At 33.9% G+C, this 137,755-nt stretch overlaps 12 protein-coding genes, 2 non-coding genes and 1 pseudogene across 14 annotated transcripts; 11 read left to right on the top strand and 4 right to left on the bottom strand.

Moving 5' to 3' along the window:
* The first annotated feature begins 1,558 nt into the window (after positions 1-1,558).
* Positions 1,559-2,630, top strand: LOC120259069. The gene has a single exon (XM_039266603.1). It carries the CDS (start codon positions 1,832-1,834, stop codon positions 2,495-2,497), a length of 666 nt encoding a protein of 221 aa, XP_039122537.1. The 5' UTR covers positions 1,559-1,831; the 3' UTR covers positions 2,498-2,630.
* Positions 2,631-8,039: 5,409 nt separating this feature from the next.
* LOC120258227 (probable membrane-associated kinase regulator 5) lies at positions 8,040-9,432 on the top strand. Its single transcript, XM_039265588.1, has 2 exons — positions 8,040-9,052; positions 9,171-9,432. The coding sequence occupies exons 1-2, from the start codon at positions 8,335-8,337 to the stop codon at positions 9,236-9,238; spliced, it is 786 nt and encodes a 261-aa protein (XP_039121522.1). The 5' UTR covers positions 8,040-8,334; the 3' UTR covers positions 9,239-9,432.
* Positions 9,433-11,735: 2,303 nt separating this feature from the next.
* Positions 11,736-15,150, bottom strand: LOC120258244 (glycosyl hydrolase 5 family protein-like). Its single transcript, XM_039265600.1, has 3 exons — positions 14,345-15,150; positions 12,290-12,893; positions 11,736-12,216 (listed from the first exon to the last, which is right to left on the bottom strand). Exons 1-3 carry the CDS (start codon positions 14,939-14,941, stop codon positions 11,789-11,791), a joined length of 1,629 nt encoding a protein of 542 aa, XP_039121534.1. The 5' UTR covers positions 14,942-15,150; the 3' UTR covers positions 11,736-11,788.
* Positions 15,151-24,645: 9,495 nt separating this feature from the next.
* LOC120257955 (reticulon-like protein B3) lies at positions 24,646-26,425 on the top strand. The gene is made up of 5 exons (XM_039265265.1): positions 24,646-24,892; positions 25,257-25,437; positions 25,598-25,739; positions 25,836-25,905; positions 25,995-26,425. Exons 1-5 carry the CDS (start codon positions 24,727-24,729, stop codon positions 26,162-26,164), a joined length of 729 nt encoding a protein of 242 aa, XP_039121199.1. The 5' UTR covers positions 24,646-24,726; the 3' UTR covers positions 26,165-26,425.
* Positions 26,426-28,551: 2,126 nt separating this feature from the next.
* On the top strand, positions 28,552-28,717 carry LOC120259759. Its single transcript, XR_005536311.1, has one exon. It is a non-coding gene; the product is annotated as a small nucleolar RNA snoR145 (small nucleolar RNA).
* A 718-nt stretch (positions 28,718-29,435) lies between these two features.
* On the bottom strand, positions 29,436-38,475 carry LOC120258457. The gene is given in 17 exon segments (XM_039265874.1): positions 29,436-29,832; positions 30,750-30,896; positions 31,092-31,160; positions 31,243-31,381; positions 31,474-31,559; positions 31,561-32,043; positions 32,880-33,020; positions 33,111-33,195; positions 33,268-33,764; positions 33,998-34,062; positions 34,748-34,848; positions 34,951-34,993; positions 35,868-35,958; positions 36,083-36,118; positions 36,214-36,302; positions 36,412-36,533; positions 38,063-38,475. Coding segments are annotated over 17 exon segments (2,523 nt in total). The 5' UTR covers positions 38,278-38,475; the 3' UTR covers positions 29,436-29,718.
* Positions 38,476-49,278: 10,803 nt separating this feature from the next.
* Positions 49,279-50,760, top strand: LOC120257913 (delta(8)-fatty-acid desaturase-like). The gene is given in 2 exon segments (XM_039265212.1): positions 49,279-49,410; positions 49,412-50,760. Coding segments are annotated over 2 exon segments (1,353 nt in total). The 5' UTR covers positions 49,279-49,281; the 3' UTR covers positions 50,636-50,760.
* A 3,835-nt stretch (positions 50,761-54,595) lies between these two features.
* On the top strand, positions 54,596-56,287 carry LOC120258335 (protein TOO MANY MOUTHS-like). The gene is given in 2 exon segments (XM_039265711.1): positions 54,596-55,679; positions 55,681-56,287. Coding segments are annotated over 2 exon segments (1,530 nt in total). The 5' UTR covers positions 54,596-54,734; the 3' UTR covers positions 56,266-56,287.
* A 669-nt stretch (positions 56,288-56,956) lies between these two features.
* On the top strand, positions 56,957-60,237 carry LOC120257930 (annotated as a pseudogene).
* Positions 60,238-61,950: 1,713 nt separating this feature from the next.
* LOC120257902 (protein ABIL1-like) lies at positions 61,951-65,165 on the top strand. The gene is given in 10 exon segments (XM_039265194.1): positions 61,951-62,224; positions 62,334-62,416; positions 62,783-62,855; positions 62,857-62,934; positions 63,011-63,110; positions 63,190-63,282; positions 63,410-63,497; positions 63,621-63,673; positions 63,814-63,908; positions 64,764-65,165. Coding segments are annotated over 10 exon segments (915 nt in total). The 5' UTR covers positions 61,951-62,134; the 3' UTR covers positions 64,926-65,165.
* A 1,249-nt stretch (positions 65,166-66,414) lies between these two features.
* LOC120258463 (calcium-dependent protein kinase 1-like) lies at positions 66,415-72,112 on the bottom strand. Its single transcript, XM_039265883.1, is given in 9 exon segments — positions 66,415-66,917; positions 67,983-68,082; positions 68,177-68,304; positions 68,962-69,129; positions 69,212-69,327; positions 69,994-70,146; positions 70,231-70,374; positions 71,352-71,548; positions 71,550-72,112. Coding segments are annotated over 9 exon segments (1,572 nt in total). The 5' UTR covers positions 72,032-72,112; the 3' UTR covers positions 66,415-66,833.
* A 3,605-nt stretch (positions 72,113-75,717) lies between these two features.
* On the top strand, positions 75,718-76,266 carry LOC120258617 (trihelix transcription factor ASIL2-like). Its single transcript, XM_039266075.1, has one exon. The coding sequence runs from the start codon at positions 75,718-75,720 to the stop codon at positions 76,264-76,266; it is 549 nt and encodes a 182-aa protein (XP_039122009.1).
* A 414-nt stretch (positions 76,267-76,680) lies between these two features.
* Positions 76,681-76,752, bottom strand: TRNAW-CCA. Its single transcript has one exon. It is a non-coding gene; the product is annotated as a tRNA-Trp (tRNA).
* A 6,113-nt stretch (positions 76,753-82,865) lies between these two features.
* On the top strand, positions 82,866-91,817 carry LOC120258325. Its single transcript, XM_039265700.1, has 14 exons — positions 82,866-83,570; positions 83,656-83,742; positions 84,729-84,838; positions 84,936-84,986; positions 85,565-85,736; positions 85,865-86,179; positions 86,289-86,492; positions 86,615-87,100; positions 87,207-87,416; positions 87,596-87,784; positions 88,875-89,038; positions 89,766-89,918; positions 90,672-90,750; positions 91,137-91,817. Exons 1-14 carry the CDS (start codon positions 83,145-83,147, stop codon positions 91,572-91,574), a joined length of 3,084 nt encoding a protein of 1,027 aa, XP_039121634.1. The 5' UTR covers positions 82,866-83,144; the 3' UTR covers positions 91,575-91,817.
* Positions 91,818-112,334: 20,517 nt separating this feature from the next.
* On the top strand, positions 112,335-125,534 carry LOC120258830 (protein MICRORCHIDIA 6-like). Its single transcript, XM_039266263.1, has 20 exons — positions 112,335-112,657; positions 115,917-116,216; positions 116,303-116,377; positions 116,477-116,511; positions 116,697-116,775; positions 116,888-116,977; positions 117,055-117,130; positions 117,656-117,734; positions 117,886-118,020; positions 118,967-119,065; positions 119,729-119,830; positions 119,902-120,048; positions 121,889-121,981; positions 122,357-122,408; positions 122,525-122,636; positions 123,960-124,115; positions 124,203-124,282; positions 124,395-124,507; positions 125,112-125,167; positions 125,462-125,534. Exons 2-20 carry the CDS (start codon positions 115,937-115,939, stop codon positions 125,517-125,519), a joined length of 1,917 nt encoding a protein of 638 aa, XP_039122197.1. The 5' UTR covers positions 112,335-112,657; positions 115,917-115,936; the 3' UTR covers positions 125,520-125,534.
* The last annotated feature ends 12,221 nt before the right edge of the window (positions 125,535-137,755 follow it).

Genomic DNA, 137,755 nt, shown 5'->3' with positions numbered 1-137,755 from the left:
TAAATATGTTCAATAATATGAATGACCAAAAGATATTTCATCTAAAAGCGACAGATTACTTGTTATAATTACTGCATTCTGAAGCAAAACAATATATATAAAAATATATATAAAGTATTGGCAACACCTCAAGGAATTAAATCCATATTTAAATGTTTTAGATTCTTTATTCTTTGTGGCTAAACTCCAATACTTCCCTCTCATCTTTATTAGTTTTTGGGCATGATGTTCAAATTAGCTAATTTAGTCTTTAACCCTGCACCAATATGGATGAATTGGTTTTGGTATCAATGGTTTAAATTGGCTGTTAGATAGTCAATAAATGCAGGTATAGCTTATGAACTTGAAACTACGTTTTCAAGGATGCCTCCAGCACTAGTAGGACATACACCGCAATGGTTAACATTACCTAAATTTAACTGGTATTAATATCAATTTGATGTTTGCATCTAAATGTGGAATGTACATATTTGATGGTTGGTTGATTCTAATGAGCTTAAGTTTGTAATAAATAAGGTTATCATTGGATTTGATTATTAATAAATTAAATATTTATACCATCTTTGCATGCTTTTAACATATAGAGAAGATGCATTCCATTTGTTCTAATTGATAGAATTTTTTTTTTGTCCATGGTCAATAATTTTTTATTTTTTATCCTATGTTTCAAAGAGAACTTAAGAAGCTCCTTTAGTTTTTCTTTAGCAAGGCCGCAAGTGCTATCTATAAATACTCAATAATCTAAGTCTTGTTATTTGGAAAAAAAATTAAAAAAAAAACATATATAAATGGAATTTTGTAGCAACATGGATTAATAAAAATTAAGTAAAAATATCAGATAATAATTGAAAACTTCAAAAAATTAAATCATCATTTAAAAATTCTAAAAATTTCTACATAATGTTTTATTTATGTATACAAAATAAAATGATTATTAATATGATCTATTATCAAAATAATAGGCTATAAATTTATATATTATGTATGGTTTTTTGTTATTTATTGTAGTGAAAAAAAATTGATATAGCAACAACTAAGTGGTTTATTGGTAGGCGGGACTCATTTGCTCCGTCGAAGTTTGTGCAGTCTCTGCCTTTTTTAGAGGCTTAGCCGTTCATCTTGACACAAAAAAAAAGTTATTTTTAATAAATCCGCTAAATCATTTTAGAAAGTTTCTAGTCAGATGGTTAGAATAACACAAATATCAATTAATTTGAATTAGATTAAATTAGTGTGAACATCCATTTTCATTAAATCAAATTTATTAAAAAAATCATTTATATTATAAATTATTTGATAATAAAAGATGAACAAACTAAAACTCTTAATTATTATTTTAAAAGAAAATTAAATTTTAGAAGAAAATAAATTATCAATCTTTTACCTTTGCCATTGAGGTACTTTAAAACTCCTCGAATATTATCAATTAGTAAAAAAAAACATTAAAAAAAATGTCCTCAAATAGGAGTAAAACTTGTTTTTAACACAGTGAATAAAAAATTATTGAGAGTTTTTTTCGTCAATACATAGAAGACATATTGCCATCTTTTATAAAGACTCCCAATTGTTGGTGGAAGATCAAATTCTCATTCACTGTGAATTAATTAATAAAATCAAACCACAGATTTCTAGACCACAAGTAAGTAAACGCTGCCACACTCGTGCCCTCTCAATCCCAATTCTAAATTCAAACCCCCCTTCCTTACTCACCAACCATACTAACATTAAATGAAATCCTTCTTTCTGAATATCAAGCAAGCCCATTCATTGAACCACAACACCACTTTCACATCCCATATTCCCTCATACTACTCACTCCAACAACAACAACATGCCTTCCGAACAAGAACAAGTAATCCCACTAGCCCTCTCGGCTGCCGTCCACCCATCCCCAGACCAAGAAAACCCCTCGACCAAACCCCGGCGCCACCGCCGTCGTTGCATCCTCTGCTGCGTCTCCTGCACGGCCGTGCTCATCCTCATCGGTATCATCCTCATCATCCTCGCCTTTACCGTCTTCAAAGTCAAAGAACCCGTGCTAACACTCAACTCCATCACCATGCAAGGCCTCAGCGCCCTCGCCACCTCCCCAACCCCATCGACCGGGTTCAACATGACCGTCATAGCCGACATCTCGGTCAAGAACCCGAACGCGGCCTCGTTCAAGTTCGGGTCGACCACGACCTCGGTGTACTACAAAGATGGGTTGGTCGGGGTTGCGTATGGTCCACCAGGGAACGCGCGCGCGGATAGGACGTTGCGGACCAACATGACTGTGGATGTGCTCGGTGATCGGTTGATCGGGGATATGGATCTTGTGACCGAGGCTTTGACCGGTGCTGTGGCCATTAAGAGCTCAACCATGATCGGTGGGAGGGTTAAGATTATTGGGATTTTCAAACATCATGTTGATGTTATGATGAATTGCAGTCTCAATATTGCTGTGATTAATCAGTCTATTTTGGATCAGAATTGTGTACACCGCGTCTGGCTTTGAAGGTTTTTTTTTCTTTATTATTGAATTAAAAGCATAGGTTTTATATAGTTACATATGTAATTGGGATGGTTTGTATTTTTAGAGTTTTTATTCTTATATAGGTTGGTTGTCCTTTTCTTATAGAATGTCTTTTTTAAATTTAGTCTTATGGTAATTTAGAATGACAGTTCTTTATTTATCAAGTGCTAGTAATTTCTTATGTTAAAAGCAAATAAGATAGGCCATAGGATTTCATAATTCCACATCATGTTTAAATAAGATTGGAAAATAAATTAAGTTTTATTAATTAATTTATTCTTTTTATATAAGCGTCTCTGGAAGTCCTTGTGCAGCTTCCTACCGACACGGAACACCCAAGAGGAGATAAAATAGAGCTTTCAGAATATTTTAGGTCTTTTAATATATTTTCTATTATAGAAAGAGCGATATGATGGAGAGAGATGACATTATGCAGCAATTTTGAATAAAAAAAACTCTTATATTTAATATTTTTTAACTTGACAATCTTATAGAGATGTCATTACATTTATTTGTTAAATTGATCATAATCACTATTTAAGGTGGCATTTAAATCATCAAAATCACTAACTAACCTAGCCTGACTTTTGAGTAAATTTATCATGGTGCCTCATACCTCATAAGTCCGCCAACTGCCCATAAATCACCATCAAATTAATTGCCTTAGGACGAATTCTTGCTGATCACATTAAAAACCAACTAGCAAAACAAACAAACACACCCTCCATATCTCTTTGTTCCAATTCCAAATCACCAAAGAAAATTAGGAGCAGCTTTATGAAACCCATGGCTACTCATTGTGGACTTCTTGCATGTCCAAATTTGAATGCTCATCCGGACGGTTTTCAAATGGAATGTGAAAGAACATTAGTATGTTATATATATATATATATATATATATATATATATATATATATATATATATAATGAGAGAAGATAATCTAGGTACGCCTCTAGATTATTGTTCTTGATGAACGCTTAATCACAGCCACTGGATCATCATCCAATGGTTGTTTGTTTATATATGTACTGCACACCCTTTACTGTTTACAAATATTGTGCGACATTGTAGAAAGCATTTTAATATTATTCATGATGACCAGTACTGTCGGATTACCACCCAACGGCTACTGTGGACGACCCTAGATTACTTATCCTCATATACATTGACCACCATATAAATTCTTCTTTATGTTAAAAAAATAATGAACTTATGATAGAGTGAGCCAACACCTTTTAATTTATTGGTACCAGATCTTTTATGTAGGATGTTCGTTTTAAAGAAGACTCAATATTAAACCATAAAACTGACATGAGGTGAAATTACATATATGTTGAGATATTAACTCCACATCTTTGAGCATCTTTAGTTTCTTTTAAATGAAAATACTTATAGCTTATTTATATATATATATATATAAAATTAAAATAAATGGATGCCTTGAGTTTTGTTGGTAGCTTACAAACATTAAACATTCATTAAAATGATAGTTTGAGATTTGCTAATTAGTAAACTATCCTTGTAGTAGACAGGGCAGTAACTCATGTGAGAGGTTGAGGGATCAACTCTTATTCATAATAGTTGAGGTGAGTGGTTTACCCATCTTATTAAAAATTTTAAAAAATTGCTGCTAACGAGGTAAAAAATATAATTATCTAATCCCACTTTAAGCTATGAGATAATGGATTACTAGCAATATAATCAAATGAAAATCAACGAATTGAAAAAAATCAATTAACTAAAAAAAATTAATTAACTCACCGTGCACCAATACAATGGAGTACTACCAGATAGCCACAACCATATAACGCCGTACAATATAAACCAACAACCTTTTCATGAGAAAATATGACCTCCTTGGTCAAGGTTGCACATGAAATAAATGAAAAAACCTGCCAAAGAAAACCATAAAATATTTTTAAAATAAAAAATAAAGTAAAAAATCTATCTTAATCTTATACTCCAAATAGATCTTTGCAATTAAATTCTCGTTTTTCTTGAGATTGAATTTTCCACACTAATCAATTTTCATCTCATTAGCGTTGCTTGAGAAACATGTCTAGATATGATTAAAACCATTTGATATTGGTCTGCTCCAAACCAAATATTATTAGCCCAACAATCTTCAATTCCTCTCTGGATTCATGAGAAGGTTATCACAGTGCTTAGAAGATCTATGTCCTAGCTGCAAATTAATCTTTGCAATTTTATGATAATGCCTTTCCTGCCAATATCAATGAAGTTTTATTTTATTTTATTTTATTTTTTACAAATACAACAAGCTCTACCCCACAAGAAAATATCAAAAGGCAAATGTGTACAGTAGTGCACTAGTTATGATGGCTTAGCAATCACATAGAGATTTATGAACTCAATCAAACATCACATGGGGCTATTAGAGTCTTATCATGTGTACGCCTACAATATATTTCATGACCTAAATCGAGTTAATAAATCTTTACTACTATACAACTTTGAAGGGGAGAAAAATGACATCCTCCCACATGAGATCAATGAAGATTTATGGCACAATGGATAATATACTTATTTTAATTCTACAAAAAATTTTGTTACTCATTCTGTTTTTTTTGTAAAACTATTTTTTTATAGACTATATTAATTACTATCATCAGCACAATAGACGGATGGTAATAAGTTTATTTTCTATGCAAGAGGTTGAGGGCTGGATTTTTTTCCAAAACATGGTTGAGTATTTAGTGGGTTGTGATTTCCATCTAAAAAAAAGGCATTATAATTTTGAAAACTCTAACCCTTGTTTGTTTAGGGATAGTAGATGCTCTCCTGACACAGAAGTCAGGATAACACTCTTACACTGTAACAATCCTTAAATTTGTATTCTAAGGAACTGCTCAAACATACAATTATTAAACTGTTGTCCTATCTTTTACTAGGTAAATTTTTTGGGTGAGTTCTATACTATAGTCATTTTTCATTTTGCGCATCGAATTTTAGTTTATATCATTTTGGTCATCCAACTTTAATTTATGTTTACTAGGAGGATACCGAGGGAATTCCAAACAGAATTTGAAAGACATTTATGCCGGATTTGTCATTTCAACAGCAACTCACGTGTCATCTGCATATGTGAATATGCCACATTATCAAAAAAAAGAGCCACGTGGCCAATATGGCATGTGTCGTGTCAGCAAGAGTGGTAAGATGACCCCTTTTAGTGACGTGTCATATCCGCGTATGTAGATGATGGTGCAGGCTAACATTAACATGATAAATATTTCATGCATGTCATTAAATTCTCGCTCGAATTCTTTTGATACTCTCTCAATGAACAAAAATTAAAATTAAGTGACCAAAATGATATAAATTGAAGATTTGATATTCGAAATGGCATGTGTCGTGTCAGCAAGAGTGGTAAGATGACCCCCTTTAGTGACGTGTCATATCCGCGTATGTAGATGATGGTGCAGGCTAACATTAACATGATAAATATTTCATGCATGTCATTAAATTCTCGTTCAAATTATTTTGATACTCTCTCAATGAACAAAAATTAAAATTAAGTGACCATAATGATATAAATTGAAGTTTGATATTCGAAATAAAAAATGATTATATATAGTACCGTGTCCACTTAAGATATTTAACCATCTTTCACAGTGGTTAAAGCTTCATAATTGAGTTTTTTTTTCTCTAACATATTAATATTTTTCCTCCAAATTTGTACATAGCAATATTCATACTTATAAAAATTCTCCTCAACCCTAAACTTAATATTCCAACCAAAGTGTGTTTGGTTGGTGGATAAAAGTTTGAGTTCAAGGAAAAACTTTACGTTAGACTTGTATAAAATTTTAAAAGATAAAATAAGAATAATCCTTGTACCAAATTGTTTGGTCGGAGGAATAACATTTATCCCCCAAACAAATGGGTTAAGTACCATATTCGAAGACAATTGCCAAACAAAAAGGGCATTATCTCCAAAGCATATCATGCGCATTCTACTTTGTGATGGCCAATTAAGCTTTAAAATAACTTTGGTATCAGCATCCATCATATTCTTTCTAATTAGTGGATTGATCTTTCCTCTTAGGCTTTGCAATAAAGTTCTTAGCTTGAATTCCAACAAGGTCATCATGCTCTTTGGTTCAAACCAATAAGCTCATATATCTTTTTTCCCACTGGCCTGCTTATTAAGAAAGTATTCCTACTTAGAAAGTCTTTAAAATGATTGTATAGGATTTGGGATGATCATTGGATTTAAATAAAATATATACATATAAACCTCTGATGAAAAAAATTAAAGCAACATCAACTGATATTACAAAATTTACATTTGAGGATAGTAACGCTTAATTTTCTTTATCAAGTAAGAGATTAGGGGGATTAACTCGTTCTTACAAAATTAATTAGTTAAGGTGAATGGTTTGCCTATCTTATGTCAATAAAAAGGATATCAACTAACATTTAAATAGAAAAAAAACACTATCAATATATTTAAAATATATTATACATTCAACTTCTTTTAGAAGTTGTCAATCCTAAGAGTTAGAATTAACAAATCATTGAAATGGGAGCTCCAGCCGTGTATTTGTGAGATGACTAGCAAATTATTAATGGTCTAGTTGATAAGCTTTTTTTTTTAAAAAAAAATAAAGAATAAATCACTTAAATTAAAAGCCCATAAAGATAAAAGATACAAAGAGTCAAGATATACAAAACATTTACTAATATATATATATATATATATATACAAAACAACATATAAAACCCATTAAAAACGGAGAGAAAAATAAAACATACAAAACAAAGAAAAAGGAGTGACCACAGACAACAAGCATGGCAGGAAACAGAACCTGAATGAATGAAGATGAGCAATGGTCTTATTCCCAGAACAGCAAATGAAGGAAGAAGTAAGGATATACTCTGACAAAATACTATTGATTCAAGTTAATAAATAGAATACATTGCGAGCGAGCAACATTTTGCTTTGAAGTGTACATGACATGCACCTAGAAAGAATAAACAAAAAATTACTTTTCTTTCTCAAAAGAAACTCCATGAAATTGGGTACACACATAAATAACTTCTACTTATCTCAAATGTTTTTAAAACTATATATGATTATTTGAGCCCACATTTTCATTACTCAAGTACAAATTCTGGTGCTATGAATGAGATATAGATATAGTCCAAGCATGTTAGGCTTTTGAGAAGCTACTAATTCTTGAATCTCATGATAGACAGCTTATGAGTACTGATTACTGCCTATCTGCCCCATATCTATTGCTAACATTTCTAAATCATTTCTGTTTTGAATCCTTCTCCAACAAACTATTCCCACCGACATTAAAAGTTTCTTACATATTGAAAATAAATATATATATATAAGAAGAGTTTCTTTGTTTAATTTTTTTTTAAAAAAAAAGAAAATAGAATGCATAACAAGAAAACATTCAAAACATGATAAACGAGAGAGAGAGAGAGAGCAGTGTCTCTCTGGTCTCGTGGTTTAAGTAAAAGCAGTTGAAAGGTCCAAAGCCTGATGATGCCTTAATCTGTTCACAGAGAACGTCCATTCAGAATGAAACCAAACCACTCAAGAGCGCACTCTTCTCGTTTCATTTCTGACGCTTCTGAATTACCACCACTCACGTGATCACCCTGCAAACATACCACACACACCAACTTCTCTCTCTCACTTGTCTCGTCAAAAGCCTATTTCCAACCTTTCACTACTCAATACACTGAAAAGCAACTAGAGTAGAGTACCCACTCATAAACAACAACTTAAAAACCCTCCTGCCAAGTGCCAAACTTCCCTTGATCTCTAGCTGCTACCATGGAGTCTCTCAGCATGATCCTCAACTCCAGGAGCTCTTCCACTGAAGAAGAAGAGGAAGACCATGATGAAGGCCCCTTCATTGACTTAGAGTTCTCCATCCCTGATGAAGACTCTGAGGACTCTGAGAACTCCACCCTTTCCTTGTCCCCTTCCAATAATCTCTTCTCATTAGAGTACACGTCCCACTCCAAACCCCATCCATTCCCATCATCTCTTCTCAAATCCAAGTTCCGTATTTTCGCTTTAGCTGGTTCCAAGAAACCAAAACCCACTAGTATTCATCCTTCATCTCCAAAACCAAAGAGCCAGAATACTACTCCTGCTAACTACTTCATCAGATTCAAAGTTGAACAAGTCCCTCTTGTCTCTCTTTTCACCAGAGAAAACAATGAGAAAATCAAGTCCTCCAAGGAAGTAGTGAATAAGTATTTCAACAAGATAAAGAAGTTAAGGTTCTCCTCCGGCCAAGTTGCTTCAGTGGTTGCTGTTGAGAAGAATGGAAGAAAAGATGGTGAAAAATGGCAGGGTGGTGGGAGTTCATCACCTTTGAGGTTGGAAACAGTACGTCGGCGTCTCGGGAAGAGTAGGTCAGCTTCTTCCGCCGTGGCTGCCGTCCGGTCACCGCCTCGCCGGCGAGATGATTCTTTGCTCCAGCAGCAGGACGGCATTCAGAGCGCCATTGCACACTGTAAGCGTTCTTTCCATGCAGAGAAAGGTAGTATTTTCTTTTAAACCCCTCAAAACTTTTATATTTTCTTTGTAATCTCTCAAATGTGGTTTTCTTTTTTATTTATTTATTTATTTATTTTCCTTGTGATTATTATTTATTGCAGGGTCAGAGTTGCAGCTGGTGAGGTCTAACAGTGATCCGGGAGAGATAAACCAGTTGAAGTTCAATTAGAACTTTTAATAGGTTGGCAAAAGATAAAGGGTTGCAATGAAAAGATATTTAAGCTGCTTTTGAGGTCTTTTAGGTATGTCTTTCAGAAAGATAAAGTGAAGAAAGAGTGTGCTTTTTCTAAGCATTGTCTAGTTGTGTCTTCTTTTTTTGGACTTGTAATTAAGTTTGTATGATGTACCAAAGTTTCCCCTTCATTGGAAAGCTCAGAAAATGCATGAAATTACTTGGCTGGCTCCTGCTCTATACATATATATATTTATTTTAAATAAAGTTTCAAATTTTTATTTTTAATAATATACAAAAGGGATGCCAAAGAGGGAGAAAGACAAAAGTGTCTTTGGGCATTATCTTTGTGTTTCTCTCTTTCATGGTTTTGATAAGACAAAGTGCTGACAGATTCTGAAACCTTGGAAACGCTGCTGTGGTCTTCTTGGTGTGGGAATATTTACTTGTTAACAATTTCCTTTTTAAAAGTAGTGTCCATTCAGTTCAAAAGACAACAAACAAGGAGATGAAAGAATAATGACAGCAATTTATGTTTGTTATCTTACTGTGATATTTTTAATTATAGTTTATCTGCGTTCTGTGACACAATTTGTTTTGATTTGATGCGGCAAAAGTGACTTGTGATATGAGGAAGCAACTTTGGTGCAATATTTGTTACTTTTACCTTTATTTATTTCCCTTCAAAGAATAAAGTTTTCAAGTTATTAATTAGCAGGGAAGAATATTTCTTTTCTGAAAATTAATTTTTATTAAATTTTTTAAAATAACTAACAAACTCTTGGTCTATTAACATCAGCTTCCTTATGTAGAGTGTTTGTATTTTATTAAAAAAATCAGTTTGAATATCATTTCACACAAAGTGAAGACACATATATGTTAAGAGTAACTCTACATCTATGTACATCCTAGCGTAAATTGTTTATATTTCATAAAAATAATTTTAAAATAAAATTAGATACTATCACTACAATAATAGTCTAGAGTTTAAAACACTTAATTTCTATATGGAATGTATCTAATTTATTAATATGAATGAATGAAGAAACATAATTATAGCTTGACATTAGAGATTAATTCATCTATACAAGTATTAAAACTATCAGCCGCTATAATGCCTATGTGTTTTCACTAATCCCTTTTAGTGTATGATTAAAGAGTAATGATATTTTTACCAAATAGATTTTCCGAATAAGTTTTCCGAATGATGTGGATGTCAAGTTGGCATCCATGTCAGCATCCACGTCATTCCTTCTTTATCTCTTCTTTTTTAAAAAAATAATTTTTTTATTATCTAAATCCTAAATGTAAACATTTAATCATAAAAGATAAAAACTTGTAAATAATAAACCGGAAACTTCCACCCGGTATAGGATTTAGGGTTTTGGGTTTAGGGCTTAGGATTTAGGGTTTAGTATTTATTATTTAGGGTTTAAGTTTTTAAATTTTTAGGGTATAGATTTTAAATATAATTTTATATATTTTTTAAAATTTTAAGAATTTAAGTATTTTTAAGATTTAAATTTGAAAGTTTATATAAAAAAAAATAATGATGTGGATGAGAATGTGGATAACAAGTTGAGCATATATATTATTTGGAAAAATCTATTATGTAAAAATAGCATCACTCGTGACTAAATAATAACTTTTTTTTTTAATATCGTGTATATATTTAATTGATAAAATATAAAGAGTTAATGATGAGCTAAAGTTAAAGTACAAAGCCCATAAGGCAATTTTCTTTTTCTTTTTTCGTATAAATCCAAGCGTTTAGTTAAATCAACCCATCTATGATGATAGGTTAGCATTATAGAAAAAGAAATCCAAGTACATAAAAAAAAGTTAGTATAACAGATAAAAGCACTAATGACATAGACAAAGATATAGGTAGAAATGATATAATTAAAGAGTATGAAATGATATAAATAAAGTTCAACATGTTGTTCCCAAACTTGCCATTCAAATTCTATTGTATATAAATGTACACAACGATTGACTCAATTCACAGAAGAAGGCTCAAACTGGTTCCTTAAAACAGTTGTTTTAAATATAAAGACACAAGTTCACTGTTCACTTTGGCATGCAAAGGAGCTTGCATTCATGCAAGCATAAAAGACTTTGAGATAGAGAGTTAGAAGACCTTGGTATTGGCTCATGCTTTTTGGTCTTTCTGGCTCAAAGACATTAAAAGAGATGAGCTCTTTTCCTTTGTTCACACTAGAGAGGTCTTTCCACTAAGCGTGCTGCAAAGATTAGTACGTTAGGGATGCTCTTTGTCTGCTTGTCTTATGGTGATGAATTATAAGCCACAATAAAGTTTTATGCTCTCCCTCTCTGTGTTGTCATTTGTCATATGTTAGACTTGCTTCCAAAGATCTTTAATGCCTGTTTTGAATCCATTCATGTGGCTCTTTTATTTTATTTTTTTTAAAAAAAAAAACTCAAAGAAAGAAACAATTTTTATTTTTTAAGAAAACATTACAAGTGTGCTAACTTTTCAGATAAATGATAATGACAATTTCAACAAGCAGAAAAATCTATGAAAATTTATGGTATATTTGAGGGAACAAAGTTGAACCACTGGACTTGAGGATTCTCAGAACAAGTAGAATTTCCCAGGCAGAGGCACTCCTTTGTCAAGATTGAGGCCTCTGTTGAGTTCCCTTCCAAGCACAATGCTCTTCCTTGCAAATCCTTTGCAAATATTTGATATTTGGACTCGGAAACTGCCTTCCATGTGCTCCGATTATCGTCGCATTCGGATGATAGCACAACCGGAAGACCATCCCCGACCAATTGTAAACAATTTGTTGATCCAACCAATTGAACTTGAGATCCTTCACCATTGTAATTCCATCTGCTTTTCTTCTGACAATCACTTAGTAACACCTTATTGTTTTCATCGGCATTTAAACATTTTCCAGAGTGTGGATGATAGATTATTTGGTATGTCGCATTAGACGATGAATCAGAAACTGCATTCAAGAAATAAATTAATATTAAATAAGCATCTTACAAAGTTATAATTATGCAAGCAGTCAGGCATACCTTGCAACATTTGTTGGATGAGTCTAAACCTCTGCTGAAACTTTGGATTCCTTGGTTGATCCCAATTGAAATCAAAAACTCCATAAGTTTCATCAAGACCAACAACTCCATTCCTCTTGTAGTAACTCCCTTGCAATGCCCACAATGCCCAATCAAGATCTTTCTCAGCAGCAAACATCAGAAAACAGCTGAGAAATCTATTATCTGCTCTATTCCATCCTCTCTGATCCACTCCAAACTCACTAACAAACAATGGTGTGCCACCATCACCATCATCATCATTCTTTACTAAAAATGCGGCTTGTTGTTCCAACTTCTTGGTTGCACTAGAGCAAACAATGTTCGGTGATTTGTTCGCCCAGTCCCGCCGTATGCTGAAGGAATACCAATGTACCTCGAAAACTAGCTTATTGTCATAGGTAGAATTCAAAGGTTGGTGATGTAAAAAACTGAGATCAGTGTCATAGTGCAAGCCTGAGACTATGACCAGTACATTTGGGTTTGCTTCATGAATTCTGCTTGCTCCTTCAGTAATGTTTCTATACCATGCTTCCTGACTTTCCCTTGGACCTCGCAGCTCGTTGCGCATGCTCATTCCTATCACCTGCAAGTTAATCAACAACCCAAAATTTTTAGAGGGTGGTTTTTCATGAAGTATATATGTGTGTATATATATATGGTTTACATGTAGCATGTATAGTAACTAACATTATCACATCAGTCAATTTATGAAGTTGAAATAAGACTAAATAATATGAATGATAAAAATGAGAGAACCACTGTGAGAACAGAGCTGCAATGTAAGACATGATGCAGGGGAACTCTCTTTTGGAATTCTAGGGCAGAATATTAGCAGAAATTTTAACAAGATATCTTTACTGGGATTTTTGTTGATTCACTGACGTAACTCTGCATAAAAAAGGTTCATTTTAAATTCAAATTAAACCAGCGTAGGTTGTCAAATTTGACTATTTAAAGCACAATTTGAAGTTTTATTAAGAGCAACACATGCTGACAATGCATTGAATTTACTAGTAGTCATAAACATCTAGAAATTTTATCTTTCTATATATATATATATATATATATATAGTTTAGGAATTAGTTGGATGAACAATCCTTACTAACTCCCATGTGTTTTGGTCTTCTCTATTAAATTAGCGTTGAACCATTCTGTAAATTCAAACCTTTCTCTACTGTATATTATTACTAAATTGGTCAAACCCAACAATTAGTTACAAATATTACTAGTTAGGTGAACAATAAAAAAATGTTTGATATGAGCGCTTGTTCTTTTAAATCAAGCCAGTTGCAAAGAAGCCAGTCACAACACTTACCTGCAGAAATTCTAATCAATGAGATCATGAGATTTGACTTCATTAATCTGGATGATTTTTTATTGACACTCCCAAAATTCCATTCCCATTAACTATCAGAACAGATCTGACTACTATTTAATGACCTCGTGTTTGCTCTAGAAATCAATTAAGAAATTAAGCATGCACAAGTTAAAAAGATAAAGCAAAAAAAAAAAAAAATGGTATTTTTCAATCAACGACAAATGTCAAACTTGTGAACGGTACTCAAAAGAGAAAATGTCTCACCAACTTTGACAAGAACTAAGAAATATTCAAAATCAATCGCCATCTCTTCTAATGTCACACTTGCAGTCTTTTGACGCACATATTAGATATGTTTTAAAACAAACAATTTGGCTTTTTTTCTTTCTAGCGGTCTTTTGACGCACATATTATAGCTAAGAAATATTCAGAATCAATCACATATTGTGAACAGTCTTTAAAATCTACTCCTCAAAATTATAAAAAAAAAAATTGGAGTTGTACTCACTTGTTTCAATCCAAATATATGGCAGTGAAGCAATAACAATGCGCTTCTCAATCTAAACCCTTAGTTATTAATTATCAGTCATAAAAGAGCTTATTTCATGCAATCAATCTTTTTTCTTTAATGACAAACAATTCAATTACTAATTTAAAAATAAAAATAAAAACAAATGGTAAAATTAAAGCAAATGCAGTAAAACTGTAAAAGAACCTGTGAATAACCTCTGAACCGTCTAGCCACAAAATCCAATCCAATGAGCCAATCATCCGGATCAAAATACAAGTCTCCAAAGAAGCCATTGCCATCCTGACCACCACAACACCACTGAGGTCTACTGACATGGTTATCCAGAACCACCATCATACCTGCATCTCCAATGGCCTTCACTACCTCATCATAAGCCTCTCTAACTCCCATCCCAACCATCCCTCCATTGTTCCTCTTCACTCCTTCCAAAGCCTTATCAAGCCCCAAAGACCTCAATGACTCCCCTACAGTGAGGTTCTCATAGTGCTCCTTGGTGAACAAGTGTGTGGCCCAAGTGAGCCGCACACAGTTGAAGCCTAGTGATGCTGCACGCATGGTGATGCTATTCAGTGGTTGCTTGTCAAGCCCCTCGGCAACCACTGCAGGCATGTGCGCTGCCCAGTTCACGCACCGGAGCTTCATGCGCTTTGCAGTGCTTGTGTCAATGAGCCATCTGCCACTTGTGCTTAGTGGCTGGGAGTTGGTGAACATGGCAAGGAAGAGAAGGGGAAGGAGAAGAGGAAGAAGAGAGAGACGTTGTAATGGAGGGGAGGATGGCATGTTTGAATGTTTGAGAGAGATGAATGGTGGTTGTGCTTTTCAATATATATTTATTATTGTGAGGTGAAAATGGGTGTTGAATTGGTTGGTAGTGTGTTGGGAGGAAATGGTGGTTTGGATGTGCCTAATTTTTTTTTTTTATTTTCTTGACATGTGTTTGGATGGTTTTATTAGTGAGTTTGTTAGGGTCATTGTATGCAGGTTTAGGGTGGTGTGTTTGTTTTCTTTTAGGGGGGCGTTTGGTTGGATGTAATTCTAAATGTAGTGGATTTCTAATTACAATGTAATTAAAAATACTTGATTTTCAAAATACAGTACAGTCAAATCTTGTGTTTGGTTAGATGTAATTGAAATTATTGTATTATAAAATTTTATGTTTGTTTGAAAGGATTTGTAAATCTGTAATTGGAAAATGCATGTGTATATGTGTGTATATATGAATATATATATATATGTATATGAGTATATATATATGTATAAATATATGTATGTATGTGTATATATGCATATATGTATATGAGTATATATATGTGTATGTGTATATATATATATATGAATATATATGTATATATATATATATATATCTGTATAAGTATATGTATATATACATATATGTATATAAGTATGTATATGTATATGTGTAAAAGTACCTGTATATGTTTATATAAATATATAAATGTATATGTATGTGTATGTGTATGTGTATGTATGCATGTATGTATATATATACATTAGTTTTTAACTCCTAGGATTTGGTTTTACGCCCAATTTGGGCGTAAAACCAAATACACCCAAAAAGCTATTATGATGTAATCCCAATTACATCAGGATTTGCAAAATACACTCAAACAAACAATGAATTTTATAAAATAAAGTATTTGGGTGTATTTGCAAATCCTGATGTTTGTTCGATAAGTAAAATTTAAACTTTTGTTAATTTTAATTTATTTAACGTTTTTATTTATGAGCCAGAGTTTTATTAGTTTTTTTTTAATATAATTATGATTTATGTAATTTTATAAAGATAAAGACATTTTTAGCAAAGAACCGAAGTATAGTCTAATGATTTTCTACTTTGTTTATATTTAGGAGGTCTTGAAATCTTGAGTTCTAAATCTCTCAAGCACAATGAAAAAAAAACATAAAAAAATGCTTATCATCAATTTGTCAATATATATATATGTATAGTACTTGGTGCCATAGTTGTTACTTTAATGGAATTTTGTATGTTCTAAAAATCCAATAATAATTTGTAATTGAAAGAGTCCAGAACCTTCTTGCCCAATGAAAGCCCTTTATTGTTTTTCTCCGGACTAATAATTTAAAATGTAATGATCAATATATTACCTAACAAATACAATCAAGAATAGGCAGTTTCATCCCATTTTATGTTATCATCTTTATATATGTCCTATTTAACATGAATACATACAATCCATCATTTTTTGAGTTCCTCACATTGAAAATACTGAACTTTAATGACTCCATTTTACCAAAATGGAATCAAACTGCATTTTTATCATTCAGCCTCTGATAGTGCTAGGGGAGCAGCCATGTCTCTTTGCTTACAACTAGTATTGGATTGGTTTTTTTTTAATAAACTAGGTTATTCGCTGCAAACATGGTTTACATCAAGGAGATCCCCTCTTCCCCTTTTTATTTGCTCTGGTTGCTGACACCCTTAGTGCGATGTTCTCTCATGCATTCCGGAATAGAATTCTTGTGGGTGTTCTCATTGATACCCTAGACAGCATCTGTCACCTTCAATACGTCAATGACCTCATCATTTTCTCGGCAGGAAGCCAAGAGGACCTTCTTGTTATCAAGTTTATTCTCTACCTCTTTGAAGGTGCCTCTGGTCTTACCATTAACTTCAACAAGAGTTGTCTTTATTCAACCAATTATGGATACCAACCCAGTGCAGTTTCAGCTTCAATTCTCAACTGTGCCAGGAATTGCCTTCCACTCACTTACCTTGGTGTCCCAATCTCTGGTAAACTCCCCAAGTGTGAAGATTGGACGAAATTAACCTCGATGATCAGAGCCAAGCTTTCCTCCTCGAAAGCCATCTATCTTTCACTTGGAGGACGTCTCACTTTGCTCAACTCGGTTCTTTCATCAATACCCACCTACTGGATGACTGTATTCAAATTACCTTCCTGGGTAATTAAGGAGATAGATAAAATCCATAGAGATTTTCTTTGGAAAGGACCAGACCTAGGTTCCAAAGGTCTCCACCAAGTTGCTTGGGACAGAATTTGTCGGTCATGTAGCATGGGTGGATGGGGTATTCTTAACCTTCATTCCTTCAATAATGCTTTACTCGCCAAATGGTGGTGGAAAATCTTCAGTGGATAACAAGGTTGTTGGTCAAAAATCATCCATCTAAATTACCTGAGTAAAGGTCTTCCCGGGCCTCTCTTTCATTCTCCGCCTAAAAATAAATCCTTTTTCCTGGGCTGGTATTACCCCAATTTGACCCGCTTTTAGAGCTTGCACCTCTAAATCCATTCACAATGGTGCTTCTACCTTTTTCTGGTTTGACAACTGGTTTGGTGATTGTGCGCCAAAAGACATTTGGCATGACCTATTTAATAACTGCCTGACACCCTGGATTACTATTAGACACCTTTTTTCGAATTTCTCTATTCACGAGTCTTTCTTTCATGAGGTCTCTACGGATGCTCTTCAACCTCTTATACAATCACTTCCTGATTGTTCTTCTTAAGATGATAAGAGCATTTAGACCTTGGATAGTAAAGGCTCCTTCTTTGTTCTCTCTTTCTACAAATTTTTTGTTGATGGTGGATTGCACTCTCCCCTTTACCCTTCCTTTTGGAAAGTGGATTGTCCTAGCAAGGTCACTATTTTCTATTGGCTTGCTAGCGACAATAAAATTTTTACTCTGACCAACCTCGCTAAGAAAGGCTGCAATTCCCTTAACGCGACGGATACCTGCGTTTTGTGTTATAAAGACTCAGAAACTGTGGATCATCTTATGATTCACTGTGATTTTACCTCGAGAATTTGGGCTTTTTCCATGAGTACACTAAACCTTAATTCACTTCTGAATTCTGTCGAGCAGGTATGGTCCACTTGGATTCCTTCCCTTGATGTGCGCCTGTACATTTTTAGGGACCTTCTTTCTAGAGCAATTTTCTGGAATACCTGGTTGGAAAGGAACAATCATAATTTCAATCTTACCTTTATTTCTATAGCATCAATTCTTTTTAAAATTTCACATATGCTAATTAATTGGTGCTCTACAGCTAAAGACTCGACTCAATAAGTCTCTAGTGATTCCATTCAGTCTGTCAAGCGCTCCCTCGACTTCTTGAGCGCAAGATCAGCGGACCTCGCCAGCAGCTCGACTCAACATCATCTTCACGAGTGATTCCTCTTGGCCCGACTGAGCTGACATTTGTTGCCACTTGATGGACTTCGTCACCTCGATTCCTAGTCGAGGGTCTTTTGTCTGTGTTTTTTCCAGTTGTTTTTTTCTCTCGTCTGTTGTGGACTGTTACACCGCTGGTGTTGCATCCTCTTCTTACTTTTTCTTGTTCCATTTTTTTGTTTTATTTGTTTGTCTGAGTTGTCTGTTGTTGTTTACTGTTTTTTATTTTAATAAATATGTGATTTATCTATTTTTATCAAAAAAAAATAAAAAATAAAATAAAATAAAATAAACTAGGTTATTAAAATGGTTTGATTTTTTCTCACTTGAAATATTCATCTGTTCTAGAACGAGTAAAGTATTTATCTGACTTCAACACTTCATATGATTTTAAGTTAAACATATTTTATGATTTTTTCTTTTTAGTGAAGTGGAGAAACATAAAAACTCCAATCCCGTACCTTAATACTACTTTATTTTTTATATAATAAATATTATAGTTAATAGAAATGATATTAATTCTAACTACTTCAAAAAATACCACTTCAATGCACTTTTTTTTTTCCTTCAACTACTTCAAGTTCAAACAAGTCAAGTCACTGTAGCCGAATCAAACCCAAACTTTATTGTTTTGTGTGAAAACAATATTTTGAGCCTTTGATGTACTATAATTACAAGTTGACGGTAATGTCTACTCATTATGTTTGCTAAAATGCTCTTTATTTTCTTAAAAGAATTAATTATGCATTAGTACTTACAACTTGATGAAATGTCTACTCATTCAGTCATCCTCATGGGTAAAATGCTCTTTAATTTTTTGTCTTCTAACAAAATGGAATTTTATGTAATCACGATTCACACCACTGAGTAAAATAAATGAATTAATAAATAAAAAGCAACTTGTCCTTATGTTCACTCAGGTGCCACCATGATTCCATCTCCATCTCACATGCAATCTTATGTGTAAAAAAAAAATCCATTTTTAAGCATTAAATATGAATCATTATGAAGATTTCTTTTTAGTTATTCAATATTATATTATATATATATATAAGAAAAAAGCAATTCAGTCAGGTTTCTTTCTCAACAAGATTAGTATCTTTTGAATAGTAGAGCAATTATTTTTCAAATTTTTAAAATAAATTAATTACCTAACCTATATTAAAAAATTGAAGATGCAAAAATAAACCTAAACAAAACAAATAATAGACGGAATATAATATATTGAGAGATTACAACCACAAGCAATGAGTGAACAACTAAACAAGCATACATAATATACGCGAGTGAGGGATAAAAGGATAAACAGAGCTTTTTGTTACTGATAACCTAATAGAGTGAGACATACATACTGATAGGATCACTACTTAAGAAATATTGGATATTAACTAGTGATATACTGATATGAGGATACTCTACAGGGGTGAATGTGGTACATAACAAATCAAGATTACAGTTGATCATTTTATGGAGTACTCCAATAAGGTCATTTTTTATTCCCAGGCTACCCAAAAAAATAAAATAAAATAAACAAGTAATCAATCCTCATGATAATCAAGATTGGTATAGTTATATGTTGATTAAAAACACAGCAAATTCTATCCAACCAAATGTTTAAGACATTAACCCAAATAAGGAGCTCCAAAGACTCATTGAATAGGAAATCAAGATTAAAAATACAGGTTATCCAAACCTTAGCCATTAAGGAAGGGAATTGTGATAAACCAAAAATTTGCCCAAAACTATTCCATATGTAAACCACACAGGGGCACATAGCAAAGAACATGTGGCCTTTGGTAAGATATTAAATCCCCGATTAGCCAGGTTGTCAAAAGTCAAAATTTTGCCATCCCAAACAAACCAGTTAAACAAGTTAATCTTCCTTTGACAATGGTTGTTTCAAAATCTTTGACCTAGGGAACATCTGATTCCCTCATCATTGAGGACATATAGAACGACCTAATCATAAAGGTTTATTACTTTCTAAGCACTAGACTCTGTAGACTACAATATTCGATGTCACTTGCAAAGGGCGGAATAAGTGCACAAGTTTTGTATCTTAGAAGATAGGGCCTAATAGAAAATTTAGGATAAATTTAAGTACCTAAAAAGAAGCCCCAAATCAAAATCAATTGATTTATCGAGTTGGGAAAAAATGATGACCAAACATCCTTATAAACTCTATTCTCAAGCTATTTGTTATGCCGGAAAAAAAAATAGATGTACCATCCCCAAGTATAGGGGGGCGTTTGGATGGCAGTAATGGTTCACCCATCTTCATGTTTGAATAATATTTTAGGGTGGTAATCATTGCCCTGGGGGGTTACCATTAACCCCCATAAGATAATGGTTCATTCATGGAGAGGTAATGGGTATCAATAACCCACTTTATCCCTCACTAATATATGTATTTATGTGCATATATATAACAATATATTAATATATTAAATAAATATTAATATATTAAATATAAATATTTATTTCAAATATACTCCCTCTATTTATTTTTATCTATAACTGAATCTCACATATAAAAAAAAATGGTTATTTCATATAATTTAATAAAAAATTAGTTATCTTTCCAAAATTACCCCTAATTTATTTCTTCACATTTATCTCTCATATTAAATTTCAAGAAGAGAATTAAATAGAGTGTTATGATAATTTTAGAGAAAAAAAATAATAATAAATGGTTCTTGATGTTTAAAAATGACAAATAAAAAAGAACATGAGTTTATGACAGATAAAAAGAAAAAAAAATAGGTCATAAAATAATTAATAAGTAATTTAAATAATTAATTTAATAATTCAAATGTATTTAAAATATTTTATAAACAACAAAAAAAATTTATTTATATTAAAGACATAAAAATAATTTTACATTATATATATATATATATATATATATATATATTTCTCAATCCCAATACATTGGCTCTCCAATCAAATACCATTCTCCCTCTTTATTACTTCATTATATTACGATAATCCAAACGCACACGTGAAGCAGACATGAATAAAACGCTTTCAGACAAGATGTAATGGTGGTTCTACAATGGGTTAGTTTTAAAAGGGATCATCCTAAATTAGTATCTAGCCTACCTGAAATAGATTTTCCACCATCAATATGATTAAACTCTTGGATGGAAGTCTTTTGTTCTCAAGATTTTACAAATCCATTTCCAGAGCATATAGTCAACGTCTTTTGGGATACAAATCTAGACCGCCTCAATAAGAAGCATGATAAACTTTATTGATTGTTTTAGGCCCAATTGGGCGTTTGATTCGCGGTAATGATATATTACCATATAACGAGATTACCGTGGTAATAAGATTGAGAATGTTATATGCCCAGAAATATTGTGGTAATTCACGATAACCATGTTTGGTTAGAAACTCATGTTACATAGTAATCAACTTGGTAATATTCTAAATTTCTCAAAATACCCTTGTGTCTACTATTTTATGCAAGTTTAAACTTAAAATAAAATAAAATTTTGGATAAAAATTAAATTTTCGAAGCTAAACATATTCCAAAAATAATGTTATTTAAATTTAATTTTTTTATCCAACAAATAAAGTATGAAAATTATTATATTTAAACAAATGGCATATTCTGTCAAAAATATTTCAGATTACCACTCACTTGTGAATCCAACATACCCATCTATTTTTGGTAGAGAATTGGGATTACCAAAGTTTTTTTCGATAATATTCAAAAAGTTAAGAATCACAGATACCATCAATATTACCACCACCAATAATCCAAAATACGGTAATATGAAAAAGATGTACATGCGCGATAATGTTTGCACATTATCGCCAACCAAACGGCCCTTAACAGTCCCTAACAGTCAGTATGTATTATTTTCCAAAGTTTATATAATCCTTGAGCTGGTTTTTGTCTGTCATTTTTCATGACTGTCAAGAATTGGATTTTATTTTTATTTTAATTATAATACATAAAATACGTACAAGACACAAATTATTAAGACAGAGGTGGACTGTTTGACAAAAAAGTTTCCGTTGTCAATATATTCAAAAATTGAAGAAGACTTTCATGACCGACATTAAATCGTCCCTCAATAATTGAAAAAAATTTAAATATTCTCTTAAAATTATTATAATATATTATTTAAATAAAAGAAAAGGTGTTTGATTATGGAATACTATGTCTAACCACTACTCCGACACCTGCAAACATTTTCATAATACCATAGATAAATTCAGATTAGTTGCAATATTGATTTTAAAAAAATAAAGTGAAATGAGAATTTACCAATTTCCAAATTTCATAGTCATTTTTTTTCTAAGATAAAACAAAAATATTTACTAATTCAGTAATTTGGTTAAGCATCTCATTTATGCATATTTTATACATTTTTCAAATTGCTTATATATCAAATATGGCCATCTAAATAATTTAGCAAATTATGTTCAAATACAACAATTCCATGGCATTGGCATCACACAGTATTGAAAATGATGGAATGCTCAAGCCATTGTGCAAATAATAAGATATTGTAATAAATTAAAAATTTTATTTTTCCATCTTTTAAAAATCCACTAAGCATGGTAATTCATCATGTAAGCTCAATAATCTATTAAAATTCTTAAAGAGTTTTTTTTTTCAAAAACTAAATATTTTGTTAAATTTTTTAAGATAATAATTTTTGCTGTTTTTTTATTTGTCCATTTTAACTAATTCACATTAATTAAAAATATATAATATTAAATTTATAAAAAGTATATTAAATTTTCAAAATTATTTTTTAAAAATATTATTTAATAAATATAGAGTTAAATCAAATTTTTTAGAAATTTTATAAATGCATTAAATATAAAAAATAATATTTGATATTTCATAAAAATTTTTAAATGAATCAGTAAAAAAATTAAAATATATAAAAATAAAACAAATAAAAAGGAAATTGGAAGAGGTACTCCATATTTTTATAAATTTCGATAAATATAATTTATTAAAATAATTGTTAATTGAATTAAAGCACAGCCGCACAGTCAGTGCCACGTGTCTCAAGCCAGTGTCAGACCACACCGTTCAAAAGTAGACATCACACCGTCCAAAAAGCAACGGTGTACTGACGGCATCTTCTTTTATAATTTAGGGAATTTTAAGAAAATCATTAGACTAATCTCACCCCCATTAATTTAAAACTTTGAAAAACAAATCAAGTTATATCTTTTTATCTCCAGTAAAACTTTCAACACTTCTTTACCAATATTGATATAATATATTAACCAATATCTGGTACTAATTTAAAAGTAAAAAAATATTTTTATTATGTTTATTTTTTAAAAGAATATTTTTTTTAATAAAAAATATAAGAGTATATAATACTAATTAATTTTTAAAATAATTTAATATTTATTCATATTAATTAAGTAAAAATCGAATCAGTTTATATAAATTTTTTCACTCCATATCCATATTTAAAAGAAAACAATATAATAGCTAGTTAGATGATAACTATGATTTTGTTTTAGTTTTTTATTTTTTTATTTTTTATAATATTATTTTTAAATAAATTGTGATTTATTTATTTTTTTATTTAAAAAAATTAATAGCTATAATGCAAAATTAGATGAAAGTTATAGATTCCAATAATTTTTTTTTTATAATGGTGAGAAGCACCTATTAGGGATATGCACACGTAGGGAATAGAGCTCAATGTCGACCTATGTACTCTCATCTTGTATGAACATGTGATTCGATCTTGGGTCCTCCACAAAAGGTTTAATTGATAAAATTAAAATAAAAAAATAAAATTTAAAAAGCAATTAAAATAGTACTCCCTCGGTTTTTTATATATCATAAACCCATGTTTTTGTCATTTTTTAACATTAAAAATTATTTATTATTTTTTTCCTCCAAAGTTACCCTAACACTCTATTCAATTTTTTTCGAAATTTAATATGAGAGAGAAATGTGAAGATATAAATTAGAGGTAATTTTAAAAAATAACTAATTTTTTATTAAATTATGTAAAATAACTAATTTTTTTTTTTTTGGGATAAAAAAGAACAAGAGGAAGTATATTTTAGTGTTCCTGTTGTGGTTGGCAAATTAATTTCGCTATTTTCCCAAGGGGCTGCAAGTAAAAGAACCCTTCCCTTCCTAAATCTGGTTGCCGTTACGACACTTAACGGCCGTCAAGATCACCCCAACCACGCGGCCTTTTTAACCCCGACCCAAGAGGCTCGGCATCCAAAGCCCGTTTCGAATCCAACGGTTCAGATCTCATCTCCTGTCATCATGCCCATATATAAACCTCCGTTTCTCAGGGGCTGTGTAGTGTTCATAACTTATTTTCATTCTCTCATCCCTCTCGTTCGTTCCGGTGTTTGTTCGCGCGGAGAAGAGTAAGCTGCGATGGCGGAGCACAAGGAGGAGTCACTCATGGAGAAGATCAAGGAGAAGCTCCACGACTCCTCTTCCGATTCGGACAACGAGTCCACCGCCGCTGCCATCAAGGCCAAGATCTTTCGCCTCTTCGGCCGTGAGCAACCCGTCCATAAAGTCTTCGGCGGCGGCAAACGTATTGTTCTCGTCTTTCATTCCTTTTCTTTCTTTTTTCCTTGTTTATTTGCTTATTTTTAGCTTTTATTTGTTCCTTATTATTATTGTTTTTCTTTGGTATAAGATCTGATCGGATGGTTTGATGGTTTGAGTTCTTGTGATCTCTGCTTTTTTTTCTTTATTTCTTCTTCTTTTTGAATGGATTTAATGTACTAAATCGCTGTCACAATGAAAAAGGTGGAATCTTTCATCGCGATCACTTTATAAATAATTCAATTCGATGAGGATCCCACTTGTTTGCTATAAATTTTTGTTCATAAATATTTTTTTATTTATTTATTTTGGATTTATTGATTGAAATGGACTTGAAACCTTTGGCGCAGCTGCTGATATCCTTTTATGGAGGAACAAGAAGGTCTCCGGCGGCGTGCTTGCCGGAGCCACTGCCATCTGGGTCTTGTTTGACCTTATGGAGTACCATTTTCTCACTCTGATAGGACACTGCTTCATTCTTTCTCTTGCCGTCTTGTTTCTCTGGTCTAATGCTAGCACCTTCATTAACAAGTGAGCTTTTGCTTTCCTGTTCTTCTGGTCATCTTATTTTCTCATTCTCATGTTTTGATTTTTCACTCTAGAGTTCTGATTTATACTGTAAAGTTTTGATTTTTCTTGGTGGAACTCGGCTTGATGCAGCTCTATCTACTTAATGTTCCTTTTGTGCTAGGTCTCCACCACACATCCCTGTAGTGGAAGTTTCTGAAGATCTGTTTGTCAGCATTGCACTTTCATTGAGGCATGAGATCAACAGGGGATTTGCTGTTCTTAGGGAGATTGCTGCTGGACGAGATCTAAAGAAATTTCTTGCTGTATGTGAATTGCTGCTTTTTTATATATTCAATGCTTTTCTTCTAGGTGTTGTGCCTTTATTTTCATTTTGCTGAGCTATTGTTTGATTTTGTTAGGTGGCTGCTGGCTTATGGGTTCTCTCAATCCTTGGAAGCTGTTGCAGTTTCATAACCTTGTTTTACATTCGTAATGGCTGCTTGATGTTTCTCTTATTGCAAGTTGTCATTGGCTTCCATGTTACTAACTTGTGTTATTGTTTTTTACTCAAAATGCAGTGGTTGTTGTGTTGTTCACTGTGCCTTTTCTCTATGAGAAGTATGAGGATAAAGTGGACTCATTTGCAGAAAAGGCAACTGCAGAATTCAAGAAGCATTATGCTGTCTTCCATGCCAAGGTGATAACCAAGATTCCAGTAGCCCAATTGAAGGCTAAGAAGCTGCATTAAAGTGGGAAGGTAGGATTGGTGCCATTGTGTATTTGGCTTCAAAGTATTTTGTCAAGTAATGCTGTACCCATTGTTGTTCTGAGTATTATTCGAGCTCCGCATAAGGTGTTTGGTCTGAGTACAGATAACTTCACTATGTTTCATAGAAGCGATTCTGAATTTTATGATCTGAATCAGCTTTCTATTTGAACAACTGATATTTCAAGTGATTGGTGTGTGTTTTCTCCCATTTGTATTTGGTATGTCATACTTGCTTTCATATTGTTGTGAGTGCTAGGTCCAATGATGCATATTTAAATTGTCTGCTGGCTTGCCAATATGATTTTATAGAATCTTTCTTTCAGATGAATGCCACAATAGATGGTTTCTGTTCAAATGTTTTTCCGCATATTGTGTTCTTTGCATACTGATCTGGCTTGAATCAATTGCAAGAGTTCTATTGGCCAGGTGAAGATAAATAATACAACCAGTTTCATTGTTTTCTTTTGCAAAGAAGGTACTCTCATTAGATTTCTGATATATGACTTGAATGAAGATATTTGTGAACATGCATGATCCTGCAAGAAAATGTTCAAGTTGTTGAAACTCACTGACATATATTCATTCTTTTATTCAAGCAGATAATTTCTCTCTTTAAGCTGGAGAAAGTTAATTACTGTATGCAGTAGGTTGTTCAAATGGTTGAAATTATTCTGTTATTTTTTTATTTAATGCATATGCTAATAATATATGTGATTCAAGTGATCATTATGTGCATATGATATGTCTGTTCCTAGTATATACTACATAGCAAAGGTGATTTGTTGTGCTCAGTTTTACAACTTTTTTTCTTTCTTCTCTTGGCTCTTTTTGGCTGATGTTTTACTTAATAGCAGAAATGAACTCACACTCTTTTCTAAAATGATGAGCAACTGAAGTAAAATTTTTTTGGATTCTCATATTGGAACACTCTGTCATGTTCTGCTGTCTATGTTATGACTTAATTTGGTTATTTAATTCGCGTTAGTTGTTTCTCCATGCAAAGTTAAATGTCTCATAAATTACTGAACTTTGTGAATAATTGTCATCATGGCTGTGAAAGTGTGATAGTTCCCTTTGTGAAAAGAGTTGGTAGTCTTTGTTTGAACTGGGAACAGGGCCTTCAAAATTATGGGTTTGAACTTAGAAAGTGTAGCCAATTTGTGGTTAATGGTTATTTACGAGTGAATGAAGTTTAAAATGAAGGGATGATTTTAATAGTGTCTTGGGCTATATTATGTGATTGTGATCAAATTCCTGTAATTGGCACTCAACCATATAATATATAGCTCTCAAAATTTTGAAGAATTTTTAAATAAAAATGTTAAAAGTCGCCATTTTTGTCTATAGTCCTTCGGGTCTGTCAACTTTTCAAATGGTCCTTAAGATTTGAAATCTTTAGAGTCGGTGGAATGATTGAAATTCTTGTACCTCATCCTGATTTTATGTTGTATATACAGTGAATATTTGCCTCTAGAAAAACTTTTCTAATATATATATTAATATTCTGCCATTTTTCCTTGATGAGGTTCAGGGTTTGAATTAAAAAAAAAAAGTTTAATTGATGTACAAGTTTTTTTTTTACTTTTATACTTTTTTTAGTCTTTATAATATTTTTAAGTATAATTAAGTCATCATATTTAATCAAATTGGTCATTCTAGTCTGCGGTGTAGATAGGCAAATATAAATTGTAAGAATTTAATTATACATAAAAATATTATCTTGGACTAGAACGATCTAACTCGAAAAATATTAGAAGGACTAAAAAGACAGAAAGTACACAAGTATAGGGATTTGTACTGTAATTATAAAAAAAAAAAAAATAGATATGAAATTTCAAAAATAGTCAGGGGGTTTACTGTAAAACTGCAAACGATCCCCGTTATGCTTTGCCGCATCTTACTATAAAAACTTCGACAGAGGAAACCCTAGAAAAACACTATTAGTGCTTCTCATGTTTCGACGTCGGCGGCCTCCTTTTATTATCCCCCAATTTTGAATCCTTTTTAGATTTCATTTTCCTCCATCCTACCTTCATTGATGCGATGAAGAGAATTCATGAGTTCTTCTTAGATCGCTCACAGCGACATGAGAATCCTTCTTTATATGGTTCGTATTCACTGAGCATCATTCATTCATTCATTCATTATCTTTTGTGTTTTTATTTAGAAAAAAAAAAAAAAAGAACGAAGGACCTATGGAGAAATCGCTATGAACTCCTGTGCGATTTCATCCAAGTTTGCCTTCGGAGATTGATCAAAAGATGTATTTTTTTTTATAAATCCTAACGGCCAAAAGGTTGATTCGAGTTGGGTCGTTTAATGCGTCTTTTGATATAATTTTAAGAAAAGAACTCCAGAATGGAAAATGGCGAAGGTCCCAGCAGAGAGGGTTTTTTGATCTCCAGCGCGTTGAGACCTCTCTAACACTTTTAATGGTTTTTCTCCTTCGCATATGGATTTTTGCCGATTCGTACAACGCCGGAGAGGTTTCTCTCATGTTTTCTCGGCGTTTCAAAATTCGGCTATATTTCCCTTTTTTTTTTCTCTGTTAAATATTTGATATAAAATGAAATATCCATCATTAATTTTAATGAACAGGTTATAAGTTTTTTTTATTTTTCTAAAATAAAAAATGTTTGAATGTTTAATTTGTTTTAATGATGCTTATTAAAAATATTTTTCTATTTAATTTACTATGTTATGTGTGCATAAAACTCACAATGGAAAATTAAATTGAAAAACAAAAATGACTTTTGGAAAATCCAGCTGTGCTGAAAAAATACCCACACACGCTCTATTTTTAAAGCTTATGTGTTTTTTTGTTCTTTGCTTTAAAAATGCAGTGGTTAGCTACTGTCATTTGCTCTCAGATTAGTGTTTAATCAGTTTTCTTATTTTAGTGTACCATGGTTCTTGATACAAACTTCCTCAGGGAGAGTTGTGTCCGTGAAACTTTAGTGGTAAGTCCTCCCATTCAAATAAATCAGGAAGTGACTCATAATACAAAGTTTATGCAAAGATCAATAACAAACCTATACTTTTTAAGTTTTAAAGATAAAACCCTTAACAAAATAAATAACATTATTTTTAAATAAAGATATGGCTATGAAATACGAACACTACCTAGCCTGATAATACAGTGATGAATCTAGTGAACATATCTGAAGAAAAACAGAGAGAGAGAGAGAGAGAAGTTATTATAAAAAATAATTATAACTTTCTACTAATTTAATATCATTTGTCCTGGACAAATACAAAACAAGCATAACATATATGGCACATGCACATCAAATACATGATAGCACTTAAAAAGAATATAACATTCCATTTAAACTTAAAATCTAGCTCTAATTGCAAAATACAGGCACAATAAAATAGCATCCTATTTGTATAAACCCTACACAAACTGAATGAATATATATATATATATATGAACTTCAAGGTTCATCCCAGCTGATCTTTCTTCGCATTTTTAAGTCAGGAAGATTCGTTATTTCAGGTGGGATATCTTATCCATCGTGTGCTCATTGTGCTTAAAGGAAATAAGTCAACTGCTGCTTCTTTCTGGAGCCGCCTTCGCCGTAGAGATCATTCCATTGCTTGAGCTCACCCATTATGGATCCCTCTGACGCAAAACTTGCAGCAACCTGCATTGCATTGCAACATTCAGATCACATTATATTGTTGTGTGATATCAGGATAAAATTATTAATGCAGTCTGACATTTGCTTCAAGCATGATAAAGTTTTGGTTTTGTTTTGTGTATAAGTTCAGAAGACTGGACATGATTGCACTTAGGGGTGGCAATAATCTGTCCGGACCCGCCAGCCCGGTTTTGTCCGGCCCGGAATAAAAAGGGTTTTAGACGTAAGGTTTTCAGAAATCGCGGGCCAGGGTCCGGACATGGACTCAGTTGTCCGGATTTAAATCCGAGCGAGTCCAGACATAAAAATTCGGACATAGCGTGGCACCTTTTAACCCTAAAAGCTTTAAGCCCACAGCTAGCCCATTTGTTTTAAGTCCCATTCTTCAAAAAGCTTTAAACATCTATTGTTTTTTTCTATTAAGACTTAGATTTTTCTATAATTTGAGTTGAGTTTTGGATTATTAATGTTTTTACATTTAATGTGAATTAAGTTATTTTTGTATAATTTAATATTTGGCAAAGCTTAAAAATAACTTATAGAATTCGGAAAAATTTGGACGTCCAGACAACCCGGGTTTTAAAAATAAACCGGGTTTGGACATATCAAGTTTCGTCCGGATTTAAAACCGGTAGTCCCGAGACAGTTTATTTCTATTTATATTAGTAGTTGTCCGGACCCGGTTTTGTCCGGACCCGAATTTTTGCCACCCCTAATTGCACTTGCTCACTGGTTTTTTAATGGGACTTCGGCCAAAAGGATATAAGAGGTATAAGAGGTATTACAGTAGAATTACTTTCAAGTTTTAACCAAAGATTAGTTCATATACATTAACTATAATGAACGCCTTTCTCACTAACTGAATTCCATCGCCTATGTATATATATATATAAATATTATAGCCTAAAGGCTACACTGACCTGATTTTTCGCTTGCCTCATATCATCCATGTTCAATGGCCTGAGGATTATCGTTTGTTCTCCATCTTTGTCCTTAATTTCTGAAGTTACTGGCTCTCCATCTGTATCCTTTGTTTCTGAAGCCTCCACTGAATTCTGCCCCATCACCTTTCTTTTTCCTCTCCTGAGATTATAAATAATCACAATTTAACAATGTTAAGTAAGATACGAGCATGAATCAGGGATTCCATGAGTTACGACTCTTAAGTGATACTCACACAGAAGAAAGAAAAGAATTTTAGTATTAGCACAAAATAAGGAGCTTCGATGGAATTCAGATATGAGAGTAAACAAAATTCTTACCAATTCCTTGATTTTTTCTCTCTGGATTAGCTCCCTGACAGGACGATATGCTGCAGTTGTGCACAGGTTCTGTCACCAATGATTTATCCCATGTTACTGACCATTAACTATATTAAATTATGTTGGAGTATGACACAAGAAGCAGACCAACCTTGAGATCACTACCACTGTATCCTTCTGTCATTGTTGCAAGCTCCCTATAATCCAGCCCTTCATCAACCTTTTCTTTTGATAGAAGTGTCTTTAGTATTAATTCCCTGTTTTCTACGGATGGAAGGCCCACCATGATCCTGTCCAACAAAAATGTGAGAGCCAGTAAATAATTTGTAATGAACAAATCATCTTCCTGTGGTAGGATGGTGCACAAAAGAACCGAACAAACCTGCGCTCAAACCTTCGGATGATTGCTTCATCAAGATCAAATGGTCTGTTGGTTGCAGCAAGAACAAGGATCCTCTCCCCAGGTTTTGGTTAGGAGCCCATCCCAATGAGTCATGAACTCATTCTTGATCTTCCTCATGGCCTCATGCTCTCCAACCCTAGTTCGCTGTCCGAGCATGCTATCAACTTCATCCACAAAAATGATGGTAGGCGATACTTTAGCAGCTAGTGTAAACAATGCCCGGACATTCTTCTCATCCTCCCCAAACCATTTTGATGTGATTGTGGACATTGAAACATTAATGAAACTTGCTCCAGCTTCATTGGCAATAGCCTTTGCCAGCATGGTCTTGCCAGTTCCAGGTGGTCCAAAGAGTAGAATTCCTCTGCAAGGTTTTAACAGACCACCTTTAAAGAGGTCTGGCCTTCGGAGAGGAAGCATTACCAATTCCTGAAGTGATTCTTTAATATCATCCAAGGCACCTATATCCTCAAATGTGACTCCAATTTCACTAGCTGGGATAACTTCTGGGCGTATCCGCTTTTCGAATTCATTGTCTGGAGGAACTTCCTGAAAACACAAGAATCCCAGTCTCAGAATTTCTGTTCAAGTAGCAAATAGCAATAACCGACTAAATCAAATATACTGGAAAAGTCAAACAGATTTCAGCCTATTAACTTATTTCCATACTGAATTCTTGTAAAAACACAGACAAATTACAATTATACTGAGATGACAAAGAAAAACATTACAAAGAAGCTTACTCAATAAAAAGAAACAAGTAGAAAACATCTACATTTCTCAATGGCACTTCACAACCGATTGTGCTTGACTAGTTAGTCTCTGGGTATATGTAGAGATCATTATTTCCCTAAAGTGCTTGATCATTATTTAAGCCAGTCATGTGCATTATTATAATTCATATAATTATCATTTGCAATACACAAGTGAAGGAACAACCTTCATGATTCATTAAACACGTAAGATAAGAATTATCAAAACCTTGTCTTAAAATCATGAATATTCATAAAAATCACTAAAGCTTAAAATCATGTTAGAGAGATAAGAATCAATTTTAAAAAAAAAAAGAAAAGAAAAGAAATAAATAAAAGAAAGAAAAGAAAGAATGGAAAAGAAAGGAAAAAATAAAATCATGAAGTTTAAAAAGATAAAGAAAATGATAAGCAATCCAAAAAGATAGAATATTGAGACTGAAAATTAAATGAAAATTAAAATAAAGAAATCAATACCCTCTTCCACTTCCAATGAAGTTAATTGAAAAAGTTATCATGCCATGCATAACTAAACAGAATGTCTGTATCCTTGCATGGATACAGTAATTTTCCCCTGGATATGCCATATCTTATACAAGAAAAAAAAAGACCAGAAAATGCAGGCAAACTCACTGGTTTTGATGGAGAAGATGCATTATCACCATCCTTCGTCACTGTTGGTCCTGATTTTTCCGGATCAATTCGGTTTTCAGGAGCTCCTCCCTCAGCACTGATCTCAAGTTTTGTGGCTGAAACATCCTCATTCACACCTTCCTATGAAAGAAGAAGAGTCGAACAAAATATATTTCTTTCAGTAAAAGACCAAGTGATCCAAATAAAGTCCACCAAAGAGACAAAACAGACCTTTGCTGATTCATTTGCCTCAAGTTTTAGAGTGTCCTTGCCACCAAAATTACTTTCTTGGAATATGCCCAAACCATGAGACAAACTGTTACATTAAAAATCAATCAGAGGCATACATAAATTTAAGCCTACATTAGAAAATTCTAGATCATCTGACCTATTTGAAGAAATTACAAGCTTCCCATTTCGGTATTCAGGATCTTTGTTATTCATCAAGTGATAAGAAACAGCTGACATCACAATTTCTTCAATGTAATTACTAAGGACCACCGTATCTGCTAGGCAGATTGTCCCCAAATCATCACACTCAATGTCATTAGCAGTGAGAACTTCAGTAATATGGTTTCTATTGTCTTGAAACTGAATCATTTTCATGTCTTCCTCCAGTTGAGATCTCCAGCTGACCATATTAGTTTCATCCTCTGGAGGCTTAATATGAATGTTATAAGGGAATAAAAGGGCGAGTTTCTCATCTACATCCCTATAATCGCTTCCAGATTCCAACATTCTTGAACCAAGTATCAGAACTGATCCGGTTAGTTTTCTCAACATTTTCTGGAAGAGGGAATATATCCTTTCTGATCTTAACAAGAAACTCTCAACATCCCTAATGTAAAGAATAATCGGGTTGCTTTTGGAAAAGCAGAGCAGAACCTGGACGAAGTAACAATAAGAAATACAGTTAACTGACCGATAAACAACATCAATGAGATCCATTAATTTAAAAAAATAAATAAATGACGACCACCAACTGCTTCGAAAAACCAGAAGATTTATGTAAAGTTTTCATTATCTGAAGTATGCCAACCTACTTTATATGAAGACAAGGTGTGCCAATGTCAAATCCAAAACAAGTAAAAGCAACTGAAAAGAGGAAGTGAAAGTACCTTGTAAAGGGCTTGTATAAGAAACTTCTCATCAAAGGGCCAACTGCTGGAGCGTTTGAGAGTTACTGAAAATTTGTACAAAACCATGAGAAAGCAATAAATACAATTTGAGATTTAAGTACCACAGAAAGAAAAAATGAACGTCCAAAAACATGACTGACAGAGAAGTTAACACATTTACAGATTCCTTTAAGTATAACATTATCTTCTGACTATAAAAATATGCTGCCACCTTTGGCAATACCTTGTGAGAATCAATCTGATAGAAGCAACAATATACCATACCGTCCATAGGCCTAAAACGCATCTAAATACAAAAAGACAAAAGCCCAAGACCAATACTGTAATAAATAACCTCAAAGATCGAACGAAATGGCATATTGGTGTTTCATAATAATGATGAACACGAAAAAAATACAAAATAGACCAAACTGATTTTAAGTTTCTCTAATTTGCATATGCGAAGATCAAACAAACAGAAAAAAAGAATCCTCCCGGTTTCACACATAACATACACTGACTCAAAAACTGAGGACCACAAAACTAGCAACAAGGCAACCGTATAGCCATCCAAAGTGCATCTAAAAGGGCAATTAAAAGAACCAGTAAATATTCATGCTACTTACAGGAACAACGCCCAAGGCTGACTTAAATTAAACATATACAAAAAATGCATAACCATAAAAAAGCAATCAAGGATTCAAGACCAAGAACAAGAGTATGAGAAATAGTAAAATAGTTCGTAATAACCTGGATTTGAAGGAGAGCAATGCGATGTGAGACTGCCCATATCAGTTGAGGCTGATGCATTTCTCCGAAGCTTGGTCAGATTGCTATTGCCATCTAATCCCCTAAAATTCAAGAATTCCATGAAAAAGTTTCAGTACAACCAGACAATAGAAAAGCTTATCATGTAGCTTGAAATAAATAAATTATATATTCATTCATCTTACCTCGACCGTAAATCCACACCACTGCTCTGTCTGCGCAATGACCCTGTAGCAATATGATCAGACATTAAAGTGAAGGAAATGGAAATTGATACATTAGCACCATGTTCCTATCAGAATGGAGTCAACACAGAGCAAACTCCATATATGATGAGGCTTGATGGTAGAAAACTAGAAAGGATGTCAGACTGCAAATCCATACAGAAAGTCACATGAGATAACCATCGAATATTACCTTGGTTGATAACTGATGCTAACAAGTGGAGAGGGAAAGATTTTAGGAGTATGTTAAGTTTAAAACAACAGACTGCTCATTAGATCCACAATTATATATGAATATATGTGGATAATCAGCTTATGTGTGCGCGAGCGCGTTCCACCCACTTGCAGACCAAAACATTACTAAAATGTGTTTGGAGGTCAAACAGACAAATTAAACAACTGAATAGAAGAAAGCTTGCTACAAAGTCACATCCAACCCAAAAGACAAACGATATTTGGGGAAAATTCTCTATTTAGTAAATATGGAGTACTACTCTTTATGATCAACAGTAGAATATTCATTAAACTAAACCACCACTGGAACAAGAAGGTTGAAGGCTGCACCACATAGGCAACAAAAGATCATAACTTGGCTATGCTGATGGTCAAAAGGGACCATAAACATGTACTAAAAACTCAGATAAATTTCCTTGTCTTGAAAAGGATACCCAAGTACCAGTTTTCAAAAATAGCAGTCAAATATTGCTGCATGGAAAATAATGATGCTCATCTCTTACAGAAACACAAAGATCAAATTAGTCTCTAGATTTAGCATTGCAGTAACTTCAACCCATTAGCAGGGGTTTCTCATAGCAGTATAACTCCGAAAGCCTCCTATATTTCAGTGCCAAATAAGTAAATAAAACCTCTATGGGTACCTTTAGGTTCCTCTCTTTGGCGAAGGAATGTAAATGATCCAAGTAAGCTTGACATGGTCTCCAAAGTAGTCTCAGAGATGGACCGTTTGAACTGCAAAAAAAATAAGGTATAATAATGGAAGGTAAATATTGGTGAAATACAATTTTGAATAAAATATCTGCTAGCCATTACATAGAATATATAAAAGACACTGATCATAATTAAAAGTTCTTACTGAAGCTTTGCTGGCACTGCCATATTTGCTTTGAATCTGTAACAGGACACCCATTAACAATGTGGCATGTTGGAACTTTGAGCAGTAATTGTATGTAGTTTTAAAAAAAAAAACTTATTCTACCTACTTACCTTGAGTGAAAAATCGGTGACATCTAGCAATAAGAGTTTTGCCTCAAAATAATCTGCCAAAGCCTTGGCAAGCATCTGTTGGTAAAGCTCTTTACATAAATATCTTAAAATTAGTTTCAGGCATTACAGAATCATACATCAGACATATCAAATTCTTGAAAGCGAAACACAGAAATGGTTCCTTCCTTCATAATCTACCTGCAGGTCCAGAAAGCAAAATAGTCCGACTTGCTGGAGAAAGATTTCGGGTGTGCTTCGAGAAATCTGCTTGCTTCAAATGGACATATGCAGCACTAGTTAAAACAGCTTTGGTCTGCTCACTGCCATTCACATCAAAGTTGACAAGATATTAGAATAACCATTATTGTTCAAATAAAAAAACATAATTAAATAATAATAATAATACTTGTGACAAATTGTGCACGCAATAATTAAAAAAGAAGTCATGACCTTAGCTTCACATCAAGCAAAAGATTTCAATATTGGTAAAAAACAAGAAACCAGAACAAACAACGAAAATAAATAAATTTTTCCATGGTTATAGCGCATCGAAAGCATATAATCAAAATAGACCCTTTTATGCTTGACTCTATTTGTATCCATAATCCAATTTTATGACTAAATGCATCTAATTAATCATTCTCAAGCATGGGTCCCACCTCTTGTACTTCATCCATTTCTTCCGAGAAGCTTTAAGATGCATGAATGTGATCATACCACAAGATAAACAAATATATGGCAGTGCCTATATTATACTTGATGCTAACAGACAACGGAATTTTAAGACACGAATTGACTTAGAATTCTGCTTCAAACATTCAAAATTAAATTTTTGCAACCAAGGATTCCTCTTAAAATTTTTTTTAACCAGTGAATAGTAAAAAAATCAATAGATTTATCTTCACCGACAGAATTGACTTATCTAACAAATAATTGGTTGTCAACAGTGGAATTGAGACAAAAATCTAGTAGAAAACATACAGAACAAGTGCCCCATCATGTCTATCCAGCATTATTGCCCACTCATGCTCACCAACTCCGTGACAAGACCACCCACGCAGAACATTGCAAAACACGCATGCATTCCAACCTGGGTTGTCGATGACAAAGACTCCCGACTCCTATCGTATATCAACCATTTCCCCCTAATTCTACTTCTCTTGACCGCACTGAGGCTAGTTAATAGTTATATGCATGCTACAAAACTTATCCTCCTTAAATTAAATAACAAAAAAAAAACTCAGTACTAACAACATATCAATATTCATATGAGGCCTCAAAGATTGCAAAACAAAAATTCAAATGCCATGTAAAAAATTTTAAATGAAGAAAAAAAATATATAATTTTAGACAGGCAAAAGAAAAGTTAGTAATCTCCTTAAGTGAACAAAATAAACTACAGAAGAAAAAAAATTCAAACTACAAAAAATATAGAAAACATAATCTTACCTAGCGTTCATATATATATATATATATATATATAAAACTAAAAAAAATATATATGAAAAAAAAAACTAAAAACCATATATCCCAACCCACGAAATCTTATCCTACAAAGAATATAGCTTTAGATCTGCACATTCGTATAGATTCTCAGAGTAAATCAATGGACAAACAAACAGCATCAAAGCAAGATACTGATTTTTTTTTAAAAAAAAAGTAAGAATCACCAACCAAAAACCCAAAACCTTATGATGATAATGATGATAAACACTTGATTAAAACCAAAATAACGAAAAGAAAGAAGAGTATCACTCCATCCAATCACAGAGACTAACAAAAATCACAAACACACTACGAATACCACAACAAAACCCCCAAAAGATCAAAAGATAAGAAAAGGAATCACCTGAGATAGTATGGGAATTCAGTAAAGGTGACCTTGCTCTCCTTCCCATCAACCACCAGCCGCATCAACTCCTGCTCGATCCTCTCGGCCGTCACTCCGGCAGTAATGGGGGCACCACTGGATCCCCACCGGCTCTGGCCGGACGCCAACCCAAGACCAACCCCAACACCAATCCCCACTCCAAGAGCCGACATCACAAGATGCTTCTGCTCCATCCTTCCGCTTTCCTCTGGATTTCACTCCTCCACTACCAAGATTCACCATGCAAATCACTTCTAGACCAATCTTCCTCCACAAAAATGGGCAAAAACGAATTGGATTTTGGACGATGAAATCGGGATTGCTGAGATTAATGGAGGCGTTCGGACATTGAAGGAGGGTTTCTGGTTTCTTGTTTTCCGAGAAATGAGATGCGCTTCTCATATATATATACAAGCGGTTAAAGGGCCTAAAAGATAGGCTTAAAAAAAGCTTCTTATTTTTTTCTTTTTTAAAAATATATATATATATATATTAATTTTTTTATTAATTTTTGAAAACAGAACGATCGGTTGGGAAGACGGTGGAGTTTTCCCGCTATTTTTAGCAATTCCCTCATTCTTTTGTCCACTTTCATAACTTATTTTCTTGATATTTGTTTGTTTTTGCATATATGACCCTGGTTTTCTCGTTATGTATTTTTTTTTCTTTTTTTCTTTTTTTTGTATATCCTTGACTTATTTATATTTATAGTATGGTTTTTGTTTTGTTATCAAAATTTTTTTATATTTATTTATTTATTTACTTAATTTTTTTGAAATTTTTTTTTGTAAAATAGTGTTTGGAAAAGTAGAGTTTGTAGAGTAAATAAAAAGAAATCAATGAATGTATTAATGAAATGTAGCGTTATTATTTATTTACTTATTTTTTTGGGAAAAAAATTTTGTAAAATAAATATATTTGCCAACAATAGTGGTACTGACCGGTGATATGAATTTTTTTTTTTGGGTGATAATTAGTGTTTTTATTTATTAATATAAATTTATTAGATTCTCGAATTACTTCTTGAAATTAATAATAAAAATCGTATGGAATTAAAAATTATGGTTTTATGTATAATTGGAGAGATTTATGAATAAAAAAAATGGAGAGATTTATAATTTGAATTTTTAAAATTTTATCTTTAATCTGCAAACTTGATGTAATTAAAATATAAATAAATAATTTTTATCCAATTAACCAAGTACAGACCATCAAACACACCCACAAACACATATAAGGCAATCCAAACCTAATTATACAACTTTAATAAATAAAAAGAGAAAAATAAAAATAAACAAACGATAGATACATGAGTTCTGTGCAAACATTGCATGTGCTTAATAATTGTGAAAGGGTAGGTGCTGAGCCAAAGAAAAAATAATAATAATAATAATAATAATAATAATAATAATATAAAAGGGATGAAATGTAAACGTAAATGTAAAAGGAATAAAAGAAATTGCTTTTTGGAAGAAAAAGAAAGAGGAAAAAGAAAGTGATGGGGAAAATGATAGAGACTAGAGAGCATGTTTGGGGGAGTCATTGGTTGGGTCTAAAGTCTGAACCCATTTTGTGAGTTCCACGTGTTTTTAGCGGATTTTGACGTTGGATTGACGATGGGTCGGCGTGCAGCCACCGGGCGACTTTACTGGCGCTGACCTGTCAACCACTTTTTATTTTTATTTTATTTTATTTATTTATTTATGAATTAGAATAATTTGGAATGCATATTTTTTTAAATTTTATTTTATATTCCATATCAAAATAAATTTACATGGATCGTCAAAAGAGGTTTGTGTAGTTAAACTAAAAGTTTAACAATATTTGGGTATGAAAAATTATGTGTAGTATCAAAGAGGTCTTTTTTTTTTTAATAAGATTTTATACTGTCTAACTTGTTTTTTAAAAAACTAATGCAAAAAAAAATATGGGAATGACGGTAGGAAAAAAAATTATTTAAATTGATCTTAATTTTTATTAAATAAAAAAATATACATTAGAATTAGTTAAAATAATTTATTATTTATAGTCTTTTAAAAAACTAATTATTATATATTTATATGTAAGAGTTAGCATTTTTTAATAGCTCTAAAACATGTGCTTAATGAACGCTCAAGCCTTTGAGCGGAAAAGCTATTAAAGTTGTTCTAATCTATCCCATATTTTATTGAATATTATATTTTCTACAACTAGCTCTTGAGATTACAGAATAATAAAGTTGAGTTTTAGATTTTTATTTTAGTTCAAATCATGCACTTATCATATATATATATATATATATAAATTCATTAATCTCAAAATGATTTTCTTGAGCTTGTATTAATTATTATCTACATTGACCATAGTGTCCACCCAAATTGAATAACACCTTTCAGTTGCTGTTTATCTCAATTTTTTATATCATAACATGTCACATGACCGGAAAAACACGCACACACACTGTTAAATGTTAACGCATGATTAACTTTAATATTTTTTATTAATAGTGGAAAAACTTTAATATTTAAATTTTTGTTTCTTGATTTGACATTAATTTGCAACAAAAAAAAAAAAGACCTGACCAAACAAAAAAGTTGAATGAGACGCATTTTGGTGCAATCACTAGTGTTCATATTTAACATTAAAATAATACCTCATTGCATAAATATATATAAAATAATTTTTCATCTCTATACATATTCAATATAATCACCATCACAATGGTCAAGGTCTGACTAAGTTCAGACAAGAAGACATTTGAGTAGAAATCAAGAATTTGAAATTCTTTGATTCTTTTTCAAATACTTGATTGAAATATGATGATTTATCCATATTATCAAATAATATATATAATTATAAATAATAATTTCATCAAAGTAGATAATTTATATGAGCTAATCATATTTAAACTAAAATAATACTTTCATTGCATAAATATAAAATAATTCCCACCTATATATTTATATATAATATAGTCATCGTTATAATGGCTAAGTCTGAGTAGGAAGGTATTTAACTCCTATGTACTATTGTGTTTGAGATTGAAGATTTGACTTCTTGCCAATACAGTTAAATTGTGATGATTTATCCACATTATCAATATTATATATATAAGTATAATTAATAGTTTCATTAAAGCAAATAAAATGTATGAGCTAATAATGGCATGCAAGTGTTGAATAGTGCATTGATTTCATACTTCATTTGGTCTTTCCAAATTAAATTATTTGAATTTTTTTATAATTAAGAAAAATTTGACACATGTGTAGTTTGGTTTGTGCATTCATTTAATGATAAATTCAAAAAATATATAGCGGAAAATGTTCACCATTTTAATATAACTAACATTCCCCTCATTTGATTAATAAGGTATACCTTTAACTAATCAATAACAAAAATGCACTTTCAACAAGAGACATTTGGAAAACAAATCAAGCCAAATGAAAATTATTATTAAATAATAACACCATTAAGTATATATATATTATTTCTAGTATCCTTTTTAGTTTCTTAATAATCAAGTAAGATAAAAGTCACTACTTTATGGCCTTAAATTGGTAAAAAGGACAGCTCAAATAAAGAATAATCAAACTATAAAGCTTCTTTCTCAAATTGACAAGGATTTGACAAAGAGTGGAACACTCACAATTTTGATAATACTTTAGACCAGGATATTATTTTATTAATTTATTTATTTCTAATTAAACATTAGTCTAGCATTGATTTTTTTTATTAATATTCTAAATTAGAAAAAGTTAGAAAAGAACATTAAAATATATTACACAATTCAAATGACAACAAGCGCACAAAAGAAAAGTGTATGCACTTCTTAATAGTACTCATTCAGAACTTCACATGCAAAGCACATGACTTTGCTTTACGTGGCCCATGCATGCATGAGCCACGCAAATTGAGATTTTTTATTATTTCTTTTTAAAACTTTTACATTATTACCCCTCTAAAATTTTAAGTTTCTCGTGTATCAGCACAAAATTTTCTTATTTGTTAAATCAAGTAAAATAACTACTAATAAATAATCATTTCTTATTAGGATAAAAAAATTAAATAAAGCATCAAATGTTGAATCTTTTATATTTCATGCTATGTATATTGAACCTGATTTCCAAATAAAAATTATAAAAACATATCATTAAAATATAAAAAGTATATCATATTATAATCAAAATATTTTAAAAAAATAACTATAAATTCCATGAGAGATTGTATATTATAAGAAGGCATAATAATTTCATTATATAAAATAAATAAAAATATCATATGTACGAGAAGTGTGAGACTAAATTATTTTTTCATCAGTAATTATTTATATTTAAAATTTTGTAACACTGATGTTCGTGTCAGTGTTTTTCATAAAAATTAACTAAATAATGCACATGTCTCCCTCATCTCCCAATGTGATTTTTTTTTAATTTTATATATAATCATAAAAAATGAGTATATATTGTTAGTAGCCATCATTTAATTTTTTATTGCATCAATTTATGAGGGTATACTTATACAAGATGTTAATTTATTTCAATTGAACAACATGGAAAAAAAAAATGAAAGTTAAGAGAATCTACATTCCATGTTAATGAAACATGTGTTAGTTGGAGGTGAACAAAGGTTCTCACATGAACCGAAAGCCAAGAAGAGAATCTATTGTCAATAGGGTATCATATGGAGGGAATCTCTAGTGGCATGATAACCTATCTAGACAGAATCTATCTTTCAAAAGCTCTTTTTTTTTTCTTGTTGCTCTTGGTGGCGAAATAAACCAGCCCCATTAAGTCATATTGTGCCTTACACGCATAGCCACTATAAAAATAAAAAAATAAATCTTCTTTATTATTATCATTTATCACTGCACTAATCTAACAGGGGGGTTATTAATTTATTGAAAATATAAATATTTATTTTCATTTATTTGATAAATACTTCATTCCAATATATATATATATATATATAACAGGTGAGTTCAAATTTCATTCTTCTAACTTCCAAATGAAACTGAGGATCATCATTTTATTTTAAACATTTTGTATATTGATTAGTTATTTTATTACCATAATTTAGTATTTTACAATTTAAAAAAAACCATGAATACAGAATCAAATATTTTTTTTACAGTAATTATTTTTTCATGTGTTGTAGCCTAAAAAAATTAGATATCACCCATACAAAACCATTCATGTTATTTTTTTACTTTATTTATCATTATTATTATTATTATTATTATTTTGCCTCATTTTTTTTTGTTCTCACTGTATAAATATATATTTTTCTATTTGGTTTATATATAAAATGAATAATGCCCTTTATATATATATATATATATATATAAGCATTTGCATGAATTTCCACAAGAGAGGAGACAGTGTGTGAAAGAGACAGCTGGTTTCAAGTGTGACTTTTTGGTTCATGTTATATTATTTTCATATAAAAAAGTAGCGGTGTGGAATTAGGCGAAAATAAAAAAGTGGGGACTAAAATGCTTTTTTAGGGAGTTTGGGATCTTGTTTGATGGAAAGTTTCATTGCTTCACTGGACCTCTATGTCTCATTCTTGACAAGTGGAACTATCCTACGTGGATCTCCACACACTTCATTTTTTCTTGGTCTTTTTCTATCTACTATCTTCTCAATTTTCTTTCTTTTTCTTTTTCTTTTTCTTTTTCTTTTTTCTTTTAAAAAAATGAGAGTGATTGATCAACCGACAACCTGTCAATGGCTTCACATCTACCTTTACCAAATTCTATAAAATTAATGTAGTTAATTATGTTATTATTCATTGGTTTTATAAAATAATAAAGTACAATAACAAGAAAGTACATCCAAAAGCTAACATAAACAGATTACAATGTAAATTATGCTTGCAATGGAAAGACAACATCTATAAAACAACACTAATTCTTTTGGAGGAGATTTAGTCTTGTTTCTGATTAAATTTTTAATAAAAAGTTGCTAAAAAGTTTGGTAGAAGGACTCTTTAAAAAGTGCTTTTGATGAGAAAGAAATTAAGTCGCTTTTTCTATATTTTACGTCTGATGTTAATATGAAACACTTTATATACATGTAGTTTGTTTTGATACGCATTCTTAAAGTAACTCTTTTTCTCAAACGTCAAATTACTAAAACGGGCTACTTCATTGGTTTATTATAATAACAACACTAATTTAATACTAATATACTAATATACTAATATTAATATAAATATAATAATACTAATATGAATACAAATACTAATTAATATATTAATAATAATATATGAATACTAATATGAATACTAATATACTAATACAAATACAAATATACTAACATACTAATATTAATACTAATATACTGATAATAATAATAATAATACTAATATACTAATATATTAAAAATAATACTAATATACTAATAATAATACTAATATAAATACAAATACTAATACTAATATACTAATAATAATACAAATACTAATACAAATATACTAATATACTAGTACTAATATACTAATATACTAACATACTAATACTAATACTAATACTAATACTAATCCTAATCCTAATGACTATGATTATAATTATAATTATAATCATAATTATTATTATTGAAAAACAAAAATATAAAAGCATAAGTCATTTCTTTTATTTCGATAAGGGTAACCTCCAAGAATTTAATAACTCCAAAAATAGCCGAGTAGTCGCTTTTTCTAAAAGACCATAAGATAAATTTTCCTCAAAAAGTTCGCTTTTTCACATTTTTATCACTCGCTACTGGGATGTCCCTCATACAACACGATTTTTTCGAGCCCGTAGTCGCTTAACTTAAAAAGACTGGCTTTTTAAAAGCCAATCCAAACACCCCCTTAGTTTTTGGGGCAGATAGATCACTGACTAGCCAAAACCTCATGTAGTGGTCATGTCACAAGTATTACTTTCCTCCATTTATTACACGAGACCTTAAGAACTCTAAGGGCCTGTTTGGATACAAAATAAAAAAATATGACATAATTTTATTATGTAGAAAGTGCAACTGATTATTACAGAAATTATGGTAGATTTTTACTTCCTACAGTATAGGTGTTTGGGTAACAAAATAAAAAAACATTACAAAAATTATTGCATATTTTTTTCTTCCAGAATGAGTTTTTGTTTTGCAAAATAAATAATTATTACATAATAAAAATTACCATTGAGAATTCAAATTTGAAAATAGCAGTTTGAATATAGTCGTTGTAAATATAGCCGTTATAATTATAGCCGTTATCATTTTCCCCTATTTATACACATGATTCCTTTGCATTATACACGTACTATTCTTCTTCTTAAGTTGAAAAATTCATAGTTCTAACCATTGTTTCACCATGGATTCCTTAAATTTTTGGAGGAAAAAAAATGAAGAAGATGACCTATTAATGCTTAGTTATGTTTAGTTGTTACAGTATTATTTAGTTTCTTTTTCTCTCATGGAGTTATAATTAACTATTAAAAAAAATATAATCAATTTTTTAGATAATAATAATAAAAAGCAAAAGTATCTTAGCATTAAAAATACACATATTTCACTCAAACCAAATATTTTAAGTAATAGCACAAATAAAAATATCTAGTCTCCCTAAGGCCCTAAGGAATGAACTGAGAAAGAACCTCTAAGAGGCCTATATATATCCCAGATAATATGAGATGTAGGTTATTTTAAATTATAAATAATTTTTAAAACTTCATGGTTTAAAAATTAATCATAAAGATTTCATGGAGTTAGTGGTAATTACGGAAATATTTTAAGAAAGTATATAAAGAGACACCCAAAAACGCAATTTATATGAAATCATTTATCAAGAAAGAAAATATTAAAAATGCATGTATTACCTCAATGATAATGATTTTTCCCCTCTTCCAATTACATCTAAATAAGATGGGCTGAATTCATGCCCAGCCGACTTTGTACAAAAGTAAAAGCCCAATACCTTGATGAGTGTGTATATATATCTATATATATATATATATATATATATATATGAGAAAACTAACAGAGATGTGTCGGATTCTTCTGATGCCATAAAAAATCTTAAAATGTTTTATATACCTAAAATTTCATGTTTTTTAAGAATCATTTATTTAAATTTAAAATCATATAAAATTATTAAAATTACTCAAAATTTTACTCATAAAAATTTTGTCGAATTTAAATAGATGAGGGAAAACTTGCTCCCCGCTTCAGGGTACTTACGCTCAAAAGTGAAAATGTTAGCTCATCTGTTTTTAATGTGCCGGATGTGTGAGTGAGAGGAAGGTGAGTTTTGGTGCTGATAAAATAAAAATATTTTTTATAGTATAAAAATATATAAATAAAATAAATATAAAAAAATATGGGATGGAAAAAGCATGGAAAAATGTTAAAAGATTGATTGAGAATGTTGTAGCTTTCATCAACAGGTAGGGAAATGTCGTTTGTTGTTGTTTGAAGGTAATTAATTATGCTAGTGTTTTTTGGGTTCCAAAAAGAGGGTTGGTTAATGTCTCATAAATTTTAAGTTTTAATTTTAAATGATGTTGAATTAAACAGCAGAAGGCGCTATCAATTTATGGAAATGTGTGCATTGATAAGATGACTGATCATGATATTTTTTTTACTAGTTAAATTTCTCGATTCCGCATCGGAGTTCATACAACAATGGGAATGAAAAAAATAATATGATTAAATTATTTCTATAATAAATATAATTGGCATATTTTAGGTGAGTAAATTTTTAATAAAACACTATGATAAGTCTAAACTTCAATTTAAATTAAATGGTTATCTAATTTTAATTTTATTTTCACTGAACTGGCCACCGATAATACTGCTCTCAATTTTCGACGATCTAATATCGAAAATTTCTATCGCCGAAACGAGATGAAATTGTCATGCCCCTGTTGACAAATTGCGCCATATATCCCCGACTGTTAATTTTTCGATATCTACATCATTAAATAAAAAGTTCTCAAAATCACCTGAAAGAACCTCTAAACAATATCAAATTGAAGTTGGGTAATCATTTTGATTTAAATTGATATTTAAATTCCAAAACGAGAAAATGTCATAGAAATTTACTCTATTTTTACTTTTTGAAAGATCTCATAAAAATTTATTATACAAACAAATAAATAAAATTAAAAAAATTAATTACTAATATCATAATTACAAATTATATATCTATTTTAATTATATATATGTATAAATAATGATAAATATTAATTAGCATTGTTTTAAATTTTCCTAAATAGGTTCTGGATTTTGGGATTAAAATTCTGTGACCATGTGAGATATTATTATTATTATTATTATTATTATTATTATTATTATTATTACTATTTTGGTTTATGTTTGTATTATGACGTGGACACTAAAACAGTAAAACTTCAGACTTCATGTGCATAATATCATACCTGCACAAATGGTCAAATAAATACAGCAAAATAATGATACAAAGTTTCAGAGGGCCGTATCTAACCCATATGGGGTTTGTCTATGATTCTATGAACATATTAAGGCAGATTTATTGGGTGTAAAAATAAAAATTACAATTTCAAAACTTTTTAACTGCATATATCATCTTTTTCTAAAAGGTGTCAGAAATAATATAAATATATAAATATATATGTTGCATTTTTTGGGAACGTCCTCAAATGCCATTGTCTACGGATGTCCCCAAAAGGGTTGGATCATTATCCCATAGTCCTCTTAACTCTGTATTTTTTTTTTCTCATTAAACCAAATTCTTCACTCGTCTATCTTTTATTTTTAATATCTATAATAGGTGTCATTTTTAATATATATATATAATACTGTTTTCATGTGCATGCCAAGTCAGTAGTACATAATAATAAAAAAATATACAAATACCGAATTAAAATTTAAAGTTATCACTGAATCATGTTACATGGTCATGCTTTTTAAATTTGTAGTTAGTAAATTAATAGTCCATGTTTTCTCCTATGTTTTTTTTTTCAGATGATAGTTTTCATCAGTCTTTTTCTCTTCTATGTGTATGTTATATTTGTCTTTTTTTAAAAAATAAAATAAAATTATGATTCATCTATTTTATTAAAGAAAAAAAACTCATTTTCACCGTTGTCAAGGATTAGCATCTTGCTAGCTCTCATGTTATTTTGTTTAGGCCTTATCAAATGTATGGGCCTAATTTTGTTGATAATTATTGAGCTCCAGTAGAGTTCTACATTGGAACTAATTATATGAATGAAATGAAACAATTAAACAAATGTAGGTTGGTGGTTTTCATAATTTTGGCTGGTTCTTATTCGGCTTAATATTAAATGCAGTTTGTGCATGAAAATGGTGTATTTTTTTTTTTCAAGTCTTTGATGCATTTTTTTTATGATAAGTGTATTTATAATGTTTGGTTTAAACTCGAGAAAATTCATTTAAAATAATTTTTTAAACTACAAAGATAATTTTTTCTATTATCTCAAAAATATTTTTAATTTAATTTTTTTTCCGATGATATTTGTTTAGCTTAATGAGGCATGGCCGAAGTAAATAAAAAAACATCACTTTTGTCTCAATGAGATCATCAATAAGTTTGCTAAGAGTCTCGAGTTTACTAATCTCAATGAGCTTGCTTAGTTACACACAAGGTTTTACCAATCATATAAAAATTGCACTAGTCCAGCAAAATTACCTGGTCTCCCGGTGAGTTCAACACTTAAAAATATAAAAATTAAGAATGAGAGAAAATAGAGGAATGTTCAAGAAAAAATAAATAAATTGGGAGGTGTACCTCCATAGATATAATATAAAATGAGATCTTAATTTTTTAATCTTCCTTTTTTTTTTATTTGGTTTGTTAATGATATGCCTTATTCATATATATATATATATATATATATATATATATATATAAAAACCTATAAAATTTTTATGTCAACATGAATGGAAGCACAAATTAAATATGTCCCATATTATTTATTGGTATCATATGTTTCCTTGAAGTTAAAGCCAGACACAGTCCAACGAGAAGAACAACCAATAAATAATAAAAACCCATAAAAGAGACACCTTTTCACAGCACCGACTTCTCCTTCAAAACCATCTCTGCCTAAATGGAAAGTGGAAGAACACCAAGGTAAAGCCTCCCAAATCGCCGTCTTTGATCTTCATTCATCGTCATTCATTCCATTTTCATGTTTTCAATCCTAAAAATCCCACCTTTTTTCTCTGGATTTCAGTTTCATGGTGATGGAGAACGAGAAAAGGAGGTGCATTTCCACGGAGGAACTCGAGAAGCATAACAAAGCGTCGGATCTGTGGATCTCGATCCAGGGCAAGGTCTACGATGTCACGGAATGGCTCAAGGATCATCCCTGGCGGTGAACTCCCGTTGCTGAACCTCGCCGGACAGGATGCCACCGACGCCTTCATCGCCTTCCACCACGGCATTTCTTGGAAGCAATTGGATCGCTTTTTCATCGGTCATTACTCCGATTACCGTGTCTCCGAGGTCTCTAAGGATTACCAGAAACTCGTCGCCGAATTCGTCAAGATGGGACTTTTTGGGAAGAAGGGTCACGGTGTCTTCTTCTCCCTTTGTTTCATGTTCTGCTTGTTTGTGACCGCAGTGCTCGGCGTTGTGGCAACGCGCAATGTTTGGATTCATTTGCTCTCCGGTGGCCTCATGGGGTTTCTCTGGATTCAATCCGGATGGGTGGGGCATGACGCCGGCCATTACCAGATCATGACCAATCGCCGCTTCAACCGTTTGGCTCAACTCATCACCGGAAACTGCCTCACCGGAATCAGCATTGCTTGGTGGAAGCTCACTCACAATGCCCATCATATCTCTTGCAATAACTTGAACTTTGATCCTGATCTTCAACACATGCCAATGTTCGTTGTATCCTCACATTTCTTCAAGTCATTGACATCCAACTTCTATGAACGAAAGATGAATTTCAATGCAGTAACTAGATTCCTTGTGAGCTATCAGCATTGGACATTTTACCCTGTTATGAGTGTTGCAAGAATCAATCTTTTTGTTCAGTCATTAGTGTTGTTGTTGTTGTCGAAACGGAAGGTGCCGGATAGGTGGCAGGAGATAGTTGGAGTGCTTGTGTTCTGGACATGGTATCCATTTTTAGTCTCATTCCTGCCCAACTGGGAAGAAAGGTTCATGTTTGTGTTTGCTAGTTTTCTTGTCACTGGACTTCAACATGTTCAGTTTTGTTTAAATCACTTCTCTTCCAATGTGTACATTGGGCATCCAAAAGGGAATGATTGGTTTGAGAAGCAAACAATGGGGTCTCTTGACATTACTTGTTCTCCATGGATGGATTGGCTTCATGGAGGTTTGCAGTTTCAAGTTGAGCACCATTTGTTCCCTAGATTGCCAAGGTGCCATTTGAGGAGGATATCTCCTGTGGTTAAGGAGCTATGCAAGAAGCACAATTTGAGCTACTCTAGTGCTTCATTTATTGAGGCTAATTGCCGGACTTTGGCCACTCTGAGGACTGCTGCATTGCAGGCTAGAGACTTGGGTAATCCAGTACCAAAGAATTTGGTTTGGGAGGCAGTGAACACTCATGGTTGATGGTGCACAGCAAGTCTCTGAATTCTTCTTGCATCTCTTCTTGAATGAATAATTTTTGGCCCTTTTTGGTCTTGATCATGTTATGTTGAAGTTTGGTTGTAACAGAGAACTGATGTTTTTTAGGCTGGTGATTTGAGTTCTTCCAAGTTTTTCTTATTGAAGTTGTTTAGATGAATAATTGCATCATTAGTGCTTCTTTCTGATAAATCTCTTTTTTGGATAATCTCTTTTTGCTGCAGGTTGATTACTGTTGTCTTATGAATCTTGTTGAACCTTCCAAGGAATCTGCTATGAGATTCTATTTTTTTTTTTTTAATCTTCTCTGCTTAAAATGCAGGAAAACGTTTAGAACATTAGATTTTTGTTGCATTTGATCTTTGAAATTGTTTAATTTTATATTGTGATTATGTTAATAATTTTCCAAAGTGATTTTATTGTATGTGTCAATAATCTTGAACTTAGGTACCTAGAATCACAAGATTCTAACCTTCTACAATCTATCTAGAAATGGTTGCACTTGCATCATACAACCAACAGCAAATGTGTGCTCTGTTAAAAGCAACAGCAAAGAAAATATTAATGATCTTTTCCTCAAATGACCCTTGGAGGATTAACCTTGAGAGACACCTCCAGAAAATCTGGAAACTCTTGAAACAACCTAATTGCTACTCTCTTTCTTTCTTGTTATTGTAATCAAAATTGATAATATCTTTTAATTTTTACAACTTCAAAAGTGAAAAGAATCAAGCTAGGGGATTTTATTGCAATATTATATGAGAAATGTCTCGTATTTAAAAGAAATCAGAAATGTGCATAGCCGCAAAGCCAAGTTCAATAACTACATGCGCTCTCACTTTACTTATATTTTGAAATTTATTCTCAAATTTTTCTCCAAAATAAATATCTAACATAAATGACCTACTAATACTAATAGCCTAAGCGTCCATTGACAATCATAAGTCTTTTGTCATTGCACATTGTTTTCTTCTATTTTTTTTTTAAAAAAAATGGCAACAAGGGCCTATCACTATGACGTATAATAATGATTAGAACCCTCACTATTTTATACGTCACACACGAGAGACTTATTTTGATACTACTAATCACTTGAACCAAGTAACTTTGGTGTTTACTTCTACTTTTCATCTTTCTTTTTATCAACAAGAGCTATGTATTTTCACACATTACTCATATTTCTGAAAAATTAAAAAAAAATTAATATATATATATATATATTGATTATTACTGTAAAATTTTAAAGGCAAATATGATTCTTGTGATTGTATACTAGTAATTATCTATTAAAAAAATATACTAACAAATTTCTTTCTCATTTTTATTATCATGTAATTATATCCTCTTTATTATAAGTTTAACTTAAACAATCTATATAGCCTACAAAATGTAGGGGCAAAAATTTTGACAAAATTGATAAATTACTATTTACACTAATCACAATATAGATATAGAGAAGGAATTTAAACTCTCAATTTCTTTGAATAGAACTTTCCGTGTCTCATCATTCGGTTATATCAACGTTGGCTTAATTAAAAAAAATTAAAACTTTTATAAAATATTTTAAGTATTATATAAATCACTTATCATTTCCACAGGCACTTTATAGCTAGAGGTTCTCTATTTTTCTTTTTCCGACTGTTTGAGAGAATCAGGCTATTTGTCTTGTTAGTAGTCATGTCATCGATGTGATACGGTTACATAGATCTTCTTTTTGACTTTCCTTCTTTTTTTCCCACCGGTTCAAAAGATTTGTTTTGATTCTCTGATCAGTGATCTCTCCTCTGAATGCATGCCAGCTGATTTCACCTTAGGACACTCTAAGGTTTGTTTCATAGTTTAATTTCTTATTTAAATTATTAAATCATTAATTATTTATTTATGGTAATTTTTAAATAGTGAATAAGGTTAAATTGTTTATGTTATTGAGAGAAAAAATAAACTTCATTAATTAATAGCAATAACATCAAGAAGTAAATTTCTACCAACTGAAAAAATGATGAGGCCCAAACAAAAAAATTACTAAACATAAAATGCATCCGTGCGACTGACGTTAATATATGACTAGCTTTGTTGGACTGTATTCTAACATACATTAGAGAAAAAAATATGGCACTACATTAACAAAGACTTACATTCTGTAATAAGCTCACTTAAGACAAAAACGTCTGATTAATTCTGCAAAATATTACAAACAATAACTTGTATATCTATTTCTAGCGCAACATTTGAATGATTGCCTGCTTTCAATCAATGCAGTAACTTCCCAATAGCTTTTACCTCAACAACATCAAACTTTACCATGGTTCAATTTTATATTCATTAGGTCCTTTGTGACAGTGATCATGATTTTAAGAGTTTTGATGACTCAAATGGAAGTTGCCCTACATCTTAATTTAGTGTAATTGAATTTAGTTTATACAGTAACATATATTGGTTAACATATTTGGTTGTTAATTAAATTCCTTGTCCCAAAAAAAATTTATGGCTAAAAATTGCAACATAGTCAATTAGCATGCTAAAGTGAAGTTCTATGAACCCACTAAAGATTTTTCTCCTGTTTTAAAATTCAATAATTTTTTCAAACCTCAAGATTTTTTTTTTTCAAATCTTTAAATTTTTCTTTCCCTGTGATTATTTCTTAAGTGTCATTATTATTTGTTCTTCTATTGATTTTCTAAATGGCAAACTTTTTTTTGTAGAATATTATAAGTTCTTCTTATTATTATTATTATTTTGATAAATACCGGCAAACACCACCTCACAAGGAGGTGTATTATAAGTTATTTTATTTTGAATTTTGTTTATTATATTTGTTGGTTATGTTATGTTACTCATTTTTACACCTAATTCTTTTTATTTAACTAAAATATGGTTTATAAGAAGCTATCAATTATTAGACATTTGTCAAACCATTCAAAGGGCATTCATTTATTTTTGAAGTTATAGAAAAATCGCTGAAATAGACTAATTTCTCTCCATTTCAAATGTTTATTTGCATTAAAGGGAGAAAATAATATTTTTCCAACTTCACAAATTTTTATGACTTATAAAAACTCACATCTATTATTTCCAAAACTTTGAAAAAAAAAAGTCACATTCACACAATTCTTTACTTCAAACCACTTTTTAAATACATGAACACATCTTTACTTTGTGATATAATAACAAAACAAATCAGATCAAAACAAATAAAACAAATAAAACAGATACAATTCCATATTTTTAATAAAATAAAATAAAGTAAAAAAGAAACATACTCAATAAATGCAAAATTTATGAAATATGATAATATAATTCCCCTTGCTTTCTGTTTAAGTAGAAAAGAAAATGGAAGAATTACAAGAATATTTAGAAAAAGATGGATCTAGGCAAAGGTACTTCCTATTCCTATATCCACTTCTCTTTCAGGAGTATATTTACACACTTGCTCACGATAATGGTTTAAATGGTTCATTTTTTTGTGGAAATTTTAGATTATAACAATAAATCTAGTTCAGTATTTGTGAAACATTTAATTATTCGAATGTATCAACAGAATTATTTGATTTATTCAGATGATTCGACCTAAAATCGAATCGTTGGACACAACAATTTTTTTTATTCTCAAATGATATCAGAAGGTTTTGCAGTCAGTATGGAAATTCCATTTTTACTGCGATTAGGATCTTCCCTCGAAGAAAAAAAAATACCTAAATCACAAAATTTGCGATCCACATTCTCTATGTATGAAGTCATGATTCTCTTTATTATGGAACATGAAAAAGAGATACATATAAATATAATGTCATTAACAGACAAAACGAAAGCCAAAACCAAACAGTACCATAAATGAGCCTTTATTTCGACATCCATGCAATGAACACCCAAATCTTCTCATCCTTACTATCACTATCTTTCCCATCAGTATTCTCGTGAAACCTAATAAAAGCCTCAAATTCCACCCACTTCCCATATTCACTTCCCTCCCTTCACTTCCTCGTGACCATCAATAAATATCATCAAATCCCCAACTCACACCCTCCCCTTCCCGCCACTATAAATATGAATCTCCAACGGTCACTTAACCACTCACTCATCCACAATGAACACTCTAACTTACTTAGCAACATTGGCATCACTAATAATCCTCCTAGCACCACCAAAATCCACTGCAGACTTCACCATCGTCATGCCGGACTCTTCCACACTCCTCAACAACCCTCAAACCATCTTCTCCAATCAAGCTCGAACCGATCCAGCCGAACAACAAGCCGTCTATGACATCATGGAGGCGACCGGCAACGGTTGGGCCAAGTCCATCCCTGATGTTTGCCGGGGAAGGTGGCACGGCATCGAATGCATGCCGGACTGTAACCACATTTACCACATTGTTTCCCTTTCTTTCGGTGCCCTCTCCGACGACACTGCCTTCCCGACATGTGATGCTAAAACCTCAACCTTATCGCCATCCCTTCTCCGTCTTCCTCACCTTAGGACCCTCTTCTTCTACCGTTGTCTCACCAGCAACCCACAGCCGTTACCAGCATTCTTAGGCCAGTTAAGCCCCGGCATTCGCACACTAGTTCTCAGGGAAAATGGTCATGTAGGACGCATTCCTTCTGAACTTGGTAACTTGACATCACTCAAGATTTTAGATCTCCATGGCAACAATCTTGGCTCCACCATTCCTAAATCTATTAAGCAATTATCAAGCCTACAATTATTAGACTTGAGCAATAACCAACTCACCGGAGAGATCCCGGAGATGAGCTTCTCTGGACTCACTGCTTTAGACCTTAGCCATAACCTTTTTCAAGGCCAGATACCAAGTAGCATTAGTAAATGTGAATCACTTGTCAAGCTAGACATGAGCAGGAATCACCTTACTGGATCTATCCCAGAGAATCTCAGTAACCTCAAGAACTTGATTCTTCTTGATCTCAGCCATAACTGGCTCTCCGGCCCTCTTCCCAACTCCTTCGGCAGCTTATCGTCTCTCCGGGCACTAGTCCTAACTGGTAACTCAATGAACTCAACCTTAATACCAAAAAGACTGGTTTCTAGGACTGAAGGATTTAGAAACATTAGTGCTGTCCAACATGGGACTTGGAGGAGCCATACCTGAGTCAATGGGGAGGTTAAAGAGTATCAGAGTATTGCATTTAGATGGCAATGAACTGAATGGTTACATCCCTCAGAGCTTTATCAACTTGAACATGCTGAGTGAATTGAGGATGAATGATAACAGGTTGAAAGGTCCCATTCCTTTCAGAAGAGAGATGTTGTGGAGAATGGGGAGAAAGCTGAGACTTTATAACAACTCAGGGTTGTGTTATGATGTTAATGGTGGGAGAGAACATGAAGGTGTGGATTCCTTGTTTGGTATTAGTTATTGTGGGGCTACAACCAGTGGAGGAGGAGAAGGTGTGAAGGATAAAGATGCATTGAGTGCTGGAAAGAGTGGACAGAAGGCAAGGCATCTTTGGATGTCTGGTGTTGCTGCTGCTGATGGTGAACAGAGAAGTCATGATTCAAGCTCATCTGCACCAGCTCATAACTATTTTGTTCAGATGTTTGTCTTGATGTGTGGTTTGCAACTCTCTGTTTTTTCATTGTTTCAATCTTTTTCTTGAATTTCTTCAAATGGTGTCATAAGTTGTGTGCAGATGTACATTGAATAAAATCTCCCCTTTTTTTCCCTACTCTGTTGTTTTTATTTATATTTTTTTATTAAAATGTGAACAAATCAAATACCACATGGTTCATATTTGTTATTTTCCAATTATAAAATTTATTGTCTATGCATCTATTCAATTTTTTTTTTATGAACCGGCAACAAATATCACTTATTTAAAAGATTGTCAAAGAGACATACAGATACTACCAATTATGATAACTTATAAATTTTGTGAAAAAATCCTGATATGTAATTTTGGAGAGATGAAACTCAATGTTTCTCTCACATAAGATCCACATTCAAGCACGTGATAAACAATATTAGATCAAAATATATAATACATGAACAACAGTATAAATATCGAAAAAAAGATTCAAACTTTTGAATTTAAGCATATTCTACCCTAAAAAAAGCATTAATATTTGTATATATTTTTAAACAAAAATATACGCATGTCTAGACCTCGACCCAAACATTCTAGGAAGATTTTTTTTTAAAAAAAAAAAATTGATAATTCCAGGAAAATTTTCATAAATAAATTTATTTTTGAATATTTACGTAATTACAAATAAATGAAGGGTTTTTATGCAATAAAGCTTCGCGGGTTAGAATAGAGCCACAGATAAATAAATAGAAAGGGGTTTTTTTCGCGAAAAAGAGAAGTATCTTCCCGATATCTCATTTCCAAATCCAAATGTCTCGTGTTCTACCAATCACGGACATCGCCGGCGGCATCCCACGGCCGTCGACGACCTCTAGGTCTCGGCCGTCCATCTCCGGGATGTTGAAGGGCCACGAGACAAAGGTTTCTAGGGTTTCCGACACGATTCGAGGTGCAGGGATCTCCCCTCTCATCTCTTCTCCGTTGCTCCGCGTCTCTTCACCGCCCTCCCTGTCCCCGTCGCTGATGGAGCAGCGTCAGAGGGATGGGGATGAAGATAAGCGTGATTATTATCTGAACATGGGTTATGCCATTCGGACCATCAGGGAGGAGCTCCCCGAGATCTTCTATCGAGAACCCAACTTCGATATCTATAGGTATATATAAGTTTAATATGCCTTCTTTGTTCTTAATCGAATTTTTGTGCTTTATTTGGATGAACTTTGATTTGTTATTTTACTGAATTCTGTTTGGATTCTTTGAAATTTGCGTTTTTTAATGGAAATATTGTTTTGCTGCCAGTGTGTTGATGTTATAGATCAATGATAATCATAAACGTTGCTATCCTTTTGGATTTATCACTATTTATCACTATTTATCACATTATAATTGTTTGCTAGTATATCTTATTGTTTTGAATCTATTGCTTATATTATACTGAGATGAACTTTGCTTTCCTTATGTTGAACTCTGTTTCGTTTCGTGAATTTTTATTTTTGGTTTCACTAATCCTGGGATAAAGGCCACCTGTTTCTGACTTAATGCTCAACCAATCTTGCCTACATTTTTTTAGGGAAAAAATAAACAGCTATTACAATTAAGAAAGTTGAATCTGTTTAGCAACTGAAATGGGTATTCTGTATAATATTACAGTCTTACAACATATATTATTAATTTCACTAACTAATATTATAGCCCACACATCCTGTTGCATGTTTTGTAATCAACTAATTGTAATCTAAATCTAGTTCTATAATATTGCTAGTATAGTTTTATTGGACTCTATCATGTAAAGATAAACATCTAAATATAGGACTTTGGGTAAAGTCCAATCTTCATGCTCATATTCAAAGCATTTTCTCTGACTATAGGCAATTGGTTAGGGAGGATAGCTTGTTTTAGCATGACTTCTACCTTCAGAAAGTCTGTTTCACACTTTTAGCCAGGAATTTCTTGACCTAAGAAGGCTTATCTCAATGTTTGATGGTCAATTGGTTGGTAAAACCTATCATATTGGTGCCCCACAGAAGACTGTTTAATCAAAAACAAAAATTTTAAGATTTCATATGGTCTTCATTCAGATGATCTGGATGGCATAGAAGTTCAATTTAAAGGGTAATAAATTCATCTGCATGATTCAAATTAAGAGCTAAACAAAAGCTGAACCTCATCTAAAAATTGTCCAAGATGGCCATAGTTGTTTTAACCTCTGCTCATGCATCTGAATCTAAAGCCAAAGCCTTAAAGTTCTTGTTAGTCTGATGGAGACTTGTCTAAATGACCATGCTTAGTGATTTCTAATCGCACTTGTCAGCATCCCTTATCTTTCTACTGGTTGTTAGTGTCATCTTTTAGTAGACAAGTCACATATACTCATGGCTGGATTTCTATCTTACTGGTGGCCATAAAGATGGCACATGCTAGTTGGTTGCAGGCAGTAGATGGTCTATATTGATGACCACTCTTCTATGTTTGCAATTATTTATCCCTTGTTTCATCATTATATGGGAACAAAATCATGTTGAAGTCCCTATAGTTATTAGAGAATCGCTATCATTCATTTGACTAGTAGCCTACTTAACCTTGCAGCCAGCTGTCTAGAGATACCTTAGTGAATGTGTACTTGTGGGAGCCTGGAAACTTAAATGCGTCATGCTTGAGCATCATTTTTTACTCCTTACTACTGTGGTTGTTAAGTTTTAGTTTTTTAACAATGTTTTGTATCTCACAGTTTTTGGATATTTGGTTTCTTTCCTGTCATTAACTCGAGTCTTTCCAAGCATACAGCTCATCCTCAAATTTGAGGTGCATATTGAATTTCTTGAGTATGTTAGCTTTTGATATTTGAACAAAACCAAGACAGTGCCACACTGCAACCTAATTTTACATAGATTGAACTTTCTTTTATAATCTGCTTTTTGTTAAATTACATCTAGTTGTTCTCCTAACTATTATCAAAAGTTTCTTTTTATATTGTAAGATTGCTTGACAAGTTGGGAATATTTGATCTGCTACATTCAGCGTGGGATGAAAGGTTACAAGTGAATATTTAGATCAGAAAAAAAATAGTGGCAAGATGCACTTCTTGTATTGATAATCTGATGAACTGTACAAAAAAGATTTGCAGAGTCTAAGTACTGCAACTTAACTATGAGTATGTTTCTGGGTACCCCTAATTTTCACTTATTTTACATATTGGAGGAGGATAAATTTGACTTCCAACATTCTTTGAGAGAGCCTCTCATAGCTAAAATAACTATGCTGCTTATCTCATTGAAATGGCTATTATGCCTTCTGATGCTTTACACACTGCCCGTTTGTTCCCTTCTATCCCAGTTTCATCTCTATTGATTCCTATTATGCATTGTTACAGTACCTCATTCTGCTATTTTAAATTGATATTGTTGTTTAGGGAGGATATCATCTTCAAGGATCCTCTGAATACGTTTGTTGGCATTGACAACTATAAACTGATTTTCGGAGCATTGCGGTTCTGTGGGCAATTATTCTTTAAGGTGTTGTGGGTTGATATTGTGAGCATTTGGCAGCCTATAGAGAACATCATAATGATCCGATGGACCGTTCATGGCATTGCTCGGGTGCCTTGGGAGAGCCGTGGTCGCTTTGATGGCACCTCAGAGTACAAACTTGATAGAAATGGAAAGATATTTGAGCACAAAGTTGATAATGTTGCTATAAATTCACCCCCAAAGTTCCGGGTATTGGCTGTGGAGGAAATGATTCAATCTCTGGGCTGCCCATCAACGGCCCAAACCAACATTCTTCGAAGCAACACCTTCAAGTATTTATTCTTATGTTCCAACTGCGCTGAGAAACTCACTGGCAAGAGTTTACCTTGCAGTTTGTCTTATTCTTTTTTGCCAATGTGCAAGCAAAGGATGACCTGTTTACACCACCAACCAAAACAAATTTTGTCCATGTTGTAAAATCCATATAATGTTCCTAGAACATCATCATGGCTGTACATTTGTATAGTTTGGTGTTACACATGTCTTTTGCTAATGGTCAATCAATATGATTCTATGACATTGCCTTCATAATATTGTACACAGGTTCACAAGGTACATCTCAAGATCTCCGGGATGAGCTCTGCAGGCATACTATGCTTTCTGATCCAGGTATGCCTTTGTACTTGAGAGATGTTTGCATATATTTGTATATAAATAGACAAATTAAGTTAGAAATTTTAGAAGTACTTTTTAATAAAGATTATGATTGTCTTGTTACTTTTTCATTGGCACATCATTGTCCCACGTGAGATCAAGAAAGTTTCAAAATAAAAATCATGGTCCTTTTATTTTATGGCAACCTACTACTGCAGTGAACAGCATCATATTGTCTTCTATTAAAGTATGAGCTTGAATTTAATTTTGTTTATATGATGTGATTAGCGTATGCTGCTTGTTTACCGGGGACAATCCCAGGTGTTTAATGTTTATGATGAGGGCCTTGTTAGTCATTAATGATGATTTTTATTAATAAAGAATTATTCTAGAATACTCCATCTATTTATAAATACATGTAGTTTAAAGAAAAAAAAAATTATTACAAAATAGTTGTTGTTTTACAACATCAAAACAATATTTATTTATTTATTTATTTATTCAATTTTATTTATTTTTAATTTTTAAATTATATAAATGAAGAGAGTAATATTTATAATTCCAAAAAAATATATGATTTCAAGAGAGAAATAGTTCAGTAATTTGGTTATTTTTATGTTAAAATTTAGATAATTTAATGTCATCATTCTTAATTTTTGTGTAACATCTTTAAACGACATGTATTTAGGAAAAGAGAGTACATATTTGCCCCCTCATCTTCTCTTCCTAACAACTGGTACTAAAGTTATATGATGCAGAAAAGTTGCTATATATATATATATATATATATATATTTGCAAAAGTGTCGGTGCAAAAGTTGTAGAAAACAATACACACCGACAAGATTTAACCAATCCACAACAAAATGTTCACTGAAGTTATATAATATTGGAATTAGATGTCGTACAACAATATTTTTAATCCATTACAGGATCTACCAACTTCCACCTCCACCAACAACCTCCTATTTATATATATAATATATCTGAAATACAGACACCATTAAACATTGGATCGCCAATATAATATAGCTCTTGTAGACCAAAAACAATAATTTATATCATATCACACCAGTATCTAAAAAAATTTGAATATTGTATAAATGAGGAGCAAAATAAAACCAACTAGAAAGATTCATAGTGGAAGGACATAGCAAAGAGAAATAATTAAATTTGTGTATATAATCTTTTATAAAAAGATTGTCAAGTCAAAGGCACAGAGGTAAGGTACTAAAAAATATCTTATTAACATAAAATAAAATTTATTTCATAAAAATTTGGAAAATGAAAACTTAATTATATCAGTATTTCAAAAGCATTGGATAACTTATTCCGCCAAACTCAACAACATGTTTCTAATAATTCTTTATTAAAAAGGGCACCCACATGTCACCAAGAAAAAAACAGTACATTTTGGTGGGCCCAACATTTAGGCAAGCCAAGCCCAGCTAATCAAACCCACCAATCAGTACCAACCAATCAAAACCACCAAACCCAACCCAAACCAGACCAGCACACCACCAGTAAAGTAATCTCAGTCACCATCATCACAGTCATGATAATCCATTTAATCCATCTTTTAAGTTCTCGTTCCGAAATCATTTCGGAAATCTTTTTGTACCTTTCCGCAAAATTCCAAAACTCTCACCCGCTCTTTCGTTTTCGCTTCCACTTCACTCTCCCTCTCTTTTCTTTTCTTTTTTTGCCCACAGGCCCATTTCCCAAACTGAAAGACTCGAACTCCTTCGCATTTAATAAACTAAACCTTCTCGATCTTTCTCTCTCTCTCTCGATCTCGATCGAGGGTTTCGCCGGCGAACTATGCAGCAATGGAGGCCGGAGAACGCCACCGCCTTGACCTTCGATGAGGTCTCTATGGAGCGGAGTAAGAGCTTCGTCAAGGCCCTCCAGGTTTGGCTTTTCGTGGTTCCTTTCTTTTTTCTCTTGCTTCTCTTTAGATCTGGATTGGTTTTTGTTTAGATCTTGCTGATTTCTCTTGATTTTGTGATTATATGGGCAGGAACTTAAGAACCTCAGGCCTCAGCTCTATTCTGCCGCGGAGTACTGTGAGAAATCTTATCTTCATAATGAGCAGAAGCAGATGTATGATTCTGTTTCTCTTGTTTATCTTTTTCTAGTTTTTCATGAATGAATTTCAGAGATACGCCTTGGTTTGATGCAATCTTGTTGAGTTTATAGTGTTGCTGCTTTGATTGTTATAAGTTCATGAATGTGGTGATGGAATTTTGATTTTTTTTTTTTCGTTCGAATCTGTGATGTTTGCTATCTTTCTGTTTTGATGTTGATGTTCATGTTCACTGCTATATTTTACCTGTCTGCTATTTGAAATACAAGAGTGCATAGATGGAATGGGGATTCTTTCTTCTTCTTCTTTTTTTCTCCTTTTAGCTGGGGAGATTGTTTGTTTGGGTTTCTTTAATTTTGTTTTGAATGATATGCATTTACCAGGGTGCTGGATAATTTGAAAGACTATGCTGTCAGAGCACTGGTGAATGCTGTTGATCACCTAGGTACGGTTGCTTTACAAATTAACTGAACTACTTGAACAACAGACTATGGATGTCTCTACTGTAGAGCTAAAAATTTCGTGTCTGAATCAGGTATCTGCCTTTAATCAAATAAGGTTTGTTTCCATGGTGTTTTAGTAAGAAACTGACTTTTGTCCGCTCTGTTTAGAGAATTCTCACATGCCAAACCTACACGGATTTGGAAGGGCTCAGGCAGCAGCAAATGTCGCCACCTACCCCGAGACACCACAAACATTATATCTTGCCAAGTATGACTGTAACTTGTAACTACCTTTCTACAATATTGAGACAGTGAATATAACTCTGCTTATTGAATCCCCAAGCTAGATTCCAACAGCAGAAGGATGAGTGGTAGCTTACATTCACAAACAGATGTGGCACAAAATCATATTCAGGCAGAAGCTCACCCTTGTCCTCCAGGTGCGTTGGCTTTGATTGTGAAAGTTCCTTTCTAGCTTAATAATCTTTTTTTTTTCATCCCATTTCTCATAGTTTATTGTATGTGAATTATTTCTTATCTTTAAGTTATTTGATGTATGTCCTGAAGGCACCCATGCATCAAAAACCCTTTCATGGCACCTAGCTTCAGAAAGTATCAATTCTCCATCAAATGGAGCTGCCACTCCAACAAGAAGGCTAGTTGTCAATATCTTGGTTTTCTTTTTTATTGATTTACAAATTTGTTTGGAACAATAAGCCAATTGAGTTTGGATTGTCCCCACTGTTAGCTGAAAATTTGCGATTTGCTAATGTTACAGCATTGGTGATCATACTGTCTCTAAGGTGACTTCTGAAGTTTTCCATCTTCTAGGTATCTTCCATTTTGTTTCCTTTTACCTTTCATGCCATTTTAGTTTTCATTTATACTGTATGTGCGGTTATAAAAGATTGGCCATAGTGCCATTTTATGATAATTGAAGTTGACATCTTTGGGATTGTTCTGCTATGTAGAAGAGGCTGTTGCCCCTTTGCCATTATCAAGTCATCTTCAGTCAGCTGTCAGAACTCCTACTTCAAATGTGGCTCAACCAAAATTTGGCTTAATGGTAATATATGAATTTAGTGACATGGCAGTTTTTGTCCAGAAGTTAATGCTTGAGAAAGGAAATAATGTTTTTGATCAGCTAAAAGTGACAACCATGAAATTCACCTTACGGAAATAAATTTGTCCTACAATAGGCCATATATTAGTTAGGAAATGTTTATTACTATTTTTTGTTCATACTGTTTTGTATCACGAAGCTTCTAGTGGCTACTTTATCACAAGATTCCCAACTATAGACATTATGTCTGAAGGTGGTAGTTCCTTGTCTTTATTAAAGGATCTAGAGCCAGAGGGTGGTAATAGTTCCTTGTGGAAATAATCTATTATTCAACTGGTTGCATATTAGTTTGCACATGGTTGATACTTGGCTTTGAGCATTCAATGTCGTATTACTAAGCTTCTAGCGGTTGATATAGCACTATTCTAGCCATTATGTCTGAAGGCAATAGTGCCATACTTCATAAAAGAATCTAGAACCAGAGGGTGGTGCATTGTCTATCCTTGTGTTATAAATTAGATTTGTCTGTAAACAAGTACTGCAGCATTAAATTGTGAAATGATTTTTATTCACTGGAACGGAAAAGTAGTATTCATTTCAAATTGTTTGGATGAGAGATCTGTTTTTTCTAGATGGAGTTGGGTACATTTTATATGAATTTGAAGAATATGTAAAGGTTTACATGATAATGCATCTAAATCTCCTGCTCAGTAAATTATTGTCATATGGTAATGGCATTTGTGCCCTTGGTTTAGCAGTTTGGCTATATTTTTATATACCCCTAGGGGTATACAACAAAATTTGTCTACATTGCTGCTTGTGTTGAAACTAAGAGATGTTGTATTCATTTTATTGCAGGGTTCTCATCTTACTGAGATGCAGAAACCTCTCACGGCATTCAGGTCATTTGGTAATGCCGGAACAATTGAAGTTTACCGGCCTGTTCGTAACAAGAGCATGCTCGCAACCCTTTTTGCTAAAACAAAATCGGCCAAACAAAAGAGAACTCTTGTCTCATGATAGTCTCAATAAAAGAAATGCAGTTGAGCATTAATGTATCGGAATCCTAATCAGCTTTATAACCTTGTGTTGCAGTTATGCTAGTATGTTTGGCATGTTGTATTTTATGTTACAGAGATGTGTTTATCTAACCGTTTATATAGTTAAAACCATTTTTATTGTTCCATCTTTGTGCCTTAACTAGGAAAATGTACATTTATCATTGGCATATAAAACTACTGCTGTATATTGATCTTCATTTGATGAGATGCAGTTGGATTAGATTTGTGGTTTAGTGGGATGGAAGTTTCTTTTTGACAACTTTTACATTTTAGTGCTAGTTGAGTATGAAGCAAAAATATGCTTATTTGGAAATGAATTAACATGTCCATATCTTGTTTAGCATTATGCGAGTGATTGGCTGCTGGTGGAAACCAATTGTTGAGCGTTAGCAACTCCTTGACAATGAAAAAAAAAATTAAAATGTTATTAAAATAATTAAATAATTAAGTAATTACGTTATATACTAAAGATTTAATTAGTGTCATGATACTTGAGGAACAGTTTAAAGAGGAAGAGATCATGTGGGTGTGATGAGGTAGACCACTAAAAAAGTTACATTGATATTAGGAAAACATTTTCTTTGTTTGCATCAAAACAACCTGCACAATTTGCTTTGATGAATTATTGTCTCAAGCGTGTGTATATGTGTGTGTAACCGACACACATTTCACCGAACAAAAGTAAACCACTTCGATCATTGCATACTCTTACAATAGGCCCACTCATTTATTCTTAAACAATTCATTGACGATCCCGTGTCGGTAGTGAAGGCAGTGGTGACTGCGGTGGCATCAGTAATGTGGTTTGAGCATGCCGGTTGCTTTTACGCTTCATTCCATTTACCAGTACACCAAAATACTAGCCTGTTTTTGAAAACAAGAAATGAAAATATTGTTTTTTTTATAATATACTCCTTCTGTTCTTTCCTTGCTACTTTTTACTTGTCACATTAAAAATTTTGTACATTATTAAATAATTTTTTTCTTTCCTGTTACTTTTTATTTGTCGCATTAAAAATTTTGTACATTATTAAATAATTTTTCTAAATTTATTTTTTAATGTAATGTACTTGTACAATTATCAATAAATCATAATCAACTAAACATTAAATTATATATTCCAATAGTGAAATTTTAAATAGGGTAGTTTAAAAATACGAATAGCCAAACAAGTTTTATAAACAATTTTTTATTGAGATCCTTTTTCCTCCGCAACAATTTTTTAACTGACTCATGATGCCAATGAGTTCCCTTATTGTAAAAAAATTAATTTTTTAATTTTTTATTTTTTAAGCAATGTGATAAACCATTTAGAGGAAAGAGAAATTTGGGAGGAAAATGACCTATGATCTCTCATCTTTGGAAGACGGCAGCAGTTCTAATTTCTAGAACCAAATGAAATAATGCATTCATATTCCCGCTAAATAAGTGAAAGCATGACAGTAGTGGAAACACAATCAAACAAAACCCATGCCCATATATCAAACTTCAAGTGATAGAGGAAATTACATTCTCATCTGCATTCGATTTGAAAATATCACAGTTTCTGATGCCACAGATTAAGAAAAAAACTAATGTACAAAGAAACATAGGTCTCATCGAAGAGTATCGGCCATAGTTTTCAGTATAGAAAATGGAGAACAATCACACACCAGCAACATTGCATGCAACTCATATTTGTAGTAGAAACTTTTCCCGGAGAACAGAAGTCTTCAACCACGGTTCAGTTCTTCAACTACAGAGGATGAAATGCTGCTCAAGATGGATATGTATTCTCAGCTGACCGTCTTTTTACATTCATGGGTTTGAGAAAATTTTATCTGCTTGATATGCTCCACAAACAAACAAGAGAAAATGGACGCTGATACTATTTGCGTCTACGGTTAGGAACCATTTCCGGGTTACCTTTCCTCATCATTGCTACAAATTCATCATAGTTTATCCGTCCATCCTGCAACATAAGGAAAATGTGAAGTTTGGCACATTTAAGGATGACATATCAAGACCTGAATATACTCTACGGCACACACTTACTGATCTATTAGATTGGTCAAGGAAATTTAATTCATTTTCCCTAGTGCAATTCTTATAATATAACTTACATTTTCAGGAAAGATGTCACATGTAAGGATACTAAAGCATATCATGATACTGAGTACCGGAATTAACAATTATTATGTTAAGTTGATTATAATGATCAGCTTGAAGAGCTAATTTGATAAAATATCATAGAAGTAAAATAATAATTGTGAATGTTGAGTAATTATTGACAAATTGCTGACAAGCTTCCATCTGTTAAAATTTTGGATCCTGAATTTTTTAAATCTTGACTACAGTAAGGAAAAAGGTATGGGAAAATGCATTAGGAAGTGAAAACTAGTGACAGCCTTCTGCAAGCAAAGTCAATGCATGGGTAACCATAAACAAAGAAGTTAAAAATACAGAAACTGAGGTAAAGAGAATTAAACAATTAGAGTAAATGGTTTCAATTACAGGTAACAATGTAATTATTTAAAAGTCAGAGCACTTGTGTTATAACAGCCACACTGTTCACAGTTCACAGTTCACAGTTCACAGTTCAATCAATACCTAAGAGACTATTTACATTCACATATAAAACGACAAGAAACCATCAATACACAAAACCTGACTTTTCATAAGGACCACCCCATTATAGAACTAAAACCAGCAAATTAAAATAATTAAGAAAATACCAAAGCAGCAAAATTTATGCCGATTACCTTTTTTGGATTTTTCCTATTTCCATCAATATTATATCAGCTATTGCTTCCAGCTAAGTCTATCATTATTGCTGAGTAGATTCTCAGCGATATAGTGGTTCTCACAAATGAAAAACCAAAGCCAAATACAGAAAAAGAACTTTACTATGCTAGCAATGCCTTGTGGGAAATTTGAGTCTTCCATGAAATCACAAGGCAATTCAAACATATATTGAAATACAAACAAGAAAATAAGAAATATATGATACCCAGAAAAGTAAAGTTGTGATGCTTACGTGATCTGAGTCAACTTCTGCAATGATCTCTTTTATTGTTTTCTCATCACCCATGTTGTACTCCTTGAGAGCTTGCTCTAACTCCTCCATTGTGATGTAACTAGGCGGTGAAGGAAAAAAAGAAACCATCATCAATGTGATATGAAACACAAGACTAAGAAGACAAGGTGATTTATGTGGAAATGACTTGTTACCCGCTCTTATCCTTGTCAAAATACTCAAAAGCCTTGTATAAATGGTCCTCTTTTTCCATTCTGTTCATGTGCATCGTGGCTGTTATAAACTCAAGATAGTCAATGGTCCCATTTCCATCCACATCAGCCTACAAAGAAAAGCACATCATTTACATCCCTGTGAAATATTCAGTAAAGTAATCTGTGAAGCATCTAAAGCTAGAAAGAAAATGCGTGGCACTAAATCCTCGCTAGGTTTCCACAGATAGCGTCGCAGCATTTAGAGATTTGTCCAAGTTTCCAACTAAGACATGACCTTGGCTAAAACTAAGCAATCCAGCTAAAAATAACAAGGCTTCACGCTTGTGAACTGTTTAACTGGCGGTTTTTTTTTTACAGATGATGTGATGTATTCATAAGGTTAGAGCTTGTGCAAACAGTTTTAATATAATGGTCTAAATACCCGCGCAAATAAATAAAATCTGACATCATAACAATGGTGCAACGAAAAATGATGCTGGTGAAACTCTACAACAGGTGCTTGTGAGGCCAGTATAAATTTAAAAAAAGTTTCATCATTTCAAAAACAGAATTTCATCATAGGATCTAGGATCAATACTATTCTGTTCCTTTGACTTTGTTTCAAAGTTGAAAAAAAAAACCTAAATATACTAACCAGATGCCATCAATCTAAACGTGCCAACTAGAATAGAAGCTGACATCAGAGAAAGAAAACTCTAAACATATGAGAAATACAGAAACATCAAAAAATTAAATGAGTTTAAGAATAAGGCTTTAGGATGTACCGCTTCCATCAGTTGTCGAACTTCAGATTCTGAAAGCTTGCTGCCTAATTTTGGCAGACCAGCTTTTAGTTCCTCAAAAGTTATTGTTCCACTATTGTCAGTATCCATAGATTTGAACATTTCTTTCAAACCGATGATTTCCTCCTCAGAAAGATTTTCCGCAATTACCTACAAAAATATGATGTTCTGTAATCAATCTTGGAAAAGCAACATATCAAGCAAACAAGAATGAGAAATAGCAGTCAATCACCTTCAACGCCACTTTCTTAAGTTTATTCATGGCCCTAAACTGCTTCATTCTGCTCAAGACCGTGATATCAATTGGCTTATCAGAAGCATCACCATCTTCTCGAACCCATGGATGATCTGTAAAATTCTCACAATCAAATTAGATGAAATGAGATATGCTTTGAAAAATGGGAGTGATTTTACCAGAACCTTTAAGAACAAGTTCAGTTGCGGTACATGTGCGGTAACAACCAACAGGTTGGTCACAAGAACTGGAATGGAGCTTTTAAATCACCCAAAAATTCCTTAACAATAATGTTTTTTCTACATTGGGGTATACATTAAAGAAGGGGTGCAGGAAACGAGGGTTGGCAAAAGTAATTGCTAGGTTGCACAGAGATAATAGTAAAACACTGTGATTATTGACAATGAGAAAGTAAGAATTTTAAGTATGAATTAAATAACCCCATAGTTGCTCGGCAACAGGAAATTAATGCTGATGAAACCAGAATGAATATAAGAGTAATAATTACATTTAGAGACTTAAGGAAAATGGCGATGTTGAGGAGGCACAATAATTTCGTACGATTAGGCTTTATCTATCTAAGCCTCTAAAGTTTGCTTTATACCTAAAATTTTGTAAAAGCAAAGAAGAATGCAATGCAATATCAGCTACATGATTCATTGTTGATTTCATAGTGGCGCAGAACAAGAAAATTTATATCACACCCCAGCAAGACAGTGTATGTCACAGAAAACTTTCAACCTAACAACATGTGCGAGTATCAAATCCAGAGGACTCACTCAAAATTTCAACCGCAGAAAGCCTCTCTTTTGGATCTTGCCGAAGCATCTTTTTAACAAGTTCTTTTGCTCCACTTGATATGGAAGGCCAAGGATCAGATGAGAAATCAATATGGCCACGTAAAACAGCATCAAATATACCCTGTTCATTCTCTGCATAAATGGAAAAACAACTAATAATTCTGTATACTACTAATAATAAATATTAAAAAAATTGTGTAGTTAGACTAAACAGACCAGCCCAAAAAGGAGGAACACCACAAAGAAGGATATAAAGTATAACACCAGCACTCCAAATATCAGCCTCTGCACCATAATTCCGCCTCAATACCTCAGGAGCAACATAATATGCACTGCCAACAAGGTCTTTGAATACATCTCCTAACAACATTAAGAGATTCATTATGTTACTCGTTTGAAAACGTCGACACAAATAACAAAACAAGTTAATATCTTCTACTGATATTTTCTTTTTTTGTAAAAGTTTATTCAAACAACCATTGTTAGTCCACTAAAAAAACTAATACACTTAAAAAATGTTTTGATTCCATCGTCTCTGCCCATTGAAATCTTGCTGAACCACACATTATTCCTCTTGTATTTCTTCAAAAATGAGCTGTCTACCAAGTCTTTATTAAAAAATGAGACACATAACAATGCATTAAATATCACGAAAAAAATGAGTCATGTGAATAAAAAGATTAAAATAAGACAGAATACAAACACCAAAACAATCACACAAAATTGTATCTCATCACCCCATTGTCACAGCAATAACAACATTTTCATACTGTTAAAGCTTAGTAGATTGTTCTTACTTCACTAAAGAACTAATACACACACAAGTTTCGATTTCATTGTCTGTGTCCAGAAACAATCTTTCTGATCTATGCATTACTCCTCCAACATTTCTTCAACAATGTTCTAGCTAGTGATTCTTGACAGATAAAAGAAAAGCAATAGATTTGAAAATTATACCAGATAGAAAAAGTTCTATGACAAATAAAACAAGAAACAATGAAACCAACATGGCAACGATTTGTAACAATAAAACTTTAGTGACTCATTCTCAGCTCTGTAAATACCTAATACACCAAAAAGAAATTTTAACCTCAGTGTCTCTATCCAACATCAATCCTGCTTGATCTGCACTTTATTCCTCTTGTACATCTTAAAAGATGATTCATCTACTAATTCTTGGCAAAAATAAATAAGGAAACAAAAGAAACAAACCAATGGATGCAATAATTAAAACAAATTGAACAGGTACTACGAAGAATATGTGCACACAAATAGCATCAATTATTGAACAAGCTAAAGCCATAATGATTTCTTGGAGTGAAGAAATTTTGTGTTACCAGGCTTGAAGAAAACGGAAAGACCAAAGTCCGTGGCCTTGAGCGGAGAGTTCTCATCTTTGCTAAGAAACAAAAAGTTCTCCGGCTTGAGGTCCCGATGCATGACCCCCATGGAGTGACAGTTATGCACAACAGTGACGATCTCACGGCACAGCGCAGCGGCAGCTCGCTCCGAGTAGTGGCCCTTTAGTGATAATCCTATCAAAGAGCTCCCCACCCTCGCAGAGCTCCATCACCAAGTGCACCGAGTGCCGGTCCTCGTACGCTCCCTTCAGCTCGACGATGTTGCGGTGGCCGGTCAGATGGTGCATGATCTGCACCTCGCGCCGCACATCCTCGATGTCATCACGGTTGACGAGCTTCCTCGTGGCGATCGACTTGCAGGCAAGCCGCTCGCCCGTCCGCCGATCGGTGGCCAAGTACGTGACGCCAAACTGGCCACGACCAAGCTCACGGCCGAAGGTGTAGAACTCGCGAACATCGGAGATCGGACGGCCAAGAACACGGCCGTACATCGGGCGGGGGGCAGGAGGTGGGGATGGCTTGGCGGAGGGGAGGACGGTGATGGAACCATTGGTGGGAGCTGGAGGAGGAGGAGGAGGACGGTCGGGAGGTCCGGCAGTGGATCCGGTGGCCGGAGGTTGTCCGGAGGCCGACGGGAGGCCGTTGCAGTTGCCCATTTGGGAAGAAGTGATGGATGAGTCGGGTTGGAGACTCGAAAGTCAGCACAGAGAGAAAAAAGAGAGAGCGAGTAAATGGGGGCGGTTAATGGTTATAGAGAGCATGGTATCCGCTAAAAAGGTATCATAATAGTCCAAACTAAGGCCTTCGGACACACGAACCCAATTGGGTGCAGACGAGACTTGATTGGATCGAGTCTGATTGGATTCTGGCTCTTGACTTGGACTCGCCCCTCATATTATTGAAATAATAGATTTATTGTCACATAAGTTAACTTATATATTCTTTTAAATATATATATATATATGAGAATCATATCGCCTCTACCGACGTCCATAATTATGCACAGTAATTAGATTTAAATTCAATGGCGGTAAAATATTTCTTTTGATAAACAATATTCATATACATTTGGCGGATATAGATATTGTAGTTTTAAGAGTGTACTACTACATTGTAAAAAATTAGGATATACAGTATTTTAAACAATGCATTGTAAAAATTGAGATGTATCCTCAAATCATGATAGTAACTTTGAAATTTTTTATAAAAACCAACAAAACACCTCATCTGTTTCTTCTGTAAATATATGATTTTCATACTATATATTTTACTGTTGTTTTACTAATGTGTGCATGTGTCTTTTGTATGTTTTACTTTTCTCAGCCTATGAATATCTGCAGTTGAAAAAAAAATATATATATATATATAATATAATTAGTGTCAACGTATTTCTTTCAAATCACTATCTTTTCTCTTTAATGAAAATGAAGCTTCTCCTCTTTTCTGAATTCCTGTGTTTGATTAAAGAGATAGAGATTGCTTGGAAATGTAAAACCTTGAAAATAAAATAAAGTTAATATTTATAAAAATATAAAGAATCATAAAGAGAGATATCAGTATCACCACAACCGGAAAAAAAATTATCAAAAGAAAATATATAAATAAAATAATCCAGGTTGAAGCCCGTGGCCAATGGAACTTAAGAAATGGACTCAATTGACTTTTCTTTGTATGATTAACTTTTGGTGGATTTTTATATCTTTGGATCTGCCTGAGTATCTGTCATAGACTTATTTTCTGTTCAAAGTGTTTGAATTATAAATTAATAAAGAAAGTGTCAATTGTTTTTAGTAGTATTTGGTGGGACCTTGATGTATATGTATAGTATTATAGTTCAATGCCAAAACATGCCCTTAAGTTCATTGGATTCTTGTTTATGGTGAGCAAATTAAAAGCAAACAAGAAGACGAGTAGTTTTGGATCAAGTGATGTTTCATTGCTTGCTAAGAAATAAAGAAACAAAAGGAGTCTGTCTTGTTTTCAGATATCTTATTGCAGGCCAATGTTGGGCCAGTACAAAATTACAAACATTTATCATTTTTGCACCTTTCAGTGTCTGTTTTGATGATTAATGCATGCTTGTTATTTCCATGGCGGACGTTCCCAACTTCGGTCTTGTAGGTTGAAATAATTAGGGAAATTTTAAATAAATTTGAATTTTCTTATTTTAAAATTAAAAATGGTATTTTTCATTTTTGTCTGTCAAAGCGACTTGATTCAAATAATTAGTGGCATCAAAATAAATTTCTTATGTGACGTGCGAAGTGGGTAACCAAAACTAACTCACACGTCGTAAAAACATGCGCTTGTCACCCTTTTAAAAAAAATTTCAAAAAATTAAAATCTATACTAGTCCATATTTCAAAAAAATAAATTAAAATAAATTGAAGTCTTTGAGAATAAGTTTAGTAATTTATATTAAAGTATTGTATTTACTATGAAAAACAAATTAGACTTAAATTTTTTATTTAGGATGAAAATGAAATATCAACTTGTTTCAAAACAGAGGTGGTGAAAACAAATGTATTTTAAAGTGTCTAAAAATTTATTAGATTATTTGGCAATTTGAGGATAGAAAACTTAAAACAAGCAACAAGGATACAAACCACCTTGATGACAATGCAAGGAACCAACTGAGAATCCACCTTTTCCCTAAATTTGTTATTATAAAAGTGTACATATAACACCCAAAGAAATATAAATATTCTTGCAAGATGGGGTGGAGCATCAAGTGATAGTTTTTGTACATGCATTTAATTAAACAAGCACATATCATTCATGTCTCTTCTTAACAAACAAACAAACAAAGAAAACAGACTAAAACAATTAAAGCCCAAAACAATTAAGCATGGGCCAAAAACAATATTAGAGAACATGAAGCCACCAAACATTGCCTATTGTTGTGGAAAGGTATGCAAGCGTCAATGGAGGGGTGGAGGGTTAAATCCCTCCGTATTAAACTATAACAAAAATATGCTATATTGTAAAATATTGTGTGGTGCTATTCATTTATATTGTTTATTGGGTCTCATGTGAGAAAATTCATATTCTTCACCCTTTCATAGTTGCAAAGTATAGGAGAGCGTCATTAAACTATCGTAATTGATGTATCATTATACATACTCATCCCTTTCACAACCCCTTGTGAAATGACACTTGTCGTCTTTTTCAAAAAAAAACTTAAAGCCTTGATCAACCACAAAAGTAGGCATGTCAAGCCAACCAATTGAAATTTAAGCATTATTTATTTGTTTTATATAAAAAAATTAAAAATTGTCTTTCTTGACAAAAATAAAATTATGGCAATGTTCCGTAATCTTGGCATGATAAAATTTTCATAGTTTTAACATAAATTTCATTATGTTCTTTTATGCACTGATTGTAACAACCTCATATTTTGGTGATTGCCTATGCAGCAAAGAATCTGAAGATCCAAGTTCTATTGGCTTGTTGTGAGTTGTGACAACACAGACTTAATGAATTACTTTGTTACAAGTTGGTCGGTTTTGATAACTTCTTGTTGGAAATAACTAGGGAATGGATTTTATTGGTTTATATAATATATATATATGTGAAGGCTTTTTTTTAGTGGGGTCATTGGGCAGATGTACATGCAGGGTTGGTGTAATTATTATGACTTCAATCTAATGCCTGCTGAGGTCCTGACATAATAAACTCCTTAGACTACTATTACATCAATAAAGTACTGACATTTTTGTTTGGTTCTCCATTTCATTATCGATTCTTAAATAAGGTCTCATTTATCACTCCCCATAATTTGGTGATTTTAGTCCCACAAATTGGTTTTTCTCATAGAAAAATCCTTAGTCTGCTGAAACAGTGAAACTACGAATTATATATATATATATTGGGTAAATTATCTAAATAGTCACTTAACTTTTTGGGTATTCCTATTTAAATCACCAAAATTTAAAAAAAAATTTCAATCAGATACCCAAACTTTAAAATCACGCCTATTTGAGTCACCGTCGCTCACGTCGTTAATAGCAATTCAACGTGTTATGACACATCATCACACCAAGGTATTTTTGTCATCGTTCGGACTCCCGGGTCGCCGTATCTGAGACATGTCACGATCCCTTCCCATTCTCGGTCTCTCCATCAAATCCCTTCCGTCCATCCCAAATCCAACGGCCCTAAATGCTCCCACGTGTTCTCGACGCCGACGCCATCAAACACTCCCGCGCGCCAACGTCGGTGCAGGCGTGCCCCCAGCGGACTCCCATGCTTCCCACGCACCAGCCCCTTCGCCGCCCTCTAATACATATGTGTGACCTTGAGAGAAAGCCCGTTTAGGGTTAGGGTTAGGGTTTCTATGTTCATGGAGAGCTTGCCGCCGAGAAAGCCTCCCAACCCGACGCTGCCATATCGTGAAGACTGCTGGAGCGAAGGAGAGACGTCGAAGCTCGTTGACGCTTGGGACAATCGGTACATTGAGCTCAGCTGGGGGAATCTCGGCAAGTACTGGCAGAAGGTCGCTAATGCTGTGAACTCGCGGCCGGTAGGAGCACCACCGCTCACCAAAGTGCAGTACAAGAACCGGATCGATACTCTTAAGAAGAAGTACAAGGTCAAGAAGGCCGGGATCGTGGATTCCGGCAACGCCCTCATTAGCCAATGCCAATTCTTTACTCGCCTCGATGCTCTCATCGGTTCCTCCATCTCCAGGTCGAGGAAACCTTCACCGCCTTCACCCCCGCCACCGTTGGCCTTGCCACTCCCGTACCACCAGAAGAGCTCCCCTCTTTCTCTCCCCACCGCTGATGCAGTCTCATCCCGTCCGGAGAAGCGCCACCCGCCAGTGCTGCCTCTTATGAATGATTCCTTCCGGAGAAGGTTTACTGCCGTCGTAGCAGCCGCCGAAGATTAAAAAAAGTGTCTGCCACGTGGCGTGATGATGTGTCATGACATGTCGGATTGTCGTTAACGACGTGAGCGCCGGTAACTCAAATAGGAGTGATTTTAAAGTTTGGGTATTTTATTGAAATTTTTAAAAGTTTGGTGACTTAAATAGGAATACCCGAAAAGTTGAGTGACTATTTAGATAATTTACCCATATATATTATTAAAAATATATATTCTTTTAAAAAAAGAAGTATTTTCTTTTTTTTGTTAATTCAACCCAATTGACGTCTTTGAAAAGAATGTATTGCTTGATTGATTTGGATAGCTTTGAATCTTTTGATTTATTTGGAAATTTTAATTTGTAAATCACTTGCTAAATGCACCATGATCATTCAAAATTAAAAAAATAAATAAATAAATAAAAAAACAAACCGGGGTTTGAACCCGACGTGAATCGAACACGCAACCTTCTGATCTGGAGTCAGACGCGCTACCATTGCGCCACGGATCCACTTATGCAGTTAAGTGCAAAATATTCTTATTATTTTAAGCTTTTATGTTATATTTTTTAATGAAATAAATAATTATATGTACAAGTTGAAAAATTAATAAGGATATAAGATATAACTGAGGCAAGAATTGATTTTGCAGAAAGGATGTGTCCTTCCTGTTTTGAGGTCTGTTGAAATAAGGCCTGTTCACACACAGTTTTAGAAAAAATAATACTTTTTAATTAAACCCTATGATTTTCTTTTGCATTGGTGTGAATTAGCAATGAAGGACAGGTGAGGTAGAGATGGTTTAATACCCCAATAATTGAGATAATAACACAGTGAGGTGATGGTGGCAATGACAAGGGTGGACCCAAAGCTACAATGTCTCATGAATTAAGGTTTTAAGAATAATGACATTCTTGAAGTAGTCCTAATCACTTAATAAATACTCTTTTCGGCCTTATTTACATGTCAATTAAATATTTTTAATATGTCAATTTTGAAATTCAGTAAAATATTAAATATTTTTTTCAACTTTTTCTTCTATCTTTAATATACTATATTTTTTTAATATATTTTTTTAAGAAAAAATTAAAACACTGTATTGGGAGAGAATAAGAGATATAATAATTAGATTATAAAAAAAAATTTAATAAAATATTGATTTGTTTCTAAATAATGGTAATTTTAGAAAATCGATATAATTTTTTTATTAATTTAAGATAATAACTAATTTTAATTGTTTTCTACGATACCCGTGAATTGATTATATAAATAGGATATGATGGAGTATAATTTATGATTAATTTTTTCTATTGATGGGTTTGAATTATAAATAAATATGTTTTTGAAATAAAAGCTATAAATAAATAATGTTACTACCGATACACCATTTTCCTATGAGTTTCAATCTTACTTGTGATTTTTCTATAATAAAAAAAAAGTAAATTTTCAATCAGTTAAACCATTATATTAAACCCTTAATTAACATTTTTTTTTTAATGAAAATGACATGTATTGTTAGTCAAGGGACATACAACTACAAATGTGCACTAATTAAAATACCTGATCATATACCCCATGGGAATAAAATCCCCTGTCATGGAACTCTGAAAGGGAAGAAAAAATGGTTTTTACATAGAGCTTTCACATAAAACCTTACACATTTGCAAGTTAAGAGCTTGAACTCAAGACCCAGGTATCGCTAGGCTATGCCCTAGTTCTCTAATAGAGAATTTATAATTACAAACTTTGCTAGTAAACCACGAATGATATAAAACGAAATTATTTTTATAAATAATATAAATAAATATTAGTTCTCCTTCCAATAATACATTTATCTTGTTGGGTCTTATCAAATGAGCCACAAAATTATTTGAGCTTACGTTATTGTCAATAATTCACAGTAATATATTTTCGTCGAACATATATATTGAGTTGGTTTTTCAAGCATTTTGTTCCTTGAGTGGTTTATGAAATTGGAATATATCACAAATTATCTTTAACAAAGCATCTTATTTATTGTAAATTAAAGTTAAGTTATAAACATAAATCACTTATTATTATTATTTTCTTCATAACATTGGCAAACTATTTACTTCAACCATAGTGAAAGGAAGTTAAACTTCTTAATTAACCAAATTTACTATTCCCACTTATTTCCAAATTAACCACCACTTCAACCGTTTAACGGTGGATTTGGCGCCATGAGCTCTAAGAATGAGGACATGAATGGTTTGAGTGTCATGGTTGCAAGTGTCGGCAGTTGCCCAAAAAGCGCCTTCTATTCATCCACAAGTACATCACAATCTAGTTAAAGATCTGTCTCAAGTTATGCCATTTATTGTGGTCCTCTCCTCCTCAAGTGTTTTGTCCAGTTATATTTATTAAAATATGTATACTTTCTTCATATTACTATTTATCTAGGAATTTTTGTTTTATATATATAGTTTTAGTTTTTGGGTTTTTTTAAGTTCATATGGATCGAGTAAAACAGTTGAGATTTATTCAGATACTATGCTGAAATTAATTGAACGGTTCAGATCAAAATACAATTTTTATAAATTTCTAATCTATAAACATACTTAGAATACGCATCCTATCATATATATATATATATATATATATATATATTTATATAATGATTTATAATGGAGTTTCTACATGTAGTTAATTTTTTTTATTTTTTAAATGAAATGCTGATAAAACACATGTTAAGGACAAGTCATGAGTGTGCATAGATGTAAAGTTATTATCTTAACACATTTGTGCCTTCACCTTAGGTAAGATGAGGTTCAAACCTACCCTTTAAAATATAGATGGTTTATGTAAAAAAACCGGTGTCAATAGATTAAGAGGTCATTGATGCATTTGGTTAACATTAACTTGGGTTTAGATGTTGGAGGATTTTATTGTTTGATCTTTGATGCATGATAGATGTTTATTAATAATGCTAATAATTGTGCATTATTAATAAATAAGCTTGTGTAATTAATTAAACACTATAAAAGCTATTTGCAAGAATAACCAAAACTAAAAGCAGGTGGATTTGGAAAGCTATGCACAATAATCCATTTTATTAGCGGGTATATATATATATATATATATATATAGATAGAGAGATAGATTATAGAGAGAGAGTTTCAATAATATTTTTTTATTTTTTTATTTTATTTTTTGACAAATCAACAAACCATTTTTTATTTGGTCCATGTTATTTTAAAAACTGTCTACAAATGTTTTAGATATAAATGTTGTTTTAGTGATATGAGGCATTTTGAGATTGGATAAGTTGTAAACAAAAGCATTATTTGTCTTAAAAATTTAATAAGTTTGGAGGATACCTCATGATAATTTGAATTTTTGTTTATATAATTTTATCATAATTATTATTTTTATTTGGACAATAATTTTGGTAATATTATTATCAAAATAATTTATAAATCTAATATATGTTTGACCTGTAAATAGAGTGTGTATCATGACTTGACAACGTTGTCAAAAATAATAAAAAAAAATATGTCGACTAATGCAGTAGAAGTGTTTAAAGATCAATGGTATTATTAGAAAATTAAAATAACAAAATTAATAAAATATTAAAACTAAAAAATTAAAAACAATATAATTATAAATTTTTGTTTTTAATAAAAAAATTATGTATTATCCAAATTTAGGGTTGGAATTGATTTATTTTTTTAATATAAATTTCTTGATGTTATTGTTTTCTGTTTGGATAATAAATTTTTATTTTTATAACGTTACTATCAAATAATTATATAATTTAGGATTTGACCTGAAATATGGTGTGTATCATATTATAAAAAAAAAATGTAGACAAGTGCAATGGAAATGTTTAAAGATGAATGATGTTGTAAAAAACGAAAACAACGTAATTAATAAAAAAAGTCTTTTTTTAAAAACTAAAATAATAAAAACTATATAATTATAAAAAATGTTTTTATAAAATAATTGATGTATTGCCAATTTTTAAGGTTGGAAAAATGAGCAAAGGTTGTTTTTAAAAGAGTGTCAAGACCAACAAACATTTGTGCAATATTTTTAACTAAATATTAACTTTTAAGCTAAAACTTCTAAATCTAATATTTAAATAATTGAGAAATCGTGGGCTAGCACACTGATAATTCCCACTATTAGACTGAAAATATGACGTTTTTAATGTAAGTTATTTTTAAATAAAAAAATTTAAAAATATTCATTAGGTTTTTCAAAGGCACCACAAATAATATATATATATGAGAACCCATCATCTAGGGACGTCCCTAGATTTCAAATCTAGAGATGTCATAGTAATGCAGTCGGATGAAAAATCGATGTTCTTATCATTATGAAAACGATTGAAGCTAGCGTTTACACGGTGTTAGTACTGATGATCATGAGCAGATGAAAAAGCAGTGTACGAGTGTTTATATAATCAATCAACCAGTCGGATGATGATCCAACGAGCTTAGATTTAAAAACATCCAGTAGAATTAAAAATCAGGGGACGTCCCTAGATGATGTTTTATATATATATATATATATATATATTTATACAAGCGTGCAAAATGCAATGAAAACAAGGCGCGTCCCAAAATTGTCCACAATCTCCACTCAGCTCCCTCTCATCATGCCAAGTGGTGGGTCAATGATCCCATGAATTTCGGATAAACTTAAGTTATAAAAAACTATATGTGACCCATGAATTTAATTGCCAAAAAAAATTTAAAGTTAATACTAAAAATACTCTATAATTTTACATGTGACCCATACTTAAAATTGGACCAACAATGACGTAAAACTTTGTCTTCATTTCTCACTTGATTCATTTACACTCATTTGGTCCGATACTAATCCAAACACTCAACACAATCATCAATGCTACTATGGAAAGCTAATTATTTCCATCATTCTTTTTTATAAAATAATAATAATTTTCATTTGATATGTAACGCTCATTTGTTTAACTATTTGTTGCGATTTGATTATAGTTATCTTTCTTATTTAAATAAATAATATAAAATTCTAATAATCAGCTTCTACTTTTGTCTAAAAAAAAAAAATTAAATTGCATAAGATGATCTAAAGGCTAAATTATGGTTTTATTGTTGGGCATGAAAAGTTGTTTATATTTATTTATTTATTTATTTATTATTATAAAAATAACCAAGACTATAAAAAATGATATTAAATATGGACCAATATAATTTTCATTTCATATTGAACGTTCATTTGTTTTACTATCATTTGACCTTTCGGATTTTGATTATAATTTTTTATTATTTTAAATAAATAATATTAAAATATTATTTTTTATAATTTTGATAAACAATATTGTTATAGTGTCGTAGATGAGAAATATTTGTATTTATTCATATACTAATAAAACGATAGAGAAGTGTATCAGTATAATAAACAATACTGTTATAGCGCTGTGATTAAAAGGATATTTGTCCGTGTACAATGTCCATGAATTGCCAAGTCCCATTAAACTTGGTAGTGTTGGTAATTTATATTTATTAGCCGCATTATTTACTTTTAATGTTTAATTGAATTATTTTTTATTCTTTTATCCTGTCTCTCCATTACTTAGCACCGACATAGATTTTTTATCCTCAATTTATACATGCAGCCAAAGCTGTCAGTTATAATAAAATAAAAAAAAACATGAAAACAAATGATGACACGCAATAGAAAGGACAAAATAAAATTAACTACTTTTTTTTTCTTTAGAATAAGTAAGGCAGGTTACGGCAGAAGTTACGGGAATCTGAATTTGTGTGGAAAATTATTTTTTCCATGTTATTATTGACAAATATTTTTTTCAATTTAAAATATATTGATATAATTAATGGCCATCAACAATTAAGTATTTGACTTAACATCAACACAGTGATTATGTTAATTTTGATTAATAAGATTTCTAAAAGAATTGGAACCCCAATTTTTCTTAATAATGTGCACTTAAAAATATTAAAACTTCCTCACAAGTGACAGTGGAGGCGCCACAGTGAAGTAGCCACTTTGGAAAAATATTTTATTTTGAAAATTTTCAAAAATTTCAAAAACAGATTGTTTACATTTACTTATATATATATATAAATTAATGTAAAATTGGTAAAAAAAAATTTATTTTAAATCTCAACTCAAATCAAATTGAAACTATCTAACAACTTTAGAATTATATTTGATTCTCTTCTCTTAGTTATAATTTTTTTTACAAGATGGTAATAAAAATAAAAATATTTATCTACTGTAATTTTTATAATTTTAAAATATTATCATAATTTTTTAAATCATCAACTGTGTCAAATACATCATATGCTAAAATTATTATAATTATACCAAAAACAAACTTTTCTTAAATTTAGTTTTAAAAAATTCGTATGTAATTGGATTAATAATTTCATCAAACATCAGGGGGGTAAAGAGTAACAAAGAAAACAACAGCCGCCAAAAGGCAGCTCCCCCTCCGCCCATTCCCGTGAATGTCGTTCTCATCATTTCCATTTTTGTCCCCAAAGGGTCCGACCAAAATCCCTAAGATCATAAGGGCATTCCCGTCATTTCATCTCTATTATTAATCCTAGATCCCATACCCTCTCGTGTATTAAGCTATTCTCGCTTTCCCCTAATCACACACCTCCTCCCTTCTTCTCCGCTCCCATGCCCGAACAAATCACCACCGTTCATTCCTCACCGTGAACTAAATTAAACGTTTTAGATCTTGACACGTGTCTCATCGCCGCTTCATTCTCATTTACTCACCCGCGTGGACTCCTCTCGCTCTCTTTTTATTCCACACATTCGTCTCATCTCGTCTCCCGTCGCTTCTCCTCCACCTATGCGCGGCGCCGGCGACGGAGACGGAGACGGCGACGGCAAACTCCTAGGCCACTGAAGACCTCTGTAGATGGGTTCTCTTGAGGTGGTGCTGCCGACGAAGCGGAGCCCGCTGCTGCGGGCTTCGCCTGGGTCTGGTGGTCGGGCCTTCTTCCACCGCCCTAGATCCAGGGTGGCTCGGTTCTTGCTTTCTGAGAAGGTGGACTACTTCCAGTGGATATGCTCCATTGGGGCTTTCTTCTTCGTTGTCGTGCTCTTCCAGGCCTTCCTCCCTGGATCCGTCGTCGAAAGGTCCGGAGGAGGCTCCGGGAGGGATTCCGGAAACGAGGATCTTGGATTGTTGAAGGGTATTGGGGAGTTGGATTTTGGGGAGGGAATCCGGTTCGTGCCGACGAAGCTGATGGCGAGGATCGAGAAGGAGGGGAGGGCGGAGAGCGAAGCTCTTTCCCAGAGGCCGGGGAGGCGTGTTGGGTTGCGGAAACCGCTGCTCGCGCTGGTGGGTTTTTTTTGTCGTTTTGCTTGTTTGGTGGTGCTTCGAATTTAGTGTCGTGTTTTTTTTTTCTTGGTTTGTTAATGTTCAGGTGTTTGCCGATCTATGGCCTGACGCGACGCAGCTGCAGATGGTTAGCGTTGCTGTTGCTCTGAAGGAGATTGGGTATGAGATTGAGGTATGATTTTGATGAAAGCTTTGAATTTGATTTTTTTCCGTCCGTGAAAACTGTTGAGATTTTCTTTTCTTTTCTTGTTAGGAATGCATTTTATCATTTGTAACTGAAATTGTTGTTAGTAAATTGAGGTCATCATGGATTTTTTTTTTTCCTGTTTGAAATGTTAAAGTTTGGGTACTACGCTTATCAGCAAGCAGAAAAGTAGGAAGGTGGTTATATGGAGGTATACCAATTTTTGGTAATTGGTATATCCATCAGTCTGTTGTAAATGTATATATCATGAAGTTCTAGTGTGTGTCTGTATGTTGAACAAGTTACCGAAGTTCAAATAAGCACGGGAGCTATAACAATAAGCTGGTGATGTGTGTATGTCTAAATCAGAAAAGTTAAAAAAAAAAAGAAAAGCATAATTCAGTATATCTCAATTCATACGTCTAGAATAAGTTAGATTTGACATGAACGTAAATATAATCATCGTCCAGTTGTGAAGAATAATTCATCTCCATGGGACCTTCTCTAGCAGTGTGGCATATTATATCAGTTTCATCCTTGGGATGGCTTAGGTTCGTACTCTTAGATTGGTGGTCATCTAAACCCTAAACCCTGCTATATGTGTGCATTTGAGTAAATGGCTGAGGTGCTCTTGTCAAGGAAGTAATGATGACGGCAACTTGAATTCATAAGCTGTACCGCCACCCTTTAAATCAGCAGTTTGAGGGCTGGAACTTAGCAGCAAATTGTAATACACTAAAATTTCTTTTTATGGTAAGAGTGCAGTGTTCAGGTACACACTTATTTGTTAGACAACAGGATATTGTAGAGGATATGTCATTGTTGACTACCTCATTGATAATCGTTATGCAATAACTTCACTACAGGCCATCTTTCTCATCGTATGCTTAATGATGGATGAATGGAAATAGATATTTAAAACAATAAGCAAAATTTCAAAGAAAATTTATGCTTGTTTCTTTTATGTCGCTCAGGTGCATACATATGAAGGTGGGCCTGCCCTTGACGTTTGGAAAGCTATAGGGACACCTGTTTTTACTCTGCCTCATGATAGAGAATCACAGATGGCTGTGGATTGGTTGAAGTAAGATTTATGGTTTCCAATAATCAACTTGGCCGTTCATGGATAGCTTGCTCAGAGTATGCTTCCTTGGTTGACTCTCTTCATATGTTTTCTGCAGTTATAATGGCATCATTGTCAATTCTCTTGAGGCCAGGCCGGTTTTTTCATGGTAAGTATATGTTCTGGCCTTCTGCTGCTTTAATTTTTATAATATTGAATGAAGCAAAACCGTTTGACACAGTGTATATTTCATGGTGGAATATTGGGTATCTATGATTTTCCCTTGAGAAGATTCTCAGTTATAAAATCAGGAGGATCACATAGAAAATTGCACCTCACAAATGTCTGGGCACAAGATGAACCTGGGATAGAACTATTTCTCTATTATTTGCCCATTCTTATTTTCTTTCTTATCTTTCTCAAGTTGTCTTTGTTTTTGTTCTCTTTCTCTCTCTTTGCTTTTATTATTGTTATTATTATTATTATTATTATTATTATTATTATTATTATTATTCACATGTTATTATTTGCTCAGGTCCAGATCTAAGCTGTAATTCTTTATTGTTACCAAACTTTTCTTTACAAAGAAAATTAAATCACTAAGATATCTATAACTTTAAATTAGCATTTGGTTTGATCTATTATGCAAAAGCATGGATGAAGATTTCCTCCTTGGAATAATTTAGGGGAAACTTTTTTTTTCTGTTGGTCTTTGTTGGATGTTTTTTTTTATATATATAGTTGCAGTCTTTTGCAGGAGCCTTTCAAATCCATACCTGTCATATGGAATGTTCATGAATCATCCCTTGCTCTTCGTCTAAGTGTATATGCTGCAAATGACCAGACCCAGCTTGTCAATGACTGGAAACAAGTTTTTAGTAGAGCTACAGTTGTTGTCTTTCCCACTTATCTGTACCCGGTAATGTAATAAAATTATTCTTGAGAGGGTTCTAAATGTGATGCTTCCGTTGTTTTTTGTTGGCTTAATTCGTGCCTTCTTTATGTCTTATATTTTAATCTGTTTTTCACAACTTTTTCTTGTTTCAGTTGATTTATTCAGTGGTTGATGCTGGGAACTTTTTTGTCATCCCTGGTTATCCCGAAGAAGCACGGGGAGCAAATCATTCAGTTGTTCTCCATGAGGGAAATAATCTACGGTCTAAGATGGGGTACGGATCTGATGATTTTCTTATTGCTATTGTTGGCAGTCAATTTTCATACAGTGGTTTATGGCTTGAGCATGCTCTAGTCCTGCATGCTTTATCATCTGTGCTGTATCAGTTCTCTTATGGCGACAGCTCAAATTTGAAAGTTGCCATTTTAAGTGATAATTCAACTAGCACATACAAGATGGCACTGGAGGTAAAAGCTCTGTTTTTTCCTCGGTAATTAATGTGGCGGTATACATGCATGCTTTACCAAGTCAATGCGTTCTGTGTTAAATTTATGTAAACCTTTTTGATTATTGCAGAAAATTGCTCCAGACTTTGGTTATCCTAGGGGCAGTGTACAGCATATTATTCTTAATGGAGATTTCAATAATTTCCTTGGTGCTGTTGACCTTGTAATATATGGTTCATTTTTGGAGGAGCAGTCCTTTCCGGCTGTTTTGAAGCAAGCTATGTGTCTTGGAAAACTGGTTGTTGCTCCTGACCTCGGCATTATCAGAAAATATGTATGTTTGTGAGTGCTGTTAATCTATTCTTCTGTATTTTCAGTGCCAGTTTTTGTTTACTGTAAGTTTGATGTTCCATGCCAACTAGATGAAGTTACTGACTACAACTCTGTCACAAATAGGTTAATGATAGTGTGCATGGATATTTTTTTCCAAAGGAGAATATTGGCACCCTGAGCCAGATTTTTCTTCAAGTAATAGAAAATGGACAGTTATCTCGTCAAGCCCGGGATGTTGCATCTGCAGGCAGGGAACTCTCTAGAAATCTAATGGTTTCTGAAAGTATTGAAGGATATGCGTCATTATTGGAGAAAGTTTTGAAGTTTCCATCTGAAATTTTTTTCCCAAGGACAGTTGATGCGATACCTCTAAAGTTGAAAGAAGCATGGCAGTGGCATCTGTTTGAAAATATAGCAGTAGTTAATGCTAGTAGAACTTTTAGAGACAACGGAATTGTCAGCAAGATTGAAGAGCGGTGGAATCATACTTTTAAGGAAAAGATGATCAACTCTTCTTCACAGGTGGATGAGGCATTTTTGTCTATTTCTTGGGCAGATGAAAAACTTATTATGATGGCAAATGCTAGAAAGCGGTTAGAAGATGAAGAGGTAATAATCACACTGAATAATGTCCAGTACTATCTCGTAATAGTTTGCGGTGACTTTCTGTAAATATTTGTTCCAGAGGACTGTATTCTCTTGAAACTTGATGCAGTTGAAGGACAGAACTGATCAACCTCATGGAACATGGGAAGATGTCTATCGAAGTGTTAAAAGAGCAGATAGGGCTAAAAATGAATTGCACGAAAGAGATGATCGGGAGCTTGAAAGGACTGGCCAACCATTGTGTATATATGAACCTTATTTTGGTGAAGGAACCTGGCCTTTCCTGCATAATACGTCATTGTATCGTGGAATTGGTTTGGTATGTTAGTCTATCAAAACTTTATATTACTCATGATTCTCCATCCTCCTTTTGTGATGCTGCAATTTTCTAGAAGGGAGGAGTTTGTCTTGTTACTTACAAATTACTTGCTCCATGGCAAAGGAATGGCTCCTTGTCCCTCCTAATTCATTTTTTTTTTTAATTTATTCTAATTGTAGTCTTCCAAGGGCCGAAGACCAGGAGCTGATGACATAGATGCTTCTTCACGACTCCCACTTCTTGGAAATGCATATTATCGGGATGCACTTGGTGAATATGGAGCATTCTTTGCTTTATCTAACAGAATTGATCGTGTACACAAGAATGCCTGGATAGGGTTTCAGTCCTGGAGAGTGGTTGCAAGAAAGGTTATTACCTATTTATGGTTTTCCTACAGTATGAAATGTAGTATTTTTTTTTCTTTTCTGTTTGGCATGCAAAGTTTGGTTTCATTTTCTTGTTTTGATTTTCTTCTCAGTTGTATATCACTGTGTTATCTAAAGCTCTTTCAAAGGCAATGGACTATTTACTTGGAGATTTGGCTTTCTTATCTAGAGGCAACACAGTGATTGTGGAAGTTATGCATGTCAAATGCTATACCAGAAAATTATGATATAAACCAATAAGGTTTTCTGAAAGTGATTGTGGAATATCGCTTACTGCCTGCTAATTATCTTTTGTCAAATGTCATACCAGAAAATTATGAAAACAATCAGGCCTGCTGGAAGATGTGATAAAATTGCTGCTATGGTATTCATCTTAGTTGAATGGGATAGCCTCCTGATATAGTTTCTTCATGCTTAAATACATTTATGGTTATCAAACATCTGGTTAGCTTCTCTTCAGTTGAAAAGTCCTCCTTGAAGCTTGGCTGAGTACATCAGCTTACTAAATGTATATGCAGTTATGCACTGATGTTGTCTGTATTTGACTGTTTACTATCAATTGAGACAGTCATTACAGCCCCTATATGATCTCCATCTAAATTGTGCTTTTCTTGCTGTGCTTCTTTATTGTAGTACGGAATTGCTGTAGTCATTGAAACCTCTGATTAATTTTGTTGGCCAGTTAATTATAAATTGTCTTGTTATAAAGCTCTACTTATTTTTCTTGTTAAAGATAGTCTAGAAATTTGTTTAGCACTGATGGTACTTAAGGAGCCAGCTTAGTGCATGGTTCTCTCATTGAATGAGGAGTTTTTACCTTCATGGATGTAGTTAGTGTTGGCTACACGCTTGGTTCATGATCTTGTATCATTAGCTTTGCAAGAGTTAGGATGGATATTTCCTCCAGATAAGTGAAAGTTCCTACATTTATTTGGGAGGGTTCTGCTTTTCCTCTTGGTCTTTATTCATGTACCTGATCTCCTACATTGATGTGGAAGATGCAGTAGCTTAACATTGGTTTTTTGCCTACTTGCTGAAGTTTTGCTCCACTGTCTTCTGTTTCTTTTGTTAGGGTGGCTTATCTAGGAAGGCTGAGGTTGCGCTTTTAGAGGACATTCAAGCTCGAAAGCATGGGGACACACTATACTTTTGGGTTCGAATGGATGAAGATTCAAGGAATCCTTTGCGACAAGATTTTTGGACTTTCTGTGATGCTTTAAATGCAGGAAATTGCCGGTTAGAACGATCCCTTTATTTATGGTTTTTCATTCATATACTTTTTTGTTCATCAATTATCAACCATACAACAATTTCTTATGACTTTGATTTATCTGTTGAAAAGGTAGATGTCTTCTATTATTTTATCTACTTAATTCAGTGATATATGGTAGCATCTCATTGAACAGCAGCCATTCTTGAATTTGGGGACTAAAATTAGGAAGCCAAATTATTTGTATGTAGCATTGATCTAGACAGTGGGTTTCATACTTTGGCTCTAAATCTGATTTGCCTCTCAGACAAAAATAATTATTGCCCATGTATCTTATGGGGCTTCAATCCTTTGTACCACAGGTCCCTGAACTAGAGCAGATTCCCTTAAGGATGTTTTGTCCGTTGTGAATTTGTCATGTACAAAAAGATGGTTTCAGTAGGGGTCTTTTTACTCTTCCACCACAAGATATCCTTCTTTATGAACTTATTTGAATCAGTACGTTTACTCTTGATTTTAAGGTATACGAAAAGTACTTGAAACTCCAAAATTACTTTACAAGTCAGGTATACCAAACGTACTTGAACCTGCAAAATTGTTTTACAAGTCCATAAATTGGAAATGCATTATCAGCATAAATATTTATGGTACTTGTGCAAGTTTAGTTTTTAATTGATGCTGTGTTAATACCCAATAATCTCCTGAGGGCCTTTCTTGATTTCGATTTTTTTTCATTCCATTTGTTCTTTGAAGGTATGCAGTTTCTGAGACTCTACAAAAAATGTATGGGATACATCATGATTTGGAGTTTTTGCCACAAATGCCAGTAGATGGAGACTCTTGGTCAGTAATGCATAGCTGGGCCATGCCAACAAGGTCTTTCCTAGAGTTTGTCATGTTTTCAAGGTATCATCTTGTATTTATAATGTTTATGCTGCCATGAATAACAATATGTTTGCTATATTTCAAGATTGAATCGGTGCAATAGTATTACTTCTATTTGAGTGTTCAAAAATGTTATTAGATCACAAGCATATTTGTGAAATTAAGTAATTTATATTAACAATAACTGCCTCCATTTCGTGTTTTTCATATTTTAGTGACTGGCTCTTTGTGGTTTAATTTTTGGGCTATAAGGAAATTGTATACCGGTCACATGGTAGAAGATATGGGGATGTGGGGAATGGCATGTTAAAATAAAAAATTTCTATTTGATCGAAATTGGGAATAGCTTTACTTGAAGATAAAGATGAGATGGGGACCATTTAAAATGTTTCAATTATGCGCACTGTAGAATGTCAAGGCACTAATATGAACAGGTTAGTTGGTTTAAGTTGTTGAATCAGGCATGGTGTGAAGAGGTAAAGAATTTGGGAAATAAAAAAAAGTAGATTTTGCTATATGGAAACTAGTGAGGTAGAAAAATTCATGAGATTGATTCTGAATGGACTTCTGAAAGATCCTTAGTGTGATTTCTGGTATGTAACATTCTAAATTTTGAGCCTGTGCTCATATGCAATGTTTTATTTGATCCTTCTGACAAACACAGTAGAATAAGGCAAAAGACAAACCTCAATGAAGTTAGAGAAAATTAATGAAAGAAATGTTTGCCATGCTACATTAAACTGTTTCTGTTACTAACGAGATGGTTGACTGTAGAATGTTTGTAGATGCATTGGATGCGCAGATACATGATGAGCACCATCAAAGTGGGCGATGTTATCTGAGTTTATCTAAGGTATTCACTCCTCTTTTAAGTTTTTTAGTTACTCTTATATTTTCTGTTGACATATCAATTAGTTTTCTTTTTTATTTGGGTAATTTTCATGGGAACTCTTTTGATTACTTTCAAATTTATATTCAATAATATCTTTTAGAGGACAATCATCTCAAATGAGCAGCATCTAGTCACAAATAGGAGATTTTTTACTGGAATTATTCTGCAGTACACTCTTGTAGTATGCGTTATTTGTTAGCAATGGAATTTGTGGACATCAATGCTGCCTCCCACTATTTTGCTTCTATTTCAACATCCAAATTTCTGTGTAGCTCTCACGTTTATGTAGGCTGTGAGCTAGTAGTTTTTTTTTTCCGAACATTTTTAAAAGATGATGCACATAACAGGACCGACACTGTTATTCTCGTGTGCTCGAGCTGCTTGTCAATGTGTGGGCATACCACAGTGCAAGGAGGATGATATATGTGAACCCTGCATCAGGAGAAATGCAGGAGCACCATAAGTTGAAGAACCGGAGAGGTCAGATGTGGATAAAATGGTTCTCCTTCAGCACACTCAAGAGCATGGATGAGGATCTAGCAGAAGAAGCAGATTCGGACCAGCCTAACCGGCGGTGGCTATGGCCATCTACCGGTGAGGTCTTTTGGCAAGGCATTTATGAAAGGGAGCGGAACATGCGCCATCAACAGAAGGAAAGACGAAAGCGACAGAGCAGAGATAAAATTCAAAGAATAAAGAAGCGCGCACGCCAGAAAACACTTGGAAAGTTCATAAAGCCACCACCTGAGGCACCAGATGTTTCAAACACAACCCATAACCTTTGATTTGTTTGTTGCTTCTATGTTAAACCATTTGATCATTCTTTTTTCCTTTTTATTTGAGCTTTTGTGATTTTTCCCCCTCCCATATATCCACAGGTGCAAAATGAGATTTGTATTGTTTTCATTTGAATCTCTAGTTTGTAGCTAGACTAACTTTGGTATAGTGCAGTTGAAAGTTGTATATTCTCTCTGTTCTTAATTGCGTAAAATTTGTTTATATGTGAAGGAATGAAAATGTTTTGTGGAGTTGTGGGAACCATTGGGTTATATACGTATTCGCTTTCCCCGGGAAGATGTTTTTTATTTTATTTTTTTACAAATATTATTTATTATGCGTAGAGTTCTGAATTTGTGTCTAGAGATCAAGGGCCGGGTGATCTCCGATTGAAGGATTTCAAATTCAAAATTAATATTTAGAAAATTTAATTATATAAAATAATCAAAATATTCTTAAAACATTAGCATTTTATCACTTTTGATTTTTTTAATAAGCTTTGCAGTATAGTTAATAATGGAATGTTTTACGAAATATAATGATATTTTCAATGTCAGATCGAATCGGCTTCCAACGATGCTGATGTCAAATCGACATCAGTACGCAGCTTATGTCTGCTCTTTCTTTTATCTGTTATTTAATTCTATCTAAATCCTAAAATTTAACATTTAATCGTAAAACAAATAAATATGTGAAAATGACAACCGAAATCCTCTACTCATGGAATCACAAACCCCTGCAGGAGGTTTGTGATTTCATAGAGTTTAGAGGCATAGGATTAGGGTTTAAATGGATTTTTAGTGCATAGATTTTCTGTAGATTTTGGGTTATGATTTTAGATATAGTTTATAATAAAAAATTTTAAGTATTTAAAAATTTTAAGGTCAAATTCGATTTTATATATATATAGCGTGGACGTGCGACTGTGACGACAAGTTGGGTATCGCATCATTCATGAAATTTATTCGGTAAATCTATTCGGTAAAAATATCATCACTCTTATGTAAAATGAATGTGTAATTGCAAATTTCAATGGGTCATAGTCGATTAGGCCCAATAGAGCGTAATTATTGTGAACATTAGAGTATTTACACAAAAAAATATTAATAAATGGAGTGTTCGGGTGAGTGCTCGTTCACTTTATTAAAAGCTCATTCACTTTATTAAAAAAAATAAAGAAAACTAGATTAAAGATACCTGTTAACACTGCAGGTTTAATATATCAAAAACAAAATATTGCTAAGTATAATTTTGTAGCATTGTTCAGTATCGTTTTTAAAAATTAATTTTGAAGTGATGAAATATATTCTAGAAATGTGAAGGATTGTGAAATATATTACTGGAAATATTAAAATATTATGCATTAACACTTCATTATTTAAGAGAATTTGTCACAACACATTATCATACATAAATTATTTTATTTCATGTATATGTATATAAAAAGTCAGAAATTTACATTGAATGTCAAAAGTATCAAAACTTCACAGGATCACATTTGCCACAAATTATATATCTACACCATATCAACAATTGTGGTCATTCAGCATATTCAACATAGGAAATGAAATTAGAATCAGTTTAATAAATCAAGAAGGCCTTGATTTTCAAAGTTATATGATTGTTGGTTAAAAATCAATAAAAAAGGACTGTGTTTTCAAAGGTGGCTGATTGATTTCATATAAATAGAGTACTTCTCTACTAACGTGTCCATTCTATCCTATTATTAAGGATCATGCTTTATTAAGAGAAATAATTAATAAAACAAAACAAAACCAATAAATGAGCTTGGATGTGTACCTGTCATTTATCTTGCTCTCCACCGCTGCTCTGGGGTAGAATGCTTGGAACGTTCTGTGTTTGGATCAGTGCTCCTCCGGTCCATCTTCCCAGTCAATCCCATAGTATAAACATCACCCAGGAGATAACATCAACCATTAATCAAGAAAAATAAACAAGAAAAGAACAAAAGAGCACAACACTGGTGAATCATGAACTATTCATCTTAATTCCATTTCATAATCATGAAATTTCTCAAGAACAGAATCAACCGCATAGCATAACATTACCTAGGGAAAAAAAAATCAACCTTAATTCAAGAAGTAGAAAAAAAAGCGAGCAAGGAAAAACACAGTAGTGATAAATCATTAACTGTTCATCTTAATTTCACTTTACAATATGAAAATATCTCAAGAACAAAGCCAAAAAGGAAATAATAGAAAAGGAGAGACCTTTATGGGAGGCACCTCCATCTTGCTTTCATGCTTGCCAAACTCCTTGTCGTCATCGCTGGAAAGGAAATAACAGAAAAGGAGAGAACTTTATGGGAGACACCGCCATCCTGCTTGCCAAACTCCTCATCATCATCACTGGGCCTCTAAAAGTCCTTCAAAGTCCTCATTTCCGTCGCTGTTTACTCAATTATAATGCTCTTCAAAAAGAAACTTTCAGGTCTTCGGCCATGTTCGCTCTCTTCCAGGCGCAGACATCATCGATTTGATTAGCTTAGTGAGAGATCGGAACTCTGCGTGAACAAATTTCTACATCAATCAAACAAGCACAAGTATATATCCACTATTCCTCATTGCACAAAACATATATAACATACACACAGCTATAACTGTGAAAAACAAAGTTAAAAAAAAACTCTCAAGCAAGATCAAAACGTCAACTGGAATTCCCAGATGTTTTATCAACAACATCATAAGCTTTAGTCCTACTGTTAATCTCGTTCTCCAGCTTCTCCATCCCACCCACCTCCTCCAGCTCCTGCAAAATCAAACAAACAAACCCAATTTTGTCTCATATACCAACTTATTTGTTTTCTGTAAAGCAGAAATGAAAATCAGATATGCAAAGTTTCCCCCCCTTTTGCCCCCAAAAAGCCCATATGGCACTCTATTGAACTTGTCCGAGTGGTGTATCTACAAAAAATAAAACAATTATTATTCAGGTTACAATGCACTATGAAATTCAAGCATAATATAACAAAAACAAACCTTGTGTGCATCAGCTACTCTTCGAAAAAGTTTCAAGCATTGGGATCATAGGGATTCGAGGGATCCGGCGTCCATGAGGTCAAGGAGGATTGCGGTGTCGCCGAGATGGAAGAAGGCAAGGGAAGGCAAGTCCGGTTGCCGCTGGGGAGGGTTGGTATTGTTGAGGGGTTAGTTGAAAAGACCAGTGGCTCCAAGATAAGATCTAGGGTTAGTGGAGAAAGAAAACAATTTAAGCCAATGGTATGCTCACTCGCGGGAAACATCTGGTAACGTGTACCATCACATTTGTCAACAAATCCCAAAGAACAGATTTATGTTAACGTGTACCAGCACGAATATATATATATATTATATGACATTTATCTGTCCAATCATAGTAGACATATTTATGTTAATGTGTATGAGCGCGAATATATATATATATATATATATATTATAACATTTATCTGTCCAATAATAGTAGGCCAAATGTCGAATTAAGACCAATTTGAATGAATAGTGGCTTTTGGGGGATAGAATTAAGATGAAGTATATATAATAAATTAAGGAATGGATATTAGAATATGTAGTCTCATTAATTATTGCGCAAGTAATGTGATGTGAAAATAGATTTTAAAATAATGAGGGTTTTTTGCTGGGTCTATTTTATATTTTATTTGAGAAGTACTTTTTATTTGCGTGTATTTTGTTGAATTAATAACATATTCATGCTTCATATAACTATTTATTTATGAAAATGGATATTAGAAACTATTGACAACATTAAAACTTATGCAAATTTCATGATTTTAGATATTTTAAAACTTAATAACAAAAAGAGAGTTTTATAAATAATAATTGTTGCCCCAAAACAAGGCAACATCGATAACCTTTTACATCTTTTATGTTATGTTTCTACGATAGTTACAGTAATCATCCCACATTTGCGTTGTTATTTCATATCTTTTGCGAGCACTTGCAATACATTCAGAGTCATTACATTGACATCATTTCCATATGTATTATCTCCATTTGGGAGGATAAATTTGTCAGCACCATTATTAATTTCCAAAATTTCATATGTGTCATTGTGTATACATATGAAATTATGCAAGACATTTGCAGCAACTACTATATCGTTTTGAGAATCTATTGGATGAAAGGTTGTAACTTTAAGTATAGGAAATCAAGAATGAAAGGTTGCAACTTTATGTATCATCTCATTTCATTTTGAGCACATGCGTCGAAGTAGTACATTTGGAGTAACGTTGATGGCGAGAGAAACAAGATGGCTAGGGCGTCAGGATCGCGACCTTAAGAACAAATTGCCTCCTTTTTGCAATAGCAGCGAGGGCAGAGACAATGGAATCTTCTCCCTGGATATGATCGTCTTCTCGGTTCTGCGCGAGCAGGAGAAGAATTGAGAGCTTAGTTTATGGAGGGAGGGAAAGGTCTATGGAGGGAGGAACAGGAAGAAGAAGGAGAAGTTATCTCTCAAACCGGTTCTGATTTTTAATTTTATAGAAGATGAAGGGGCACAAAAGGAAAAGCCGTGACTCTTCGAAAGGGAATTGGTGCATTCGTGTCCGCATCATGTGCCTCGTGAGTTCAGTAATTTTTCAAGCCAAATTCAACTCTAACCAAAGTTTGCCCCTACCTTGTGCGTAAAGTATAACCATGAAAACCAAAGGTTGAAAGGGTTAGTAGATAGTGTTTAGCATATATAAAAAGTGGAAAGTGAAGTTCTTGTAAATAGAAAATGTGGTATTAAACTAAATAGGATTGTTTTTAAAATCTAAGATGGCCCAATGTACATGGGTCTCTAACAGTATCTTCCCAACCAGCTCAAACATATAAAAATGTAGGTTAAAATCACATGCGACCATAATGTTCTGGGATAATGTTTGTTTTTTATTTTTATAAGGATCTTGTAAGGCCAAAGAAATAGTGATTGAAATATGTGTTTCATCAATAACACCAATACAAATCCTAAAATAATAAACCCATAACATTTGTTAAGAGAAATTAAAAAATAAACGTAAATAATAAATAAAAAGACAGTAACTCATAATTCAAAGCTTTCTAACCTTGAAATACAAAATCTATTGTTCTGGAAAACTAGTGATGTAGTTATTGGTGAAAATTCTATATATGTACTAGCAAGTGTAATAATAGCTTTAAGCATTTTACCAAAATAACGGCCAACTTTTTCTACCGAATGTGAAAGTGCTCTTGCACGTCATGATTATTAGCGTTGTGCGCAAGAGTGTACACAAACATTCCTAATTATTCCTCAATTGTAATTCTTTTTGAGTTGCGAAGAAGATATCTTTCCTTTAAATAATTAGCAAGTGCTTCAAATATATGAGGCTCCATACGGAATTCTCTTATAACGTTCCTCATGCCCTTCAAGAATTTTCTGTACATATGCAACACCTGTTAATATTGATATATGATAAAGTCTACTTTCTGAACTTACAGGAAATAGACTTGGTAAAATGGTGAGCATGAATTCGCCATCATCTTCATTAATCTTTCTCCATTGATCGAAATCCATATTAAATAAAAGGCTTGGAGATGTGAAAATTTAGAGCTGAAGGGAGATAAGTTTATATTTTGCATAAAGAGTGTTGGCTTTAAATAGAGGGAAATTGTTAACGGTTATTATATAACGGTTATTTTTTTTAAAAAAAACTCCTACAACTAGATTTTCTAAAAACTCTAATGGCTAATTTTATTTTCAAAATCATTTTCATAGAAAATTTTTTCTGTGCATATCCAAACAATATTATGTAGGAATTTTTCCTGTAGTAATTTTCACAGAAATCATCTTCGAATCCTACAGAATAAAATTCCTATGGAAAAATTTATTATGCATCCAAATCGGCTCTAAACATTTTTAATCAACACCCACACATATTAACAATGATTTTCTATTATTAACAAAAACACACACACACACACACACACACACACATATATATATATATAGGGAAAACATCATCTAGGGACGTCCCTAGATTTCAAATCTAGGGATATTTTTAAATCTAAGCCGTTGGATCATCATCCGATGGTTGATTTGATTATAAACTACTGTACACCTTTTTCTTGTTCATGATCGACTGTGCAACAACATCGTGAGCAGCGGTTTCTCTCGTTACATAATGACAAGAGCCGTCGAGTTTTCATCCGATGGCTACTATGGATATCCCCTGAGATTTGAGAATCTAGGGACGTCCCTAGATGATGGGTTCTCATATATATATAAATAGAAAATTACTAAAATACAAAAAAAAAATCATAATATCTAAAATCGAGGAGGTACTCAAGATCTAGATGCGTATATCATGATACCCTATCACCACAATTGAGTTCTCACCAGAGTTTGAGCACCATACCAACATTTTGATATAAGTGGATGCAACCGTTATTTATATATTTTTAGGTGTATTTCTTTAAATATATATATATATATATATACATATACATAAAATACTATATAATATATAGTGTGTGTACTCTCTCTCTATATATGCAAGTCTATATATATACACCCTCATTTGACAAAAAAAAAAGTTAATTAGCCAACCAATAGGAGATGACCATATGTCCTCACCAAAGGAGTTTTGAAAGGCCAATTTCTTTTATTTATAAAAATGTAGATAAGTCACGTATCATTAGTGTTAACTTCATTAAAAAAAACTACCATAAAATCATTTTCAGGAAAAATAAAAAAAATCATAAGTTAAACCATTTCTGTTAGAGATGAATCCAAAGTGGTATGTATTATCAAAAACTATATTTTTAAGCATTTAAAAACATTTATTTATTTTTACGTTATTTCCTATATTTTTTTCAAATGTACCCAAGTCTTATATTGTGTCAAATGAAATAAAATAAATCAAAATTGTAGGTGAAAATAAACATTACAGGTTGTTGGTCCTGGCATGATCTATTTAGTCATTATTGTTAACTTTATTTGATCATTACTGCTTTAAAATAAAAAATAGCATGATGAAATGAATATTTTTAAAATGAAGAATTTTATTTATTAACATTATTAAATAAAAAAATAGTAAGTGTAAAATTTACCTGATTTTCTAAATGAGGGATAGCCTCAATCTGTCAAGCTTAAGACAAAGTCTTAATTTTGTTGTAAAACGTTTATGAATCAAATTCAAAAGTTATCACATTGTTATAGTGCAATGAAATCCTTTTATAAGAAATGAATGATCATTTTTTTATTTTGTTTCCTGTATAAAATCGTAAAAAGTCAAAAATAAATCATTGAAAATCTTTGTTACATCAAGATTTCTTTACATCTAATGTTGGTGGGGATGGTTCTTTGAGGAATAAAGAGGAAGAGATTAGAAAGAAAGTAGTGCACAAGTCTTGAAGGCGTGGGAAACACTTTCCTTTGAAACTAATTAAGCTTCACACCCTAATTTCAAACCTTGGATGCAAAATGGATTGAATGGCCAATTTTTCTTTGAGGATACGATGAAAGACCCCTGAGTATGGTTTGCACTTCCAAACTCAAGCAAAGACAACAATGGTTTTTCTGAAGTGAAAGTTTGCTTCTATCTTTTGTAGCTCAAAGAACAAAGCAAATGAACTTGTGAGGAGTTTGTTTTTCATTCAAATTAACTCTGAATGATGAGGAGATTATTTTTATAGGAATGAAGTGGTGTTTAGTAAAGAGACACACCACTTCAATAATGAGTGTCATTTAAAAAGACACATCACTCGTTATACCACTTGATAAAAAAAGGCACATTATTTCATTAGTGAGACACCACTTATTAAATAGGCACTACCACTTTCACTAATGAGAAACTATTTCATTAATTAGACATCTTTTCAAATAAAATAAAATAATCATTCATTAATTAATGAAATTACAAATGATAAGCTCTCATTAGTTGTATTACAAGTGGTGTTTATTACATTAAGGTTTTTTCATTTTTAAAATCCTCTCACATCTAATCTTCAACAAATTATATGTGATTTCAGTAGAAAAAGGCAACCATTGTGGCACATGCTTCCATTCAAGCGGGCCCCATTTAAAAAAAATAAAACAAGTAAGCATCCATTAGTCAAGGCTTGATTATACGCCTATGTAAGAGGGCCCCACAAAACAAATTATAAAAAACTAGCAAAGAACATATAAAGGAAAATTCTAGGGAAAAAATTTTTTAGTTATCAATTTTTTAAATTCTTTTTAAAAGAAGAGATTAGTATTCACTAACTATATCACCAAAGAATATCAATAAAATCTTTATCTTAATTAAATGTGATTTGTTTTGTTTGAATACATATAATTTTATGATCATAAAATCATTAAGCATACATGCATGAGGAATAAAATTAAAAAAACATAATAACATGCATGGATTCATGTTAAGGGTAATTCGGTGGTGGAGAGAAAGCCGTATATGGAGATGATGGTGGCTAGGTTAACATCCACACCAAAAAACAAAACAAATAAAAAAAAAACAAATTTTCCAAAAACATTGAATATTTAATTTAAGGGCCCGTTTGGAATATTTAATTCCCAAAACAAAAATTTTATAGGATAACTTTAAGGGTCCGTTTGGATTGCGGAATAGGAATGTGAATGGGAATAAAGGGAATGAAAATAATGTGTTTGAATTAAGAGAATAAAGATTGGGAATAGAAAAAGTTAAATGGTAGGATATAGTAAAATTACATCAATACTCTTCTAGGTAAATGGTAAGATATTATATAAAATAATGGATTATGTTTAATGATAAATATTTAACATTATTTATTATTTATTATTTATAATATAAATATATATTTCAATATATTATAATTATATAATTAATCTTAATAATTTATTTAACTATTATATATTTATTAAATTAGTTAATATCATTAAATACGTTTAATTAAGTTAATTTTATTTATTGATTTTAATTTTAATTTCCTAAAATAATTTAATTAAATTATTTAATAAGTAAAGTTAAATATATAAATATGTAATTATATTATATAAATTATTATAAATATTCAAATTTAATATTTTATATATACTAGGGGTAAATTAGTAATTTTTATAACTAAGGCATACTCCCTCCTAGGATCCTCTCACCGGAAGTAATCTTTTTCCTATGCATGGAGCCAGCCCATGCCTTTTCTGGTTACCAAACAAGGGCTTGGGAATGAAATTTTCATTCCCATGCCCTAAATCCATGATCCAAACGCCCCCTAAGGGTCCGTTTGATTCGTTAAAGAGAACAACACATACTATACAGTACAAACACTTAAAGTACAACACAAGTGCTTGTGTTGTTCTATGTTTGATTTTCATTGAACAATACAAAGTTTTTTGTGTTGTTTAGTGTTTGATTTGCATAAGTACGGAACACAAAATAGTAAATTACGATAATAACTTTTTATTATTCTATATTTATTTTATAATAAAAAATATACAATAATATTTTATGAAAATCTTATCAAATTTTACAACACCCAACAACATAGCAACAAGTTAAAAATTAACATAATTTTAAAAACATTTAATCCACAACAAACAAACTTTCATTAATATCTTAATCCTAGAATACAAATAAATAAATAGATAAATAAATAGATAAATAAATAGATAAATAAATAGATAAATAAACAAATAAATTTTAAAAAGATAAATAAATAGATAAATAAATCAATAAAATAAAATAAATCATGTTATCACTTCTTGATGAGTAGTGTAATTTTTAATTTTAAACATGGACAATTTTCTCATAATTAAGTTGTCCTAGTACAAATATTTTTTCCTTAAGTTTGTGTTGTACTCCCGTCGCATGTATAAATCAAACGCATAACAACAGAAGTTGTCATGTGTCGTCCCTTAAAATCTTGCATATCAAACGGATCCTAAGAATAAGTATATATGATAGAAATTGCTGAAGTGAGAGAAGTGAGGAGACGTTTATTTTAAAAGAAATGATTTGAATCGCTCAAGTGAGAGAAGTGAGAAGCGGAGGAAGTGATATCAAGTATTTTTTAATATTTATAGGTGAAAAATAAAAAATATTAAAAATAGTTCAACTATTAAATAGAGCTATATAAGTTTCAAAAACACTTTAAAAGCGGGGAAAATAAGTTTTTATTTGACAAAATTGACTTAGTTGCAGTGCAATAGGTATAATTAGTGTAATGACCAATAAATTTTTGACACATAAAAAAAATTAAAACATAACAACTTTTTTCTTTTACATTTACTTTTTTATTAAATTACTTATCTCAAGGTAAATATAGAAAATCCAACAATCTACTACATAAACTCACTCATTTCTATTTAGTTATTTGCAAGTAGCTGTAATGTAAGTGGTTTTACATGTAAATGACTGTTTGGTTTGCTGTAAAACTTCCACTTACATGTAAGTGGACTTACATCTAACACACTTTTAACATTATTTCAACTTACAGCAAAATTTGTTGTAAGTTGAAATGTAGTAAAGTTAGTGGTATCCACTCACCACTATATTTAATTATAAAAATATTTAATAAACTAAATTATCCTTAAATTTATTTATAAAAATATTTTTAAGTAATAAAATTAAATAAATATTAAATATTTGAGTAATGCTATATAGAGCGAAGAAACCACACGACTGGTGTGGCTGGTGACGTGGAATAATTAAAAAAAAATATTGATAAAGTAACACGTGAGTTTCTTTCTCTCGTCTCTCTCTCTCTCGTGCCGCTACCCTCCCCCACTCCCGGCCCGTCCTAGTCGGTTTCTCCCCGCCTCGGTCCCATCCCAGACCCGCCTCTCCCCCTCACTGATCACATCCGACGCTGCTTCTCATACACCAGAATTTCAAAGAACCAGCCACACAAGAGAGAGAGAGTCACACACGAGAGAGATACAAACTAGGGCCGACCTGTGCCCTAATTTCTCTTCAAAGCCAAATGAGAGAGGGTCGACGGCCGGGAGCGGGGGAGGTAAGCAGAGGCCATGAGCGGGGGAAGAAAGCGGCGGCCGGGAGCACAAAGCCACACGAGAAAGAGAGAGATCCACACGAGAGAGACATGACCAGTGTCCTAATGTTTACTTAAATTTTTTTAATTAAAAAAAAAATTCCACGACTAGCATTACTCTAAATATTTATATGATAAAAAAAAATTATGATAAAAAAAGTTTATTGAAAATATTATATTGTTTTAAAAATCATTATAAAAATATTTTTAACTAATAAAATTAAATAAATGTTAAATATTTTAATAATTTATTATTTATATGATTAAATATATTTATGATTGAAAATAGTGGAAATTGCCAAAAACACCCTCTAAGTTTGCATTATTGCCAAAAACACCCCGTTAGTTTTGCACTCCCCAAAAACACCTTCTTTTTTATTTCCATGCTTTTCAACCCCCCAAAGCATGTAACGGATGTCAACGGTGTTATTTTAAAATTTTATGGACAAAAATGTCCTTGCATGGGGAGTCGTGACTGCAACCATTTCGGCGGTATGAGAGGAAGTGGGGGGGGGAGGGTTTCCGTAGGGTAACCCCATGAGAGGAATTTACTGGAGCCTTTTAGTTATTTTTTCTCAACTAGAGTCTTCAGTTAAACCATTTCCGAAGCTGTCTCCGAAGTTGTCTCTACTGACGCTACTGTAATTCAGCCTTTTTCCCTTTCCACCAGAGATCTCGAAGGAGAAGTCCGACGCTAGTAGTTGCCATTTCATCGGGTTTGCATAACTAAAGGTATTGAGTATGGTTTTATGTTAAGCGTTACATTACAAAGAAAGATTTTTCGGTTTTGTTTTTGTGCTCCTATTTTTTTGTTGGAAGATATTAAAAGTCTGCATGTGGGATTTCTCTTTGGGGTTTTTGTTAGTCTGCTGGGAGATTTCTCGGCTAGGGTTTTTGTGTTGTTTTTGCACTTTCGATCAGTATACACTATCTCGAATAGTTTTTCGATTGTTATGATTTGTGTAATATTTATAATGTACAAATATGGTTTCAGTTTTAAAAATGAGGTTTACGTTTAACAAATGAGATGTTACAGTTTAAATGTTGTTGTCTCTGTTTAACAAATGATATCTCCGTTTATTAACTGAATATTACCGTTTAAAATCTTATATTTCCGCTTAATGTGTTGTTATTGTCGCAGGCTTTTGACTATGGCGGTCAACCTAGTTAATGGGAGATCATCCGAAGGACACGGTTTGCAGCATTCACTGAACTGGAAGCTATCTACCAAGAGAGGGGCCTTCTTGATTCTCTATTGCAAAGGTACGATGGCCGCACCAATAAATTCAGGATCGGGGAAAGCCTGCTGAGTTTCAGGCCTCAAGATGTGGCCCTCGTTCTTGGTCTGCGTTGTGATGACGACGCAGTTGTGTTTAAGAAGAATAAAATCCGATCAGTGTTCGAAGGTAGGTATTTATCAAAAACCTATGAGAAACACAGAGACTACATCAAGAGCGCTCTTGTCCAACTTGTTCGACAGAGGGGAAGAAGAAAATTTTTGTCAAAACTCCTGATGGTGTACCTCATGGGTACAATCCTCTTCCCAAATACATCATGCTCGGTTCCGAACTGGATCGTTGATTATGTCGATGATCTACCCGCCATGGGAGGCGTCTGGCGTAGGCGCGGGCCGGCGCACAAGTGGTGATGGAGGACATTCCACTAGCGGCTAGCTCGAGTGCAAGATAGATCTGCACGGGAAGAAGACCAACACGAGGATATATTAAGGGGTGCTCGGTCGCTTAACATATGGTTTTCATGGTGTGACGGAGCGGGAAAGAAAGTCCGATTCGGCGAGATCCCAAGGATGCTGTGCTATGGTGAAAGTAGTTACCGGAAGCAAGCAACGGTAGAAACCAACTTGTCATCGCTCGAAGGAAAAGAGGTAATAAATCATGGACAATGTTTAACATAAGTCTTTAATGTTTAAACATTGTATTTAGCATTTAAATGTGTTATTTACTGTGTAAAACTTATTATTAAAGGTTTAAACATTGTGTTTTCCGTTTAAATAAATTCGATAATGTTTAATATATAAAAACTATGTTAACTTTAGTTGTTATAGTTTAAAACTGAATGATTTCATTTGAAAATTGTTTGGTTTATATATGTTAGTTTTCGAAATTTGGTTCGTGAAAGTCTTGAAGAAGAAATATATGTTGGGGCCAACCGAGCGGAGGGATGCTATCGCTCCGGAACCACTTGCCCGGCGCGGGATGAGAGGCGACCTCTATCGCTGCGCTCAGCCCCGTTCTCGCACTTCCAGCCCCACCACGCTGCACGCATTCCTCGACCCAGCTGGAGAAGCCCTCCCCACCACGCCCGATTACAGGACCCCCTAACATGACATAGCAGTTCCCCGATTGTGGCGCCACCCGACCATGGCGACCACTCCGGCCGTGGCGTGCCCCACCGCGACATTAGCCAAGATGTCATCGCAACTCTTATCGCGGCGTGCTAGATATTGATGACCGAGTTTCTCGGCTTGCCGCTCGTGTTGAGGCTCGGAAGGACGTTCACGATCGATCGCGCCGTCCCCTCCAAACAACTGAAGCACCCGGGACGAACGAGGCGCAGGAATTTGACGATGAACGAGGCGCAGATATTGATGATGTTGCCGTCACCGCGGTGCAAAAGATCGTTAACTCTTTTGTTAACGAAATCCCCGACCCAGTGGAACCGGCTGCCGAGATTGCGGCATCAAAGACGGACACAATCTCTGAAGAACAAGAACAAGCTAAGGATTTGTCTCCCGATGATGCTTTGCTGTGCCCACGTACCGAGAGATAGTTGATTACATTCGTAGGCGTGGCCGTGGCCGTGGCCGACTGTACCACATCAAAGCAGGACACAATCCCATAACAACAAAAACCATGTAAGGATGTGTCTGCCGTTGATGCTATCGCCGTCGTCCTCGCATCGAGCCGAGTACCAATCCCTGACAACAAGAACAACCACGTAAGGATGTATCCGCGGTTGATGTTGTCGCCGTCATCCCCGCATCGAAGGAAGATGCGGCTGGTGCTGAACACCTTTAAGGCACAACGACAGTGCTCCATGAAGACCCCGACCGATCAACGAGAGAGATGATCAAGGTCAATCAACAATGGGACAAGACGGCTCGGCAAGTCTTCGTTCGAAGAAGAAAAAAATGGGTCGGTCAATCTCGCCTTAACAAGTACGAAAGGCGGAGTTGATGAGGATCTTCCTTAACTGCCGTATGGACAGGTAAGTTTAAAGTTTTCATGATAGTGTTTAAATTTTGTTTATAGTGTTTAACTTTCTATTGATATTGTTTAAATGTTTATATGTTATCGTTTAAGTTTTCTACTTAACGTTTAATTATTTATAATATCATTTGAACATTGATAATATCATTTAACTATTTAGAATATGGTCTAATTATATCATTATCGTTTAATCTCAAGACCGTGGGTGTGGAAAAAAATGACGACTGTCCGGCCTCACAGCGGCCAATTTATACACTCGCTTGAGGGGAAAAGAGATGGTCACGAGATGATGTGATGGGACGCTTTTGTATGCATAATACAAAAAGTCGCTGAGCAAAATGCCATATCCCTACAAGAAGCGCCTCCATCATAAGACCGTTAGCGCTGTTTATGTCAAAAGTAGGGACGACGCACATGAGACAACTATGGCTATGATCGGAGATCTTTGTGTGTAGCTGCAGTGAAGTTTAAATTGTCATCCTCCCAGATCGTAATGAATGGCCACTTCCATGTCGATCGTCCTTGACAATGACAAACAAGAATACTGAGCATTATTCTTCAGCGTGGGTATGAAAAAGACGCGTCGGACATGGTAAGTTCTTTAATTATTCCGACTGATAGTGTTTGTAATTTAATTCGGTATGTTAATCTCAACTTACATATCTCGGCAGTGAATCTATTCGACGCTACTGTCGATATGGAGTTCAGCAAGTCGGCGACCGCAAAGTACCCACTCTATGCGACATGGAAACCCCACGGCAAAAAACAAGGAAGCGTCGATTCGGCGCGTCTAGTGTCATCGCGGTTTATCGAGCAATTACTTTGGGGTGAAAGCTCACGACTACCGCAGACAAACGTTTCTTACCTGAGATTAAAGTATGTTACCCGCATACTTAAGGAGGGGAGGGCAACCGGCGTCCATGAGAAAGGGTGGTCGTCCGAAGCGGGTTAAATTTTGTTTTCGCAGAACAGGACTTGTATTCAATTCATTGTTTTCATTTTTCGTTGAACATGACTTGTACATGTCAATGTAAATTTTGTTTGTTTTCAATTGTAAAGCATGTTAAATTCCATTCAGTTTTATTTCATTGTTTAATCTACAGTGTGATTGTTTACATTTCAGTTTAATTATTTAACGTTACCATATATCGTTTAAATATCAGTTTGAAACAGTTAAAATTACAGGTTCTCTGTTTAACATAACACTGTCTCTGTTTAAATAACTGATAACACTGTGAAGAATAAGAGTTTAAATATATGAAAAAAATTGGCGATCAATTCAAAATTGTTTCTCTTTAGAAGTCGACTTATTTACAATGCCTAGTCGTGACAGTTTTATTACAAGATCTCACGATTGTGACCGGATCCATGGCGTGTGATTGTTTACATTTCATTTTTAATTATTTAACTTTACCATATATCGTTTAAATATCAGTTTGAAACATTTAAAATTACAGGTTCTCTGTTTAACATAACACTGTCTCTGTTTAAATAACTGATAACACTGTGAAGAATAAGAGTTTAAATATATGAAAAATTGGCAGTCAATTCAAATTGTTTCTCTTTAGAAGTCAGCTTATTTACAATGGCTAGTCGGCGACAGTTTCATTACAAGATCTACGACTGCAATGTAACTCGCGGACATCAAACTCTTGCGACTCGATCCTCTTTTCGTCTAGGGACGCCCTGTGCGCTTCTCGTCACAGCGGTCGAGAAAGCGAAGCTCATGATTTCAGTCGAAGGCCTCGCCATCGTCGGGTATGGGAAATATAGCTTCTTTATACACAAGTTTGTAATTGTCGACGGTGAAGTAGCCGCTAATAATTCGATGAACGTTGGTGTCTGTCTGCATTATTGCAGCGCAAGCGTGTTTGCAAGGGATACCATAAACTTGCCACCTTCGACAAGAACAAGTTCTGATGGCAAGATCCACAGAGTTGCTGCACTGGTCGATCACTTCGTAACGATCATGGACACAACAACCAACGCGAAGATTTCGGCTATCCTCAACAATTATCTCTACCTTCGAATGTATGTCTGGGCATAAGTAGGTCTCCCATTTGTTCGCTTGGTCACACCGGTTACATAACATGCGCATCAACTTGTACCTACAAATAATGTTAAACAAAGATAGCGATGGTTAAATAATTCGTGAACCTGTTTAAACATTATTCTAAAAAGTTAAACGATAAGATCAATATCTAATGTCGGAGAAGTCTAATTAAACAAAGATAAAAACATTTTAAAGGGTAACACGAAATGTTAAGTGTAAATCAAAATTCGCAGACCTTATGGAGTCGACCATTTTCGTCACCGGTAAATGACGAGCTTCTTTGATCCAAGCATTGAACGACTCCGCGACATTTGAATACATCTCACCCCAACGATCACCTCTGAACAGATAATTCGACCAATGTGCCATATCCGATTTATTAATCAACCAGTGATGAGCTTCGGGTGATGTGGCCTGCAGTTCATTCACGGTATCATCGAAATCTTTAGCCATGGATGCCCACGCAATGCGGAAGCATATCGACCAGCACTCATCCTTCAATGCCTTCCCAAGTCTGACATTGGCTTTCATAAAATTTTCCTACAAATGTCGAAGACAGTATGCATGTGGCGAAGAAGGGAAGACTCTCGCAATTGCGTTTACAAGGCCCTTCGACCTGTGTGACACGAAGGTAATTATCTCATGATAATCTCCTTCCTCGTATAAAGCATCGCCTAACTTAGATATGAACCAAGTCCAATTGGTATCTGTCTCGTTGTCGATTATACCGAAGGTAACGTGGAAAAAACCATTGTTTCCATCTTTCTCTGTGGCACCCAGTAGTGTACCCCGATATTTTCCAAGGAGGTGGGTACCATCGAGAAACAGCAGCGGCCTGCAAGCCCTCTTGAATCCCACAATACACGCGCTGAAAGAAAAGAACGCACGTCTAAAATGATCACCGTCTCTTTCTACGATCGCAACGCTGTCGGGATTTGTCTCAGCTACCTTATCCACATACCAAAGCAAACAGTCGTAGCTGGAGATGTCACTGCCGTCGAGGACCACCCGGGCATGCTCTTTTCCCAACCAAGCCTGCTTGTATGGTATGTGGACACCATGTTCCCGCAACATGTTCATCTGAATGTTGATGGCCTTGTACAAGGGCCGGTCCTTGAGCTTCTGAATCACTCGTGTGCTTACCCATTTTTTGGACGCTTTCGAATGTGACGCCGAACCTATGCCACCACCGCAAGTGTGTGACGGGTTGATTGTCTTGATTCTGAAAATATTTTTATTATACTCTTTAGAAGCATGAAGGCGCCAATGACAACCATCGACAGCGCATTCCACAGTCACCCAATGTTTCTCGTTCTTTATGAATTTGAAGTCAAAATTCCGTTTGATTGCATGATTTCGAAGTACGTCCCTGAAATGTTCGACACCGTCAAAACGTTGTCCAATATCCAACGATAGCACTGTGAATGGTCCGGCGAGGATGGAAGACATCCCAGCACCGTCGAGGTCATCTATGGGATTGAGCAGGGAGCACTCGCGAGATCCGAATTCACTCGCCAACACTTGATCAGAATGAAAAAGATCAATATATTAAGTCGAGAATATAATATTTAAGGGATAATGTCAATATTTAAAGCGTTAAATTAAATACTTAAACCGTTACCAATTAACGTAAGCGAATAGTACAATATGTTAGCGATGAATCGACATATTTAAACAATAATGAACCCATACTAATCGGATCAAATAAATAGAAGGAACTTACAACTGAGTAGAACTCATTTTTCATTAGGATTCCGTAATGGCACATTGTCTGTCTCGACAACAAGATCAACTACACCGCATTTGAAGATGGAGTGCACGTGACACATTCGTTGGAAGTCAACATCGCTTTTCTATTGACAAACCGTTTTATATCCATCTGGTGTGATAAACATCACCCTGACAAGGGAAACTTCGAGACCTCATCGCTCACATATCTCAGCTAACACCAACTCCCAAGAAGTCTGAGCCGTGAACATTAGCACTCTTTCCTCCCCGTTGAATCTAGCAATACCGTAAAAATTCTCCATAATATACCGGCCGAAAACCAAATCGTACGAACCAAATGAAATGAAGAACAAAAAGAAGATGTAAACAACAAATAGCAGTCAGATAGGCAAACAAAAAAGTGCACAGTTGTATGCATAGAGGATAGACTAGACGTGATGTGATGTGATTGGGCGGTATTTTTCCCTCCATCCTAAGGGCAAAAAGGGAAATATATGTCAATGTCGCGAGGAAGACATATTGTCATCGCTCGAATGAAAGTTCTCACCTCAACATGAGTCTCTGTTTAAACGTCAAGCTTTTTATGTTTAAACAGATACATATAGTGTTTAAAATAACGGTTTACTTTTTAACTAAAGTCTATATAATGTAAATAATATGTAAAACATTTAAACATCTTTATGTATGTGATTAAACACCGTTGTCATTGTTTAAAGAGTAAATCGATTATTGTATAACTGTTTGTATTGTTTACAATGTCGTTCTTTGTTATGTCTCTGTTTAAATTTGAAAATATAAATCTCTGATAACATTCTTATTCAATATTAACTTTATTTTGCCCTGTTTAAATTTCATTTTATCAGTTTAACATTTTCTTATGAAGTATCAACGTAATTACAATGAAATGTACTTAAAATACAAATCTTTGATAAAAATACATTTAATACAATACAATACAACATTCATTTTATTATTAAATATCAGTGTAATTACAAATGACCATCACTTAAAATACAAATCTCTGATAAAAATAGAATGTAAGACAATACAAAAATTCTCTGTTTAAGCTTCAAACTCTCCGTTTAACGCACGACGTAACCATCACGGACAGTCATTGCTTTATAGATCAAGTACACCGGTGAATACGGTGTCCGACAACACTCGCTCCAGCCCGGACCACATTTTTTTATCTGATCAAGTTCTTTTTAAAGGATATGTGATGAACCTTCTTCTAGTAATCATCCCGATGATCAACTTGTAGGTGAAACTTTTCTTCTTGACCCAAGGCGAAACGCACTTCCGTCATTGCTTACCCGTAGAGTAGAGCAAGAAGGCGAGCATTTCGACTTGGGCAAGAAAAAGTTTTCACCCACAGGCTGTTTAGGGATGACAAGAGGAAAACAATTATGACACATCCTGTAAAAAGTCTATGATCTTAAAAATGTGGTTTGAATGGAGCGAATGTCGTGAACACCAAATGTTCGACTCGACAGGATGACCATCACACAAAAAGAAGAGGAAGAGGAAGAGGAGTGGTTGCGCCAGTAGAGTATGTTCAACGAAATGGTTCTTCCTTCCCATTTATACTCGCGAAATCCAACGACTGCTCTGCTCGGCTTCCGATTTTTTATGTGCGACGGCAGTGGAAAAGCTTGGGTAACCGAGCGTGTATTAATTAAGCTTGGAGACCGCTGCCACCATCGGCGTTGTATATTTTTAAGCGGATAAAAATACATTTTTAAAGCGATAAAAAGAACAAATTTAAACATAGAAGCGATATTTAAACAATAATGAGATATATGTAAATCTAAAGTTCAATATTTAAACAATACTAAGAAGTATATACACAATGCCCTACTCGAAAGCAGTTCATTCGACGATCTCGCGATTGTGATCGGAAGCGTGGTAATGGCTACAACACAACTTGCGGACAGGAAGGGTGGCAATGGCGACAACACAAAAACTCTCCATAATTTAATCGGAAGAACTAAAATTGAGTACGCCAGAATAAGAAGAAGAAAAAGAAGAACAAGAATAAGAACAAGAAGAACAAGATATGAGCAGCTCTAAACTTTGTTTGAGAAAAAGCAAGCGGGAGGCATTGAAAAACTATGACATAAAGTTCGGATACTGATGTGATCGTAGGGCCTATTTTTCCTCTTTTGCTAAAAAGCATTTACATATCATGGACCCACTTCAACTTACCGGCGGTGAGGGGTTAAAGGAATGTAAAATATAACGGAGTACCGTCCGGGATGTCTAGATTGGAGGGTTTTTGGGAAGTTTTGAAAATAACGAGGGGTGAACAGTGATTTTCCCTTGAAAATATTATATTGTTTTCAAAAGATTAATTATAAATTTTTTTTAGGTAATAAAATTAAATAAATATTAAATATAAATTAATTTTAATGAAGACTATTAAATAATAATAATAATAATAATAATAATAATAATGGGGTAATTCTACTAAGTCACTTATATGGTAACTATATTTTTAAATTTAAATCAAACCAAATAAATAAAAAGTAGATGCATCATTCTTAGTTATAACAAATCAAACAATAATAATGAAAGTTGAAATATAATATTTTCACTTACATTGTAATTTCAATTATATGTAATTTTAATTATAGTTAATAACTTTAAATTTTCTCCTTGCAAGATTGACCCATTTTCACCGCTTGATGATGGCCCATTTTCACCGCTTGATAATGAAGTGGGCACGTGTCACTTTCATAATTTCCCTCACCCCTAAATTAGTGGCGTGGTCGGGAAGATCTCTCCCAATTCTTGCCCAAACCCATTCTTGTCCAGCGGCTCAACTTCCAACATCATTTCACTTCTCTCTCCATTCTTCTCCTCTCCGATCATCTGGTTGATCAGGGATTAGAGTATCTACCCAGCGGGGAGGACCATCTCCCATCTACCATTCCAGCTCATCAGCCCTATCTCCTCCTAGATTCTTCATCCCCAAATCCTACCCTATTCCCTCCTCTCAGATCTGTTTTCTTCGTTGATCTTGGTTTTCTTTTTGCGGTTTAAGATTGCTACGCGAAATACAATGCACTGATTACTTTCCCCAAGGACTCCAGGTTGATTCTACTTTTTATTTTATTTTTCTTATTTATATATTATCTTAATTTTCTCATATTAGTTGAAACTCAAGAGTGGTTCTAATGTTGTTTACTTTGGATGCACAAGACCAATCTACTTGTTGTACCCTAGAAAATCTTGGAATAAAGTAGGTAAAGATTTCTTTTTTATGTTCATAACCCATGCAAAAGTGTAAATACTAGATACTTTCTCATGAAATCTTGCTACAAAACTTCATTACTACATGTTTACTTGATGATAATTTAATTTGAGTATTGGAAAAGTATAACTTAACTTCTAGTGTGAAAAGACTTAGTTTTTTTTTTTTCACAAACTATTAATTCTAAGGTTTTGTAGTGACAAATCGAAGAATCCAAGCATGCATCGGACATTTGACTTAATCCATGGTTATGCAATACTAGTTAGGAAACACTTGTAAATACAAAATTTATTTTTGGTAAATTATTATTTAAATACCTTTTTATGGATACATATGCAAAACCCCTCCTTTTAAAAATTGTTAGGTGGACAATGGATGTAGTTATTTTATTGTACTTTTCTATTGGCCAATACCTATAAGGAAAGAAACACGCAAACTAAATCAGGTGATTATTGAGTTTTTTTTTTAATAATTTTTAATAAGATTTGGGACTACAATGGTGATTCAAGATGCTTCTTATGATGATATTGAGATTTCTTTTTATCATCATTTTGTGTAAGTATTGAATTCTTGTTAAATCTACTAGCAACACCATAATCACAACTTAGTTTTAACTTTATGCCATACTTTTTAAATTAACCCTGAAATTTGTTGGAACTTATCATCCTCCGTGTCTTCTATGATCCTGCCACAAAATTCTTCTATGAAAAACATGCATTTTAGTGCATAAAATTGCTGGAAAAGTCCTTATAGAGATTGGAGACTTGATTTAATCTCCCTGGAATCCCTAACACAAAATCCTAAATCCATAGTAACAAACTTCAAACTCTAACCTCTCAAGACCATTGAACACTTGACTAGGAAACTTGAAACATTAAAAAAACCTAAACCTTAAATATGCCTTTATTGGTACCTTGAATCAAATCTTCTGTAGGTGCTTGTCAACTGTATTTGTATGTGCAAGGCTCTATACCTTTCCAATATACTATTAATTATATATTAGTTTTGTGTCTCTCTTTTGGTAAAAATAAGACAGAAGAGAAACATCTCTATTTTGTTTTTTGAATTCAAATTTTCCTAAAATTAGGAGTTGTTTTTTAAAATTATTTAATTAGTATTATTTTTCATCTCACTTTGCTTGAGTGAATCTCCAAGTTATCATATCTATAATTCACTCCCCTATATATGAACTACGCTCCAGCCTCCTATTGACGTTTAACATTGATTTTATTTTATTAATTATAAGTCTCAAAATAATTAGAAAGAAACAACAAATTTGGTAGAGCCAATGCTTGTATGGATCTGGAATAGGTCTAACTACCTAAGCTGATTTATTTAGCAAAAAATTGCCAATTAACTAGAGGTTTTGAGGATAAGTATGAAATAATTTACGAGTTTTTATAAGAAAGGTTTATTATGCAAGGACCTTAGAAGTTGAAGTTCGAGTCTCCTCCCCTCATACATTGTCCACATTTTTAAAATAAAAAACACACTATAGTTTCTCTCTCTTCTTCAATATTAAGATGCTGGTAAGTGGGGGTTGAATGAGGTGGGAATGGAATGAGTTATAAGAATGGAATGGAATGACCATTCCCATTTGAATGTTTGAATACGGACATGGAATGGTAATCTTATTCTCATTCTATTTTTTGGTTGTTCAATGAGATTAGTTAGAACAGACTGGTGTATATAACTTTATACTATGCTTTTTTTTATAAAATTTAATAGATAATTACAGAAAATATAATTATATTTATATTAAAATCTTAATATATAATTACTAGAAATATAATTATATTTTAAATAAAATTTTAACATGCTTGAGAAAAAATGTTAGGTATGAGAGTTGCGCAAATGTTGGGTATCCCGAAGTCCTTAAAAAAAAAGTTTAATACATCTTTAAGTTTTTATTTGTTATTAGTTATAAAATCTCATCCCCACCGCTTGACCAATCCTTACCCATGGAATGGTTTATAAATTGGCACCAAACATGGGAATGAGTGTTTTATATTAGAATGCTCATTTCACTCTATTCAAATTCCACCTCCAAACAACACCTCGTAGTAGCTAGATAGGTGGAAGGTTATTTAGTTTAAGAAATTCTGTTGATTGGTTCTGGTTTTGTCTTTTTTGGGGAGAGTAGTGTAATGGTGGTTGATTGTTGCAGCCCCCTCCAATTTGGCGTTATCTCCCCTCTCCCTTCAACATCTTATGGACTGCTTTCTCTTTTAAAATCTGTTTAGGCCGCTGTCATTGCCCTTTGTTTGGTCAGTTCACACTAACCATACTTCATTTGAGATGATTGTATTAATGTTTCTTTATATCATATGATCAGTGTTTTGGACAGTAGTTTTAGCTTTGGGCATCATGAACCTTGTATTTCTTGAAGTTTCCTTGATTTCTGGAAGCCTAAGTCTATGGCTGCACCAGGTATTTTTTGTGCCAATTTTGCAGAGCTGTCATTTCTAGATGCTAAGTTATCTAACTCCTCATCTGCAACATTTCTTAGGGTCTTATCATCAAGTTTTCTCAACTTCTAGTTTGTGTACTTCATATTCATCCCAAAAAAAAATAAAAATAAAATAAAAATAAAAAAATAAAAATTCTAGGCACCATTACTTTAGGGCAGGTATCAAATGGCATCCTCGTAAGGGTTCCCATTTCTGCGAAGAGCATAATAAACAATATCCCAACAAGGGGTTTTGTTCCAAAGCACAAATAGAATTTCTAGGTATTGAACACACTTTCCTGTAAATAAAGCATTAAATCTCATCCAATAGAGGACGATAATTTGGTGGTCAACAAAAAATCAGACCTCTGACCAGAGTTTAGGATTTAGTGTTCAGGATATGTTATTATGAGATTTAGTGTTGAAGATGAAAAAGGGGTATTTATGTGTCAATTAAGGTTTATGACGTAGATGGTTGAGTCTGAAGTTTTGTGCTTCATTATTCTGTTTCACGTTTGCACATCAAATGGATTATTGAAGTTGTATATGTTGCTTCTTAGATAATTGAAGTTGTCTGATCTCTTGAATTTCTAGACATTAGTTTATGTATTTGTTCTATCAACTAACTGAAGTATTTGTTTGTGTCCAGTCTTTTGTTTTTGTTTTACAATGAATACTCCAGATATTATTGACTTATCAAGTGATGAGGAAACTGAAGCGCTTTGTGTGAAAGATATTAAGCCTCATTTATTGTCTGTAATTGGCTGTGAAACAACTAATGAGAAGAATGATGTCCCACAAGGCTCATGTGGAATCAAACAGGAGAAGTTATATAGTGAGGAGTTGCTCCATACATCTTCCGCTCATAATGACTGTTCTCTGCCATTCCGGCAGTTTTGGAGATCAGGAGAATATGAAACTGGAAAAGATCTTGGACCATCATCCCTAAGTATTCAATCTCTCTATTTTACCTATATGCAGTTGTTTCTGATCTTCCTAGTTATTATATTCATCAGTTGTTTTCTATTACTCTAGATAGTCAAAATCGTCTTTTAATCCACCCCAAATTTCTTCATTCAAATGCGACTTCACATAAGTGGGCCTTTGGTGGTACGCAGATTCATCCCAGACGTTCTTTCTATTTTATGTTTGTCATCTTGCTGTGATTTTACTGATGCTTTCTCTATTGTATATTCTACTTTCTTGCAGCTATTGCTGAACTGCTTGATAATGCCATTGATGAAGTATGTTTACAAAACCTTGATTATTCACAGTTCAGGTTGATGTAATGGCATATTATATATTTAGGGTTTGCCTATTTGTAGAGATGTGTATGTGCTTAATTAGTTTCATTAACAGTAATTATGAATTCCCTTCCCATGGCTGTTGGTATGGTTATACCCTTCATAATGATATTTTCATGTACAAGGTGAAAACTGGGGCTACCTCTGTCATTGTTGATAAATTCACTGATCCCCGCAATGGAACTCCTGCTCTATTAATACAAGGTATTTTAGACTCTTCCCACCAATATAACCAGCAACGTTGTTGTTAATATTATTGCCATATTTCTTGGTGCAGTCCAGATTTTAACTAAACATATTTGTCTCTGTAATTCAGATGATGGCGGTGGAATGGATCCAGAATCCTTGCGTCGTTGCATGAGTTTTGGATTTTCTGATAAGCTATCAGACTCGTCTATTGGCCAGTGTAGGCTTCCTTTCTTTTGTGCTTCTTCATTTCTCTGTATGTTGCACATATGCAATAGCTGATCAAATTTGTCTCAGATGGAAATGGTTTCAAGACAAGCACTATGCGACTCGGTGCAGATGTACTTGTTTTCAGCCGCTGCGTGTCTAAAGGGTAATTTTTCTGGTCAACATGTTGTGTTCTCACTTTTTATCCCGACCTTTGCTTTTTTAGTGATCCTAAAATTATAAATGGACAAATACTGAAAAGACTAAAATTTCTTCCATTGACATATTTGTATCAGTTTCATAACCTAAATATTTAGACTAATACTGTATATTGTTAAAATTTGCTTTATATATACAATTTCTCTGTTGTTCCCTAGTGAAGTCTTCATCCTTGGGAGCATTTGTAAATCCAACTGCTATATTCAAGTTCATGATGATTTTTTTAATCAATTTAATATTGGAAAAGGTTTATTATCATTCCAAATTATTCCAAGGGTGGTATTTGGTTGGAGAGGTTGGAATGAATCTCTAGTCAGGGTTTTGTTATTTGGAAGCTTTTGTTTATCACCTTTCTTGCAAGATCATGTCCCTTTTTGATGCGACAAATTTTCATCTGTTCAGAGTCAACCTTAGAATTAATGTAAGCACCTTAATAGATGATTTCATCTTTAACACACTCTTTTCTCATCAGGAGAGTAACTCAAAGCATCGGGCTCCTTTCTTATACCTTTCTGAGGAAAACAGGGTGTGATGATATAATTGTACCTGTGGTGAGAGGTGTTTTTGCAAATTTACGTACCTGTATCATTTTCTTGATGAATATTTCTTTTGCCACTTCTGATCCTTTTAAGTTTAGAGTTTTGCTGGGTTCATCACATTATTTCTAATTTACCTTTTCTGTTATGCTTTCTATAACTGCAGGTAGATTATGAATTCAATTCATCAACTGGTAAATTCGAGAGGCTACTTCGACATGGCCAGAAACATTTCCCGGCTAATTTGTCTGCAATTCTGAAGTGGTCAATGTTTACTGTTGAAGATGATCTGTTAAACCAAGTAAGATGCACATATTGTTGCCATTTGTGGTTTGAACTTTTAAAATGGTTGAATGGAACTATTTAACCTTTTATGATCATTTTTGCAAGTTGTGTGTGATTGTTTATGTTGGAGGACAAGTTTGCTTCCATGAAACATCTCAAACTTTTGTTGGTGTGGGCAAATAAAGAAATGAAGCAACAATTGCTTTATAGTTTTGTGTACAGGCATATATACAGTTCTATTTTTGTGCTGTTGGTCTTCATGTTTAATTACGGTCGATGTATTTTGCACTTATAAGAGATTTAATCTGGTTTAGAGTATAATGTTAATAATGCTTTGGTTTAAGTTGGTAACTCTAACCCTTCGTTTTCTTATTTAATGAGAGTTAGTTCCTGAATTGTAATAGAGAGAGAAAAACTATTTTTTGGGTTGTGATTTGATGTTTTCTTTCTTTCAATGGTTAGCTTGTTTGGATTGCATCAACCATATTTATGCGTATTATTGAGCATGAGTATGTACATTCATATAGCTTCCAGAGGGCAAGATATAGAAGAAACCTTAGAAAACTTTTTGGCAGTATTTTGCAAATGTAGATTTTTGCATATGGTAGAAATGATTTAGATTTATGATGCAAGAGTGTTCAATCTATGTGAATCTTAAGTTTGCAATTAACTGCCAAATAGTGGTTAAATCATTAAGTAGGAAATTTTTTCCTAAACTTATGAAGAGTGGTTGTGTATAATCAGTTTACTATTTTCTTTGGAACTTAAAAAATTAAGGTTCCCACTAAATTTCTAGTTCACTTTAATGATGATCCCTGCTACTTGGTGATATGATGTTGCTAGTAAGTTCTTTTGTGCTATCAACAATGGCCTTTTGTTTTGGCTTCTGGAGTTATCCTTGCTGTTTTTTTTTTGTCTTATCAGAGCTTCAAATTCACGCATGCTTTGAACTTAATGAGCAGTTTAATGACATAGGACCCCGTGGTTCAAAAATCATTATATTCAATCTGTGGTTTAATGATGATGGGAATATGGAGCTTGATTTTGAAACAGATCCAGAGGTGAGTACATTTCTTTACTCTTCATTGGAAGAACATGCAAGAATAGTTTATATGTTTTGTAATATCTTAGACAAATAAATTGCATGCCTGACATTAGAAAATTTCTTTCCGATTTTAATGAGAACCTTATTTTTGGCAAATTTTAAAAATTTATGATGATATTGTTTGCATTATTTTTTAGGAATATGGTTCACTTCTCAAATTTTGTTGTCTTTGTTAAGCTGTTTTCTTCACAACATTGCAGTTACGATTATTTCAAACTTTTCTTGAATCTTGTGGTTTAAAATACTTAGACCTGAAACACTGAATGTTCGAAATAACTGAATTTATTTTATATGTGGTTCCCATTTCTAATAGCAACAATTGCTTTCTTGAAGGGGTTTCTTACTAATGTTATTTAATTTGAAAGTATTTTTTGTAATGATATTTTGTACTTTTTTTGAATCCCACATAAATCATTCATTCCTAAGTACTAATTTGCTCCGCTATATTTCTTTCACATGTTGAATTGATGACCATGTCAAAATCGTCCAAAATCAACTGTTTTTCAATGATTAAATCTACAACTACGAGTTGGTCATAGATGTTGCACCTTGTTTCTTTTACAGATCCTTATTGTTGAGTGATGCTACTTCTTATAGTTTCTTTTCATACTTCGTGCAGGATATTTTGATTAGTGGATCACATAAGATAGTGAAGACAAATGACTCAACAAAGAATCTGAAACAAAAGCATGTTGCAAACCGTCTTCGTTACTCTTTTCGAGTGAGTTTGCTGCATAAGGCCTATATTAAGATCTTCCTCCTTAAATTAACACTTACTTCCAAATCTGGCAGGTTTATTCATCTGTTTTATACCTTCATATGCCAATGAATTTTAAAATAGTTTTGCGTGGGAGAGTTGTTGATCCACATTCTGTAGTCAGTGATCTTAAGTATGTTGAATGCATCAAGTATAAACCTCAAGTTGACGGCATTACAGAGGTAAGCTCAAGGCTTGATTTATGAAAATGATTGCATTTGCTTGGATTATGGAGCTTTTATTGAAGCATTAAATTTTTCTTGCTAACTATTGAGAAAAGTATACCAATGAGACTCTATTTCTGAAAATTATTGCATTTGCTTGGATTAGCGAACTTTTATTGAAGCAGTAAAATTGTCCTTGTGAACTATTGAGAAAAGTGGTTATACTGGTGTTCTATGCTATGGTGTGGCAATTATACTTGATGTTGAGACATTGCTTCTGTTGATAGAGTGAGTTTTTTTCTCTCTTCACTATCAGTGGAATTTACAAGCTATATTAGTAGAAGAAAACAATAAATAATCAAGGTATAAAACGACCAACTTTCCTAATGGCAAGGAATAAAATAGCTAACTTTCCTAGTTAACAACATTGATCATTATGTAGAAGCAGAAATTTAGGAAACAAATCCTATCTATTTATAGCAGTAAAAGTCAGTAATCCAACATGTGATTTAGCTGAATCATCTTGTTCTCAACAATTTTCCTCAAGTTGGATGGAAGATTCTTCCATAGACAGCTTGCTGATTGGATCATCATACTGTTTTATGAAGTCCCTCTGGAAGAATATATGCAACTTGATTAATGTTAGCAATGTATGGCTTGCAAATCTGTCTACTGTTGAGTTTTTCCTTGATAAAGTGTCTTTTCACATCTGCATGTTTTGTATAGCCTTGTAGAGCTGGTTTATGTGCATATAGATTGCTGCTTTATTGTCACAATAAACCCTCATGGGTGAATAGTGTGACAACTTCAAATCTTCTGAGTCTTCATATTATTTCACAATCCCTTGAGCAGTGCTTCTTGCTGCTTCACTAAAATTTAAATTTAAATTTTTTTATTTAAATATTGCCATAGGTGACTAGGTTTCTACCGACAAAATGCACTAGTGGGTTGCTGATCTTCTATCAATTGTGCTCTCAGGCTAGTCAACATTAGAACATGTTTCAACTTGTAGATGCCTACACTTTTTAAACAGCAGTCCCTTTGGAGGAGTTCTCTTTATAGGATTTGACACTAGCATCAAAGTATTCTTTTCCTGGTGAATGCATGAACTGACTTACCTGGCTTACTGTAAATGCTATGTCTCCTCCTTTCCCACCATATTATGATGTTGCGTCTCCTTCTTTCTTACTTCTGAAAAGACTTCTCCAATGGGAGAAAGAGGCCTTTTATGAAGTAGCCTCCCCCTCACCTGATCAAACTCAATATTAACTCCTGGCAAGAACTTGAAAAAATCCTACCACTTTTGATGGTTATCTTATGATGTTTGTAATCATCCAGGTTTTTCCACTAATAATCATTAAACAAATCTAAATCTTGCTAGGGATCCTTAAGAGTATTAAAGTACTTAGTTGCACTATCTTCTTGTTGCCAAACCTCTCCAATCTTCTGTTGTAGATCATACATTTGGGAATAGTCGCTGAGATCATAGTACATCTCAATCCGACTATCCCAAAGTTCCTTTACGGTGCAGTAGCACATATAATTAGCACTTATCTCTTTATTCATGAAATTTACTAGCCACACTATCGCCAGGAATTATCTGCAGACCCATGTAGCATATGCTGGTTTGTCTTCTTGGGGGCTTGAGTCTCACCTGTCCATCCTGGACCTTTGTGAGCCAAATGCTTTTCTGTGCCATTAGAGAAATGGCAACTTCTAAGAATGATTGCGTTTTACTCTTGTTAGTTGATGAACTCTCTAACTTGCACAAATGGTTCTCTTTGTGTTCTTTTATTTTTATTTTTATTTACTCAATGTTGAAGTTTTTGTGTTCAACATATCATTTCTATATTTTCAGTCTGAAGTAGTCACTTTTATTGGATTTCTTGAGGATGCTCCAAACATTGATGTTCATGGATTCAGTGTATATCACAAGAATCGACTTATACTGGTGAGAATAGTTTATCTTCCTATCCTTATAGCTTTCATTAATATGAATTTTCTCTTGTGATGCTTTTTTTTTTCCTGTCTGGATAGCTTACTAAGCAATGGCTAGGCAACCATTATCTCTTGTAAGACCTCATAGAGGCTTAATTTATAGAATTTATGGTTCACATTATGTTTCGAAAAAATACTTATGGATATATTTACAGTTTTTGCAACAATTTCAAGAACATTTGTTTCCACAAGCACTATTAGGAAGAATTTATTGTGGTTTTGTTTGTGTTTTTCTTATTTTTCTTGATCTGTTTTTGTCTAATAATATCATACATGAAGCAAAATAATTTTATAACTATTTATACTTTTAATTACTCTTTTGCTGCAGCCATTTTGGAAAGTTGCTAACAACTCATATGGTAAAGGCAGAGGTGTTGTTGGTATGGACCTTCAACTGCATGCTTACCATTTTATGCTTAGATTTTTTCAATGCTATAATTCTCCTTGAATTAATTTTTTTACTACTTATTTCCGTTATTGTTTCGTGATTTGTTAGGTGTGCTTGAGGCAAATTTTATCAAACCTACCCATGATAAGCAAGATTTTGAGAAGTCAAACCTTTATCAGAAGCTGGAAACTCGCTTGAAAGAGATGACATATGAGTACTGGTTAGGCTCATCTTTTAGAATGCTTTCCACGAGATAAGCTTAAAATTAATGAGTCTTTGCTTGCTCCTGTGATTCAACTTTAACAATGTTGCACTTCTACTTCAGTATATTGTCTGTTGATGCATCATTACTTGCTGATTTAGTTTGATCTGGTTGCTTTAATAATGACATGCTTTAAGCCATCCCCCTTCTAGGAGGGTTTGGTGGATGTGTGTGTGCATGCATGCACGTCTATTCCGAGATTAAACTGGTGAAGGCATATTGAAGCTTACAAAATGAATTGGCTCATCAAAGGCCACTTGGACATGGAAAAGTTATTTATGCCTCTAATCATTGTTAGGTAGAGCTGCAATTGAGGGTTGAGAATTGTTTTTTTTTTTTTAACTCTTTGCATTTGGTCTTCAAAATATAACAGTGGGATAGTTTAATGATTGAAAGAAATGGATAAAATTATTGACACAAAGATGAGTATATGTGGAAAATTAACTAAATTTTGCTAAATTTCTTATTTATTTGAAGGTGTATATTTATTTATAAAGTTGATTGTAGTACTAGTCTAATTCCAAATGGAGTACCAATAAATTTTAGGTGCAAAGTTTCATGGTTTGGATTTTTAGCTTGATTGACCATGTCTGAACTGGGTGCCATCTGGCCTGTAATTAGACTGCTATGTGGGCTGCACATGGCAATAAAAAACTGGAACAATTTGGTTTTGCTAGGCTACAGGCATTGTGGGCTAATATAGAGAACTTGGAGAAATGCTGTTGATGGCGGTGCCTTGTTCATATGAATTTTGTCTATTTGTAGGAGCATAGACCACGCAAAGGATATGGAATTCCAGTCTTGACTTGGTTCAGGGAAATAAATTATTGGGCTTGCCCAATAATTTCTAGACTTAGGCATATGAACCATCTTGGATGGGTGTTATTTCATTGTAAAAGATGTAAGTGATTTGTGTATGTAGTCTCTTGTTGGGAATTACAGTTATCATTGTAGATGGACCAAGAAGTAAAATCTAAGAGAACATATTCGTAATCAAGTGGTAGAGGTATGTAAGTTGTCATTGAAGTAACATGGTCATAAGTGGCCGTACAAAATTACAAATCCAAGTCTGGAGTCAGATCCCCTTTAATAATATTTGATGGGGAAATCTCTATTATTAAATCATGATGTATTTAAACTAATGCTAATGAGAAAGAAATGTTCTATCATGAGTTATGAGCATCAGAATCAAGAATGACATTGTAAAAGTATGGCTTAACTACCATCTTTTTGGCTACCAATTTCGCCTGATACAGTCTTGCCTTTTTTTTAACTGTGCAGGGACTATCATTGCCATCTGGTTGGTTACACAAAAAGTAAAGCACCTGTTTCAACAAGTAACACTGCTTCTCGATCTTCTCAAATGTCTCATTTGAAATCTCCAATCGGTGCAACAAAGCTAAAGATCAAAAGTGCTGCAGCATCTCAGTCCCTCAGGTTTGTCAATGAAAATCTTATATGGATGCAGGACTAATCACTGTAAACACCATGTTTCCAATTTTTTGAAGCATTCTTTTATTCTAGATCAACAGAAGAGCCTTTAGGCACTGCTGCCCAGTTTCCAGCAGATGAGGTCTTCAGTGATTCCAGTCGCTCAGGATCAGGTAAGTCGATTAACAGTGTTGTTTCTCATGGTAATGATAAGGTCATCTTTTGTATGGAATTGGGAAACTGTGATTAATTTTTTAAGGTTTTGTCTTAATTATGTGGTAACAGCATTACCAGAAAAAAGGCGATACCAAGGGCATAGTGGTACAGCAGTGCAATTGAAAAAGCCAGCCATTATGGCTAAGTTTGCAGATAGTAATGGAAGAAATTCTGTTATGCAGGTATCTGATGAGAATGTCTTTTACTGCAACAACGATTTATATAATACAGATTTGTGATATTGCTACATTTGAAAAATCTTGATGTTCCTTGATTCAAAAGTGCAAAACCTTTAATCCATGCACATCCCTACTGCAAATTCTGACCCATGATTTGCTCATACTGATTTTGGCCTTCATAGGACACAATTAGATTTTTCATTTTACATAGAATGAGGCTTCTTGTTAGCCGAAGTCTCGGACGGTTGAGAAGAGTAGAGAATTCATCTTTTTAGTGAGAGGTTGATCAGTTCAGGTTAGGATTGCTGAATACTAATTTTGCGCCCTCCAATAGCAGAATGCATGTGTGTTTGTATTTGAAGAGTGGAGGGTACGAAATTCCTCCTCTATGTATGTTTATATGTATTAGGCAACATATCTATCCAAAAGGACTAGGTGGATGATATGCAACAATTTATGTTCTTATCTATTTCTTATAGGTAGTGCTTTAATTGGGAATAATGCATAGTATACTCGGGAAGATGAGAAGTCCACTGAAGTTCTGGGTTAAAACTTGTTCATGTCTTCCTCAATAGTAACACAAACAATTCTTTGTCATGTTTAACAGGCACAAGAGCAGCAGATGCTAACTGTGATGGCAGAAAATAAAAGCTTACTCACAGAGTGAGTAGCAATAAACCTACTACCCTATTATCAGTTCTCTATTATGATTATCAGGTCAACTTTGCAGTTGTTGTTCCTCCTTTCGCTTTCTATTTATGCTGTCAGACTTTGCATGCTGAGATAGTTTTAAAGCCTCAGTTGATATGTTGGCCTGTTTTATGTATGACAACAGTCCTAATTGCAAATATTAAATTTGTAATTTTGAAGATTGCATGTTCTTTTTATACATATAATCATCTGTCTCGACTCACTGATAACATTTCACACCCTGTTCATTTTAACTGGTTTGATCAGGTGCCATAAATATGAAGAAGCTGAGAAGCAGCTTGTACTCAAGGTAAGCTTCAGATGAATGTTACACCCATCAACCTCTGTACCAATGTAATTTAACACTGTTTGGGGTATCTCTTCCAATGTCAATATTTGATTGCAATTCTAATTAGAAAGCTCATCTTTTATATTTTGTATTCTGGTCATTGTGGAAATATCACTCAACTTTTTCAGTCTTGTACCAATCATTTATGATTCTCTGAAGATACTGCATTCAATCTACAGGCACAAGCAACTGAGAAATAAGCTGAGGAGGTTCAAAAAGGCTTACAAAAACCTACTGGATGAGTTTTAAGTTGATGGAGGTGGTAAAAAGAGGAGTCATGACTTACAAGCAACTAAAAGAAACAGTAATGAAGGTGCATACCCTTCTAGCCCATATTTTGGCCTACTTTGCTCTGATGTAAAGCCTTGTTTTTTGGCTTACTGCTGGTTAGCTAGAGCTTCCAGATACTTGTTAGTGTAGCCTGAATCTAAGGCTAAATCTTCTGTTTTGTGTCCATTAATGTAAGATTTGTGTAATCTTTTTACCTATTAACTGTTGTATCTTGGTAGTTAGCTTGGACGGATAATCCAAAAAGGATTCCAGTTTTTAACTATGTGCTTGTGTTCTTGTAACTTTTTGAGAGTTAAATTATTCTGAATGTACTAATTCTTTTGTCTAGGAATTAGGGCTGTAATAGTATAATAGTGGGTTGTTCCCCCATCACGCCTGTTATACAGCGTAAAGACTATAAAATATTTTCGAGTAGTGAATTTTGATTGTCAATGTATTTTGGGATGTGAGTGCATTTATTATTATTTTTTTTGAAAAAAAGGGATAAATCAAACATGCATTATGAGTGCATTTGTTTTTACTAGTGAATTATAATCTAGTCTAGTACGCAAAAAATGTTTATTTTGGTCCAAAGTTGGAAGGAAATTTAAAGGGATCCGAAAATGATTCATGGGAAGGCCTGTTAGTTTGAAAATTTGTTTAATTTAGCAGTACTTTTTCTCTGAAGTCAATTATAATATTTGTTTCTCAGAAACAAAAAGTGAAACACTGTTTTCTTTTTAGAAAAAGAAACCAAAATACCCCTTAATTACCCTCATTTTCTTTTTATATAATAATTCGCTGTGAGGGAACAAGAAAAGGCTAATCCATGCATGAAGGTTCGGGAAAGGCAAAATCCGTTTATTTTTATTTTTAATTTAATTTAATTTTTAAAAGTCAATACAAAAAGAATGCCATTAATGGAGAGCAGCCAGCCCATCCCAAACACATATCCAGGGCTAATGGGCCAATGGCTCTCATCAATCATCATTTGTCTGCTAACTTTTTGTAGCGTTATCATTATTATTACTTATTTTTTTACTAAAGCTCAGTATTATATATATACTCTCTCTGGCTTATTTTTATCTGATCGTCAATAAACTCGACTTCAGTATATTGATTATTTCGACATAATTTTAATAAAAATTATTTATTTTTTTAAAATTACTCTTAATTTATATTTTTATATTTATCTTTCATATTAAATTTTGAATTGAATAGAGGGATAGAGTAATTTTAAAAATAATAATAAATATTTTTAATATTTAAAAAATAATAACAAAATAATTTATGACAACCTCTTTTTCCCACAAATTATAAATTATGTTGAAAATATAGTACCACATCGGTTGTGTAATAGAAGTGTAATGGATTTATATATAGGTATAGAGGTTGAGCCACTAAGTTTTGAGATTTTTTGGTCTAAGACCCCTAAGTTCATATAGAATCCATTAGTATCAAAAATATAAAATCTTTGAAGGAAGTTACACTTCATATATATATATAAAAAAATCTTAATGCCTCTTTCAAAAATCTACTGAGAATTTTTATGTTTTTTACTCTATTTTATATGCACTGTACAATTATCTCAATTTATACCAACAAATTTGATTTTGAAAATTGTAAAGATATTTTCTAAAAAAACAAAAAATAATATAAATGCCAAATTGTTAGTATATTACATTTTTTGGCCTATATTCAAAGGTCAAATATTCAAGTTTTATTTAATCCTGTGACTGTTAAAAAAAATAAAATAATAATATTAATAAGATACCCAATATAAATACTAAATCAATCTTTGAGGCATGATTTCATTAATATAGAAAGTAGTTTATTTTATTGTTTCAAACTGAACTATTGCCCTCATGGATCTTCTATTAATTTAGTCATGTTTATGCAAAGATAATATTGAAATAAAGTAGCAAGATATATGTGCATTGATATAAAAATTTAGTTTATAAATTAAATAACAGTACCAAAGGGTTTTAAAATGACCAAACTCAGTTTAAAACAAGTGTAGAATATTTAAGATCTCGTGTTCGAGTCCCGTCAATGTGAGTGAGGATAGTAATGACCCACGCTGTGGGTGGTGCAAACTGAATGATCAATTAATTTTTAACTTGCGAACACAATCCTCATGTAAATCAGCTTTACTATTTTCGCATATATATAATTATGTCGAGATGTAGGATAATGTTGAATTCTTTTCTCATGTGATCAAAGTTAAAGATCCAGTGGGATTGGGAGTTCACTAGAGAGACAAATGACCATATGAATATTAGTAGTAATAATTTATAAACAATGGATATTGCTATAGAATTTCTCAGAGTAATTCCCACTCTTCTACAGTAATATATATATATATATATATAAGACAATGACTCATTCAGCATGGATCATATTTAATTTTTGATTTATTCAGTACTTTATCTTTTAATAGGGTAATGTGGATTAATTAGGTTGCGATCAAAATGCTTAAGACGATGGGTGTGGCTATTATTATTATCATTATTAGTTATTATTATTATTATTATTATTATTATTATTATTATTGGTGAAAAATTATCGCTCACTCCCTCAGCATAAAACTTCCCAAAACCCTCCCATTTTTACACACCCCTGACAGCCTGCTCCATAGTGCGCTTAACCTCCCTTACCCCCACCGCTCACTCAAATGGGTCCACCATGTCGCGAAATCCACTCGCCCCAAAACGCGGGAAAGGGAAACACTAAATCACACTGCACGCATGCATCACTCTGTTTCGCATATACCGAGGGTTGAGTCAGCGTGATGCCAAAAGTCGATGCTGTTTGTCGTAAATGTTGTAAATGTTGTAAATCTTTATAAATAAAACGTAAAGCCTTTCGATTCGATCGCGAACTTCAAATTTAAACATAGACCTAGTAAAACAAACAATGCGAAACAAAAGAACGCCATCAGAAACATAGAAAATACGAGAAACATGTTTAAACAATACTACAATTTCTGTTTAAGAGTTACTTTAAACTGTGCATCTAAGAAAAATACGAAAGATGTTTAAACAAACTGTATCAGAGGTACCCATCTTCAAGCTGCTGATGTCTTTTAAAGTATCCACTTTTAAACAATAACATATTATTTACATGATATAATTTTTAGTTAAATCATAACCATTATTTTAAACACTATATGTATCGCTTAAACATAAAAAGCTCTGACGCTTACACAGAGACTCATGTTGAGTCGAGAACATTCATCTCGAACGGATACAATCATGTCTTCTCGCGACAATGATCATATATTTCCCTTTTCGCCCTGATGGAGGTGGAAAAATACCGCCCAATCACATCACGCCTAGTCTAACCTCTATGCATACAACCCAGACTTTTTGTTCTGCCTTTCCGACCGCTTTCGTCTTTACATCTTCACTTCTTCTTCTTCGCTCTCTTTGTTCTTCACTTTCTATTCGTTCAGATCTATCTGGGCTCGAATCGATATTATGGAGAGTTTTGTGTGTATTGCTAGATTCAACGTGGAGTGAAGAGTGCTAATGTTCACGCTGTCACTTTTTGGAGAGTTAGTGTTAAATGAGATATGTGAGCGCCATGGGTCTCAAGTTTCTCCTTGTCTGGTATGTTCATCACACTAGACGGATATAAACCTAGTCATTTCGCATAATAGGACGATGTCGACTTTCCCAATCGATGCGCCACGCCCACTCCATCTTCAAAACTAAAATAGAGTTGATCTTGTCGGCGAGATGTAAAATGTGCTCATCGTCTAATCCTAATGAAAACGAGGTTTACTCTGTCAGAAGTTCCTTTCTTTTAATTATTCTTACATTCTGGGGTCATTATTGTGTAAACTATGTCCGGCAATCTGCTTGTAACATATCAGTATTAGTCGTTTACGTTATTAGTTAAATGCTTTAAGTATTTAATTTAACGCTTAAATATTGTCATTATCACTTAAACATTATATCTCCTCCGCTTAACATATTGACCTTTTCATTCGACCGGGCGGTCAAGGAATCTCGTGACCGCGAGCGCGTCCCATTCATCCCCATGGTGACTCGGACGCTGGACGCTCTTCCTTCCCTCGCGATCATTCCGCGCCGCTGTCGATATTGACAACGCTTTTGATTGTGCTCTAACATTTCGTGGATGTATCAAATCATGCAATCAAAAGGAATTTTGACTTCAATTCCCATAAAGAACTAAAAACATCAGCGATCATGGAATGCGCCACACGGTCGGGTCGTGGGCGCCTTCCACGCATCAAAAAAGAGTATAACAAAAATATTTTCGTAATCAAGACAATCAACCTGCCACACACTCATGTGGTGGCATAGGTTCTACCACATCCGAAAGCGCTCCAAAAACGTTACGTGACGAGTGATTCGCAAGCTCACGACCGCCCCTCTGACAAGTCCATCGGATATTCGGGCGACATTGGTGGGAACATGGTGTCCACATACCATACAGCGTGCTTATGGAAAAGAGTACGCCCCGGGTGGTCCTCGACGGCAAATGACATCTCCAAGCCTATTAATCGTCATGGTACGTGGATAAGCGTCGAGAGAACCCGAGTAGCCGTCATGCATCGTGGAGAGAGACGCCGATCGCTTTTAAACGTGCATCTTTCTTCTCGTGGCGGTATCGCTGGGATTCAAGAGGGCTTGCAGTCTCACTGCTTCTCGATGGTACCCAATCCCTCCCTTGGAAAATATCGGCACACTCATCAAATGCTATCATGTAAAGACTGGTAAACAACTGGGCTCCATCGCCATGTCGCAGATAAATCTAGACCACGCCAATCGACTTGGTTCATCTGTCGGGCGATGCCTTATAATGAGGACTGGAGATTATCACGAGATACCACCTCGTGCTGGACAGTCCAGGGCCTCGCGAGCGCAATCGCGATGAGTCTTCCCTCTTTCGCTACACGCATCGCCCTCGACATTCGAGGCCAATTTACGAAAACGCCAAACGTCGACTTTTCGAAGGCATCGAGGGAGGAGGTCGGGTCTATATGCTTCCGTATCGCGCATCCACGGCTAAAGATTTCACGATACCGCTGAATCGAACCGGCAGCCACATCACCCAAGCTCATCACCGGGTCGATTAATAACCTGGAGTACGGCACATTGGTCGAATTATCCGCTCGAGGCTGATCGCTGTGAGATGTATTCAACGTCATGGAGTCGCTCAATGCTTCGATCAAGGAAGCCTCGCCATTTATCAAGCGACGTAAAACTGGCCGACCTATAAGCGTCCCCGCGAACGCTGATTTACACTTAACATTTTGTGCTACCTTTAAACATTCTCAATCTTTGTTTAATTACACTTTTCTCGACTTTTAAATATTAATCCTTTCCTCGCTTATATATATTTACAATAATGTTTAAACATGTCGTACGGATTATTTAACCATCACTCGCCTTTGCTTAACCTCATTTCGCTGTGTTCTGTCGATGCGCATGTTAGTGAAACCGGGTCGCGAGCAGCCGATCAAACGGAGACCCACTTACGCCTGCATATTACATTCCGGGTTAAGAGATCATCGTCGAGGAGAGCCGAAATTGCGGTTGGTCGTCAGGTCGTGCTGATCGCCACGGGCTGATCGACTCAAACGCAGAAGAACTCCGGATCTCGCCATCGAATCCTGTTCGCTCGTCAAGGTGGCAAGTTTATGGTATCCCTTGCAAAACATGCTTGCGCAAAGAATAATGCGTATGCACACCCAACGACATCGACATTTATGAGCGGTACTCACCGTCGCGACAATTACTAAACTCGCATACAAGAAGCTATATTCCCCATACCCGGACGTACGATGCTTTCTCGATTTGAAATCGTGGAGCTTCGCTTACGATCACCGACGTAGAAGGCACCGGGCGCTTCAGAAAAGAGGATCGAGTCGCAAGCTGCTCGATGTCCGCGAGTTACATCGCACTCACCGCCACGATCCGCCACAATCGACGATCTCGAATGAAACCGTCACGACTCAGGTATTGTCATAATGAAAAACCCGATCTGACGCTGCTGTAAACATCTGTGTATTTATAACGAATTGAATGTATTTACACCGAGACATTGTTATTTTTAAACGACACACTGGAATTTCAGTATGAACCCGACGTTTGAAACGATATAGATATTTAAACAATGAAACGAAACGTATATAACTACAACGAATTAAACACGAAACTGAAGTCTTAAATCGAACTCGCCTTTACAATCGAAAACAAACAAATCCCTGTACATCAGATGATATGTGTATCGATGCGGCAACTTCCATATTTAGTTAAACAATAAGTGCATTCATTTAAACAGAGAAAAGTGTTATTTTTAAACGTACACCGAATTTGAAAATATTTAAAACCCGATGTTTAAACGATATATACTATATTTAAACAACGAAACGCTGAAACGACACAATCACAACGAAATTAAACAAACGAAATAAAACCTAATGGAATTTAACCCGGCCATAATTCAAAACAAAACAAAATTTACATTAAGATATATCAAGTCTATGTTCAACACGAAAACAATGAATTGAATTTGTCCGCATTTACATTTGAAAACAAAATCGACATATGTATATACAAGACATGTTATTCAAAAATGTAATTTAACCCGGCCGCGACGACCCCTTGTGCTACGGACGCTTACCGCCTCCCTCCTTAAGTACGCGTAACATACCGTAATCCGAGGTAAGGAACGCCCGTTCATGGATAGCCGTGAATCTCTCACCCCTACAGCACTCGCCGATAAAACCGCACTGACGACGGCCGCAATCGACGCTTCCTTGTTTTTCGCGCGGGTTTCTGCTCGCGCACTGAGCGGCATTTTGCTGCTGCAGCCGACCGCTTAACTCCATATCGACACAAAGGTCGTAGTAGATTCCGTCGCCAGATACGCAAGTCGAGATTAGAATACCCGGGATGAAATACCAAAATGCGATATTAATCCGACATAATTAGTGAACTTTACTATGTCCAACGCTCGTCCTTATCGTACTTTCCTGTACTTAAGAATAACGCCCGATTCTGTATTATCATCGTCTGTGATTTACTTGATATGGAAGTGCAGCCATTCATGATTATCTGAGGGATGACACCGAACTTACGCAGTGCGCACGCATCCCGGATCATAGCCATAATCAGGCTGCAGCGCGCCGTCCCCGCTTGCATAAATATACGCAAGCTGGCCTCGACGACGGAGGCGCGCTTCAGTAAGGATACGGGTCTCGTCAACGACTTTTGAGGACATGACACGAAGCGTCCATCACATCATCAACACCATCTCCTTCCCTCAAGCAACAGTATAACCCGTCATACAGGCGATCGACAATGGCCATTCTTCCACACCACAGATGGTCGAGGTTAAACGATAATGATATTAGTAGACTATATCAGAATATTTAAACGATATTATCAATCATATATTTATAGATATTATATATAATTAAACTAAGATCAAAACTTAAATGATAACATAATGGTATTAAACACTATTAGGTAATCAGTTAAAACACTATAAGAAACCTTTTAAACAATATCATACGACACTTTACCCGTCCATGTAGCGAGTCGAGGAAGATCCTCATCAACCCTCGTCAGATCATACACCCGACTGTGCCAACCCATTTCTTCTCTTCTTCTGAATAAAAGCTCGAGCCGCGGTCCAATTTTGATCGCCTCGATCATCTCTCTCTCGCTGTTCTGGCTTCGGCAGCAAAGATCTTCCTTGGATGCTGGGATCGACTACGACTAAGATCAACCCGCGATACATCCTTACATCATTGCTCTTGTTGTGGGATCAGGTCTCTCGACATGTGGGACCTACGATGTATGATCAACCGCAGCATACTTCTTCATACGGTTCTCTAGCTGCAGGTGGGATCTATCACGGCTGGTCATTGCTGACGCCGACTCTACCACCAGAACGGATTCGACGATCTTCTCAACCGCTAGCGCCACGCATAACAAAGATCATCGGGAGACACACCCTTAACTCGTTTCGACCTTCGCGGATTGCTGTCCATCTTGACGCTGCATTCTCTGCAGAAACTGGCTCCACTCGGGTCGACGATTTCATCGAGAAAGAGAAGTCAACGACCTTCTCAACCATGCAAGAATTCGGCCACATCATCTACTTTGACGTCCCTCCACCGCTACGGCCATGTCATCAATCTACGATGACTCAAGAATAAAGATCACCAAATGATAGTGTTGCTTATCGCTTTCACTGTCACATGCCGAGATGAGGCGTGATTGTTTCTCCCTTTTTCGCAAGTCTCTCTCGAACATCGTGGTCACTTTGAACGATTCCTTCGACGATGTCGCTCGTCGTCAAATCTGACACGCCCTGCCTCGCCTCCCGGGTAAGCCGGCTCTTTCTGAGACGGCGCAAAACTTTGGGCCGCGAATCCGCCCCTCCACACGAGCCGATGTTCGAGGAAACTTCGTCATCAATATCTCGCACGCCGCGATAAGAGTTGAGTACATCTTCGCCCAATGTCACTGGGCCATCGCCACGGCTGAGCGCCACGGCTCTGTGGGACTGCGTTGCTGTCGCGGGTGGTGGAGGGCACGTCAATCGCCGGGTAGTAGTGGCTTCTCCCGGCTGGCCGAGGACGCGCTGCGCGGCGGCGGGTGGAAGTGAGAATCTGCTAGCCCGTCACAAGCACGTATGTAGGCCTTCCGCTCTCCTCATCCCGCCTTCGAGCTAGCTGTTCTCGAGCAACGGCATCCATCCGCTTGGCCAGGCCAACAAATATTTCTTCTTCAAAGATTCACGAATCAGCCTCAGAAACTATATATTTAAACGTTATGTAATATAATTAAACGGAGAATGTAATATTTAAACTGCTATTAATACATAGTTGAACTGTAAATACTAAAAGTTAAACGCTAAAAACAATGTTTAAACATTAAAGACTTATGTGATATCGCTCCACGATTTGATTACCTCTTTTCCATCGAGCTGTATAAGCCTGCTTTCACCGCCGCTCCTAAGTACTTTTCACCGTAGCACAAGATCCTGCGATCTCGCCGAACTGACTTTCTCCTCGCTCCGGCCACCAGAAACCGCATCGCTGTCGCACCGAGCAACCCCTAACGCATCTCGTGTCGGGTCTCTTCCACAGATCTATCTTGCAGACTCGCGCCAGCTGAATATCCTCCATAAGCCACTCGTCAGCCTCCCGCCCACGCAGACGCCCCATGGCCGGTAGATCATCGACGTAATCAACGCATCCGCCTGAACCGAGCACGACTGTAGCTCTGGGAAGATGACCGGCCCCTGGCACGAGGTACACCCATCGAGTCTCGACAAAAATTATCTTCTTCTCCCTCCCGTCGAACAAGCTCGCACTGCAGAGCTGCCTCGACGGAGTCTCTGCCTCCTCGTAGGTCTCGACAGATAACGCCTCAACCGACCGGTTTTCTTCTTCGAAAGACCACCGCCGCCATCGTCAACGCTGCACTCAAGAACGCAGGCCACATCTCGAGTGTCTCAAACCCGCAGCGCTTTCCCCGATCCCGAATTTATCGACGCCACCATCGCACTTGTCAAAAGAGAATCAAGAAGGCCTCTGTGAGTATCACGAGCTCAATTTCTCAACACGCAGTTCTTCTAATAATCTCCCAAGTCACGGGTGCCGTTGAACTTTCAATCTCATGAGCGCTCCACAACCTGCCACAACAAGAACGCCCATTAACTAGGTCGTATCGCCACTAATCACAAGTTCGGCTAGATCGCTACAAAAGTTTGCCACGAATATAAGGTTTTAAACCAGAACCTCGCTTATTAAACAGATATAAAATGTTAAATGCAGACCCATTTTGTTAAACAGAGACTCGGAATACTTAAAACTGTAGACAACAAATGTTAAACAGAATATCTCATTTTCTAAACGCCAACCTCATTTTGTAGAAATCGTCAAACTATCAAACGAAACTGAAAACGTACATTATAAATATTACATAATAAATCATAACAATCGAAAAACTATTTCGAGAGCGAGTACATAATGAAAACGCAAAACAAAACAAAAACCCCTAGCCGAGAAATCTCCCTCAGACTCATCAAAACCCCACTGAAATCCTCAGCAGACTTTTCAAATATCTTCCAACAAAAACAGAGCACAAAACAAACCGAAAAATCTTTCTTTCAGAATGTATCAGCTTAACATAAAACCATACTCATACCTTAGATCGCAAAATCACTGAAATGCCAACTATCGCATGGGACTTCTCCTTCAGATACCGACGGAAAGGGAAAAGTCGATGTAAACTGGCAATTAGCAGAGGCTCACGTAGAGACAACTTTGAGACAAATTTCGAAATGGAAAAGTCAAGACGCGAGTCGAGAAAAAGCAATTAAACTGGCCCAATAAATTGCCTCCTGGTCTACTCCTACTGAAAACCCCCCACTCCTCCTCAAATCGCCCAGATGGTCGCAGCCCACGACTCCCCTACTGCAAGGGCATTTTCGTCTATTAAACTCACCCGCTCACATCCGTATTACGCTCGGTTTGAAAACATGTAATTTTAAAAGGAGGTTTTTCGTGATCGCAAAAAACTAACGGGTGCTAAATTTTGGCGAAACTTAAAGTGCTGTCTTACAATTTCCACTTATTATTATTATTGTAAAACATATTAATTTTTCTAAAACCTCATTTATTTTTATTATTATCAAAATAAAAGGTATGCTACACATTTAAAACCTCACTTTCTTCTAATTTTTCTTATAACTTATTTGGTCTAATTTATAAATTTATTTAGATATATGTATTTTTAATTTTGCTTTCGACTCTATAATAATAAAGAAAAGGGCAACTTGAGAAATAATAAGTAGTGAGGAAGTGATATATATAAAAAGTTTTGACGCCAGCATGCTCTCGTGCTGGTGCTGATGTAACAACCATGGTATTATAAAATTACTTGCCTAGTTTGGAGTAGAAACTATGTAAATTTGAATGCAAATTTTAAAACCAACAAACATGTTAAAGAATAATACCTCTAAGTTACCATCTTTTTATTATTAAAAGTGAGGCGTGAAGTTAAATAATCTCATATCAGAATAAATTTAAAAATAAACACAATGAAACAGGTTTTAAGAAAATTATAGATTTAAAATTGTGAAAAATACTTATCTATAATATGATGATTATGTTTTGCGATAAACGTAAAGAATTGTTAATTAGTCTTTTAAAATTATTATTATTATTTAAAAATTTTAGTTAAAAATGCTAAAAAAACATTTAAATACTTTTAAAGGAAAGAAGGATGAAAATGAAAGAATATCATTTTGTGGGCTTATAAATTGTCCAGTCAACAAGTAGATGCACATTGGATAGTGGATGCAAACATGCAATGGCTCTAGAGATGCGCTGAAGCACAAAGGAAAAGAAACAGAACTGAAAAGAAACCAAGGTGGGCCCATTGAAACATAAACAAAAGAGGGAAATAGGGTTGGATGTGATGTAAAGCATTTTCTACTATTTATAGTCTCATATACATGTCTTACGCTAAGCAGTAATTATAAATTAATCTCTGTGGATAGATTTTAAGAGGCCACTCAAACTTTCGTCATATCACGTCGACAATGTCTCCACTCACGCTCATTTTCGCCACCTAACTTTAATTTTATTTGATCGTCAAGAATAACCGCCATGACTCTTAACCCTCCACTCACTACATGCTTTGTCTAAAAATCGAAAGTAGCCCTCCCACCACACACTACTTTCCATTATAAAAGATACACGTCATCGAAAAGAAATATCATTCATTCAGAGCCAAAACTACGCATTATACCAAGAAATCAAATTAAAGTTGATGCACCAAATCAAATTAAATCGCTCCACGATCAGTTCGAAACTAATCAAAAGTTTCAGCCTAATATTAAAAAAATTTACCCTAACTTTGTGGTGATCTCTTGAGAAGTTTTTG

The sequence above is a fragment of the Dioscorea cayenensis genome, chromosome 4 (assembly GCF_009730915.1).
Source record: "Dioscorea cayenensis subsp. rotundata cultivar TDr96_F1 chromosome 4, TDr96_F1_v2_PseudoChromosome.rev07_lg8_w22 25.fasta, whole genome shotgun sequence".
Classification (NCBI taxonomy): Eukaryota; Viridiplantae; Streptophyta; class Magnoliopsida; order Dioscoreales; family Dioscoreaceae; genus Dioscorea; species Dioscorea cayenensis.
Note: the sequence above shows the minus strand (reverse complement) of the source record. Positions and strands in the feature narration are given on the sequence as shown.

Coding starts and splice junctions, on each gene's coding strand:
- LOC120258325 (XM_039265700.1), top strand. CDS start 83,145: ATGGGTTCTCTTGAGGTGGTGCTGCCGACGAAGCGGAGCCCGCTGCTG. Junction 87,417..87,595: donor TGTATCGTGGAATTGGTTTG/GTATGTTAGTCT, acceptor TTCTAATTGTAG/TCTTCCAAGGGCCGAAGACC. Junction 90,751..91,136: donor GTTATCTGAGTTTATCTAAG/GTATTCACTCCT, acceptor TGCACATAACAG/GACCGACACTGTTATTCTCG.
- LOC120257955 (XM_039265265.1), top strand. CDS start 24,727: ATGGCGGAGCACAAGGAGGAGTCACTCATGGAGAAGATCAAGGAGAAG. Junction 24,893..25,256: donor AGTCTTCGGCGGCGGCAAAC/GTATTGTTCTCG, acceptor CCTTTGGCGCAG/CTGCTGATATCCTTTTATGG. Junction 25,740..25,835: donor ATCTAAAGAAATTTCTTGCT/GTATGTGAATTG, acceptor TGATTTTGTTAG/GTGGCTGCTGGCTTATGGGT.
- LOC120259069 (XM_039266603.1), top strand. CDS start 1,832: ATGCCTTCCGAACAAGAACAAGTAATCCCACTAGCCCTCTCGGCTGCC.
- LOC120258227 (XM_039265588.1), top strand. CDS start 8,335: ATGGAGTCTCTCAGCATGATCCTCAACTCCAGGAGCTCTTCCACTGAA. Junction 9,053..9,170: donor TTCTTTCCATGCAGAGAAAG/GTAGTATTTTCT, acceptor TATTTATTGCAG/GGTCAGAGTTGCAGCTGGTG.
- LOC120258244 (XM_039265600.1), bottom strand. CDS start 14,941: ATGCCATCCTCCCCTCCATTACAACGTCTCTCTCTTCTTCCTCTTCTC. Junction 12,894..14,344: donor GGTTCAGAGGTTATTCACAG/GTTCTTTTACAG, acceptor ATTAACTTGCAG/GTGATAGGAATGAGCATGCG. Junction 12,217..12,289: donor CATCCAACAAATGTTGCAAG/GTATGCCTGACT, acceptor TCTTGAATGCAG/TTTCTGATTCATCGTCTAAT.
- LOC120258617 (XM_039266075.1), top strand. CDS start 75,718: ATGGAGAGCTTGCCGCCGAGAAAGCCTCCCAACCCGACGCTGCCATAT.
- LOC120258830 (XM_039266263.1), top strand. CDS start 115,937: ATGAATACTCCAGATATTATTGACTTATCAAGTGATGAGGAAACTGAA. Junction 116,378..116,476: donor ACATAAGTGGGCCTTTGGTG/GTACGCAGATTC, acceptor ACTTTCTTGCAG/CTATTGCTGAACTGCTTGAT. Junction 118,021..118,966: donor AAGATGATCTGTTAAACCAA/GTAAGATGCACA, acceptor CTTAATGAGCAG/TTTAATGACATAGGACCCCG.